At 31.6% G+C, this 144,179-nt stretch overlaps 13 protein-coding genes and 2 pseudogenes across 31 annotated transcripts in view; 11 read left to right on the forward strand and 4 right to left on the reverse strand.

The window, feature by feature from the left end:
- Positions 1-6,905: 6,905 nt before the first annotated feature.
- LOC114182153 (aldehyde dehydrogenase family 2 member C4-like) lies at positions 6,906-12,155 on the forward strand. Its single transcript, XM_028068936.2, has 9 exons — positions 6,906-7,136; positions 8,342-8,484; positions 9,955-10,338; positions 10,421-10,510; positions 10,773-10,946; positions 11,025-11,162; positions 11,286-11,423; positions 11,520-11,581; positions 11,699-12,155. The coding sequence occupies exons 1-9, from the start codon at positions 7,034-7,036 to the stop codon at positions 11,970-11,972; spliced, it is 1,506 nt and encodes a 501-aa protein (XP_027924737.2). The 5' UTR covers positions 6,906-7,033; the 3' UTR covers positions 11,973-12,155.
- A 1,779-nt stretch (positions 12,156-13,934) lies between these two features.
- On the reverse strand, positions 13,935-15,773 carry LOC114182077 (putative clathrin assembly protein At2g25430 pseudogene; annotated as a pseudogene). Its single transcript, XR_014994572.1, has 2 exons — positions 15,295-15,773; positions 13,935-15,212 (listed from the first exon to the last, which is right to left on the reverse strand). The product of XR_014994572.1 is annotated as a putative clathrin assembly protein At2g25430 pseudogene (transcript).
- A 5,168-nt stretch (positions 15,774-20,941) lies between these two features.
- Positions 20,942-23,072, reverse strand: LOC146886616 (putative clathrin assembly protein At2g25430 pseudogene; annotated as a pseudogene). Its single transcript, XR_014994571.1, has 2 exons — positions 22,444-23,072; positions 20,942-22,361 (listed from the first exon to the last, which is right to left on the reverse strand). The product of XR_014994571.1 is annotated as a putative clathrin assembly protein At2g25430 pseudogene (transcript).
- A 772-nt stretch (positions 23,073-23,844) lies between these two features.
- On the reverse strand, positions 23,845-26,746 carry MBF1C (multiprotein bridging factor 1C). 6 transcript variants are annotated; one of them, XM_085672235.1, is made up of 4 exons: positions 26,134-26,743; positions 25,140-25,204; positions 25,043-25,060; positions 23,845-24,960 (listed from the first exon to the last, which is right to left on the reverse strand). In XM_085672235.1, exons 1-4 carry the CDS (start codon positions 26,565-26,567, stop codon positions 24,875-24,877), a joined length of 603 nt encoding a protein of 200 aa, XP_085528361.1. In that variant the 5' UTR covers positions 26,568-26,743; the 3' UTR covers positions 23,845-24,874. The 6 variants fall into 6 exon arrangements, with proteins under 6 accessions (XP_085528361.1, XP_085528363.1, XP_085528360.1 ...); XM_085672237.1 differs by having other exon boundaries at positions 23,845-24,953; positions 26,134-26,741; XM_085672234.1 differs by having other exon boundaries at positions 23,845-25,060; positions 25,140-25,201; positions 26,134-26,746.
- Positions 26,747-28,239: 1,493 nt separating this feature from the next.
- Positions 28,240-37,088, forward strand: MSH7 (MUTS homolog 7). Its single transcript, XM_028067480.2, has 17 exons — positions 28,240-28,565; positions 29,118-29,661; positions 29,783-29,878; positions 29,969-30,024; positions 30,196-30,262; positions 30,709-30,804; positions 30,883-31,014; positions 31,132-31,165; positions 31,448-31,495; positions 32,576-32,772; positions 32,892-33,018; positions 33,102-33,379; positions 33,847-34,041; positions 34,984-35,388; positions 35,733-35,829; positions 36,050-36,177; positions 36,461-37,088. Exons 1-17 carry the CDS (start codon positions 28,306-28,308, stop codon positions 36,941-36,943), a joined length of 3,243 nt encoding a protein of 1,080 aa, XP_027923281.2. The 5' UTR covers positions 28,240-28,305; the 3' UTR covers positions 36,944-37,088.
- A 663-nt stretch (positions 37,089-37,751) lies between these two features.
- On the forward strand, positions 37,752-43,864 carry GNL2 (GNOM-like 2). Its single transcript, XM_028068740.2, has 3 exons — positions 37,752-38,620; positions 39,240-39,721; positions 40,578-43,864. The coding sequence occupies exons 1-3, from the start codon at positions 38,036-38,038 to the stop codon at positions 43,633-43,635; spliced, it is 4,125 nt and encodes a 1,374-aa protein (XP_027924541.2). The 5' UTR covers positions 37,752-38,035; the 3' UTR covers positions 43,636-43,864.
- A 1,678-nt stretch (positions 43,865-45,542) lies between these two features.
- LOC114181912 (Alcohol dehydrogenase transcription factor Myb/SANT-like family protein) lies at positions 45,543-48,802 on the reverse strand. Of its 8 annotated transcripts, none has more exons than XR_003603965.2 (3): positions 47,573-48,662; positions 46,012-46,122; positions 45,543-45,797 (listed from the first exon to the last, which is right to left on the reverse strand). XR_003603965.2 is itself a non-coding variant. In XM_028068583.2 (2 exons), exon 1 carries the CDS (start codon positions 48,630-48,632, stop codon positions 47,574-47,576), a length of 1,059 nt encoding a protein of 352 aa, XP_027924384.2. In that variant the 5' UTR covers positions 48,633-48,802; the 3' UTR covers positions 45,543-45,794; positions 47,569-47,573. The 8 variants fall into 8 exon arrangements, 4 of the variants coding, with proteins under 4 accessions (XP_027924384.2, XP_027924386.2, XP_027924385.2 ...); XR_003603966.2 differs by having other exon boundaries at positions 46,012-46,125; XR_003603963.2 differs by having other exon boundaries at positions 47,569-48,662.
- A 3,348-nt stretch (positions 48,803-52,150) lies between these two features.
- Positions 52,151-52,832, forward strand: LOC114182004 (uncharacterized). Its single transcript, XM_028068741.2, has one exon. The coding sequence runs from the start codon at positions 52,214-52,216 to the stop codon at positions 52,652-52,654; it is 441 nt and encodes a 146-aa protein (XP_027924542.1). The 5' UTR covers positions 52,151-52,213; the 3' UTR covers positions 52,655-52,832.
- A 14,072-nt stretch (positions 52,833-66,904) lies between these two features.
- Positions 66,905-71,685, forward strand: SULTR3;5 (sulfate transporter 3;5). The gene is made up of 12 exons (XM_028066561.2): positions 66,905-67,680; positions 68,100-68,307; positions 68,398-68,569; positions 69,046-69,111; positions 69,350-69,463; positions 69,572-69,688; positions 69,778-69,904; positions 70,020-70,306; positions 70,614-70,801; positions 70,901-70,974; positions 71,081-71,157; positions 71,400-71,685. Exons 1-12 carry the CDS (start codon positions 67,320-67,322, stop codon positions 71,568-71,570), a joined length of 1,962 nt encoding a protein of 653 aa, XP_027922362.2. The 5' UTR covers positions 66,905-67,319; the 3' UTR covers positions 71,571-71,685.
- Positions 71,686-91,662: 19,977 nt separating this feature from the next.
- LOC114181323 (Leucine-rich repeat (LRR) family protein) lies at positions 91,663-94,656 on the forward strand. Its single transcript, XM_028067748.2, has one exon. The coding sequence runs from the start codon at positions 91,834-91,836 to the stop codon at positions 94,054-94,056; it is 2,223 nt and encodes a 740-aa protein (XP_027923549.2). The 5' UTR covers positions 91,663-91,833; the 3' UTR covers positions 94,057-94,656.
- Positions 94,657-105,355: 10,699 nt separating this feature from the next.
- Positions 105,356-110,361, forward strand: LOC114181031 (Serinc-domain containing serine and sphingolipid biosynthesis protein). Of its 2 annotated transcripts, none has more exons than XM_028067349.2 (13): positions 105,356-105,824; positions 107,005-107,322; positions 107,740-107,813; positions 107,914-108,073; positions 108,170-108,194; positions 108,287-108,376; positions 108,490-108,661; positions 108,747-108,820; positions 109,066-109,135; positions 109,281-109,352; positions 109,431-109,564; positions 109,680-109,753; positions 109,906-110,361. In XM_028067349.2, exons 2-13 carry the CDS (start codon positions 107,124-107,126, stop codon positions 109,959-109,961), a joined length of 1,200 nt encoding a protein of 399 aa, XP_027923150.2. In that variant the 5' UTR covers positions 105,356-105,824; positions 107,005-107,123; the 3' UTR covers positions 109,962-110,361. The 2 variants fall into 2 exon arrangements, with proteins under 2 accessions (XP_027923150.2, XP_027923149.2); XM_028067348.2 differs by having other exon boundaries at positions 107,010-107,322.
- A 2,841-nt stretch (positions 110,362-113,202) lies between these two features.
- Positions 113,203-115,270, forward strand: LOC114182448 (Heavy metal transport/detoxification superfamily protein). The gene is made up of 3 exons (XM_028069317.2): positions 113,203-114,211; positions 114,427-114,502; positions 114,886-115,270. Exons 1-3 carry the CDS (start codon positions 114,014-114,016, stop codon positions 115,020-115,022), a joined length of 411 nt encoding a protein of 136 aa, XP_027925118.1. The 5' UTR covers positions 113,203-114,013; the 3' UTR covers positions 115,023-115,270.
- A 2,114-nt stretch (positions 115,271-117,384) lies between these two features.
- Positions 117,385-120,069, forward strand: LOC114182344 (DUF538 family protein (Protein of unknown function, DUF538)). Its single transcript, XM_028069205.2, has 2 exons — positions 117,385-117,933; positions 119,852-120,069. Exon 1 carries the CDS (start codon positions 117,459-117,461, stop codon positions 117,927-117,929), a length of 471 nt encoding a protein of 156 aa, XP_027925006.2. The 5' UTR covers positions 117,385-117,458; the 3' UTR covers positions 117,930-117,933; positions 119,852-120,069.
- Positions 120,070-133,047: 12,978 nt separating this feature from the next.
- VRN5 (Fibronectin type III domain-containing protein) lies at positions 133,048-141,536 on the forward strand. Of its 4 annotated transcripts, none has more exons than XM_028068522.2 (6): positions 133,048-133,327; positions 133,757-133,834; positions 134,292-134,360; positions 138,325-138,952; positions 139,337-139,647; positions 139,722-141,536. In XM_028068522.2, the coding sequence occupies exons 3-6, from the start codon at positions 134,330-134,332 to the stop codon at positions 140,906-140,908; spliced, it is 2,157 nt and encodes a 718-aa protein (XP_027924323.2). In that variant the 5' UTR covers positions 133,048-133,327; positions 133,757-133,834; positions 134,292-134,329; the 3' UTR covers positions 140,909-141,536. The 4 variants fall into 4 exon arrangements, with proteins under 4 accessions (XP_027924323.2, XP_027924319.2, XP_085528779.1 ...); XM_085672653.1 differs by lacking the exon at positions 133,757-133,834 and adding an exon at positions 137,508-137,548 and having other exon boundaries at positions 133,050-133,327; XM_028068518.2 differs by lacking the exon at positions 133,757-133,834 and having other exon boundaries at positions 133,049-133,327.
- Positions 141,537-143,133: 1,597 nt separating this feature from the next.
- LOC114180332 (FT-interacting protein 3-like) overlaps positions 143,134-144,179 on the forward strand; it is a 2,395-nt gene continuing 1,349 nt past the window's right edge. The window contains exon 1 of the mRNA XM_085671798.1: positions 143,134-144,179. This exon is cut by the window's right edge and continues 1,349 nt beyond it. Coding sequence (XP_085527924.1) covers positions 143,140-144,179 — 1,040 coding nt within the window. The 5' untranslated portion in view covers positions 143,134-143,139.

The raw sequence follows: 144,179 nt of genomic DNA on the forward strand, positions 1-144,179 counted from the left end.
TAGTCAATCATAATATTAGATTGTTGGATATAGACTTTGTTGTAATGTTAGTCTTATTTATATAAAAGTTTGAAATTTAAATGTGAATTTAAATTCTACATTGAATAAAAACAGATGAACACTATATAAGATTTATAAATTTATTGTCTTAAATTTGAATTGAAGTAATATCAATTTAATTAGATAAAAGAAACACAAATACGAGTGTCAAAATAATTTTGCAGGTTATTATCATTTCTAACATTAATAACTTATTACATTTTTTTAATATTTATAATAATAATTTAATATTTTAAATATTTTATTTACTCAATGTGATTTTTATATATTTTAAAAATATTGAATATGATTACTTAAGTTAGATCATCATTAATATGATTTCTTTAGTTTTTTTTTTATTTGTATTATAAAATAAATGGTTAAAAGGAGTGACCCATTATCACACTAATATTTTTAAAAATAATATAGTTTTCATTAACATCTCCATTCGAAAATAATTATTTTAAGATATTTAGATAATTGATAATAATTTATTTAATAAAAATTAATGTATAGAGCAAAATAAATATATCTATCCTTTAATCAACTAGTAGGACACACTAATACATTAACTTGTACAACATATTCAATTTTAACATCTTGAATCATATCTTTCGACCATTTAGCCATGGTTAAATTAACAATTTCCTTAATATGATACACAATTGTTAAGTCTAACAATTAATTATAATATATATATATATATATATATATATATATATATATATATATATATATATATATATATATATCATAATATTTTAAAAAGTCATTTTTTAAAATATTATATAATTTCTATTAGATGCACTTTTCTTCCATGTAGATAATTCATACAATACATTTTTATCGAATACGTTAACATAATACACTCTTCACCATGTATAATATTTTTGTAACAATGTAAATGTTTTTGTAACATTATAAGCACAATAAAATAAAATATTAAGAAATTTTTTTTAACCTATATATTGATTTAGAGAAAAGTACCATTAACCTAAAAGAGAAATGATGGAAAGATACCAATAAAAGATAATTAGGAGTTTCAATGGGTTGATGGGGCATATGAAATGATGAACAAACTTAAATTATTGACATAAAGAAAGAGTTATAAAACAGTGAAAAGTGGATGGAGAATGAGAGTGTTTGGAAAAATAATACAACATGTATCACAAGGAGCACTAACTTATTATAAAATATAAAATTGTTTCCACACTAACATATAATATATATATATATATATATATATATATATATTATCAATAAATATTTTTAGTTAGATTTAATAAAATTTAATATTATTTCATTTTTTTTTTCTTTCATGAATATCTTTATGGATTTAGAAGTAAAATTTTAAATAAGAAAAATAATCATTATAAACTTTAACATTTATGATATTTCAAAGTTGATTACATAAAATTGTATTGAAAATAAAATTCATTAAAGTAATTTTTAATATATTTTAATTAATTATTCTACAAAATCTTAAAAAGAGAATATGGGAGATATCGTGGATAGCGTGCTTCTCTTTAAGGAACCAAGTACTACTTAATTTATGAAAAGTTGAAAGCAGCCATGTTTTAATTGTTCGGTACGGTTTCAAATTTTGTACAAATATTAATCTTTTGCATTTTTTATTTTTATTTTTATATTGTTTTATTATTTCTCACTGTCTTTCGTTACATATCTGCACTATTTGAAGAAAAAAACAAAAAAAAAAAACAAACAAAAACAGAGCACCACTTATTTGAAAAGTCCAAAAAATTGCTAAAGAAAAAGCATATGATTAAAAACTACACGCTGTATATAATAAAATTATTTAAAGAGACAATAATTCAGGTTGGTTTTAAAATAATAAGCAGCGTTTTTTCTGTCTAAGTCAATATAGGTCGAAATAATATTCTATTAAAAAAGCTGCTAAATGGATTGTATGGAATATATTTAGAAAAAAAAACCACTTTAAAAAAGAAAATAAGAAAGGAAAATATAATTAATTTATCCACGAGTTACACATTAATTTATGCATAAATTAATTCATTATAATGGAAATAGATCAATTTCTCCCTTATATATGAATCATGTCAAAATGTACCGCACTTTTAACTAAATATTTAAACTTATATTGACAATCTCACTAATTGAATAACTAAAATGTCACCTTCTTTTAGAGACTGAAATGCAAAAAAAATAATAAAATAAAATAAAATATTTAAAAATAGTAAACCGAAACTTATATTTTTCAAAGAGATGAAATATACTTCATTAAAATGAGGGTTTGATTTTATGCTTAAAAACACTTATAAACATAACTTCTTTACAAATTATAAAATATGTATTTAAAATAATTATTTTTTTATAAATTGAAAAAGAGAGAGTATAAATTGTCGTTAAGAAAATTAAACACTTTTCTTATAATAAAATATTATTTTCAAACACTACTTATTGATTTTCATCTTTTATATATATATATATATATATATATATATATATATATATATATATATATATATATATATATATATATATATATAATTCATAAAAAGAGGGTGAGTGATGTAAATTTATTTTAGACTATAATATGTATATTTATATTAACTAGATTAACTAAATTTGTTTTTTTTTTCAATCCAATTTAAAATAGATAAAATAAGATTGCCAATTTGATTATATTCAATGATAATAATGTGAACTGGATCACCTTGATCTAGAGCCAGGTTAACTTATGTTAGTCTCGATCTGGTTCACTCAACTCGATCTTTAATGAGACTGATTCACCTCAATCTTTGACAAGGGCTGACTAAATTCAGTCATCGACCCGAACTAACTTGGTTAATATTTGATTGCACCTAATTCGGTATAATCTTTTGGTTAGATCCAACTCAGTTCAACTATCGTCCTACGACCAACTCAACTTGACATTCGACTAAAACTAACTCTATTAAACTTTGAATCTAAATTAATTTGGTTCGATATTCTACTCAATCATTGTGAATGCAAATTTGAAAAAATGTCCATTTAAATAGACATAAAGTAATATTAGATTGAATTTCGTAATTTAAATATTTTGTCCACTCCTAAAAGAGAATACTGCAACCTTATTCTCATGAAAAATCTATAGACAAAAGTAGCAGATAATATTTAATGTGTTTCTATTAATCCATTATAGATAAACTTAAGATTCAATATGTTTTTAATTTCTATATACTTTCATGTGATTCATGTATCAAATTTTAATACATTTTCATTTAAAACTTAAAAAGTGAATGGATATTTTTTCCTAACCCAACAACATTGAATTCGATTGATGTGTAAAAAACGTTTTAAAATATCGTTTGAGTTATTTGCATTTGTTTTGACATGTTCTAACCTAAATGTCAGTTTAAAACACTATTTAATAAATTCAAAAAGTTAATATCATTAAGTTAAACAAAATTATATTTATTAATTTTTAAAGTTTTAGAATCACAATATATCTATATTTAAAAGAGAAACAAATTATAATTTTACATATAAATATTTAATCTTAAATTTAATTATTAGATTAAATGAGTTTTCAAAAACCGTTTGTTTACTCCCTGCTACATTACCCCCTTGTTTCGTTTCTATTTTTTTTTTACTCTTACTTTATTTATTTGTTTTATTCTATTCCATTTATTTCATCCTTTCAATAGCCTAATTTCACCTAACCACATTAGTTTTTTTTTTTTTTTTGGGACTACCTTGTTATTGAGTTTGGACCAACCTTGTGTTCCTCCTTTGGCACCACTCATAAATTATATTTTTTATAAAAATATATTTTTAAAACTTAACAGTTACTAAATCAATACATTATCTTCAACTTTGACTAAATAAGTTTTAATAAATAATAGTTATTTGATATTATTAGATAAATATAATACAGGATGAGTATAAGAATTTGAACAAAATATACTATAATGGTTATGTTAATCAATAAATTATAATGATATTCATTAGAAAATTTAATTTACACATAAAATAAACAACTGTAAATTAATATAATAAATTGTATGAAAGTGAGACGTAAAAGATGTAAATTAAATAAATGAATCAATTATATGTTTTATAACAAAAGAATAATTGATAAAATAATTTATATTAATTCATAAATATTTTTTTAATTAAAAATGTAAATTGAATTTAAAAAATAAAACGAAATCACCGATTATTTCAGTTTCTTTTATCACTTTTTGTTGGTTTTTAAAAAATCTGGTTTCGTACAGTGACACGACCGTGCCAATTTTTAGTTCGATCATTTTAATTAGCCGGTGGTCCACTTTTCAAATGATGAATATAATAATAAGGTTTAATTATTATTATTTTTCTAAAAATATCAAATTAGTTTTTTAGTTTTATGATATTTTAATTTAGTTTTAATTTTTGATAAATTAATATAATTTAGTAATTTTTGTTAAATTTTTTAAGATCATCAAAATTGAAATGTTTAATAAGAATTATTTGTTTTATTAATGTAAATAACATAATCATAGTACCAATATTAATAAAAAATAATTGATTTGTTTTAATAAATTGAACTAAAAAGATAAAATTGTATAAATTTTTAAAAATTAAGACCAAATTGAAATTTAAAATAACTGATGATCAATTTAACAATAAAAAAAAAGAAAAAAAAAAACCAAAAGTTTTAGAAATGTGTTTTTTTTTTTATAATTTTACTTTCCCGTTATTTAATATATCAATAATTACTATTTTTAAATATTTAGTGCTATTATTTCATTTTTATTGATGTTATTCTACTAATTTTGTATATATTTATAAATATACAGTAATTGCTTAAAAGATAAATAAAGACTAATAGTCCATTTTATTTATAACAAATTAAAACTTATTTATTGGATATTAAGGGTATTAAACATGTTTATTTAACATCATAAATATTAATTAATAATCTAACAAATGTTTAACTCACATAATAAATAGTTTAAATTTCTAACCCCTTCCATGTTAATATCAATTAACGAATGTACTTACTAGTATTACATTCATAGAAATGTTTAAAAGTTTTATTTGAATAACATTATAATTCTTATTTATTTTCATATTATTTTGCGTTGTCATCTTATTATAATTTTTATTTATTTATTCCATTTTTTTCTTCTTATTGTATTCTTATTCTTTTATTTTTTTTGCTGATGTTTAACTATGTGTGAACAAAGAAAGATGTGAAAGATTGGTTTCACTGTCCTTGCATAAATTAGGGGAAAGAAAAAGAAACATATATAAATATATTGTTTTTCAAATTTTAATAAATTAAATCTTTCATAAACTTTCAAAGTTTTTTTTTTCCTTTTTATTGTCTATTTTTTTAATGTAAATAATCACATTTTTCAATTTTTTAATCCTTTATCTCCTCTTCTTAATTCAAATACAACCTAGTACCATCAACCTTATATTTTTTTTTAGCAATAACAATTTCTACTTTTTTTTTCTTCATCTTTTTTAAAACTTGTTTATCCGTTTTGTAGAACTGTCTACGTATATGATGCATTAATTATTTTTTAAAGTACCTCTAATACTATTAGTATATTTTATATTAATGTTAGCTTATTTCATTTTTATGGATGTTAATAATTAATTACATTATTAAATTAATAAATATATACATTATATTATATTCAACATTGTAAGATAAATTAGTATGTATCTACTGGAAATTACTGATATTAAATGTATTTATGGTAACCCATAAATACTAATTAATAAGTTCACAAATATTAGTAATTAATATTAAAAATTATATAATGATGATACTACGATTTTATGTCGGTAGTAAATAAAATCTTAATTATAAGTGTCACATAACTAATACATCATAAAGAAAAAAAAAAACTTTCCTAAAATACGCATCTCCGGCCATATAAAAACTCTAGAGGATTCAAGAATGGTCTGAATGCGAAATAGAAAAAGAGAAATTAAACACGTTATGTAAAAAAAAATGAAAAAAAAAATGTTACTGAATATAAAACAGTGTCTAAACTTGAAAGTCTGACCTGTTGAAGGCTTTCAAAAAAAATATTTATTTCATAGATTAATTCAATGACTAATGTATAGTGAAAAATAATCCTATAAAAAGTGTTATATTATTTATTCATTAATATTTTTATATAAATAAATAAATAAATTTGTGGCTGATTCGAATGTGACGTCCCTACACTGGTCATGAAAAACGACGGATACCCACGTGTAAAATTTATGGTGGATATTAAGTTTTCTTAATTTTTATATGCCGAGTATAATTTATTTAAATTTATTTTAAAGAAACAATAAATTTAAAATGGAATAAGTGTATTTTTAGTCCCATAACTTTGACCTAAAATTGGAATTTGTTCTTGGTCGAAACTTTGATAAATTTTGGTTTCTAAATTTTAAAAATAAATGAATATAATATTTTTAATCCAATTTTGTTAACTTATTTTTAGGTTTCGGATTGAGCCGAGAATGTGTCAAACAAGATAAACAACTCCAATATTAACATGAAACACATTCGACATGTTGAAAAAAAAGTCAAATTAATTAGGTTAAAATGACTATATTAATTCATTTTTAAAATTTAGGGACCAAAATTTATCAAAATTTTAATCAGGGATGAATTCCAATTTTTGACCAAATTTTACGGACTAAAAAATACCTAACCCATTTAAAATTCTCTTTTATTTAAAACTTTTACATTTAAATATATAATATATATATATATATTTTTTAAGTTTTAAACAATCTTTCAGACGGTTCAAACATGACTGTAAAAGTTTTAAAAGTTAAAAAATATATTTAATTTAAAAAAAAATAATGTTATTGAGAATGAGTTGCTTTTTGCATCCTATTATTGTCATATAGGCTAGGGTGTGTATAAAAGGGGGACCTTTCTGTTGTTTTCTCTGATATCAGATTAGATGCGTAAAAACATTGCCCTGTGAGTGTCTACTCTCTGCTTCTTTCTGTTGCTTCTCTACACACAAACATGGCTGCTCTCTCTAATGGCGGCCAAGCTTCTTCCTTCAACATTCCTCCCATCAAGTTCACCAAACTCTTCATCAATGGACAATTTGTTGATTCCCTTTCAGGTTCTTAACTTCAATCTCTTTACTCTCACTTTTCTCTCTGCACTTTTTTTTTATCTGTGAAAAACCTCAAGGGAAACCCTATATGAAAAATGGTTACTGTTCCTGGTTTGGAGTAATGGAAAGTGAAACGAGAGAAGAAAAAATGGCATAAATTAAGTGAAGCACTCAACTTATCTTCTTGCAAGCAGATTTAAAATATATTTGCTGTTTTTCTTTACATATTAACTTTGGTTCTGACGTCCACTTACATAACTTTTTACCGTATATTCTTTTATCAGTATACTTTTTACTGTAAAAACAACATATTTTGCTAATATAAATATTAAATTATAACTTTTATATTATGTTATATCCTATAAGTCTTATACTGTCCGGTAGATCAAGTAAAGTTTAAATACTTTTAGATCTTTTAATTTTTTAAAATATTTTTTAAAGATAAAATTGTGACTGAGATTAAATTTATAAAGTGGAAAATATTTATAAAATGCATAATAGTTATTGATATCGGACGAATTTGAGTCAAAATTGGAAGATTCGATAAAAATTCGACTTTAAATTTAATTAAATTTTAAAATTTCTTTATAAGATGAGGTTTAGAAAAGAAAATTAGATAAATAAGAGTGTTACTGCTCTTTTTCATCTTGTCTAATTTGTTTTCTCTCTGTTTATTTTGCTGTGTTTCATTTGAAAACGGAATGATGTATAAACACTAAACAAATTCCAGATTATTTTGCTGTGTTTCATTTGAAAACGAAATGATGTATACACTAAACAAATTCCAGATATTGATGAGAATAGAACTCTTTGTGTGGACCATAATTAATATATATTTTTTAATTTATAGACTGGTTTATTAAATGGTCTGTGTAAAGCAATGAATAAATATAATTCACGTATATCAATTAAATAATAACAAAAAATATATATATGCAAGAAGTATATACTTTATGTATGATAAAAAAAAAAAACTAGAATCATGGACTGTAGATGTAAAAAATTTGATACTGAAAGTAGAGCACAATCAATTTGACTGATTTAATTTTATTTAACTAATTCAATTAGTTTGAAATAGGAGTCTTTTTGTGCGTCTTGTTTGTGAGTGTTTTTGAATTTTCATTAATATAAAATGCAGTGAAGTGTTGCAAAAATGAAGATTCCAGAAAATATTTTTATTTTATTTATAAAATTGAAAAAATAAATTTCAGGAAAAGAGTTTGAGACAATAGATCCAAGGACAGGAGAAGTGATTACGAAGATCGCAGAAGGAGGAAAAGAAGACATTGACATTGCTGTGAAAGCGGCACGTGTCGCTTTCGACCATGGTCCATGGCCTCGTATGCCCGGTGTGGTACGTTATCATTTCTCTTCTTCTTCTTCTTTCTACAAAGAACTGTTACGTTATCGCCATAGATTTGTGGGTCTCATTTATTTTGTCACGTTTGCTATTTATTATAAGTAAAATATTTAATTTTACATTCATAAAAAAAATATTAAAAATGTTTTTCCATTTTATCAGTGTAAAAGTCACACAAGAAATAGTTTCGATCTGGCAATTTCATGTCTGCGTTATAATGGAATCTAGATATTAATAAAAAACCTAAATATTAAATGAAATTTATATACTTTAACTTGATAACTAATAACTAAATATTTGACTTTTTTTCGTAATTAGTTTTCTTGAACTGAATTCATAATTTTTGTGGCTGATTCTAGCGTGCCTTTAATGTTTTTGACTTTTTTTTCTGCAATGAGCTTGTCTGAGACATTAATTTCAGTTTTTGATTTTGATGCTCATAACATGACCCACCTTCGGTCACGGGTCATCTCATCTCATATCTGTGATTGACACATGTATAATTGAACTCGATTATGATTTAAAGTGACCCTAATAATCGATTGTATAAATTTATAAAATTTTACTATGCCAACTTTTTAATTAGTACAAATAATTGATTTTTATTAATTAGTCGTAAATTGATCATTTAGTGACAGGGGATGAAACAAAGGAAAAAACAATGACAAAAATATATAGCAATATTAAAAGTATGCCAACTCATTTAAAATTGAATTATAGGAAGCATCGAAATAATTATGCATTTTTCGAGGAATTTTTCAGACCTCGAAACGTGAATCCCTTGGGATTTGGAAATGGAATTTTCTGAATATAATATAAGCTTTGTCTGTATTCGTGATGTATAGGATTGGACCGATCGATCAAGTCATCTTTTGGTTTTCATATTTTAAATTTTATTTATTTATGTCTTTATCATTGAGTTGATTCAAATAATTGAAGTCTCTTCAAGGATTAAGATGAGTAAAATAAAAAATAAAAAAATCAAACACTGTGGATGTTAAGTTTGCATAATTTATCTATGTAAACGTTTGGCAGAAGGTTACAGTAGATGCATGTGGATTTAAACCGTGCACGACATCAACATTGAACAAATACCGTGTTTTAAGTTCAAGAAACACGAGTCTCCAACGTGTAACGCCTTTTTTAGTTTGACTTCAAACAAATAGTGTAATACTTGTTAAAACACGACACATGATTTTCTCTTTTGCAAGTTGATCAGTTCCACCGAGTTATGGGTTAATGGCGGTGATGGGTGTTATCTTGTTAAAAGTAGCTACCCAATATTGACAAAACTGTACACTGTCTAGATAAATGTTTGCTGTATTAGTGCTTGTCGATGAACTGTTTGTGAAAATGTTCTTCACCACCAGCATGGTTCTTTTACTTTCTGATAGCATTGACATGACACAAGTGTTCATCACTTTGGCAATATGATACTAAACTTTGAGATGTTTCTGAAATCAGGAAAGAGCAAGAATTATGATGAAATGGGCAGATTTAATTGAGCAAAACATAGATGAAATAGCAGCATTGGATGCCATCGATGCTGGGAAGTTGTACCACTATTGTAAGGTTGGTGACATTCCTGCAGCAGCAGCTACTATACGTTATTATGCTGGTGCAGCAGATAAAATCCACGGGGAGGTCTTGAAAGCTTCTGGGAAGTTCCATGCATATACTTTACTAGAACCAGTTGGTGTTGTGGGACACATTATTCCCTGGAACTTCCCTACCACCATGTTTGTTGCCAAGGTTAGTCCTTCCTTGGCTGCCGGTTGCACAATGGTCCTCAAGCCTGCTGAACAAACACCTCTCTCAGCCTTGTATTATGCTCATCTAGCTAAATTGGTATGTGTCTTTTACAAATGGCATTAACAAGTTGGTTACTAAAGGTTGAGTTATTGATTTTCCTTACTTTTATGTTTTGAAGGCTGGAATTCCAGATGGAGTACTTAATGTAGTACCAGGATTTGGTCGAACTGCAGGTGCTGCAATAAGCTCACACATGGACATTGATCTGGTAACTACTTAAACGTAAAATATGTGGACATTATGTGATACTTAAGTTACGTTGTTCTCTCATGTAATGCCATAGTTTTTTTATTGGACTCTCATTTTTGCTTGACATATAACAGTTATTGCTTTGGTTGACAGTTGAGACTATAAATAGACTAAATTAAGGTGCAATATACAAAATAATAATAATTGATCACAAATAATAATAACAGAGTAACATACAGTAAAACCAATATGATTGTGATTTGTGATTTGTGCATGTGTAGGTAAGCTTCACAGGTTCAACAGAAGTGGGGCGTGAAATAATGCGTTCTGCAGCTAGTAGTAATTTGAAACAAGTTTCACTTGAATTAGGAGGCAAGTCACCCGTCATAGTTTTTGATGATGCTGATGTAAATAAAGCTGCTGAGCTTGCCCTCTTGGGCATCGTTTTCAATAAGGTGGTTTTCCTTCATGAAATTTAATCCTTTTCACATACCAGTTGGAAATATTCTAACTTTTTCTACTATCGATTTCAGGGAGAAATCTGTGTTGCAGGCTCTCGTGTGCTCGTTCAAGAAGGAATTTATGATGAATTTGAGAAGAAATTGGTGGAGAAAGCAAAAGCTTGGGTGGTTGGTGATCCTTTTGATCCTAAAGCTCAACAAGGGCCTCAGGTTTGAATGTAGCAGCAGAGTTATATCTACATCAGTTCTAAAAACATACGGAATATGTCTTCTAGTAACTCTAATTATTGAAACAAAATTGAGAGTAATTGATTAATCGTTTTCTTGTTGTAGGTTGACAAGAAGCAATTTGAAAAGATCCTTTCCTATATTGAGATTGGAAAGAAAGAAGGTGCCACCCTTTTGACTGGTGGAAAAAGAGTGGGAGACAAGGGTTACTACATTGAACCTACAATTTTCTCCAATGTTAAGGTGATTTTTAACTCCACCCAAGTACAAAACGAGGTTATTTTAAGAAGAAATGGATAACTAACCATCACATTGTCTTTTTCATAATATCTTGTATAGGAGGACATGCGTATAGTACAGGAGGAGATATTTGGTCCTGTGATGGCTCTGATGAAGTTTAAGTAAGATACTGTAATTTTATTTACTTACTGCTATAATTGATTGAATGTATTCCTAGTAATGTCTTTGAATCTGTTCATGAATTCTGAATCCAAAACTGATGTATGAATGAATAACAGGACTATTGATGATGCAATAAAGATTGCCAACAGCACTAAGTATGGTCTAGCATCAGGCATTGTGACCAAGAGTTTGGACACAGCCAACACTGTGTCAAGGTCCCTTCGTGCAGGCATTGTTTGGATCAATTGCTACTTTGCCTTCGGGAATGACATTCCTTATGGAGGGTACAAGATGAGTGGATTTGGAAGAGATTTTGGATTGGAAGCCCTACACAAGTATCTACAAGTTAAATCTGTTGTAACTCCCATTTACAATTCTCCTTGGCTTTGAATATCTCCTTTCTGCTTTCAGTTTAAACAGTACAGCAGATTTAACATATGTACTTCATCAGAGTAATAAAATTGGGTCATGTTACTATACATAACACATGCTCAAGTATGTTTAGTCTAAGTTTTTCACATAGTTTGTGTGTGTTGATGAATTCAAAATTATGGTAAAAGTTTGATTTTTATATTTGCCTCACTTTCCTAAGTTGTCACTGAATGTATACATACACTGTTAAAGTTGTAGCAAACAACAGTCTCTTTTTGTTATCTATGTTTGACTTTCTTTATACTAATTTCTTCATAAAGTCAACCCCACAATTAAAACTTAATTTTCTAACTGATCAGATATTCTGTAAATTTTACTTTGAGATAAGACTTCACTGATAAGGCTCTGTTGAAATTCCTGGATAAATTGGCACACATAAAACAAAGAAAGTCACAAACTTTTCATTATTATTTTACCACAAGTGCAAGCAGCTGCATCCTCTGATCTCAAATTCCTTCATCGTTATTCATCATGAAAGAAGAAAGAAGGATTATTTATTTACATGCATGCTTATGAACTCTTATCGTTGGATACATCCATCTACTTACTAGCCCTACCCCGCCATACATACTCGCCGTGATGCAACCGGCACCGGAATGACCCCGGATGCTGCGACGGCGAGCACACGCATCGCTTCGCAGAACCACTCTCTCCGGAGCTGCCACCACCGTGAGCCTGCCTTGCCACCGCCGACAAAACCCATCTTCTATGCAGTATGAAGCTTTCTCTGTTGAGAAAAGGAATTCCAGGGTGACACATTGATTCTTCTTTGTGCTTTCAAACTTTTTCCTAACAGTGGGTACAATACATTATATATAAATTGTGTGGCTCACTTTTGAAGTTTAGAGTTGAAAAAGAAAAGAATCTGAGGGGAATATGACATTGTGGAAGAAGAGAAAAGAAAAGAAAGGGGAAGGGAATTGGCATCGTAAGAAGCAGTGAAACAGGTTTTAAGGATGTTTGTGTGCGACCACATTCTATGTTGTGTTGTACAAAGATCCACTGCATCATCTAAAGTCGGAAACCATGTGGCATCTGTCTTTGCTGCTTCCACGTGGCTCTATTTAGTGCCACTAACTGATCAGTAACAGATCCTGCGTGGCATCTATCAGATAAATTACATGATTTTTATAATTAACATAATTTATTTATTTTATTTTATTTTTCGCTGTGTAATTTTGATTTAATCATTTATTGATATTTTGAACCATATTTAGTTGATATCGACTAGCATCGTTAATCAACACAACATTTCACACGCGTCACTCTCACGCCATATCAATTTCTTCTATCGAAATCTTGGTATAAAAACAAATCTAAATATTTGTGGACATAATTTTCATTCAATTCTTAAATCTTGTACAATATTTCATCTCAACATTTTAATAAAATTGTTTAGTTTTTCTGTTACGAAAACGTGGCCTTATTTATAATAATGTGACTATAGTTAATTTTAATAAGTTTTCGCATTTTATGAAACCGTGTTTTTTTTGGGTTGGCGGGCCGCCTGTTAGATCCGGCCCGATTTGACATTCTTACGTGTAGATTAGTTTGAGTCTGGTTGTCGGAGTGTATAATATATTTCATTATTTTGAAACCGAACTTCAGAAAATTACTAAAAATATAAGATTTTTTAATTTCTTCAGAAAATTTTATAAAATATCTTAAAAATATCCGATTCTTAAAAAAAAAAAATCAGTCCAATGATTCTAATACTAAGGAGTGATCTCTTAATCTAATTTAACCCCACATACTTACACTGAGTTATATACATAAACTCACCTTATGTCTTATATATGATGGATATGGATCTTCTAACGTATTACTTTTCCATCCATTCTCAATTATTACGTGTTCTAATCTTGGTTAACATGGAGAACCAGGAAAGAGCAAAAATGATGATGAAATGGGCAGAAGTAATTGATGAAAACGCTGAAGAAATAGCGACACCGGATGCAATTGATGCTGGAAAATTATATCATACGATACGATTAAGGGTTATGAAGTTCCCACAGCAGAAAATACCCTACGTTACTGTGCTGCTGCTGGTGCTGCTGATGAAATTCATGGAGAAGTACTAATTCTCCGGAGGAGGCAATGCCTTGATTTCGTTCATATCTGGTGCCGGCTCCTCCTCTTCTCTCTCGGGATTCTTCGGTCTCTTAGCCCTATCCCTCACAAACTCCTCCATCGTCTCAAGCAACTTGGTGGTAATCCTCTGAACCTCAGGGTACTCCGAGGACCTCACCACACCTTTATCCTTACACCAATTATAAAAACCAACAAGCTCATCAATCTGCTTAGCCGCACTGTAATAAGCTTCAAGAGCCTTCACGCAATCGACGTACTCCATATCAAAGAACTTGTCAAGCAACTCAGCCAAAACCTCACATATAGCAGCATACAATTGAAAACTCTCCCTAACCACATGATACAAAGCAACGAAAACCATCCTACTATTCTTCGCAAACCCAACAGGCCTACAAGCCAGAAACCAATCCAACAACCTCTGCAAATGACCCATCCTACCGAAAACCCTCTTATCCCGAGTCATATCCCTCAAAGGAGTCACCGATTCACTCATGTCCCCACCACCGTACTCATACGGCGCCCACCGGAAATTGTCCCCTCCGCCAAATCTATCATCAGCACCGCCGCCGCCAACACTACCACCACAGGTACCGGCGTCGGTGCTCTTTCTGTAAAACAGCATCAACTCAAGCCTCTGGTCGAGATACGTAGCATAGGACCTCACAAAAGCGGAGTGATCCCAGGACATGGAGTGAGCCTCGTCTCTAAAATCAGACATATTGAGGAGCCGTGATCCTCTGCGGGTGGCGTAAAGGATCTCCTCCTGGAACAGGGGGGGACCCTCGTCAATGAGCCGGTGCAAGAGCATGAGCGCCTTGACCGCCACAATCCAGTTGCGCGTCTTCCCCAAACGCTTGGACACCGCGGATACGCATGCGAGGACGTAGCCGCGCGAGTGCGACATGAGGTCCAAGATCTCCCTGACGTACTTCTCGCTGGCGGGGTAGTCGTTGTGGCTGGTGGCCCTGACAACCGCGACCTCCATTTCCGGCGCCATGTTGCTGGCGACCTGCGCAATCCTTATGCTGGTCTGGTCCTTCACCACCCCAATCGCCTTCCGGATCGTCGTGGGAGCCATCGCAAACCCCAACCTTACTCACTCACACACTAAACCTGACCTGAATTAATCAACAAATTTTGGAAAACCAGAAATCCGTTCAGATTGAATTCATAAATCCTCTGGTCTTACCTGAGCTCCTAGATCCGCGCGAAATCGGGTAGGGGGATCCGATTGGAGGGAATCGAAGCTAGAATCAACTCCGTGGAACCCTGTAATCTGTGAGACTCTCAGATCTGCAATGAGAGAGAGAAAGAGAGAAAAGAGAAATACAAAAGCCTGTTCTTGTAAACTCTAACAAATGGAGAAGTACTAGAATCTGCACGGGAGTTGAAAACATATATTTGAATAGAACCAATTGGTGTTGTGGGACACATCATTCCCTGGAATTTCACCACCTCCATGTTTTACACCATGGTTGACCTTGCTTTGGCGGCTGGTTGTACTATGGTTCTTAAGCCTGCTGAACAAACACCTCTCTCAGCATTGTTTCGTGCTCATCTTGCTAAACTGCTATCTACTCAACAATGAAGAATGTCCATAAAACACTTTCAAATCTCTTTTTGTTGTTGGTTAAGATCAGAGTTTATCTTGGGTCTTATTTTACTAATTCTCCAATTTCTATGTTTGCTTACAACATTTTATCACAGGTTGACAGAAAAGAATTTGAAAAAGTTATTTCCTATATTGAACATGGAAAAAGAGAAGGGCTACTACATTGAGTCAACAATTTTTACCAATGTCAAGGTGAACACCAACAACTCCTTTGAAATGCTCATGAAATGTTTGTATATTTGTGTCACTGAAAAATCAACAGAAAATAGTTTTACTGAAACAAATAGATTACTCCATAACTGACCCTCACACACTTTAGTTAAGTTGAAAACTCCTTCCATATTTGTATTCGATTCTAAGGATCCAAAAGAAAGTTGATAAAGGTCTTGATTTTTCTATTCAATAAGAATACTTACTCTGGACACTCTTTAACTACAAAGAAAAGTCTAATTCGCACAATCACGTTGTTTAGTGCTTAGGGTAATGTTTTGGAATGATTGCAAAAAACAGAGAATATTATGATGAATTTCTTAGTTTGTTACTCAATTACTTATCAAAACTAAAGTGTTTGTCCATTAAGTTTGTTGTGATATTTTATTTCACTTTTCAAACTTTACATTTTCCTTTAATCTTAAATGGCAATGTTTAAAACATTTTTTTATAGTTTTTACACAGTAATGCTAATTTTAATTAATGTATTTTGAAAATAGAACAGCTAATTTAAAATCTTAAAAAAATGTTTTTTCTAAATTGAATGTAGGTTCAAAACTACCATAAACATAAAAAAGATGTTTAATTCATTTTGTTAAAATACAATAAGATATAAGCTAAATTTGTGTAAGTAATTAATATTTAACTTAACACTTTTGGAATTTAGGGAAAGCTATCCATCGTGCTTCTATTGAATGTACCTCCACTTAAAGCAAACAAACGATCTTCTAACATTTTTGGTTTTTTTTATTATAATGGTTAAAATATACGGTTGATCTTAATTTTTGTTAAATTTTGCAAATCAGTCATAATTTTATTTTTGTATTTAAATAAATTTTAAATTTTGTTAATTATACACAATTTAAATGAACACGGATACATGTTATCTTGTGATTTTTTTAAAAAGATATATTATGTAATAGATATTTTAAAATAAATAAATAAATTTAATATATTCAATATTATTTGAGCAAAGGTGCACTGTGTGAAAAATAGCTTTCCGATTTTCTTTTTCTCACGGTCTATTATCATTTATTGCATCATAACTTATGCGCTATTAAAATTTTGGAATACATGATGAATCATTTATCTGTAGAAGATTAACCCATACAAGTTATGAATTATGATAGAGGACAACGTAAGAACACAAAACTTCAGGATATTAAAAGAAAATTGAAAGAAGACTCTATAGTTTTATTAAACATAAGAGTCATGTAAAAAAATATTCCAATTCAAAATCAATTATTATTCTCAATATAAAAATCAAGTTCATGTAAAATAATAAATTATGAATAATCTATGGTACATGTTATCCCTAAAGATAGTTCGAGATGTTTGGTGATCGCAACTCGTCCCCTTCACCAAATATGTTTACAAAAGAATGCTTTCTCTCCCAATATGCCTTTCCATCCTATTTTCTCTGCTTTTAATGAATAGCAGTTGCTTACTTTTATAATGGTCTTCAACTCCTCATTGCTTCACCCTCCTAAGATCACAAGAGAAAGATGACATGTGTAGGGATTTACTTCGACCTTTGTGGGGATGTGGTTAAGTGATTGTATTTGTCATTATTTTAAGGAGAGATGAGTCGCAATTTTAAGTGAATTGGGTCTTTTGGATAAGTTGAGTCTAGGTCAGACTAAATGCCTCGAAGTACATAAGTCGGCTCCAAGTCGAGCACAATATGTTCTCCCAATGAGATCGACCCAATACAAACATGAACACAGATTGGCCCAACACACACATGATCATAGGTCGACTTGAAATAAGTCCAATGCACATATGAACATAGGTCGGCCTAACACACACATGAACATAGATCGACTTCACATAAGCCCAATACACACATATTGGTTGGTTTGAATTTAGTCACTTGAGTGTTCAATACTGTTCTTGCCGACGTCCGTCCGATTTCAAATCGATTAGATGTCTAGCAAGAGCAACATTTTTGTGTATTGTTCCGGCAAAAAGTTTAATAACTTTACCGAAGACAAAAGTTATAAGAACCTTCCTGACTTAACGTACAGTAAAGAGCACATTGAAGCCATAAAATTGTCCCCCTGACCCTGAGGGTTAATATCTTATTTATAGGCAAAACAATTACAAATATTATAACCGACTGACCCAAAATATCTCATATAAAAATTATCTTAATAAAATACAATTAGGCCCAAATTCCTAGGCTCATAGATTTTTGTGAATCGGGTTGGGCCTTGGACGACCAAGACGATACACAGCTCCCTAGCCTTGAGCATCAGTATCTGAGGCGTAAAGGCTGAGAAAAGAAGTCATGGTCTTGTGGGGGTCATTAACGCCTATTCACCGTCTCCAAGCCGAGCTTAGGTCGTCATGTTAAACGACTTTTCACCGCTCCCGAGCCAAGCTCGAAGTTTGCCGTTTAAACGACTCTTCACCGTCTCCAAGCCGAGCTTGGGTCGTCATTTTAAACGGCTCTTCACCGCTCCCAAGCTAAGCTCGAAGTTTATCGTTTAAACGGCTCTTCACTGTCTCGAGCCAAACTTGAGGTTTGTCGTTTTAGACGGTTCTTCACTGCCCCCGATCCGAGCACGAGGTTTGTCGCTTTAGACGACTCTTCATCGCCCCCAAGCCGTACTTGGTTGTCGTTTTAAACGACTCTTCACCGTTCCCAAGCTGTGCTTGGGTTGTCGCTTTAGACGGCTCTTTACCGCCCCCAAGTTGTGCTTGGGTCGTCACTTTAGACGACTCTTCACCGTCCCCAAGTTGTGCTTGGGTCGTCGCTTTAGACGGCTCTTCACCGCCCCCAAGCCGAGCTTGGGTTATCGCTTTAGACGGCTCTTCACCGCCCCCAAGCCGAGCTTGGGTTATCGCTTTAGACGGTGGGTCTTCGCTTTAAACGACTTTTCACTGCCCCCAAGCCAAGCTTGGGCCGTAGCTTTAGACGGCTCTTCACTACCTTCAAGCCGAGTTTGGGTCGTCGCTTTAGACGGCTCTTCACCGGCCCCAAGCCGAACTTGGGTCGTCGCTTTAGACAATTCTTCACCGTCCTCAAGCTTGGATTAGTTGAATTAATCAAGATTACTCGTAAGAAATGAATTTTAAATATAACAATCAAATGAAGGTCGATATTTTTCGTATAATATAACTCAAATTATATATAAAAATTACAATATTTATTGAAATAAATTATTCATAAATCAAGAAAAATACTTGTTACGTATTTTATATAATATTCCTATGTAAATCATTTGATTATTATTATTATTTTTTAAATATTGTTTCTCGTATTGTTTTTGTATAATTCATTTTTTTCAAAATCGCATTTCAATCAATAACAATTTACTTCGTATTATTTTATGATTTTTTTTTGAAATAGTGTTTCACATAAGTAACATTCAGTATTTTATTTTTTTCAAATATTATTTTACTTAGAACATAATCTTCTCGTATGAAATTAATTAATGATTTAATTATAAATTTAAAATATTACCCTTTATATATAAACCTTTTAAGATATGAAAAAGAAAGAAAATAACCTCCCTTGTCTTTCGTCCCGCATTATCCACCACGTTCCCTTCTCCTTGGTTCCATGTTATCCACCACGATTCTTCAACGGAAAAATGGTGGTTTTGGACGGTTTTGGCTATCGCGAGAAAAGAAAACTCAACCGTCAAAGTTGTAATGACAATTGACGGTAACTCCGTCCAGGTGTTAGGATGTTTTGGGGACGCCGTTGGAGGCTGCGCAATATACAGTGAGGTGTGACTGTGAGCCATGATGGTGTGCCTTGTTAAACTTTCTATAGGTGTGAGAAGTGGAAAAATGTGAATCCGCTTTTTCTTTCTTCGTTCCCAGCCTCCTTTTCATACCTTTAATTTGCTTTGTTGCATGTTCCCGTTTCCTTTTAAGCATTCAATCTTGAGGTCTTTGTCGGTAGGAGGATTAGAGGCGAACCGATTATGGCAGTGAGGTTCCTCTGAGAGATCTCCCGCGGAGGTGAGTAGCAAGCGGTGGAGTAAAATAAGGAAATAATGGTAGAAGGAAACAATCGCGGGACGTGAGAGTATGATTTTGGTGGTACGAAGAGGTGGTCGTACGATGGAGATGAAGGACGAGACGTTGACGCCGGCAAAGCCACTGTTGGTGAACGGCGTCGACAACGATAACTTACGCCGATGAGGGCGTATCATAACTAGCCTTGGTATCGGTGTGCAGAGATGAGCCAGCCAAGGGAACCGCGCGTATTTTGATGGAGACTTGGGAATTTATGTTTGTGTAGAAGAAGATGAAGAAGATCCGCGCATGTTGGGCTGGCCTTGTTTGTTCCATGCCTCGTCAATCGCAAAATGACGGGTGAAGCGGAGGGTGGCCACGGCGTGCGCACGACTCTCGATGGAGGTGAGGAAAATAAATTGACAAATTGAAGATAGGGTGACGAGACGAATGGTCGAACAGTGTTCGGGGGAATGTTTCGGTAGTACGTGTCTCAGGTTTAAATTTAGGTTTTGTGACGGGCCGAGATCTGTTTTACCGGAATCCACAGTAGGCACTAAATATTTTTGTTGCCGTCTGTCCGATTTTAAATCCATTAGATGTCTTTCAGGAGCAACATTTTGTATATCGTTCCGCCAAAAGGTTGAATAATTTGACAGAAGACAAAAGTTATAAGAAGATTTAAGAGCATACTTAGAAAATTATTTTTCTGATCTTGAGAATTAATTTCTTATTTATAAACAAAACAGTTATAAATATCATAACCAATTAATCTAAAATATCTCATATAAAAAGTATTTTAATAAAATATTAATTAAACCCAAATTCTTAGACTCATAGGGTCTTGGACGACCAGAAGGGTACAAGTACATTTAATCATTTTGAAATCATTTTGAAACGAGACTTCAGAAAGAGAGGCAACAATACTAAAAATATAAGATTTTTTAATTTATTCAGAAAATTTTATAAAATATCTTAAAAATATCCGATGCACTAAGGAGTGATCTTTTAATTTAAGTTAACACCAGAGATTTACACAGAGTTATATACATAAACTCACCTTATATCTTATATACGATGGATATGGATCTTCTAACGTATTACTTTTCCATCCATTTTCAATTATTTGCATGTGTTCTAATCTTCGTCAACATGGAGAACCAGGAAAGAGCAAAAATGATGATGAAATTGGCAGAAGTAATTGATGAAAACGCTGAAGAAATAGCGAGCAATTGATGCTGGAAAACTATATCATATGATACGATTAAGGGTTATGAAGTTCCAACAGCAGAAAATACCCTACGTTACTGTGCTGCTGCTGGTGCTGCTGATGAAATTCATGGAGAAGTAATAATTCTCCGGAGGAGGCAATGCCTTGATTTCGTTCACATCTGGTGGTGCCGGCTCCTCCTCTTTTGTCTGGTGACTCTTCGGCCTCTTAGCCCTATTATCCATCACAAACTCCTCCAACGTCTCAAGCAACTTGGTGGTAATCCTCTGAACCTCAGGGTACTCCGAGGACCTCACCACACCTTTATCCTTACACCAATTATAAAAACCAACAAGCTCATCAATCTGCTTAGCCGCACTGTAATAAGCTTCAAGAGCCTTCACGCAATCGACGTACTCCATATCAAAGAACTTGTCAAGCAACTCAGCCAAAACCTCACATATAGCAGCATACAATTGAAAACTCTCCCTAACCACATGATACAAAGCAACGAAAACCATCCTACTATTCTTCGCCAACCCAGTTGGCCTACAAGCCAGAAACCGATCCAACAACCTCTGCAAATGATCCATCTTATCGAAAACCCTCTTATCCAGAGTCATATCCCTCAAAGGAGTCACCGATTCACTCATGTCATGTCCCCACCACCGGAAATTGTCCCCTCCGCCAAATCTATCATCAGCACCGCCGCCGCCAACACTACCACCACAGGTACCGGCGGTGGTGCTCTTTCTATAAAACAGCATCAACTCAAGCCTCTGGTCGAGATACATAGCATAGGTCCTCACAAAAGCGGAGTGATCCCAGGAGCTGGAGTGAGCCTCGTCTATAAAATCAAACATATTGAGGAACCGTGATCCTCGGCGGATGGCATAAAGGATCTCCTCCTGGAACAGGGGGGGACCCTCGTTCATGAGCCGGTGCACGAGCATGAGCGCCTTCAGCGCCACAATCCAGTCGCGCGTCTTCCCCAAACGCTTGGACACCGCGGATACGCATGCGAGGACGTAGCCGCGCGATTGCGACATGAGGTTCAAGATCTCTCTGACGTACTTCTCGCTGGCGGGGTCGTCTTCGTGGCTGGTGGCCTTGACAACCGCGACCTCCATTTCCGGCGCCGTGTTGCCGGCGACCTTCGCAATCCTTATGCTGGTCTGGTCCTTCACCACCCCAATCGCCTTCCGGATCGTCGTGGGAGCCATCGCAAACCCCAACCTTACTCACTCACACACTAAACCTGACCTGAATTAATCAACAAATTTTGGAAAACCAGAAATCCGTTCAGATTGAATTCATAAATCCTCTGGTCTTACCTGAGCTCCTAGATCCGCGCGAAATCAGGTAGGGGGATCCCATTGGAGGGAATCGGAGCTAGAATGAACTCCGTGGAACCCTGTAATCTGTGAGACTCTCAGATCTGCGATGAGAGCGAGAGAGAAAAGAGAAATACAAAAGCCTGTTCTTGTAAACTCTAATAACTGGAGAAGTACTAGAACCTGCACGGGAGTTGAAAACATATATTTTAATAGAACCAATTGGTGTTTTGGGACACCTCATTCCCTGGAATTTCCCCACCTCCATGTTTTACGCCATGGTTGACCCTGCTTTGGCTGCTGGTTGTACTATGGTTCTTAAGCCTGCTGAACAAACACCTCTCTCGGCATTGTTTCATGCTCATCTTGCTACACTGGTATCTACTCAACAATGAAGACTGTCCACAAAACACTTTCAAATCTCTTCTTGTTGTTGGTTAAGATCAGAGTTTATATTGGGTCTTATTTTACTAATTCTCCAATTTCTATGTTTGCTTACAACATTTTATCACAGGTTGACAGAAAACAACTTGAAAAAGTTATTTCCTATATTGAACATGGAAAAAGAGAAAGGCTACTACATTGAGCCAACAATGTTTACCAATGTCAAGGTGAACACCAACAAATCCTTTGAAATGCACATGAAATATTTGTATATTTGAATGTAGGTTCAAAACTACCATAAACATAAAAAAGATGTTTAATTCATTTTGTTAAAATACAATAAGATATAAGCTAAATTTTTGTAAGTAATTAATATTTTTTCCAACTTAACACTTTTGGAATTTAGGGAAAGCTATCCATCGTGCTTCTATTGAATGTACTTCCAATTAAAGCAAACAAACGATCTTCCAACATTTTTGGTTTTTTTTATTATAATGGTTAAAATATATGGTTGATCCTAATTTTTGTTAAATTTTGACAAATCAGTCATAATTTTGTTTTTGTATTAAAATAAATTTTAAATTTTGTTAATTTTACACAATTTAAATCATTAACCATTATGAACACGATTACATGTTATTTTGTGATTTTTTAAAAAAGATATATTATGTAATAGATATTTTAAAATAAATAAATAAATTTAATATATTCAATATTATTTGAGCCAAGGTGCACTGTGTGAAAAATAGCTTTCCGATTTTCTTTTTCTCACGATCTATTATCATTTATTGCATCATAACTTATGCGCTATTAAAATTTTGGAATACATGATGAATCATTTATCTGTAGAAGATTAACCCATACAAGTTATGAATTATGAATTATGATAGGGGACAACGTAAGAACACAAAACTTCAGGATAATAAAAGAAAATTGAAAGAAGACTCTATAGTTTTATTAAACATAAGAGTCATGTAAAAAAATATTCCAATTCAAAATCAATTATTATTCTCAATATAAAAATCAAGTTCATGTAAGATAATAAATTATGAATAATCTATGGTACATGTTATCCCTAAAGATAGTTCGAGATGTTTGGTGATCGCAACTCGTCCCCTTCACTAAATATGTTTACAAAAGAATGTTTTCTCTCCCAATATGCCTTTCCATCCTATTTTCTCTGCTTTTAATGGATAGCAGTTGCTTAGTTTTATAATGGTCTTCAACTCCTCATTGCTTCACCCTCCTAAGATCACAGGAGAAAGATGACATGTGTAGGGATTTACTTCGACCTTTGTAGGGATGTGGTTAAGTGATTGTATTTGTCATTATTTTAAGGAGAGATGAGTCGCAATTTTAAGTGAATTGGGTCTTTTGGATAAGTTGAGTCTAGGTTAGACTAAATGCCTCGAAGTACATAAGTCGGCTCCAAGTCGAGCACAATATGTTCTCCCAATGAGATCGACCCAATACAAACATGAACACAGATTGGCCCAACACACACATGATCATAGGTCGGTTTGAAATCACACACATAATCATAGGTCAACTTGAGGTCAGCCCAACACACACATGATCATAGATCAACTCAACACACACATGATCATAGATCGACTTGAAATAAGTCTAATGCACATATGAACATATGTCGGCCTAACACACACATGAACATAGATCGACTTCACATAAGCCCATTACACACATATTGGTTGGTTTGAGTTTAGTCACTTGAGTGTTCAATACTGTTCTTGCCGACGTCCGTCCGATTTCAAATCGATTAGATGTCTAGCAAGAGCAACATTTTGTGTATTGTTCCGGCAAAAAGTTTAATAACTTTACCGGAGACAACCGCGACCTCCATTTCCGGCGCCATGTTGCTGGCGACCTGCGCAATCCTTATGCTGGTCTGGTCCTTCACCACCCTAATCGCCTTCCGGATCGTCGTGGGAGCCATCGCAAACCCCAACCTTACTCACCCACACACTAAACCTGAGCTCCTAGATCCGCGCGAAATCGGGTAGGGGAATCCGATTGGAGGGAATCGGAGCTAGATTATTGGAGCGTTCCGTTTGGGTGAATAGCCACCGGAGAATAAAAGGCTCAAAATGCGTGAACTCCGTGGAACCCTGCAATCTGTGAGACTCTCGGATCTGCGATGAGAGAGAGAGAGAGAGAAAAGAGAGATACAAAAGCCTGTTCTTGTAAACTCTAATACCTGGAGAAGTACCAAAACCTGCACGGGAGTTGCAAACATATATTTTAATAGAACCAATTGGTGTTGTGGGACACATTATTCCCTGGAATTTCCCCACCTCCATGTTTGACACCGTGGTTGACCATGCTTTGGCGACTGGTTGTACTATGGTTCTTGAGCCTGCTGAACAAACACCTCTCTCAGCATTGTTTCATGCTCATCTTGCTAAACAGGTATCTACTCAACAATGAAGACTGTCCACAAAACACTATCAAATCTCTTCTTGTTGTTGGTTAAGATCAGAGTTTAGTTTTCTTGCAAAATTATGACAAAAATAAAATTATACTATCAGTGGTGTCTGGAATCCAACTATGAATTTTGAGTCGCATGTTGAATATATATGAAAATATTAAACATTATACAGGAATGAAGATGGACAAAAATTGCAAACTTTCTAGTATAATTTTTTTTAGATAAAATTGCACACACACGACTATTTAAGTTTCTCTTATACTCAGTAATCCTTCTCAAATCATTTTTTTTCTACGTGATATTAGAATTTTGATGAATACTCATTTGAAATTTCAGACTGATATTAAGTGTGAAATTGATTGGTTTTCCTTGGTTTCTTAAGGTTGAAACTCACTGGAAAAACGGATGGAGGACATGGTTATTGCACAGGAAGAAATCTTTGGTCCTGTGATGGCATTGATGAATTTTAAGTTGAAAATGTAACTATCTAACTAAATTGACCACAAGTGAGTTAATTAAGACCGGGAGAGAATAATTTTAATCTTCATATATCTAAAATATGGTTTTCTTACCAAACCATATACTTCCTTTGATATTAATAAGGAGATTAAAATACAAATATACTAGGATAATATCTTTTAGAAATTCATATCCTCAAGAAACCATCGAAAATAACAATTATACATTTCATTTTTTACAACAATGTTTCATTACAGTGATCCTAATATTCCTCTGGCAATTTTTTCACTCCTACAAATCTTGAACCCTCGAAATTCAAAATCATACACATATTCAATGAAACGCATAAACAAATCCTGAATATAGATGGTGATGGATAACACCAAGAGTTAAAATCTCACTTTCCAATTTTGCCCCTGAGCTTGACACCGAGAACCCTCTCCATCTTGGCCAGCACGGCCTGGTTAGGCACCGCTTTGCCATTTTCGTACTCCTGCACCACCTGCGTTCGCTCGTTGATCTGCTTCGCCAGCTCCGCCTGGCTCAGCTTCTTCTCCAAACGCGCCTTCTGGATCGCGTGCCGAACCTCCCCCGCCACACGCTCCAACGCAGCTGGTTCCGTTCCCTCCTCCAGCTTCCTCGGGTTCACTGCCGGACCGCCGGCCTTCCGGTTTGAACCGGCGTCAAACTTCTTGACCGTGAGCACCTCAGCGCCGGATCGGAGCGCCTGGTTCACAGCCTTGGGGTTGCGGACGTCCTGCGCCTTGGGCTTGGCCTTGTGCAGAACGACAGGGTCCCAGTCTTGGGCTATGACTCCCGTTGATCGACTTGGCATTGTGCAAGAGAAGGAATTTTGCTGTAACTGATTACGTACTAGTTGAAGAAATTAAGGGCGAGTTATGAAAACCGGGAGAGTAATGGGTTGATAAAGGTGGCGAAATGAGTCTCTGGAACGTTCCATTTGCGTTTGCACGGTGGTCATTACAGCGTAAATGGAATTTCATCTTCTGCACTTGTCTCGAAAGTTCGACGGATAAGGACGAATGTATTTAATTTAGAAAAAAAAACGGCATTTAAACAACTAATTTCATAATTCATTATAGATAGAATGATTATAAAAAATCCATGAAAAAAATTGAAAAATAATATGAGTTAGTGTAAAAACTTTTTAGGTGTGATAATATTATTATTCTTTAATTTAATAAAAAAATATTAAATTTTCTATTTATAAATTTTAATTTTAATTTAAAATTTGTTTTTATTTGATAACTAAAAAGAAAAATTAACATGAATTAAAATAATTATATTTATTGTCTTTTAAAGTATGAAAAAATATATAAAAGTAACGTAAAATATGGTAAATGCTATTACGAGAAAAAGAAATACACTACAGGTTTAGTAAATAAAGAACTATAGGTAGGTTTTATTGGAATGCAAACAAAAACAATATTTTCATACTTTTAAAAATGTTTTGATGTGTTTCTTAATAATATATGGGTTCTAGTCCATCAACAACATATCGATCCAATAGAAAACGGTCTAAAAGATTGGTCCATTCTCGCAACAATAAAGAAAAAGAAACATATATTTAATTTTTTACACGTTAAAATCTTAAAAGTTACAAAGTAAAAAATTTAAACAAAAGTTTTTTGATATAGTTTTCATTCGGGGCCAGGGCCTAGTCTGATTTAACCATCAATAAACAACAATGAACCATTAGGTTGAAATGAATGTTTTTAAGTAAATACTAGCGTAAATATAGGTATTATTGTGTTTGTGTGTATGTATTTTTTAAATTATATTAATAATTGATGATATTGTAATATTATTAAGTTAATAAACAAAATAAAAGTATATTTATAAAAAATAAGTGAAATGTATAGAGAAAATATGAGAAAAATAACTGTTGATGAATAGTAGGAGAAGAAAGAAGAAGAAAATAAGTAAATAGTTTTATAAAAATTTGTAAAAATAACCGTTAATTTTTAAAAATTTAATAAATAATTAAAATGTAAAGAGTAAAGTTGGAATTATGAGATGTGGACACAAAAGAAGGAATCTCCTTTATATATAGTTATAGATTTTTAAACATATAAATATAGTATAATTAAAACTCTTGTTGAATATTTTTAAAATATAATTATATTTTGATTTGATGATAGACAATTTATAATATGATATAATAATATTTTTACTTATGGATAATTTGTTTTATAAATTTAAATAAAAAAAACATATAGTAGAAAATAGGAGGAAAACTTCCAAAAATTTCCGCATTTAAAATGTATAAAAATCTAACTAAAAACAATTTTTACAAACAAAATTAGCACATTTCATTGAATATATTTTATTAAATACCTACCAGAAAGTTAACTATTCACTCTCACGATTTATTTAAACTTTTTTCTTTCCTTGTAAAATGTAACTAAATATTTCCCTCCAAGAAGGTTAAAAAGAAGCGCTCATGTATAAAACTTCTGGAGAGTATAAAAGCCTCTTCCAACGTATTTTGCTCCGTACTACTCAAAGGGTTAAGCTCTCAAGAATATTTTGGCGCCAAAAATTCCCACATTATGCATAGATATTTTAAGCCTGTTGAGCGATTTTCCACCGCTCCGACGGTTGACAAACTCAACCGCCACGGTACTGCTGCCACTAGTCAACCGCCGCCGACCGACGATGTTAGAGGAACCGATACGCCGCCGGAGAAGGTGCCTCGTCGCGTTTTGCCGGCGAATTTCGCGCCAAAAGAGAACAACTCTGGTCCTTCCTTGTTTGAGAGCATCATGCACAAATTCGTCAAGGTCGACGATAATGAAAGAATCACTAAGAGGTACGCTTCGTTCTTTTCCTTCTCCGAGTCGTTAGCTTAGGGTTTTATGGAAGTGCGAGAAAGCAGAATGCGTTTCGTTCGTTCTTCGCTATATTTTGATGTTTCCTTTATGCTCTTATGGTATTCGTTTGCGTTAAAGGTGAAGCACTGGTGCATTTTGTTTCAATAGTTTATTTCGTAATGATGTTGGTGGAATGTCGTTGAACTATTCAAGTGAAATTGATAGGACATTGTAGGTTGAATCGTAGCACTATTCGGCATTTTGTTAATTTGAAATACAAAAACATAATTTCTGTTTCTTAGAAATTTAGAGATTACTGAGCGGAAGACACTGTTGAAATTGAAGCAGTTTCTTCTTCGTAAAGGAAAGTGCTGTTTAATGGATTCTACGAATGTTTAAAATCATAATCTCAGTTGCAGTTTCATTGTGGTCGTTTGATGTTATTGCAAATTCAGGGCAAGCATGTTGGCACTTGTGGTGGGTCAAATTTTTTTGATGTTGCGACTAAAATCACGGGCACATACTATAACTTAAGTGCATCTTTTTTACAGGAGCTGTCCATTGAATGGTAGTTTGTCTAAATCTTCTCAATCAGTAGGAATACGTGCTGATACTGATCGTGAAGGGGTGCACAAGGAAGAAGCAGTTTTTCAACCTCTGGTGAAAGCAAAAGATAATGCTGGGAATTTCAAGGAAAATGCTAATCAGGAAAACATGACACTGATTGTAACCGATGACGATGTTGCTGGACCAGAAACCCCAGGGATGCAGCAGCCTCTTGCTTCACAGGTAAAGCGTAGTCGTGATGTTGGATCCAAGTTTGGTTCCGTGCTAAATTCTGGCAAACGAGTCAGGTTTATCGATGATTCAATGGCATTGGACACGACTAAGAAGGAAGTAGAAATTGCCAGCAAGTTTGAGTGGCTTGATCCTTGTCGAATCAGGGATGCCAATGGAAGAAGGCCGAATAATCCTTTGTATGACAGGACGACTCTTTATATTCCTCCAGAAGTTTTGACAAAACTGTCAGCATCACAGAAACAGTATTGGAGTGTCAAATGTAAATATATGGATGTTGTGCTATTTTTTAAAGTGGTTAGTTTATCAAGCTCTTTGAACATTGGTTTCTTAATTCCTCTGGATACTGTAGTTTGTTTTGTATTTTATGCATAACCGTTGGGTAATAATAGTATGCCGTAATTAATGGTCAATGTAGGGAAAATTTTATGAGCTCTATGAAATGGATGCTGACATTGGTCATAAGGAGCTTGATTGGAAAATAACTTTAAGTGGTGTTGGAAAATGTCGACAGGTGATTTCAAATTTATATTTTGGCTAGTTCTTGACATGCTTTTCTGTTAGTTGATGTCTTTCAGTGACTGTGTTTTACTTGTTGGTTCAGGTTGGTATATCTGAAAGTGGGATTGATGATGCCATTCAAAAGCTGGTTGCACGTGGGTAAGGAACTCATGCATTTGATGTGATAGTTGATAGTGATACCATATTTATTATAGCTAATTCTGCACCATAAGATCATTATAGCTAATTCTGCTTAGAATGGACGGTGTTAATTCTCAGTAATTCCTAGTTAACTTTTTGTGGACTCAGTATGCTGCTTTCATTGTGAAGGTATAAGGTTGGACGAGTGGAGCAGTTAGAGACATCTGAAGCAGCAAAAGCTAGGGGGGCTAACTCTGTAAGTTTTCCCATCCTTGCAGTTGTATGGCTAAGTAGCTTCAGAAGTTTTATGTAAACGTTTTCAATATTTGGCTTTGCGTGATGAGTTATGCTTCAATAAGTCTAATACTAACACACTCTCACATTCTCTAGCTTACTGTAACTACACGAGGGATTAGTCCAAGTATCTATTTCTTCGGTTAATGTTCTCAATCTCTCGTGTTTTAGCTTTATTTTATCCAATATAATGACGCAAAAAACTTTTGCGAAGTTTCGTATTGATGTTGGGGACTGTGAACTGGACACGACACTGCTGCACTTGAAAATGTTCCTTCTTTTTTTGTAGATTAAATTATTATAAGACTGTTTGACTTCGTAAGTCTATGTATACTATCATCCAGTATCTATTATGCTTTTGAATTGACTGTTTTTTTGCATTGTATGACCTTCACTGCTGGATTTCAGGTTGTTCGGAGAAAGTTAGTTCAGGTAGTCACTCCATCAACCAATGTTGATGGTAACATTGGTCCTGATGCTGTTCACCTCCTCGCAATAAAAGAGGTTCTTATTTCTCACTGTTATTCATTTTTTGTTTGCTATTATTGTTCTGTATGATGGTAAATTAAATGTTTTCTATAGGAAAGCAATGACTTGGATAATGGTTCAGTTGTGTATGGATTTGCTTTTGTTGATTGTGCTCGACTCAGATTTTGGGTTGGCTCAATAGAGGACGATACATCCTGTTCTGCTTTAGGGGCCTTATTGATGCAAGTATGTTCACAATACCCTTTTGTTTTGCGTTTTCCTGATTTTGTATTTACTTTATGTGAATGATCATTCCATTTTGCCAAATTGTTAGCTAATTTGATTCTTGGAATTGGATTGTAGGTATCACCCAAGGAAGTTATATATGACAGCAGAGGTGAATGCCATGAAGTATCAGTTTGCCTTTAAATTGAACAAAAATACTGACACTTACTTTTTCTGACATAAAATTAATTGGTGCAATATTTTGTGAATTCATTTGAATGTCTTATGATGCTATGCCCACTTTTTATTTAATGGGTCTTACATAAAATTAACCCAATTATGAAATAAATGTGTTGGAATGATTGTACTAAGGAATGCTGGCAGGATTCCTTTTGACTTGAATGCACATCAATTCTAATTGTTTTATCTTAACGTGATATGATGTTTTTTGCAGGGTTGTCCAAAGAAGCTCAGAAAGCACTTAGGAAATTCTCATTAATTGGTGAGATGTGATCCTTTATTGTGGTTTATGAGAAATTATTAGGTAGTCCTGGATCACTTCTTGTTCATGGTTGTAACAAATCTTTATGTGATTTGTAATTAATATTTATTTATTATCTTAAATATAAAAACTTAAATGTATCACTTAAAGATTAATTGGAACCACAGAATGGGCAGTAGTCGAAGACTACCTAATGATTTCTCGTGGTTTAGAGGCACACTACTGAGAACATTCTAGAATTTTAAATGGGAGTTTCTGCCGCTTTTTTTATTATGCTTGGAATCTATATGTGAAGAGAAATGTTAGCAATGCATTTTCTTACACATTCGTTGAACACACTTTATACTGCTGGTTAAAATTCATTGTAAATCACGAGTTTGTCTCAGTTTCTTTTTATGTTTTTTTTTTTTATTGGTAGTTTTCAATAAATTTTGACCAATATTTGAGATGTATTAGAATGAGTGTGTTGTTGGAACAATGTGTGTGAATTACAAACCCTTGCTGGAAAATAATCATTTTGCATAGTATTGCATAACAATTTAAAGCAAATATCTAGTGGTGTGGTGGTCAGTTATTGTGAACAAAGTTATTCCTTGGGGAATCTGGTTTTGCTTTGACTTAAGGACAAGCGTTGATTTAACATTTACACTGTCTGGTGTACTTTATAAATGACGTACGCAGTCTATACTGTATCTCTATGATATCTATAAATATATATAGATAAATCAAACTACTATTCTCTTTAGGAATCAAGTTGCTATGGATATAACCCTTGTGTTACTGCAAACGGTTCCATTAGGACGTTTCATATCACGTTTTATATGCTGAGTTTTATATCACGATCTTAATATACAAGTCTATGTTTTTATGACAATGTGAATAATTTGATGTATGTTGCACTGGGAATAATTTGGAGTTTGCAAATTTTGCATTTTGTTGCAGTAAGATATTTTAGCACATCAACTTTTTAAATCATAAATTTCCAAAATATTTTTTTAGTTGGCCTAAGCTGAATTCAGTCATTTTAAATGTTGGAAAACATACTGGAATCTCAGTATTGATTTTTTTTCCCTCTTGCAGGCTCGGCAGCACTACAGTTCACTCCAGTTCAGTCAATCACTGACTTGGTGAACTCTGAAATTAGGGATTTAATTCACTCAAAGGCATACTTCAAAGGATCATCTCATTCACTGGATCATGTGCTGAACAATGTGATTCATCGTGAAATCACCTTGTCTGCTCTGGGTGGATTGATTGGTCATCTGGATAGATTGATGGTACACTTTTATACAATACAATGGTGCCTCTCTCTCTTGAGGGGGTTAGCACTCAATATAATATATCTGCGTGCGTGCTTGTTGTTTAAGTTAATTAGTTTGTTACACTTTTTATATAGTTAGATGATCTTCTACAGAGTGGGGATTTGTATCCATACCAAGTTTACAGGGGTTGCCTGAAAATGGATGGTCCAACAATGATAAATCTAGAACTCTTTGTTAATAATGAGGATGGTAGCAAATCAGGCTAGTACTTTTCCTAATTCAGCACTATATAATTTTCATTGGAAATTTCTGTGAAATCATGACATGTTCTGCTTGAGTTTCAGGTTCATTGTACAATTGTTTGGACAAGTGTGTAACCTCATCTGGAAAGCGACTCCTTAGGAACTGGATCTGCTGTCCGTTGGTAGATGCTGAAATAATTAATAACAGGCTTGATGTAGTGGATGATCTAATGGCTAACCCAGAGATTATATCACACATTGCTCAACATCTTCGCAAGCTTCCAGACTTGGAACATTTGCTTGGCCGAATTAAGTCTAGCCTTCAATTATCAGGCCCTCTCTTGCTGCCCTTGTTAGGAAAGAAAATATTGAAGCAGAGGGTGAGTTCCTGCTACTGTTTTTATGCCAAATTTGTAACGGATATAATATCTAATAAATTTTTCTTCACTCATTTAGGAGCTAAATACTCATTTTAGTGTGCAAAAAAGACTTGTTGGCAATATCTCATTTCAATATTACTATACTTTGTGTCTATGATGTCTAAATTACTTAGTCACATATTTCATGCCATGGAGATGGGGAAACTGCACCCCTTAGAAGGAAAACATGTGGCTAATACATAAACAGTGAAACTGGTCTTGGAAAAATTTATCTATACCTATATAAAGGAGAAATCTGATCATATTGTGTGTTGTCCAAACTGGATAACCGATATATACATGTTTTGGGTTTTTAGACTAACAGTAATTTTTGATAATACGCACAAGATCTGAAAGGTTATATTGTGATATTTGATTCACTATTTTCTGTTATTTATGTGAACAACATAATTTTTAATGTAATACAGGTGAAAGTGTTTGGATCACTAGTGAATGGCCTTCGGACTGCTTTGAGTTTGTTGCTTCTTTTAATGAAAGAGCAGCCTCTAATATCATCTTTGACCAAAGTTTTTAAACTACCAATTCTGACTGGTAGTGAGGGCCTTGATCAATTCCTTATTCAGTTTGAAGCAGCTGTGCACAGTGACTTCCCAAATTACCAGGTATACTTTCTGCCTTGATAGGTTTTCAAATAACGTTAACTTTCATCCACATTTTCTTCGCAGCCCAGGAACTGTGCCTCAGTTCATTTGATTTAAATTGTTAATATGGAATATTAAATTTGTTAAAACTGGGTGTGCTGTTATTTTGCTTGGAAATTAGAATATAAATCACACGCTGCTATTTGGAAATTTTAATAGTTGATTAGTTCCTAACGATTTATTTAATAGTGTTAGATTGACGTGGATTAATATTCACGGAGAAGTTTTTCTTATTCACCTGTCACTTCTACTAATGGTAATGGAAGTATTTCTAGTTTGAATATATTTGATATATGATTGAAATGGAGGTACTCACTTTGAGTAACAATAAGCAACCAAGTAGTAAATTGTGATTTTGCTCCAGGAAACTCCGAGGCTATAGGTATAAACGTTGAGGAGGCTAAAAAATGATAAAGGGAAATGAATTTGAGTGGAGGCACGACACTTGAATTTGTGGCTTAGGCGTTTGTGTTTGCCTGGCTTTATTGGGGTCATAGTCTAATTTCTGCCAGGGGAGGTCAGGCCAAACGAAAATTACTGAATCTTTATTTTTCTAAATCAATTAACCCATTTTTTCAGGTTACTTGGTCTAATTTATTAAGTTTGAATTGTTTGATTCCTTTGAACACCTTTTGTTATAACACTGACCGTTCTGAATAAAATTTGTATAGTCATCGTAATTATCAAATGCACTTGCTAATTTTGTTGTTAAGATAAAAAGTGAGCAGCACTTTTGATTCTTACTGCATTGCCTTTTACGGTGGACATTTGGCATTTTAGCATTTTTTATGTATGGCAAATGTTTATTTTCACTTTCATCAATTATATGTTAATGTTTGAGAACATATGCAGTGACATATTATCATGGAGTGTATGTATATCTAATGGTATAGTTTGTTCTAGAATCATGACGTCACAGATTCGGATGCTGAAACACTCACGATTCTTGCTGAATTATTTTTGGAGAAAGCTGCTCAGTGGTTTGAAGTGGTTCATGCCATCAATTGCATTGACGTATTACGATCTTTTGCTGTTACTTCTAGCTTTTCTTGTGGAACTATGACTAGGCCGGTCATAGTGGCATCAAAAGGAACAAGTGGTGACACTGGGGGAACTGTGCTCAAGATGAAGGGACTGTGGCATCCGTTTGCCCTTGGAGACAGTGGACGTTTGCCTGTCCCAAACGACATAGTCCTTGGTGAGAGTGAAGATGGGTCTCATCCTCGCACTTTGCTGCTTACTGGACCAAACATGGGAGGAAAGTCAACTCTTTTGCGTTCCACCTGTCTAGCTGTTATTATGGCCCAGGTTTTCTCTCTTCACCCTTTTCACTTGTTTGATTAAGCTAGAAATGATTTTTACGTAATTACCTCTAAATTAAACTACGTTGATCTCATTGGCTTGCTAAATATTTAAATGAGGAATGGCTGACTAAGTATTTAAATGAAGGAAAACTACAGCTCATCCTTTTCTCCTTAAATCGGAAAAACATTGACCAATTTGCAAGCAAGATGATCATTTTATTTAAACTGATATTTGAAGGTGCTGATGCTTGTTACTGTAAAACCTCGAAGAAAGTGCACGTGTTCTACATTGTTTATTCTGTCAGATTGTTCTGATGCGTCTTTTATAAATATATGATGTCTTTGCAGTTAGGCTGTTATGTGCCATGTGAAAGTTGTGTTCTCTCAGTTGTGGATATCATCTTCACACGACTAGGAGCCAAAGATAGAATCATGACAGGCGAGAGTAAGTACTCTAACAAAAGCAGATGTGCTTTATGGATTTTTGACATGCTCGAGCATTAGAGATACTGCATACCTAAGCACTTTGATAACTTCGCTGACATTAGTAGGGTTTTTTCAAAACTTGGAAAATCTAGCGTGTGGTCTCAAAATGTCCAATGTGTTCAGAGACAGTTTAGCTGACTTTATTGATTGCCAATACCAACAAACTTCGTATTTTTTAGGTACCTTCTATATTGAGTGTACAGAAACTGCTTCGGTGCTTCAGAATGCCACTCAAGATTCTCTTGTAATCCTTGATGAATTGGGTCGGGGAACAAGCACTTTTGATGGCTATGCCATTGCATATGCTGTGAGACTCTACTCTTCTCTATTCTTTGTCGTCTTTTTCTTGGATGAAAACTTTTGGATCTATTTTTAATACTTTATCGACTGGCTGGAAGTACTAAAAAATTTAACACTCGAGTGCCCATTGGAACAATACAAAGAAAGACTGTAACAATGATTTTTCGTAGTAATGGGTTATCCATGAAAGAAAATACTTACAAATGATTGTGTGAAGGTTTTTTTACTATTCTCTAACTTTGATGATGTTTCGGTATTCCGTCTTTTTTAATAACTGTGGATGTGCACAGGTATTCCGGCATCTGATTGAGAAGGTTAACTGTCGCATGCTATTTGCCACACATTACCATCCGCTAACGAAAGAGTTTGCCTCTCATCCACGCGTTACAATGCAACACATGGCTTGTGCTTTCAAGTCAAAATCTGACACGTGTTCCATGCGTGATCAGGAACTAGTTTTCCTATATCGGCTTGCCTCCGGAGCATGTCCAGAGAGCTACGGGTTGCAGGTTGCCCTCATGGCTGGAATCCCAGAAAAAACGGTAAACACTGCTTCTAAGGCTAGCCAACGCATGAAAAAATCAATTGGACAAAGTTTTAGGTCAAGCGAACAGAGGTCAGAGTTCTCAACCCTTCATGAAGAATGGTTGAAAACCTTGGTGTCTATCTCACGAATAGAAGATTGTAACTCGCTGGATGAAGATGTTTTGGATACATTGATCTGTGTGTGGTATGAACTCAAAACTTCATTTGTATCAGGCAAGTGTAGATAGGTAAGGCAGTAGTCTGTCACGTAAAATTATTCTCAGTTTGGAAAATGGAAGCCTTCTTTATTATCGTTTATTAGTTGGGACACATTTAGATAAGAGAAAATATGCCACGTAAAAAGTGTTAGATTGAATTTATTATTTTTCTTAATTCTTAAAATCCTCATCGTATTGAAAAATGAGTCCTTAGAAAAAGGGCTTACCAACAGAGTTTATATAAAACCCTGCCTAACAGAAAGGAAGCAGCTAATAACATAATGTATAACAAAAAGAAAGAAAAAACTTTTACAACCATATCCAGGAAAAAAATATCTACTAATATACCTTCTTAAGTGGGTGGTGAATATAACAAAGACATAACTTAATAATAAAACTGTCAAGAAACGTGTGATGAAGAGGTTTGGTGAAGGTGTAAGCTCTCGAATGACATGAAAGTCCATGTCAATTTCAATATAGAAAATGGTGTGCTCATCGAATACAGAATTTACATAATAAAAGAAACGAAAATTTAATTAATTTAATTTTCATAAATTTTCATGATAATATACAGAATTTTGAAGAGTTTGAAAGAAAACAACACGTCCTACCTTCTATCGCTGCAGTTAATTACATTAGTATTTAATCATATTTTTTCTCTTTTTTTTTTTAAATTAAACTTTTAAATATTATTATATTATTAAAAGAGTTAAACTGTTAAATTAAGTGTACGAGTAGACGATAATTGCAACATTTCTCAACAAACATTACTCCAAAACAAAATGCTGCATCTCCTCATCAAATATTAATTTGTAACCATAGAAAAATCGCACCAAGACAATACAACAAAAAGCAAATTAATTCTACCCCTTCTTTTCCAAACAATTCGGCAATATTTTTTCCCATGATTCCCTGTGTCCTCACACAAACACGAAACTCTCTCCCTAACTCCCTCTCCTTTCCTTCGTACTCGGTCTCTTTCACTCTCACTACAACCTACGCACAAGCCAAAACAAAACAAAACAAAAAAATGGTTAAGTTTCATTACGACTACGTAGAAACAGAGTAAAACTAGAGTACGTCCTTAACATGCAAGGTTAATTCTTTAAACAACCCTTTTTCATGCATGCTATGGATAACGTAGAAGATTTCATGCACGTCGTTGAAAACAAGAAGGGTGCAACGAAATCGAAAAGAAGACAATTAGGGTTGTCGTGCATGCTGAACACCGAAGTTAGCGCAGTTATAGCAGTGGTTCGTCGTCCAGATTGTATTCATCTCTACAACCTATCTAACTCGGAAGAAGCCTACGACTCTTCCCTCATCAGTTCCTTAAGATCCCTTCGTTCTCTCATTTTCAACCCTCAGCAAGAGTGGCGCACCATCGACCCTACCATCTATCTTACGCCCTTCCTTGATGTTATTATAAGCGACGACGTTCCGGCGGCGGCCACCGGCGTTGCTCTCTCCGCGGTTCTCAAGATTCTCAAGTTCGAAGTGTTCGATGAGAAGACACCGGGTGCAAAAGAGGGTATTGAGTCTGTTGTGTCTGGGATCACCAGCTGCAGGCTTGAGAAGACCGACCCGGTTTCCGAGGATGCGGTGATGATGAAGATATTGCAGGTTTTAACCGGGATAATGAACCATAGAGCTTCCGATTTGCTCTCCGATCAATCTGTTTGCACCCTCATCAACACTTGCTTTCAGGTCGATCAACATAAAGATACTCTCTTCTGTTGGTTTTTCTCATTTATTACAGATGTATTGTTTCATTCATGTAAGTTTTTAGTATTTATTAGAGACAAGAGCATTTCATCATCTTATAAATTGATTTTATGAGGTTGCTTAGATTTATAATCTTCTTATCGATTAAAGTTTTGAAAGACGGTATGAGAGCATCATTTCTGAATGTAATGTCAAGGTTTTTAGAGTCTTCTCAGCTATAATGCAATTATTGCTGCACTGGTTACATTTGTTCATGATTTTCCTCAATATCAAGGAACTCAGTAATGACTGAAATTTTAAAATTTGATTATCAGGTTTTAGATTAAAGTAGTGTATGTGATTGTTTTGTCACGATCTTCAATAGTGTAAGAAATTTTAGACAAAGACAACACAAATATCTGTAATCCTAGTCGTTTGTGGTCACAAAAACGCCAAAGTTCATCACATAAACCTCAGTTGTCGATGCTGTTGATGCAGAATCAAAGACAGACAAATAAACCATTTACAATTAATTTTCTTCCTGTATGTTTTTGTTTTTTTTTCATAAACAACATTCTGGTTTTACTTTCTAACGTAAGAAGATTTAAAATCTTGCTTCCAGGTTGTTCAACAATCCGCAAGTAGAGGAGATTTACTGCAGAGGAATGCGAGGTACACCATGCATGAGCTTATCCAGGCTGTGTTTAAAAGGTTACCAGAGATTGAAGCTAAGGATAGAGAAGGGGACTCAGAATCTGACATGGAGGATGGTGATGAGGGTGGTGGTTTGGAATCTGGCTACGGTATTCGTTGTGCCATTGACATATTTCACTTCTTGTGCTCTTTGTTGAATGTTGTCTCCATAGTTGAGGCAGATGGGTCTACTACTCACACTGCTGATGAAGATGTTCAGATTTTTGCTTTGGTTTTGATAAACTCGGCTGTAGAACTTAGTGGGGAGGAGATAGGAAAGCACCCAAAGCTCTTGAGGATGATCCAAGATGACTTGTTTCACCATTTGATCTACTATGGGATATGGTCTAGCTCCTTTGTGCTCTCCATGATTTGCAGCACTGTGTTAAATGCCTTTCACTTTCTCCGCAGGTCAGAGATACTTCAAGGAAGGAACTAACAAGCCTTAAGAGAGATTCATTTTATTTAGGATTAACTATGTTTTGGTTTTTGTTCCTATTTCAAACTTTGATCTCGTTAAATTTCTACATTTAAGAAATGCATGGATGCAGTTAGATGTGTAAATTGTGTTTTAGCATGGCAAATGGTGAATCACATTGACCTTTTAAGACGTTAACAGGAGGATACCTTCTGGTCCGGAGCCAACGTGATTTGTCATTTGTCATGTTAGAAAACAATTAACAATTTGGAGGAAGAGAACTTCATCCATGCATTTCTTAAGTATAGGAACCTAACAAGATCAAAGTTTGATATAGAGACAAAAACCAAAATTGCTTTATAGCTTAGAAAATCCATTTGTTTATCATCAATTTGTCCATCTAGTGCATTAGTTGCACTGGTCAAGAAAACATATATACCAAGATTTTGTCGAAAAGCATTTAAACTACTGATATTGCTAAAATCATTTACTGATAAAAGTATTACAGAGAGTCATATTACATGGTTTGTGTACATCACATGTTTATAATGTTCTGTTTTCGTTTATGAAGAAAGAGTTAATAAAGTTCGGTTACATGTTACATGTTACAGTGATTCTGAAGCATATAATAATTTCTACTCTTAACCTCTGCACTTGTTAAAGAAGATAAAGAATTCATAATTTATTTAACGTAAACAAACAGTGTAAAGATTTTAACACTGTCATCCAATTAAAAAGGATTTTGAGTATGAACTATAAAGTAACTACTACAAGAGTCAATAATTTCATCATATATGACAGTCTATGATTCAACATTTTGTCATTTACCTTTGTTTTTTGTTTTTGTAGGTCTATCCGGTTCCAACTGGAAGCATTCTTTTCATACGTGCTGTTCAGAGTTGCAAGTTTTGGGAGCACAATTGCGCTTCAAGAAGTAGCAATTGAAGGAATAATAAACTTCTGCAGACAGCCAACATTCATCGTTGAAGCGTATGCAAACTTTGATTGTGATCCATGTTGTCGGAATGTGTTTGAGGAGATTGGGAGGTTACTCTGCAAGCACTCATTTGCACTGAATGGCCATGTCACAAGTTTGCACATTCAAGCCTTTGAAGGACTATTGATCATGATCCACAACATTGCAGATAACATTGACAAAGATGGTTCATCAGGTTCTTTAGGTGCATACTCAATTCAATTGCCTGAGTATAGACCCTTTTGGGAGGAGATGGATAAAGAAGATGACTTGGAAGCTTGGGTTGAACATGTAAGGCTCAGAAGACTTCAGAAAAAGAAACTCTTAATTGCTGCAAACCATTTCAACAGAGATAACAAAAAGGGTCTTGAATACTTGAAACATGCCAAGTTAATCTCTGATCCTCCTGATCCAAAGGCTCATGGTAACTTCTTTCGTTACACTCCAGGCATAGACAAGAAAACAATAGGGGAATTTCTCGGAGACCCTGATCCATTCTACCTCAAAGTTCTCAAAGAATTCACTGACACTTTCTATTTCCAAGGAATGAGTCTTGACACTGCTCTTAGATTTTATCTAGAAAGTTTTCTGCTGCCAGGAGAGTCACAAAAGATTCAACGCATACTTGAGGCATTTGCTGAGAGATTCTATGATCATCAATCCTCAGACATGTTTGCAAGCAAGGACACTGTTCTCATCTTGTGCTACTCTCTCATCATGCTCAACACTGATCAGCACAACCCCCAAGTGAAGAAGAAGATGACAGAAGAGGAATTCATCAAGAACAATAGAGCAATCAATGCAGGCCAGGATCTGCCTAGGGAGTACCTTTCTGAGCTTTTTCAATCCATTTCCACTTGTGCATTTTCCCTTTCTCAAACCACAGTTTCACTAGACATGAGTCCAAGTAGGTGGATTCAGCTCATAAACCGATCCAAAGTGATGCAACCTTTCACACCATGTGGCTATGACCGCAGAGTATGCAGAGACATGTTTGCCTGCATTGCTGGTCCTTCAGTGGCTGCTCTTTCGTCGTTCTTCGAGCATGCTGAGGAAGAGGAGTTACTCCATGAGTGCATTGAAGGGTTATTCTCAGTTGCAAGGATTTGTCAGTATGGACTAGAGGATACCCTTGACGAACTCATAACCTCCTTCTGCAAATTCACAACACTACTAAACCCTTATGCTTCTATTGAAGAAACCATGTTCTCGTTTAGTCATGATATAAAGCCAAGAATGGCAACAGTTGCTGTTTTCACCGTAGCAAACTACTTCAGAGACTCAATTCAAGGGGGTTGGAAGAACATAGTAGATTGCTTGTTAAAACTCAAAAGGCTTAAACTATTACCCCAACCTGTGATCGATTTTGATGTGGATGCACCAACAACACCTGAATCAGGAGCCATGTCTCCAACAGATGGTCATAAAGTTGGGTACCAGAGAATTGCTAGCATGATCACTCGTTTTTCCAATCTTTCATCAGATGGCATGGACGATGGTTTGACCCTTGGTAGTGAATTTGAACAGAACACCAAAATGATCAAACTGTGCAAAATCGGTAGCATCTTCAGCAACTGTTCAAACATCCCCAAAGAATGCTTACAAAGCCTTGGAAGATCTTTGATCTTTGCAGCAGCTGGAAAAGGCCAAAAATTTAGCACCCCAGTGGAGGAAGAGGAAACAGTTGAGTTCTGCTGGGATTTGATCGGTGCAATATCAGTATCCAATGTACACAGATTCCAAGTTTTCTGGCCAAGCTTCCATGATTATCTTCTATCAGTTGCTCAATTTCCCATGTTCTCTCCAATCCCCTTTGCAGAAAAAGCTATGCTAGTACTTCTCAAGATCTGTCTCAAGCTCTTTTCTGCGCTAAGAGAGGACAAACTAGTTGAGGAACTTATATTCAAGTCCATAACCTTAATGTGGAAGCTTGACAAAGAAATCCTCGACACATGTCACGATGTAATAGCACAAACAATTAGCAGAGTACTCATTGAATACCCTGCAAATGTGCAGACACAAATCGGATGGAAATCAGTGCTGAATCTGTTATCAGTTGCATGGAGACATCCTGATACATATGATGTTGGAATTGAGGCTCTCATAGCATTGTTCTCTGATTGCACCTACATTTCAAGAGCAAACTACGCATATTGCATAGATTGTGCCTTCGGTTGTTTCTTAGCCAAGAACAGTCCAATAGACAAAAAGAAAAAGATTCTGGATTTGTTGGCTGATTCAGTAACCCTTTTGATTCAATGGCACAGAGGCCAATACTCGGATCCGGGAAGCAATCCGGGAAGCTACAACAGCGGTTCCTCCATTGACGAGAATTTGAGAGGTCCTTCTTCCGGAAACTACAACATGAACCTGTTTGTGAAACTCGGAGAAGCATTCAGAAGGACAAGTTTGTCAAGACAGGAAGAGATAAGAAACCATGCAGTTTATTCTTTGCAAAAGAGTTTCAATCTAGCTGAGGATCTTCTTTTCATCTCATCAAACTGCATCAACTACTTCAACCTTGTGATTTTTGCCATGGTTGATGAGCTTCACGAGAAGATGTTGGAGTATTCAAGGAGGGAAAATGCAGAAAGAGAAACAAGGAGCATGGAAGGTACCCTTAAGCTTGCAATGGAGCATTTATCTGATATGTACTTGCAATCATTGAAACAAATAACAGAGTCTCCAGCATTTAGAACATTCTGGTTAGGCATATTGAGAAGAATGGACACATGCATGAAAGCTGATTTGGGACAGTATGGTCAATCAACTTTGAGTGATATAATCCCAAATTTGTTGAGAAAGATCATAACTCAGATGAAGGAAGAGGGAATTTTGGAGCCAAGAGAAGATGATGATATGTGGGAGATTACGTATATTCAGATACAATGGATATGTCCTCCTCTCAAGGATGAATTGTTTCCATTGTAGACTAATTTTTTTTTCTTTTTACCCTGTTTTCTGTGTCATTTTTAACACCATTCACTGGTTTTTGTAGCACACTTTCTCTGTTCTTCAACTTGTGTTCAGCGGATGTAAAACAGTAGTATCATATACCCTTAACCTTAGTGCATAATAGTTCTTTATCATATATCCTTGAAGATGTTCTAATTTCATTGCAACATCACACCACTTTATATCTTGGAAAATGTAAACCGTGAATGCATTACTTTTTTTTTCAAGATTTGGTTTCGATCTCATGTTATACCATACTTTTTATTTGGTGTGTTTGTAGAATACTCTTTGTGTTTTTAAAATACACTATTGGAAATGACTTTAATATTTTAAAATATATTAAAAAAAATTAATATACCAACATGATTATATTTTTAATATTTAGTAGAGTACAGCAAGAAAAAAAAAAAAGAAAGAAACTTTTGTTTCTTGATTCTTCATGGCAATGTCAAAGCAATTTCAATGTTTGTTGACTCACCACCCTTTTAAATTTCTGCAATGTTTTCATCTATTTAAAGAATTTTGAGGTGAATTTATTTTTAAATATAAAAACGGATATCAGTTTATTCCTTCAAAATTAACATCGATTTAATTCGTCATTGATAGTTTAAAATCTTATTTTAACAAATCTTGGTCCAATAAATTCTAATTTACTGCAATGAATGAAAATTTGAACTCAAATTATATGTTTAAAATCAAACTGATCGTCAAACGGACAATTAAATAGTTGAAGTTTAATATAAATTTAATTTCCATAAAATGAATAGGTCTAGATTTGTTTATTTTACAAGAATAGAAAAAATATTTAACTACTAATTCAATTGTGATTAACTGAAATTGAGAAATAATAAACTGTATTTTAACATTATAAAATAATAAAGGTTTCTAAGGATGAACCAACATAGAAAATAATATAACATATAAGATATTTATATACTAAAATTATTCATGGTGAAAGACGTTAATTTTGATGCATTATCATATAAAAATTTTTACTCACCATATAAAAGTCACCTTAACTATGACTTTAATGGGAGTTATCAAAAAATCAATAACCTTCCATATATAACAATTAAATAAAAATATAAAAGAACTTTTTCATTGCTAACAAATTTTATCGAATTTTTCACTAATTTTACTATTTTTCAACAAACTGTTTGCTGTTTCAATTTTCAGAAAAGTCTAACTCTGCAATTCCTATTTTAACAAATATGCGGAAAAAAAAAATTGGACCATCCGGTCCATGAATATAGTACACAAGATATTCCATTGTTCAATGGTGATAATGGCTTCTCCCTCTTTCATATTTCAGTTCAATAATGATGCGAGAAAAGAATCTAATTCTTATTCGGGTAAAATACGGTTTAGAAAAACTCTTCCAAGCTTGGGTCAAAAGTTAGTTTGATTCTATACTATAAAAATAATGGTTGTAATATTCGTATTTCTAAAATGTGGTAAAAAAAATCTAGCATTGATGGTATAAACGCTTGACCAAGGGCCAAATCCACTATTCTTAAAAATATAAAGGCAAAAAAAAAAAAAACCAACGTTTCTACATCACAGGATATTCAAACCAATTCTTGAATTGTTATACAAAAATGTTATAAAGAAAATGAGAATTAGCAGAGCCTTTGCAGGTTATATTACCAGTGAGAGGCTCTTGTATACATTGAAATAACAAAAGAGACAGCGAACAAAAACTCTTACATTGAAATAACAAAGGACAACAAACTCTTGCTAACATTATTTTAAAGCTGATTTATGTTTTTTGATCGGTTGTGTAAAATAGACACATTATGCAAGAGTTGTTCTTCAGCTCAAGTGCCATAACAAAACATTACAAAGAGTGGCATCAAGATTCTTAATTCCGTGGAGGTGTTAAGTTTACTATTAACATTTAATTTCCATTCAAGGACAGATAAGTTACAGAAATGTGCTACAAATTATTTAATGGTGCACCAAAATTATTGTTAATTACCCATACAAAAATATTACCCTTTCTAATCAACTTCTCCATTATCAGGGAACACAAAGGTCAAAAACCTTACTGGGTGCATCTCTTTATCAGCCTGTAGACGATGTTCCCTCCAAAACTGGTGCAATCTATCAGATATCACCACCCTTCCCAGGATTATCTACTAAAACAGAAAAAATAATAAACATTGCAATATCATTTTCAAATATTTTGGAATAATCAGATACCCTGCATTATTCAAAATAAACAATCAAACGTGTAAACAGAGTTACAAATCCAAACTGACAGAGTATGAAAGCACACGCACACCTCTTATGGATAATGAATCAATGCAAAGCAAACTACCCCAAAACTAGATTTCAATGTAACTAACTTACACTGTCCAACTTTATAATGAAGTTTGCTGGCATCCTAAAGTATGGATATTGAGCAATCACAGCATTCCAACATATATTCTGATTAAACAACAGCACCAATCACACCTCCTTCTGCTATTCGTCAAAACAAATGTAATGTTAAATTGAGAATACCTCCTGACTATGTCATCCTTTAGCCCGAAAATGTCACATTATTCTCCAAAATTTTCAAAATATGGTCTGAATTGTCCTTATGCAAGGGACACACTATACGTTGCAAAGGATAAGTGTGGACAACATTTGAGATTTCTAGGGACTAATGTCAGCATTTTAGTCCCTGTTTCTCTCTCTAACAAACATGAACACAAGTTTTTCTTCATTTTATGGCATGGTGAAACAGACTCTAATCTGGCTTATATGAAATCCCTGACTACTTCATAGCAAGCAATTCATTACTAAGTTTATGTTATCATATGAGGACTCGGGTAATAGGAAGGAACAGTCTGACCAAATCAAGCTAATGATTCCTATACGACGTGCACTGGTACATGAACTATTCAAAAAGTTAAAAGAGTGAGCTTTCTTTCCCAAGTTCACTCAGATAACAGTGTCAATACACTGAAAAAAAAATGCTAATTCCATTGATTACCAATCACCAGATACCGTTTGCTGTATTGAAAAGGAAATCATTGACAAAATTGACAGGACGACAAAATCATGTTCAGGGTTGCCTCCAAAAATCCAAATCAATTAATATAAAGGGAAACCAATATAAACCTTTAATCATGGAATATTCCTATCTGGAACTAAACTCCATGTATTATTCACAACCGGTGTTTTTGTTAGACATAAGCATTTGTTGAACATCTTAGGAACTTAATTTGACAATAGTTATGTTCCAATAAGTATAACATCTTAATCCAGAAGTACATTCTTGAACTTATAGGAAAAATTCAAAATGTTGTTTAATATTTTCATTTCATAGCAAACAAATTTGGTCATCACATTCAAGAACATAAAGGAAATCAAATATCTGCACAAATGTATGTAATAGATAGCTATTTTATGTTTATACTATTAAGAGTATAAATAATTAATAACCACCAAACCCAACTAAAAAGCCTATTGCTACATTTATACCACTACATTTATACCACAACAATTATACTATAGCAGCACACCTTATGTCCCCAAACATACATATCCATCACATTACAATCTTAAATATTGTGTACTAAAAGAATAAGCTATACAAGAAAAATATACTCAGGGGTAAGTCCAGGTAAGCAGCTTAATTATGTACTTATCATGCTACTGTTTATGTGTAGGTTGTTTCTATAATTGAAGTATTGACAAGGTTAAACTATTTTCATATAAGCTGTAGCCTATCCCGAGAGCTTAGTGAAATGACCTGAAATGTTAAAACATTTGCAGAGAAAATCATGTGCTATCTTCATTAGCTTACTCAAACACTCGCATAAATATTATATCATAATTCCTGATAAACTATAAATAAGTTCTTCAAACATTCCAAACACACCCTTAATCGTTAACCAACCAACCAACCCACCCACCTACCTACATCATTCACTGAGATTCTCCGTGGAAGTGTCGGTATCCTCCTCATCACCTTCCTGAATTTTGGCAATCTCAGCCTGCGCCCTCTCGAGAATCTGCTTCTTCTGCAGCTCCAACTCCCTGTTAAAATCCAGCCTCATCTTCTCCAACTCCATCATCTGCTGCCTCTTGCTGTTCTCAATCTTCTCATAAATCTTCCCAAACTTCTGAATCGAATCCGCCAACACACGGAACGATGTTTCATCCTCCTCATCCTCCGCAGCAGCAGCACCGCCACCACCAAACTCCTCTTCTTCCTCATCATCATCACTCTCAGACTCCCCTGGACTATCCCTCATCTCATCAAATCCATTGGACCTGTTCAAGTAAACCCTAGTGTTCATAAACACATACTCCCCAGAATCCACCCCACACGCAAGGCCATACTCTTGCCTTGCAGAGGATGCCATCAACATGTCCATCTTCTTGAAGTAGGGCCATTTGCAAGAGCCCATTCCCATTTCATCCATTTTCGTTTTCTCCTTCTTGTACTTTCTCTTCAGCTTGTCCAGCACGCTCCTACACTGCGTCACGCTTCTCTCTGTCTTCAATTCCTCCGACACCTTTTCGGCAACCTCGTGCCATTCCTCGGACCTTAAGCTGTTCCTACCGAGCTGGAGGAACTTGTCCCCCCACACCTCCAGCAGCACGAAAGTCTCGTGCTCGCTCCACTCTTCACCGGAAGAGCCCGAACCACGCGAACCGTACGCCACTTTGAAACGTGGCGCGAATTCGTAGGAGCCTGGCGCGACTACCACCTTGCGCTTCTTCGGGATCCGGGGATACCCCACGACGTCGTTTTCGTCGTACCCGTTTTCGCCTTCGTCGTTGTCGTCGTTGAAATCTTCGGGTTCGTTTTCATCGTCGTCATCGTCGTCGTCGACCATGGGCTGGTCGTAGCGCGTGGGCATTGGGCGGTGGTGAGGAGCGGCGCGTGCGGGGTGTTTGTGTCGGTGGGAGGGGTTCTGACGGTTGAGGGAGAATGACTTGGGAGGGTACCTTGCGTCGTCTTCCATGTCGTCCATGGGAGTGTGTGATTATTGGGATCGCACAGATTGCACGAAGAAAAATCGCGATTTTAAGTGAGAGAATTAAGGAATGATAGAAGAATTTAATTGGGGAAGGGTGAAATTGGGTTAGGGTTTTTGTGTGGTGTCAAATTTGGGGAATGTTTCGATCTTCAGACACTTTTTCTCTTTCCTTTTTTTGTGTTTGCGAAGGAATAGTGTTTGGGCTGAAAATAGTGGCCTTTGGGTATGGGTCAGAAATTTAATCGGCCTCATTGATAAGCTAGTTTTTTTTTTTTTTAGATGAGCTTCTTTTATCATTTTTTTTCTTCTTCTTCAGAACTTTATTTTTTAAAATACCAAAAATTTTCTCATCTACACCCATTTAAAGATGATTGATACTTATACCTCCTACTTTTACTAATATACCTTCATTTTTTTTCCTCCAAAATATTTATATAATTTACACTTTCGAAAGACACTTTTAGATTTTCAGAATTTTCACACATTCCAAAAAGTATTATCTATAAACTACTTATCAAGATTTTCTTTTCTTTTAAAAAGTTGTTTCTCAACCTCCCGAGAATGAATTTAATAAAAAACACGACATAGTTTCGTTCGTTTACCATTTTTAAGATTTATTATCATTATGATTGAAGATTTTACGAAGAGATTGAGAAAGTATAACGCATAACAAATAAAGATGGATAATGATATTTTAACTACTAAATTTTAATAATTTTCTTTTATAATATTATGTGTTATTTTTTAAATGATTTTAAAATATTAAAAATAAAAAAATAGAAAAATGAAAAATTATTTGTATTTAGTATTCAAAAAAATCTTTTTTCAATAAAAGAAAGGAATTGTCATGAAGTAATGGTTTAAATTCTAAAAGTTCTTTTGAAAAAAAAGATCAAAAAGACTACTTTTGATTATAATTCATGCTTAATTTTAAAAGTCAAACAAATACTTGATAGTGAATTTGATGGAAAACTTATCCTTCCTAACTATTACTGTAACGTTCGTTCCATAAAATATATTATTCTTGGTTTCATTTCTTGAGTTTTTTATATATATATATATCATTTACCTTCTTATATGTTTATTTTTTAAATGGATTTAATTTGTTTTCTTACCTTTTCGTACGTTTTCTTTTTCTCATATTTTGATATAAATGAGAAAGTGTCAACCATTTGTAATTATAATTTCTTCAATCCCTTCATCAAAGAAAGAATGAAAAATGCAGCACTAATGACACTTTAGCTAATCAAATATCACTTCTTCTTCTTCTTCTCCATTATTTAGTTTGAAATGGAGTTGAGGTTCACATTTTCAGGTTTTGTTTCTTTCAGTTAGAGTTTCTCTCTTGGTCTTCCATTACGATTTAAAGTGCTATCTGTGACATATAGCACAGTTATGATAAATTGGTCATTCAGTGAAACAGTGGTTGGTTTAAGAATAAGAAATCAAATAAAATACGAAATCAAAATCAAACTTTTTTTTTTCCTACCTACAATCATGGCTGGAGTAATTATCAATGGTCCAACTCATTCATTGTTCTACCAAAGCCACTGAGAAAAGAGAGATTTTTCTATGTAAACAACTCACACAGTGAAAAATAAAGCCACATCTCTCTACAAGTCACTTGTTTTCAGATATTTAAAGAAAAAATGATTTTTTAATAAATAAATTTTCACAACTTTTTCTCATAATCTAGATATTTTTTCATTTTCTCGAATTGCATTCAAACCAAACACCACCTACCCACTATAAAGAAAAAACATGACCAGAACTAGAAACAAAGAGTAATGATAAAGTACTAAACATAAACTACCACATACTACAAATTCTGAACTTGCTATGTAAAAGATCGATTTTTTTTGTCAGACCAGAACAATATGTGACAGTAATGTTTTTAACATCATGTCCACACAGTAGGTATAATAACCGTGTCTACGTGAATGTATCCAGATTTTGTGTCATTTTGTAGTTGAAGTTTTGCTCCACCAGAGAGACACGCCACACTGTAGCCAACACAGCATAGCATAATTGTTCAAGTAGAGAATGCAGACTGGTCCAGTTTACATTTATAGCTTCTTTTTAGGTTTTTTTATTTCGAAATCTATTTGAACTCTTGTAAAAATGGATTCATTGAAATATTTTTTGCAAAATATAATCATAAGGTGAAGGACGATATTATAGATGAAGTTGTCATCCACTTTACTAATTTTTTTTTTTCAAAAAGTGAAGTCGTATTGTGGGAGATCGGTTTCTATTCATGTTAACATATAACGACTTCATTTTTTTTAAAAAAAAAATTGACAGGATAAAAAACGACTTCACCTATAATATTGTAATGAGTTAACCTATTTTGTAAAAAAAATTCAATGAACCCATTTTTATAAATTTGAGTTCAAATGGACCTCAAAATAAGGAAAAAAAAAACTTCTTTTAACTTGGTTATGTTTCTATATCTATAGATATAATATAACAAATTAAGACAATCTTTGTTATCGGAAAAAACAGACTACATTAAAAGAGATTAATAATGTTTCATAGTAAATTACATAGTGATAATATCTGAGAATGAATCATGGTCCAAGTTCATTACCCCATCACCATCTACCACCAAGAAATATTAGATGCTAGTGTTCCACCATACCGACAAAATAATTGGAATGTACTGCAACAGTGTTACACAATATTGAGGTCACTGTATATTCTGCTGTATCTCATGCAAATCAAGTGATAACCGCTTGGTGTATAGCTACTTCACTGCACAATTTATGACTGCATAACCACCATCAACAAATTTCTTCTCATTCTCTGCTCAACTTTTTTTCTTAATCTAAAGTTTAAGTCTGAATGTGCAATATGTTGAATAATTGGAGAAAATATATTTCATGGTTCTAAGTTATAATTTATTAGCCTTAACTCAAATTATCTTCGTATGTCTTATGTCGCACTAATTCATAGTGATATTGTATAAATTGAAGACAAAGAGAATTTGAACTTACTTTAATTTTACAAAATTTGCACAAATTTCGAAAAGAAATAAAAATGTGATGAAGTGTATAATAAGTTAGTAATATAACGCGTGGAACAAGAAATAAGTGGATGGTCCGTTAGCGGTCCAATCTCGGGTAAAACAGAATGTTATGAGAAAAATTATTAGAATAAGTTCTAACTTATTACCATGTTAGAAGTGGATTTTAAGTCTAACTCAACCTCACAAAACCTGCTTATAAGGTGAGGATTATACTTACTTATATATTAAATTAGCCTTTTCTGTCGATGTACGAGATCGAACATATGAAGACAAAATATAAGTGTGGGGATGAGTGGGCAATGATGAATGCGAATGTAACTTCACGTCACTGGCATGTGGTAGAGCTGGGCTATTACTTTGAGGGAGGGTAACTTGTGAGGTTGCAATAAACAACATTTTCCTAACCCTCCAACTGCACATTAAATTCTATTCCTCTTTCACATTCATTCACATGCAAGCCACAACTATATAAATCCATGCATACCTACATCGTCCACTCAGTCAGCTGTGTACACTGTTACTTTTTCTCAGTATAAAACATCATAAGATGGTGATGCAGAGGAAGTTCGTTTCGGTTATTGTTTTAGGGTTATGTTTGGTGCTGGGAATGTCCCACTACGTTAATGCAAGAAACTTGGAGAAAACTTCAAAGGAAGAGGTGAAGAAGCCGGAGTCTTGCATAGATGGAGGCTCCGGTGGTGGTTTGGGTGGAGGAAGTGGTGGTTTGGGAGGAGGATATGGCGGAGGTGGTAGCGGTTTAGGTAGCGGATTTGGAGGAGACGGAGGAGGTGGTAGTGGTCTAGGTGCCGGAATTGGTGGAGTCGGAGGAGTTGGAGGTGGTGGAGTTGGTGGTGGTATAGTGGGTGGAATTGGTGGAGGCATTTACAAAGGAATTGGAATTGGTGGTGTTGGTGGTGGCGTAGGTGCCATTGGTGGAATTGGTGGTGTCATTGGTGGTTTCGAGAATGTTGAAGCCAATAAGCCTTGAAAAATAATTGCAGACTCTGTTCTGTCATTAGTGTTTCATTTTCACTTCCTATTTTAATTTGTTTTCACTCTAATATTGTATCCACAAATAAGTTCACGTAGATGCATGCATGTTAAATTTTCCGTTCATGTTATGTATAAGATTCCCAGAATATATTATATATATACGTGTCGTCCAACATTGCATGTCTTATATGTATATAAGAATAAATTTTACTGAGACAAGGGTATGTCAAAAAGAAGAAGTGTAGAAAGAATAAATGGATCATACTGAATCTGAAAGCCCAAATGACCAAACATATAATTCAAGAAAAAACAATTACTAAGTACACCTTGGTCGAGTTTGAATGAAGTGGAAGAATATTGAAATAAAAGTGTTTCATTGTAGTCAAAAAGTAAGTAGGATGTATAAAAAATGAAGAGTTTCTCATTAATTTGATCATGAGAAAAATAATTGTAATTTGCGTAATTAATTAAGTAAACGGAGTTGGGCGGGTGCATTGCACTGTAACGGGGTCAAAAGTGGCCATTGAAATGAAGAAAACTATACATGCAAGGTTTAATTTCTGGTACGGATCACTCATATTAGCGTAGAAAGGAATAAAGTAGTGGGTTATGTTATGGGTCAAACTTGGGAAAAAGGAATCAATTTCTAAATCATGTTTACACCAACTTCGACATCATTTTTTTTTTCAACAAATATGAAAAAAAAAAATTATTCCTAAGTTAAAAATATTAACTTTAAAAACTTATATGGCAGACTTCATAAATTAATGTTCATTTAAAAACATCAAAATTAGTTATAAAAGTGGTTGAGATGAAACAATAGAGTTGTTCCCTTGATATCGTGATTTTCAAACCTTCTTTTCCATCTACATTTCTTGCTTCCTAGTGCTGGGTAAGAATGTTAAAAGATTAATATACAAAAGTGACGTGCAAATTTTACTTTATAAATTAATTTTGTGAGTTGAATTAGGTTTAAAATTCACTTTTAACATGGTATCAGAATAGTTGGACATTATATTTCATCTGTTATTATACTGTTAATGAATCACCCATCAATTTCTAAAATTAATCACAATTTCAATTTTCAATATTCTATAATATATTATTTATTATATTTCAGAACAAGAATGATTTGCCTAAGTTATAAATTTATAAATTTATGAAGATTGATTTGAAATCAATTGTGAGTATATATATATATATATATATATATATATATATATATATATATATATATATATATATATATATATATATATATATATATATATAATTTTCAACAATGCATGCCTTTTATAGTTTCTTTTACATAAAAATGAAAAAAAAAACGTGCCCTTATCTCTTCATGTAAAAGAAATACACTCCTAATCATTTTAGCTTTTAAATTTCTACCCTTAATTAATATTTAATTACTTCCTTTCCCTCTTTAACAACGAGTGCTACTTTCTTCTTTCTATATTTTCCAAGTGATCATGCTCTCTGACTTCAGAACAAAATAAGCTGGGAAAAGGCAATCTATCAAAATGTTTCAAACTTTCTGTGTTTTGCTTTATTTTATTTATATATATGGAAATAGTATAATTTAGTCAAAAATATTATAATTATAAAGGTGGGGGGAATGGTTCACTTTTTGCCCCATTTTGATAATCTTTTTTCTGTGTTTGGAAGAAGAACTTAGTTGAAAATCAGTGGTGAATGAGGTGTTATTCCCATCCAAAGTAGAAAATATTGAGAAATTTTTGTCAAAAGGGCAATTAAAATCCAATTTTTAATGGTAATTATGATATGGTTATTTCTTTTTTGCGTAGTGGGTATCATGATGTGCACTCACAATTCTTAATTACTGGATTTTAAAGGAAAAATCTTTGCTGTAAGTGAGTAGCTTCTATGTGGAAAATAAAATAAAATAAAATAAAATAATGATATCCGTTAAGTAATTTTGAGTGGGGCATGGCTTATCCAGTGAATCCTAAAACATGAGACAAACACGACCCTAACCATGTCACTAAGTGACGTTTGCAAGCAAAAAGGAAGAATTAGAATTGAATAAAAAAAAAAAAAAAAAGACAAGACATATATATACGTCGTTATGTTTTTTGTTTTATTCATGAAAGAGAGGGTTTGGTCAAGAACGAACCCACACCAGTTTGCTGGCTAAGAAACAAACCATGCTAAGAAAAAAAAAGGGCTCGTTGGGTTTCGTAGTTTAGCCCAATTCTTTTATCTAGAGAGGCTCTGTAATTGTTGTTGTAGACGATAAAACGGTACTCAACAATCAAGAAATTAAGCAAATAATATTATATATATATATATATATATATATATATCAGTAAAAATAAAATAAATATAGAAAAGTACTTAGGGGTACTTTAATCTTTTTACGAAAAAATTTATGTCTCTAGTGTAATTTAACGTCTGTCTTCGTGGTGATACTAGCTTCCAGTATATACATGAGACTTCCAACACATACTCTCATGCTGAGATATATACATATCAAATGGTAGAATTAGATATTATTGGATGGTCTAATAGTAGATATAACTATAAACCCAACAAATAATAAATTTTGTTAGTTAGACTCCATATACATCTGAAGCGTTAAATATTGTATTAATAAGTGAACCTATAACTACTAAATGGAATAATAAACCAAACAAATAACAAATTTAGTTAAAGAGACTCTAATCCATGATTTTAATATCATGTTAAGAAGTGAATTTTAAACCTAATTCAATTATATAAAAATAACTTATAGGGTTATACATATATACGTAAATTAACTTTATCTCTGAATTATATAGGACTTCAACGAGCGGTGGATCTTAGTTTCCATCTTAATCTTTTTAGCTACCAATGGAAGGATTTTGGCGTGGGTCATAAAACTAGGTTTTAGGGATTTTGAAGGTGATTTAAAGTGTTGGAAGGTCAAAAGATGGAGAAAGTTATACATTTTTTCAAGTTATTTTTATCAAGTACGAGGTCTTTTACAATATTTTGAACTACAATTAGTGATAATTCAAGCCTTAAATTTGTATCCTGGTATTCCATTTGCAGCATGTAGTGGTTAGTGGTGAAGAGTCAGAATTTGAAGTAAACTTGTATTCAACTTTGACCTTTAGGTGCTGCCAAGAGTCAAGTCACACAGGGCATCAATTTGAAGTTTTGAACAGATTTTTGGGATAAAAATTACTCTGCAATGAAGAAGATACAACAACACACAGACATATTTATCTTTAAAATTGACTTTTTCATCATAAAAGAACCGTTTTTTCTGCAAAATTAATCTTAGTTTCCATGTCATCATTCCATATTTGGATCGTGCAATGGATATCAATTTTATTTTCCATCTTCATTTTGTACTGTTGTCAGGGGAAAAAGTTTGTCAATTTCGTGTTCTATTTTATTTTTTGGATCGATCTTCACAAACAAATAGGAATGGTTGAATTAAAGAAAGTTGACAAATGTTTTCTATCTGGTCCACACAATTCCACTAACATATCACGTGTGTCAATTCCCACTTCAAATTTACGCACAATGCAGGGGATGGGGACAGAATTATTTGGATTTGGAGGTGGATACGAGGAAGAGGAAAACATGAATTTGAGGAAAAAGAGAATGGAAATGAGATTATAGTTGAATTAAAGAAAAAAGAGTGGAGAATAATGAAAGAAAAGTTCATGACAATTTGTGATTGAGTCACTCGTTGAAAAAATAGTTTTTCTCAATTGAATAAATTGTAATATTATGATTTTAGTATTGGAATTGAAATTAAATTTGAATAAATATTTGCCATCCATATATCATATACAGTGAAAATGTTAGAGATTCTACGCTGATTACAGATGAAGTGGATGTAAATATCATAAATATCATTGTATAAGTCGATTTTGTAAGTTTGAGTTATATATATTGTTATTACATGTATTATTCTGCCCATTAGTTTCAAACTCAAAATGTATATATCTCGATGTGAGTGAAGTACTTATTAATGTCTTAATGTCCAATTTCACACTTTCGAAATGTATATATTATGGGACTGAGGTAGGCTTAAAATAAATAAATGATACTCACCTTAATCACATATAGTAAGTTGATTTTAGGAGATTGATTTAAGTTTAAAGTTGAAATCTTAACCAAACAAATTATCTTAAAGTTTGAATTGAAGTCATAGATGTTCCTAATCCCCTCATAAAAAGATTTATGTTTTTTTTTTTTTGTATAATAAATAAATTGCACTAGTATTTTCACATTAAATAGTAATTACATGAACCAATCAGAGTTTTGTAGTTAAAGATAATTAATATAATAAAGATTATATTTATTGTTTTATATTACTTTCAAATCTTCATTAATTACAGAATCAAATAAATGTTATAAATGTTAAGCAATATCTTTTATTTCCTATCCAAAAATTATAAATGTGCCTTTTTGTGTTAAGAAAAGAAAAATACTAGTTACATAAAATTAATAAAATTTAATAATTATTGATTTTGAATAAACTTTCCTCGATTCATCGTGAATGAAATACTACAAGATATCAGATACAATATCGTGCATATGTGTGGGATAATAAATATCATAACTAATAAAAGTAATATTTCAAAACTTGAAAAATTCATTTTTACTATCTTCTAGTTTAATTTGATCCAGAGTTATTGCAAGATTCCACCCAATATATATTATTGACGATGATGTGTTATAAAGAACTTCTAAAAATAGTAATGAATTGACAGTGACATAATATGAAAGCGATATAAATATTATATAGTTAACAATAAGATTGAATAATACATACAAATGTGACGATAAATCTATTTCAGAAATAAATTTAAAATAATTAGTTTTCAACTTTATTAACATATTATGATTATTTGTATACATTAAGATTAAAAACAACATAACATTATGTGCTGAAACAATACCACTTAATTTAAAAGAATATATAAACAACATTATGTTTTGTATAATATAGTGTACTAAGCTTTAACAATAACTCCACCTTCTATATATATACATACACAATTTTTAATTCATATTTTCTCTTTTTCTACTCTTATCGAATTTAAACAATTTTACTTCTCATGATAATTTTTTTTCCTTTTTTTTTTTTTTTACTTTCTCATTTTCTTTCATACCATTGAAACACATAAATATAGAATTAATGGTGGAGGGAACTTGAATGATATGTAATAGATATAATATTCTCCAATTTACACTTGTGTTGGTCACTTTATTTCATGGTTGAGGATATGGAAATGATGTGAAAAGCTTTATATTAATATTGAAGGTACCCACCAAATATACTCACTTGCGTTTCCCATTTGAATAATAATAATAATAATATATAGTTTTAGTGTGTTGAAGAAAAATGTACTTTGAATCTTGGGCAACTGAGGGAGGCTTATTTGGTAGTAGTTTGAAGACACACTCAAATCTCCCGATTTGTCTCTTTCTTTGAGTTTTTGACAAACTAAGATTTCTCATTCTCTATATTGCTTTTTGGTGCATTCCTCATTTTGGATATCATTTTCCATCCTTTTGCCATTATCAAAAGCAACCATCTCATTTTCACAATAAAATAAGAACCATCCAATCAAATTCATTCTCTAAGTTAGGCGTGTTAGGATATAACTTCAATCAATTCAGAAGAATTATGATTAATTGACTGTAAAAGAAATTTTAGCAAGAGGGGTGTTTTTTGTAAGATACAAAAAAAAACGAAATAAGACTAAATTTATGTTTATAAATAAGACAAAGATCTAATACGAAACTCTATTCCAAAACCAGAAATTGAAGCTCGGTTTTTTAATTTATCTTGTATACTTTAAAATATCGGTTATATTGTTTGAAATTCAAGTTAATTTTTTATATTGGTTAAAAATAAAAATGTTGGAGTATTATACAAGTATAAAGACTCATAAATTTATTGTCTTAAAGTTTTGGAAATTAAAAGTGAAGTTAATCTCTTATGTGGGTTAAACTCATGTTTCATTGGTGTTATGTTTGTTCAACGAATTCTTTTTATGAAAGATCAATGAATAGTATCGGATGTCCATTTATCAAAAGTCTTCCTTACAAAAGGTTCAAGTAAACATGTTTGGTTAAGATAGACAACAGTACGAAAGGAGTATTCGTGGTTGAGAATGTTTATGCTCAAAGATGATTGTTGGGAATTCAAATAAGTTTAAATCCCACGTGGAAGAAATGAGAAAGTTGAACATTGTATAATAATGAAAATTCGTAAACTTATTAGTTTAAGATTTTAAATTGGAAGTTATGTCAATTTCTTACACAAATTGATTTTAAGTTTTATTGGTATTGTGTTTCTGGTGAACCATTCTCTAAAGATTCATCAGTATTAACAAATCTAGGTATAAAGTGTTGTCAATCTCTTATATAGATTGAACTCAAATTTTATTGGTAGTGTGAAGCCTTCATTAAAGACCCACTCATATTAAAAGAATAACAAATCTTACACAAAGTTAGACAACCTTACTTTAGTTGTATTTAGGAGAGTGTAATGTTTTTTATGGTACAAAAAGGGGAGAGGATTGGTTCCTTCTGCATCACTCAATGGAAACTAAATTGTGTCTGCTGGGGAAGGTATTATTGAATTTGATTATGTATCATAAGCTCACTCACTAGAATTTCGTCTACCTTCAAATTTGTGGACAAAAAGGTTTGATTGTTGCCATCAGTCACATGCATGCACTACATCTGTCTGTGTTGTCGCAACACACCATTGTCTTCCTAGGTCTTCACGAATCACATTTGTTCACATTCGTGAGAAAAATATTTTGAATCACAAAATATCAATATCATGTATATGGTAAAAAAAAAATAGAATAAAAATTCGCACAATTTTCTCTGTATTCTTTCAGTTTTTTTTTTTATTAATGATATGACATGGGAAGCAAAGATATTGTTGAAGATCATTTTGGTGGGTCAATGTGTTGGACATAAGCACTTCAATTCACATTTCCAACTAAGGGAGGCTTATTTATTACTATGCTTTAAACACATAATATGCACTTCAATTCATGCTCTGACTTATGTGATAAAGAAAGTGTTTATAGGTTCAACTTTGTGAAGTAGAGTTGTTTCCCTTAAGTCACATCATACTCACTCTATCAGTGTTTCATACATAGGTAATCATTGAGGTTTTCACCTAAACTATATCCAACTATATCCTATGAAATTGTTTTACTTTTAACGATAATTTAATTCTTTTCATATATATATATATATATATATATATATATATATAAATTTAGTCTTGTTAATTATTTCAGTAAAAAATTGAATATCTTTCGTCGAAGACAAAATTTTAAGAACTTTTTGATTTAACGTGAATTTTATCTTCAATTTTTTGGCCGAAATATTAACGTTAAATTTATTTGATATTTCTAATATATTTTACAATAATATATGAATTATTTTTTATATTTTTGTTTAATATTAACTGAAAAATTATCAACCATATTTAAAACGTCATATAAACTTAACAAAATTTGATTAAAAAATTAAATATACATATTTTTTAAGTTTGGAAATTAAATTGAAATAAAATTTAAAAGTGAAACTAATTATAATTTAAAAAAAATTGAAAGATAAAAGACACATTTAACCTATTATTTAAAATTTCCTCTAAAAAAGTTTACACCGGCATGAAACCATCTACAATAAGCTTGTGGTTTTTCCTAAAATATCTCTTTTCAGTTTATTTCATTTTAAAATTAATATTTATCTTTATATCCTTTCTGATCCTAAATTTTACTCCTAAAACATTTATTTACAATAAATAAATAAATAAATATATATATAATATCAAATAATACAATTATATGTAAAAATAAATAAGCTAAATCAAACATACATAAACAATTTAAGCACACATCATTTAACTCATTGAATTAGTCTAAACATTTTAATTTTAAATTATTTTGGATACACTATTTCAATTTTGGATGATTAATTTAAATTTACTTTATATTGGTCTAATGCAAAATTACTTACAAAATATAACATTAAAGAGATTAATTAATAAAAAAGGTAAAAAAACACACACACACGCAAAACATTAAATTTTTTATTTATGCACACGTAAAAACAAAAACCTAAATGAAGAGTTTCAAAAATGTATTATGTGTAATGTTTGAGGAGAGACACGACAATGTGTAATGAATTTTTTCTTATGTACTATAATTTTTTTTAATTTTATCTAATGTGACACTTCTAACACTCCTTATACTCTTAATATAAAGTTATTTTTATCGAGTCCAAATGTGAAACACATGTATTATGTGTGATGTGTTATTTTTAGTTATATTGCAATATGATTATTGTATAGTTTGTTATAATTGTTTATTATATATATAAAATCACATACAATACAACGCATGCAAAATCCACCAACCCAAAATAACATTAAAATCCATTTCTCTCACCAAACTTGGAATGTGAGATACAACTAATATCCCTTACTCTAATTTCCTTATACTTTAAAGTATCCAAAAGTTCTTAAAAGAAATAAATAAAATAAAATTGTTCGAAGAACTATTTTTTCATACAAGAGATATATTATATTTATATCAAAATTATTTATTTAAAAAAATATATCATAAGATAAAATTATCGGTGTTAAGATAAAATTTATTTTAAGAAATTTCAGAAATAAAAAAAAATGTTAAAATGTATGTGGATAACTCCAACACAAAACGTGGTATTAAAAAATCTCATAGATAGGAAAAAATGGAATAAAAAGTAGATGATGATCTATATTACATGAATACGATATGTGTATTAGATATAACACATATTTAATACGTGGATACATTAATTTTAAAAAACAATAAAATACGATACGTGATACATGTATATTAAAAAGTATATAATAATTCTTAAAAAAATATGAATATGTTTGTTATGGTATGAATTCAACTTAAAATCATATTTATTAAAATTATTAATATAAAAAATTATAAATTTTTATTATCAGTATTTTTGCTTTATATATTAGAGAGTTCATTAACAAATACTTTTATAAAATATTATAAAATACCAAATGCAAGTGCATATCAGAGTTCATTAACAAATACTTTTATAAAATATTATAAAATACCAAATGCAAGTGCATATCGAATACAGATACGTAAATCAGATCGAATTATCGTTTATAATAATATGATGATAAAACAAAACCTGATCTTTACCTCATCTTAAATACATGTCAAAACGCGCTTTTTATGACGTTTCCATATGCGTGTGACGCGCGTCCATTTATTATGATGACCAAACAAAAACATGACACTCGTTCAAATTATCAAAATCATCTCTTACTACACTTTTCACTTACAAAAACACAACACAAAAAGGAAAGTAAATGCAAACTCCATTTCTAACTCTTCCTAGTTTGGTCTTCTATAAGCTAAAGTAACTTCATAAATCACTTTTACTCAGTGTAGAATTCTTGACTTCATACCTAAATTTTTTACAAGTTTAATAAAATTTTCTAAATAGAGAAAGTGAAGTAAAAAAAAAAAAACTCCTACAACTTTTGAAAAGAATATCTCTATTATAAAGTTACTTTAACTTGCATTATTCGTTTTCTTTACATTCGGTTTGACTGAATTTAATTGTTTATCTATTGAGGAATGACTTTCAACAACAAAGATTTAGAATTTTAATTGCTAATAAATATTTAATAATCAATTACCTAATCTATAACATGTTGTTTGGTGATAAAAAAAAAACATTGTGGTGGAGAAATGAGTGAGTGATATTAACTATAGGCACAGTAAAAACACTAGAAGAATAATGATGAAGATGCAATAATAGAGGAATTATTGTTGATGACGACTTCCTCCACTTACCAATTAATAACAAAAATTAGAGGAAAAGGAAAACGCAAATTATACGTTTTTTTTATATATAAAAGAGTGTAATACAATTATTTTCTTTACAGTTATTTTCGTGAAACTCGTGTAAAATTCAATGATTAGGAAGTGAACTTCAACCAAACTCACTTTAGTTTATATGCCCCCACTTAAATTGCGCTTAATAAGAAAGTTAATTTTTAAAATTAATAAAGTGTACATTAAATTATTTTAGGAGGAAGTAACCTTTATTCTTATTTTACAATGAACATTCACGGCTAGAAATTCTTATGAGATTTTTTTTTTTGTAAATTTGTTAAGAATTTTTTTTTTTGTCATTTTTCTAAGAATTTTAATTGGCACGTAATTCTCTCGTAAATAATTATTTTTTATAATTATAAAATTTGTAAGTATTTTTTACAAAATTTGTTGCGAAAAGTGTTTTATACAAAATATTTTATAAGAAAATCGGTAGCAATTTCTTACAATTTTTTTTTCACAACAAAATTTGTAAGTATTTTCTACGAAAAAAAATTTTAAAACAAAATTGACATGAAATATGAGTTTTTTTAGTAGTGATTTATCACGACAATAAAATTATATATATATATATATATATATATATAATAATAATAATAATAATAATAATAATAATAATAAGAATAAGAATACACTATGTAATGGATTATGCTTACAGAGATGATTTTTTTAAATATTACTTAATAGAAAATAAACTATTATTTAAAACAATTAATTAGTTAATTCGTTTGTAATGGTTTTTATATCCATTTAATAACAAAATTCTTTAATATCATTGATATTAATTTTTTAAAGAAAATATATAAGTTTCTTCTCAAATAAAAGAAAATGATATTAAATATTTTTTTCAAAATAGGTTTTAAGCCCTTTTGTAAATTTTTTTGAATTAAATCCATAAAATGTATTTTTAAACCAAGTCATCTACAAATTCTATAGCAAGATTTTCTTATTATTTTTTAATCTTTTAAAAATAATCACATTATGAGATGATATTTTTATAATTCATTTGTTCATTACTTGTTTTAGATTTTTAATAACGTGTGTGTGTGTGATCAAGAACTTTTTTTTACACTTAAAAATTATCTACATTGTTTTCAAAAAAATATTTATCAAGAAGTTCTTAGAATCAATTCACCAGTGTTTTTCTACCTCTGAATTCTTCCAATATTCTCAGTATTTGGAAAATAAAATATCAAAGTTCTTGATATATGTAAATGTAGTTTATGAACATAAATAAATAAAGATTTTCAGGCATAGCTTTTGAATTAGTGTTTGTATATAGTCAATGATAAAATAACTGTAGAAAATTACTTATAAAGCTAGTTATATAATTTATTAATAAGAAGCTCAAGAAAGATTAATTTATCAATGGAAGCAACCCATTCAATATTCTAATAACTGAAATTTATACTTAAAAACCTTGTACGTGTTGCGGCATATTTATTCATTAAAAAATGAAACCTCAATTATTCATTAAAAAATTATGCAAACATCAATTATTCAATCTAGAGAAAGTGATAAATAATAATAATTGTTTGCAACAAATAAAAAATTAAAACTTATTTTAAAAAAATTGAAATACTAGAAAGTAATTTGTTTTAATTAATTGTAAGAACAACATTATTTAAACTACAACTCGAGAAGAAAAATATATTAAAAATATCAAATTAATATGTGGATCAAAGAAATACTATTTTATTTTTCAAAATTTGTCTTTGTATCTCTTTCCAATTTGAGGTCAGTGCCATACACTAACTTAAATACATTTCAACTTGCTAAAAATATCTCATTTTGTAAACTTAGAAAGACATTATTTATACATAAATAATATACAAATATATACTTGAGAGTTTCATTAAGTATATTTTAACTTACGTTGTAATATAAGAGGAGATATTACAAATTAAACTCTTCATGCTTGTTTTGTTTGTAGAGATGACAAATAAACCCCTTCTCGTAGGTATTGTCTGAATCCCTTTCCGTTTTGACGGAAAATTTCCGCATTGACTGGGTATAGATATGAGTATGAGGAATCTCTGACTTCTTCAATCGGGTATGGAGATGGGTACGAGGATGTACATATCCCCGTCAAAATACCCGTCCCCGTTTAAATTGTTAAAATATTCACAATTAATTAAGTAATCATATATATATATATATATATATATATATATATATATTGTTGGGAAATCACACACTAAAAATAATAATCTCTTCAAGCGGAAGCACACCCACAAATAAGAACAGAAAAATAAATAAACGCACACAGGAAATTTAACGCAAAAATTGCAAACCTTCATACAATTTTTATGGACCAAAACTGCAAACCCTTCATAGTGCAATTTTTGTGGACCAAAATTGCAAACCCTTCATAGTGCAATTTTTCTAGCAAAAATTGCAAACTTTCAAATGACACACAACTATCTAAGCCCCTCATACACCCAAGAGACTTATTGAGTTGTGGTGACAACTCTAAAACCAACTCTTTACTTTTATAGTATTTTTCTGCTGCTCTCTTCTTCATATTACTCGATGTAGGACTTTGGTGAATACCCACTTGAAAACCAACATATATATATATATATATATATATATATATATATATATATATATATATATATATATATATATATATATATATATATATATATATATATATATATATATATATATATATATATATACTCTTATTTATTTCTTCTAATTATTTGGTTTCTCATGAAACTCATGTACAATTTATTTGTTATATATATTGATTTAATATTTAATTGAATAAATTTCTTCATAAATATTTTTTATCGAAACTAAAAAAATATTCTTCATATATATATATATATATATATATATATATATATATATATATATATGTGCTAATTTTGCACTTGAACATTTTTAATGATGAGGTATTTCTTTATATAAATATATAAAACTCTTTAAAAAAAAGGCATAGAAGATTCGTGTTCCTAACACACTCATATAGCCTCTCATATTTGCAAACAAGAATGCTAATAGTAGCTCAAAAGGCAATCATGCTTAAATTATATTTAAGCATAAAATTAACTTTATTGAATTAAATTTAAAAGGTTGACACTAAAATTATTAAATTATTATCTTTCACAATCAATCCAAAAATACCATAATATGTGTACGTATCGATGAAGAAGCACAACATAATAAAATAGCTGATAAACACAAATATCACTTGAATAACAAACGTTTAGAGTATAGAATTATAATAAAATAATTTTTCTTCTCTATTCGCCACACTCAAAAGACTATAGTAGTTCATAATTTTTTAATTTATTAATATAATATCACCCAAAATCGATCTCAAAACGATGCATTATTAACTCAAAATATCGTTACATGACAATAGAAAGGGGAGCAAGAAATAAATATAAATCATCAGAAATGAAATAAAAAATTCAAAATGTATAATGAGTTGAATGGAGAAATATATTTTAAGAAATAAAGTCCATTTTTACGGAAATAAAATATTTTTTACCCTTTTGCATGGGAATAGAAAAAGAAAAATACGTGTGATATAAATTTCTGAAAATAAGTTACGTGTGTGGATGTATGTTTTTATAATTCACATGCTAGTGTTCCACTTTCTTACAAACAATTCCCAAAGTATTTTTTGTAATACCTAAAATAAATACACTTCAAGTTTGTCATTTTTTTTTTGCAATACATTCTCTTAAAAATCATCAATAATAATTTTTGTTACTGGTTGACCAAAAAAAAATTTAAAAAATATATATTAAATAATGCAATATTCATACGTTTTCTTATTTATTTTTTTATACAAACCAAGACCAAACGTTTATCATTACATTGAGAAAAAAAAAAACTCTTCATAATTAATGTTTCTGGATATCGAGTCTGTAATTGAAATAACTTAATACAGCATTAATATCATTCTATACTCTAAATGAACATTTTTAAATATATACCTGTTTAGTTTTCTTATCTGTCTTTGAAATTGTATATATCCTTCAATAAATACAAAAAATATCTTGATTCTACAACATCGTTACGAGATTTTATTTATTTTATTTATTTCTACTTCACAATAAAGATATAAGTCAAAATTAAATAAATGTTACGTATATATAATTAATAAAAAAGTAGTTTACATTATTTTTAGCTTTAAAAACAAAATAAATATATTTAAAGAAAGGTAGCAATTAAAGGAATATTGTGAAAATATTAATTAACCATTATTAACGTTGTAATATAACAGTGTGTTAAGAAAAAGGATATATATATATATATATAGAGAAGAAGAAATTGGAGGTTGGTATTAATTCATGGAAGAATGCAGAAGAGACAGCACAACAACGTTGCTGCACTGTTTTCTGCACAGCAGCATCGAAGTGTGATCCAAAACCATAGCAGAATTGTGTGAGTTATCGAAACCAAAGAAATACCAAAAAAAACACACACCTATGATACATTGTCAACCTCATCAAGACTTGATCCACTGTTGTTCTGTAAACCAATTACCATTTACCCTAAATAGTGTTCCACTGCAAAAGGCCTATATAAACTCTCAAAGCCACCACGCGTCTCTCACACAAGCACCCTTAACTGGTTACTATTTCTCACACACCCTCTTCTTCTCTATCTCTATATATCTGTTCTCTTCTGTGAACAACAGACACACACAAACACTTACAAACAGAGACACATAAAAAAACATTCTTTGTTTTGTTACCATTGCTGTTGTTGTTTGTTGGTAATATGGGTACTACTGGGAACACGGACGATTACAATCACAACCATGATGATAATGATGCTGAGGAGTATCATCATGGGGTGAATTTCTCGATCCAGAGAGGATTCAAGGAGAAACTGAAGGCGAGTTTGAAGGAAGCTTTGTTTCCTGATGATCCCTTCAGGCAGTTCAAGAACGAGGAGAAACCGATGAGGAGGGTGCTGAAAGGGGTGCAATACTTCATCCCTATCTTTGAGTGGCTTCCAACGTATACTTGGCGTCTCTTTTGCTCTGACCTCATCGCAGGTTTAACCATTTCAAGCCTTGCAATCCCTCAAGGCATTAGCTATGGCAAACTTGCAGACCTTCCTCCTCTCATTGGCCTCTGTAAGAATCACAATCACTCACTGTCTTTCGTTCATTATTATCCGCTTTTAATCTCTTCATCTTGTGTCTCTCACACAATTCTGTGATCAACAACACTGAATGAATGATGATGATGTTTATAATTAGAATCAACAACACATGTGCATGGTGAATTTTATCAGAAAAAAGAAATTCTGATATCATCATCACTTTGAGTGTGGTTTGATGAAATCCATTATGTGGACCGTTAGTTATAGACTTATAGTTACGTAAACTTTAAAGTAACTTCCTTTGACAGTTTTAATTTAATCCCCTTGTGTGTGTCTGGTAATTCATTCGATTTGTTAAGGTTGTGTTTGGTTGGGATGAAGAAGCAATGTAGAATTTAAGGAAATACGTTGATTTGACGTGGTTGGAAATGATTGTTGTAATTTGATCAGATTCAAGTTTTGTGCCACCTCTGGTGTATGCTGTTTTTGGGAGTTCAAGGCACATGGCAGTGGGGACGATAGCAGCAGCATCATTGCTTATTGGTCAAACCATACAAACTGTGGTAGATCCAAACGAGGACCCAACCTTGTATCTTCATTTGATTTTCACAACCACCTTTGTCACTGGTGTTTTCCAAGCTGCTTTGGGAGTTTTCAGGTAACTCATTTTCCTTCTAACACTTTTCCAAGGTTGTTGTGTTTGAGACCAAGTATATCATGTTTCAAATTCCAAAACTTGTTGTTGCAGGCTTGGGATATTGGTGGACTTTTTCTCTCATTCCACCATCAATGGCTTCATGGCAGGAACAGCAGTGATTCTCATCCTCCAACAGCTAAAGGGCGTGTTTGGGATGATACATTTTTCGCAGAAAACCAACTTGATCGAAGTGGTAAAGGCCATCATCAACAACAGACACGAGGTTAGCATAGAATAATACAACAAGTTAAAATTATTCTTAGTGCTTTTTTGACCGACCAAAATAGTAAAAGGTTGCGATACGAAATCAAATTATTACATATGAAGACAGTTTCCTCTAGAATGACAATGATATCTCATCTCAATTTTACCTTCTTTTCAACACATGCATCAGATTCCACAGTATGCTTGTGTTTGCAAATTACAATTTTAAAACCTTGCTGATTTTATTAACATGAAAAAATATGATCGAAGTATAATACATAAGAAGCAATAGATTAATCAATAAGGTACTGATCTTTTAAAAAGGAAATATCAATTTACAATCTTTTCCCCCTTTCAGTCTCTTTTTTATATATGTTCATTGTTTGTTTCGTTAGTTTCATCAAAAATAGCTTTTAAGAAAAGAAAATTATTATTTTTATCTATATTTTGGAGATAAATAACGTGGGTGGGTTGTCTTTTCCTCATATTTAACAGATTAGGTGGGAACCTACAGTTCTTGGCGTGGTCTTGTTTGCTTTCTTGCAATTTACCAAACACTTGGTGAGTACTTTTTCTATAGACACAAATTTGTGTGAAAAAAAAATTAAAAAAAAAAAAAGTGGCATGATAAGACATTTAGTGCACCACTCAAACTTGTTGGGCCTTAAAAATATATTATGAATACTATATATTAGTGAATAGACTCAGAAGATGAAGCAATATTAATATTTTAGAAAGGCGATATATGTTAATCAAGTGATTATTCTAATGGATTTAACATTTTGGTGCAATCTTTTAGAGGAACAAGAAGCCAAAACTCTTTTGGGTACAAGCTATAGGTCCAATGGTGACTATAGTAGTTTCTGGCGTTTTCACCTACCTTGTCAAGGGCCAAAAACATGGAATTCAAATTGTAAGTAAGATATATAATAATAATTGTTTTAAGTTTCTAAAATCATCTTAAAAATATTCCAAGATTTTGTTTGTTTGTTCTTATCTGAAATTGATTATGTACATGTAGGTGGGGCATCTAGATAAAGGATTAAATCCATTGTCCATCCACTATTTGAACTTTAATAGCAAATACTTATCAGCAGTTTTGCAAGCTGGTATTATCACAGGAGTGTTATCATTAGCAGTAAGAAACTAAAATCTCTTCCAATCATCATGTACACTTCAACAATTCTTTTTATCAGTTTTATTTACTTATCCATTTGCTTTTCTTAGGAAGGAATAGCAATAGGAAGAAGCTTTGCTGTTCTGGATAACTCACCTCATGATGGGAACAAAGAAATGATCGCTTTTGGTCTCATGAACTTGTTCGGATCTTTTACTTCATGCTACTTGACCAGTGGTGAGTTTTCATTCACACCTGTTCACAAACTAACCATACCAGTAATACTTTTTAGTACATGTTATTATGTTATGTTATGTTACATGTTGTTGATTCTAAAATCTATATTTTGCAGGACCATTTTCGAAGACTGCAGTGAATTACAATGCAGGGTGTAAGACTGCAATGGCAAATGTGGTACAAGCAGTAGTAATGGCACTGGCACTGATATTTATTGCGCCATTATTTGGCTACACCCCTCTTGTTGCTCTCTCGGTCATTATTATATCTGCCATGCTTGGACTCATTCATTACGAAGAAGTCATTCATCTCTTCAAAGTTGACAAATTTGATTTTGTCATTTGCATGGCTGCTTTCCTCGGAGTTGTCTTCATAAGCATGGATGTTGGTCTCATGATTTCTGTCAGTATTTCCATTCTTCATTTTAGTAGCTTCATTTCATCATATCAATTTTCAATGTCATGCCACGATCAGGGCTACCACATTATCTAGTGTTCAAATTTTCTATCGAACATTTTGGTGTTGTTGTGTACTGTGCCTTCAAAATGCATTGATATTGGTGTATTTTAAAACATCAAAATGAGTATATTTTGAAAACACAAGAGAGGAACAACACGAAAAACCAGACAAAGAATTCAAATTTCATTATCTATGTCATGCATGGTTCAAACTGAGTTTGACTTTGTTGATTATTCTATTTGCAATGAAGGTTGCATTGGGACTTCTGAGAGCACTTCTATATGTGGCTAGACCAGCGGCATGCAAGCTTGGAAAGTTAGCTGAAGTAGGTTTATTCAGAGACACAGATCAATATAAAGTTTCAACATTCCCTGGTGTTCTTGTTATTCAACTTGGTTCTCCCGTTTACTTTGCAAATTCTAATTACGTCAAAGAAAGGTAAGTTATTGATTCACATATTAGTATAATCAACAGTTAATATGCTTGATTATGCAAGGAAATTATCAAAACTATTCTGATTAATTTGATTTGCATTAGGATTATGAGGTATATCCGAAGTGAGCAATCCTCTACTGGAGAGAATGTTGAACACATCGTACTTGATTTGTCAGGTGAAGATAGAAAAATTGTTTGCATTCAGTGTTTAGAATCCTCTTGGATCATTGAGTTTGTGGAAAAAAAAATGCTTATCTTTGTTATTGATTGCCTAATTTACAGGAGTAACAGCCATTGACACAACTGCTATCAAAGCATTGGATGAGCTTGTTAAAGTGTTGACAAAGAATGCAATTAAGGTAATTAATCGTTGAAAATTCAAGTATGACTCTAAGTTTCACGTCGAGTAAAATAAGAAAGACACAAACACATTGTTTTAAAGTTTTGAATTAAAGATATTGTCAATTCCTGATATGTAGTTTAAGTTTATGTTTCATCGGTGTTGTATCTTTCAAGGATTCTCTCATCCGACAGTTCAACTTTTAACTAAATGAATGTGTTTTAGTGATTATTTATGTTGTTTTTTCTTCTTATTGTGTAGACGTTGTTCGTAAATCCGAGGATTGAGGTGTTGGAGAAGCTTCTGGCATCAAAGTTTGTTGACAAAATTGGGAAAGAAGCATTCTATCTAACATTGGATGAGGCAGTGATGGCAAGTCAATATTCACTTCGTTCATCAAAGGAAAATAATGGCGACGGTGTCATGGTTTAAGAAATCATTCATGTACTAGTTTATTTACTAGCTTTTCGATGCTCCAAATCAATGTTAGCTAGTATTGATTAGTATAATAAGCATAATAATAATAAAATTTATTATTATACAACTATTTGTGGATTTCATAAAGTTTTAGCTAGTAATCATTTTTCCTATGCAGCGTGCGATATAAAGCAACCCATAGCGTAACTAAAAGGCTGAAGATTAATTTAAACTAACCGATAACTATATCATTAATGACAAAATAAATCAACGTTCCGATTATATTAAAATTACAAGGTGGTGAGGTTAAAACTTGAAAAATATTAATATTGTTTGTAAATGTGCTCGTCAACTAGAATAAATAGATTCCACTTTTGATCATTGTGATTTTATTTTATAATTTTTTTTTATTTCTTAAACTTTTAATTTTTTTTTTTTTGGAGATTTCATATTGAGTAGAGATAAAATAAAATTACAAGATATAAAGTAAAATTCACTTTCTATCTTAGAAGTCAATTTTATAAGATTGAATTAGACTTAAAGTTTATTTCTCATCATATATCCTAGTAAAATTTTATTATTTGTTGATGTATGATGTCATCCATATTATACCACTATCAAGCCACCCTTTATTATATAATTACACACAAAATATGTATATGTCTTGATGTGAGAAAATATGTTAAAGATCACATATTCATTAGATATAATATATATATATATATATATATATATATATATATATATATATATATATAATATAAATAAATAAATACAAACCTTAATTTATTTAACGGTTATATAAAGATGAGTTAGAATTTAAATCTATTTTTTAAAGTTTATTTACATTTCTTTCACTAAAATCACTTTTTTTTGTATTCCATGTAGATGTAGGTATGTATTTAATATTCAAATATTCAAATTTAAAACTATATATTAGTTAAATGAGAATAATTTAACATGAATTAATTCGTGTACTTGAAATGTCACCTGAATCAGTTATTGATAGTTGTGTTGGCTCTTCATCATGTGAAAAAGACGTGATGTTGGGTATAAAATTGATAACTGAAAAGAAAATATATATATATATATATATATATTGTCAAAAAAGAAAAAGCAAAGCTTATAATCCAAATAAATTGAGGAAGTGAATGAAACACTCACCAAACTATTAAAAAGGAATGTGTTTTTCAAAATAGAAAATAAAATAAAATAAATAGCAATAATTTACTAACTTCTTTTATGTTCAAATAATGAAACTAAATCAACCGAACACATGAAATTGTTTGTCGTGGCTTGACCTGAATTTTCCATTTTCTTCATAGTTTGATTCTTCTTGTTGCTGAAGCTTATATCAACTTAATGAAATTAGCATATCTTTAACAGATTTTTCGTTATTAAGTTGATGTCAATAAACTAATGTTGGGTTAAGTTCAAAATTTCTTTTTCTCATGTTAGCCAATAACACTTCTGAACTTCTTTGCATAAATATGTATATATCACCAAAAGTTTGGCAAGTTTTTTCAGAGATCTCTACAACCTACATCATTACAGTTTGGCAACCAATTTTTTTTTCTTTTAATCGATTAATTTTTCTTATTCCATTTTAATTTTAATATAAGCATTTTTACAAAGAAGGTAGATGTAAAAAAAAAATTCTGAATATATATGTTGTGGAAGATTAATTAGGTTTATTATTTATTTTTTGCGGTGGTTTTTAGAGAATTTTGTTTGAAGATGTTGATTTTATAAATATTTCAAAATAAGTTTATATTAATCATTATCTCATTTTTAAATATTCATACGAGTAAGTAACGAAGTAGTAAATAAAATCATTTACAAAGCTTGTAACAACTAAGTTCGGGTAAAAATAAATATGTTTTTTTTACATACACATATTTTAACAAAGTTTTTTTGATAAATTTTTAATAACGTTGATGTAGTAATATCTTATTGGATGGAAAAAAAGTTTGGTATAACTTATAAAAAAAAAAAAAAGATGTAATATGACTTAAAAAGAAAACTTTGTCCGAAAATAACTTGCCAAAATATCAAAATCTTTGTTATTATTTTATATTTATTATTATTTATTCCATTCTTGCATTGTTATGTCTTGTTTATAAAGAGTTTAAGGAGATGAATGTTGTAACGTTATGTCTACATTTTTCAGAGTTCTGTTGCAGCGTATATATTATAACACAGGTCGTGAACATTACAAGAACGATTATTTGTTAGAAATTTTGTTTGAAGTTAGTGAGAGGATAAAAAAAAATTGTATCATAATTCGGGTTAATATTTTTTAAAATTTTAGAGAACAAACCATATTTAAAAGTTAAGTTTTTCTTAAACGTGCAATGCCAATAATTTTAAAAATAATATATTAATTAGTTTCTCTATTAAATCCTCGTAAGAAAATAAAACATTGATCATGAAATTTAAAACTATAAATAAGAAGAATATATGCAAACTTGAAAATACTTTTAACAAATAAAGATATTGATTATTTTCTAATATCCTTTTGCTATAGTATTAACTAACAGATTTTTTTTATTATTATTATTAAATGATTCAAACTATTTGCCTCTTGTGTCATATCTTTTTATTAAATATTTACTGATCATTTTTTCCATATATTAAAGCATCATTGCTTTTTTATTCAAACTTATGTGACATTAACTAAATTTCTTTCTTTTTCAATTTTATTAGAGTCATCCTGGATCATTAGATTTTTTGGGCCTGGAATAATGACGATATACTGGGTCACGTGCATTTTTGGGCCTGGGACCATAGTGGAATAGTGGCAAAGTTTAAACCTGGGCCACGTATAAATTATAGGCTTAATTTTTTAGTCAACGTAAACTTTTATTTTTATTTTGGTCCTCTTGACATTTGTCTTTTGATTTTTTTTTTCTATTGTTTAATACATTATTTCAATATATATTTCTATTAAGATGACGTGACTAATAGAGAACGATAAACAGTTTGACATTTTTAAATAAAATTTAAAATGCTGCAAAAGAAAAATGTTAAAATGAATATGTTCTTTGGAAAAGTTAACTGTTTCCTATAAGAACCAAAAATTTATTGAAGTCTGCATTCTAATTAGATATCAACCGTCAAACTCTATCTAGGAATGACCTGAAGTCTCAACAAAATTCGATATTGGTCCAAAATCTTCAGAGGCCCAAAATAAGAAGAGTTTACCTCCAAACTACTAAAAGGCTTTGAAACGAAAAAAAAAAAATACATGAATGATCACTGACATTAATTAAACACGAGTCCAACCCAGATTATTACCATTTTCAATTAAAAATTTTAAAATAATAAATTTATGATTTTTTTTATATGATACTTAACGAGATGTGACTCCATGAAACTTAAATTTATATTTAAAATTTCAACCTAAATTTACGTGAATTAAAACAATTTGTAATTACTTGGAAGAGTGATAAAGATATCATGTATCTTAGTTTAATTTATTAATAAAGATATTATATATTTTATTCTCATTTATCGTTATCAGATATTTTATTTTATTATGATACATATTGTATTTTTTATATTGGACAAATTTCTAATAAATCAATATGTAAATTCTTATTCTCATACTTTCAATAAAGTATTTCTCTTTTAAATTTATTTTATGGTTAAATATGTTTTGGTACCTTAACTTTCAGTAAATTTTGAAATTAGTCCATCTCAAAATTTTGGACCAATTTAGTTCTTCATCTCTCGAAATACGTGGATTTAGTCATTTTAATCAAATTTTGGTAGATTTATATAATGTTTTGTATGCATTTCATGATTGTATTTGAGTTGTTTATAATGTTTGACACATTTATGTTAAGTATGAAATGCGCTTGAAATGTCAAATAAATTTAACAAAATTTGATTAAAAAGACTAAATTCACGTATTTTACAAAGATGAATGACTAAATTGATCTAAAATTTTAAAATAGACTAATTTCAAAATTCATTGAATGTTAAGAAATCAAAATTATATTTAACCCTTTATTTTAGTTGTGTTTTATCAAATAACCCAAACAAGGTCAAGGATCGACTGAGGTCGTGATATATTCTGAGAACCAATTTTCCCACGGTCTTGGAAAAAGACCAAACACAAATTCTAATCTTTGATCTTTATTAGTTCCATGTTGGTATTCCAAAGACCCTTAAAAGTTCTTGATACGAATATTATTCTTATACAATCCCAGTTGAGAAAAGAAATATGAACAAGAAGAACAATAAAAAGAACAATTGAAAGGAATCTCTTAGGAACATCCTACACAGACATTTTCTTAGATTATTTGTAAATGCTCTACAACTCTTAGCAGGTTGTCAGTGGGCCAGAGGAAGGTAATCAAAGGAACCAGGTGCCTCTCATGGCATTTGTTTTTTTTTTTTTTTGTACTTGTAATGAATCTATGTCAAACATGTATAAGAGTATTATTAATTAAGTAGAATAATTGTAGTTTAGAATAAATTTTATTTATTATCTTCATATACCTCTCTTCTTGGTTTTGTTGGTTTCTTCCTCCTTTTGTGATCATCTAAATAAATAACTTTTTCATTCTTACTCCAAACCCCCCACTATCTCAAACAATGTCCCAATCATGCCCAATCATTTGGTTACCTTTTCATAAGCATTACTTAACCAAATAAAAAACTGGTCGGAGACTTCATCATCACAAAATTATCAAAATCAAAATATTCTTTCCTAAACACATTATTCTTCGATTTAGATATTCGAACCAGTTAAACCTACATCCAAAACATTCAAATGTGTATTTCTTATGTCTATGCTGAATTTTTTGGCCAATATTTTCAGAAAAAAGTGTCTTTTACTTAGATACTCATTTATTCAGATACATATTATTTTGACTTTAAGTATTGTTAGAAATTCAAGTATGAGTCTAAGTCCCGCATGGACTAGAAATGAGAAAGTACAGCACTATATAAGGATATAAACTCATTGTCTTAAGGTTTTGAGTTGAAAGTGTTGTCAATGCCTTATGTAGTTAAGTTCATATCTCATTGGTGTTTGTTCTCTCCTGTGAAACTCCCTCCTTGACAGAAAGCATTGGCTAGAAATGAACAAGTAGAGCACTATATAAGAATAAAGACTCATAGAATAAGTATGTTAGATACCAAAATGAAGAAAATTTAATCTTAACTTTTTAACAACTATATATTAGATACCAAAATATATATTAAAAAAAGATTTCTTTTAATAATTAAATTTTGATAACTTTCTCTTACAACTTAAAATGACATCTTTTAAATAGTTTTTCATTTTTTTTATTTTTTTATTTTTCTATATTTCAAAATCATTTAAAAAAAACTAACTCAAGTTATAAGAGAAAGTTATTAAAATTTAATTGTTAAAATACGATTTTTCATATATATTAGGTGACACTTTGTATGAGGCATGCGAAGCAAGCTGGCATTTGAAAAGGTTACGTATTTGTTATGATGCATTTGTGGGGTATGCATGAATACGCGTCTGCAAAGAATCTAACTTGTCACGGTTAGTTTGAACAATACAAAGTTGTTTGTTTTTGTTGTAACGTGCCGACAAGTTCATAGGTTAAGAAAAGCATAGTAGTTCTGAGTTCTTAGCCGTTTGGTCTATCTCAAATATTCATATATCAGATTGATCATAAAAAATAGAGTTGGTGCTTCTCATGTTCTTCTTCTCTAACCATCATTTTCTCCTACTTTCTTATTCTCTCCTACATTAATTCATTTAACTTCTTCAAACATCATAACTAATGGTTTTATAATAATCATCGAATGTGTGGTCCAAATGTTGTGTTGTGTGTGACAATGCAATGATGCATGGTATGCGAGTTCAAGTTTTCAGCACCCAGAAAAAGGAAGATTTTATGTATGTTTTAAAATGGAGGTTGAAGGAAGAGTGTTAATGGATGCTGAAAAGGTAGAGTGGAATGTCAAATCAGCATGTAACTTTGATGGACAAGTAGATATAAATTTAGTTAATGCTGAGAAAAAGAGTGAGTCCAATGCCACAAAAACAAGGTTAGAAGAGCTTTTGCGTTTAGGGTATATCTTATCTTCATGGGGTACCATGTTCCTTATGATAAGATCACAACCTTTCACATGCCACCCACACGGACACTTCCAATTTTGGACCACCACCAATTTTCCTATTCATTCTTATTTTTTCAAAATTAGTAATTAAAAAAAATGCTTAAATACATTTTTCCTCATCATTTTTGTAGTGTTTGTTGCGGATAGTCCTCATTTTTATCGAATGTTTAAAATGTTCTTCATTTTCGCAATTCGTATTTCATTTGGTCCTTTTCTGTGACGCCGTTAAAGTCAGTAACGAAGCACTGTATAGGTGACATTGTTTGTATTACGTTGCATTGAAGTGTGTTACGTGTATTGTACAGATGGTTCTGTTACTTATTTAAACGACGTCACAGAAAATGACCAAATAAAATACGAATTGCGAAAATGAGGATCATTTTAAACACTCGGTAAAAATGAGTATCATTTTAAACATTCTGTCAAAATGAGGATCATCTGTCACAAGCACTACAAAAATGAGGACGAAAAAGGTATTTAAGCAAAAAAAAAAAAAACAATCTTTTGTGAATCTCATTACTTATACTAGACCTTGGTTTAACTTATGTTAGAAGTGGGCTTTAAACTCAACTTCATGAATGGTTCGTTAGTGACTTGATAGTGGGTAGTCCTGACTCTGATATATGTTAGAAGTATACTTTAAATCTAACTCAATCCCACAAAATCGATTTATAAGGTGAGATTGCACTAACTTATATATTGTTAATTGACCTTATATTTAGTCGATGTGAGACTTTCAACAACTTCAACTACCAATTATTTTTGTTTTTATATATCTAAAAATGAAAGAAAGTATAAAATAGAATATAAATTTTTTTATGAGATTTGATTGATTAAACATGGTCACCAAATTCATTTTCAAGGCTTTACGAACAATACAAATATATGTAACCTAACATGCAAGGCACTCGTAAACAAAAAGTGAGGGTAAATAAATAAAGGATTTTTCTTTTCGGAAATGATTAAAGGGTTGGTTTATTTAGATGGTTGGATTAGATAAGTGCTTATAGTTTATAACAAATAATTAGTTTAATTTTTATATATATAATTTTTGGTGCGTCAAATAATAGGCGTGTCAACACATTCTTAATTCAACGAATGGCAATAATTAATAATCTTTCAAACACTACCAACTACCCAACATTGAAAATTCCTTTCAGGAATTTAGGGTTTTAATAATTGTGTGTTCTCCTTTTAATTTTTTAAAGCAAAGTGATTTAAACAATTGAGAAGAAAACAAATCATATTCTAACATTCTCATTGACGTGTTAACGATTTATTTTTGCTTGATTTCCCACGTTCTATTGTAAGAAATTTTAAGTTAAAAAAAAAAGTATACATAATTCCTAAAAATATTATATTTATATAAATGATTTTAAAAAGTATATCTCTTTATTCCGTATATTGTTTGATAAATACGGTGCAAAATTTCTATTTGTCACACTAATAAGTTTATTTTTCCAAATTTTTAAAAGCATTGGAATTTAATCAACAATTAATTATTTATGAAAAAAATTAAACTAAAGACTAAATATATATTTTTTATTTTAAAAATCAAATTTATCATATATGAAAGTACATTGTGTGGTTTATTAAGAAGATGCCGTTAGTTAACTAATCTAATCAGAAATGTTTAACTTCTCTCTTTGTCTCTAACAAATGCACTATTTGAGTTGTTCATTAAGGAATAATTCAAACCTTTTCTTTTACGAATAAAGCAAACAATGAAGTTGAAAATAGTTAATTTAACATTATTTGACTTAAATATATAATTTTGGTCCCTAATTTTGTACCATTATTCTTTTAGTCTTTCAGAAAATTGCAAAAACAAGTTGCAATTTACTTTTTAATGTTTTTAAAGAAAAAGCAACAAAAACTGATCCTTAAAAAAGAGGCATCTTAATGTCACGTCAGAACGTAACTAATAAAAAAATATTATTTGTTTAATATCTCACTCCCAAACTAATTTCATTTTTTTAGAAATAAATAAATAAAATTTATGATGTTGGCCGTTAATTAATCAACAAAAGAAAATAGTTTTTCCTTATCAATATTGAGATTTGATGAAATAATTATAAAAAAATAACACGTCCAATTATTTATGTCTAATTTTGCAATGAATTTTTCAATCACTTGTTAACACAAAAACCAATATTTATATTATGCTTTGTTTGGAATATGGCTATTTTCTTTCAAGTGCCATATATATTTATTTTCATACCTACTCAGTAATTTTATCTTCGTTTCTCGTCTTTAATTAAATTAATTTATTTTAATTCCTTTATGAAATACATCTATTTTTACTTTCTTTAGAATGCATCCATTTGGAAGCTTTTCATTTAACATATAGGTGAGTGATTCTTATGTCTTTTTTTGCTTTATTTTGTTAAAAATGTCTTATTAGTTGAAAACGTATAATCACGAATCTATAAAGTAACCTATTTGTAATATATTAAGAGCATTTTTAGTGACAAATGCCTATAAACTACTTAGGGTAAGAAATTATTTCTTGAATCTATTTAGAGTTACCTAAAAAAAATTAAGTTGTTTCTACAAATAATTATTCTGTAAGAATAGAAAAAAAAAATTCTATCAAAGTTTGTACCAACGGTAATAAATATCATAGTTCACTTTCAAATACCAATTAAAAATATGTAAAGTTATGAGTCATTTAAAGTTTTTCAATTAAAATAAGTTTGAGTCTAGGTTGTGTGGAGATACTGTGATCGAATAAATACTAAAAATTACATTTTTTTTAACATATGAAACTATTAACATTATTAGTTCGTTGTATTAAAAATACTTATATATTGTATTTTTGTTTTCGTTAAGAAACCATCTTGGTCAAGTTTAATAAAATCATGATCAATAATAAAGTTTTTATTTCGAGTATTTAAGTGCGTACTTAAATCTTGAATTTGAAATATGTAACAAGTTAAAATAGTTAAACACTATTTTTTTTTTCAAAAAATTCATATGGGACAATGTTAGAAAATAAGTTTTATTTTCTGTTTAGGCTTTGCTAATTGATAATCTAAGTGCGTACTTATAATAAAAGTCATAAAATTTGTATGGGTAACATTTGGAACAACAAAAATATAACTAAATGATATACTATGTGGCTGAATGATTTTGTTTTTATTTTATTTTATAGTAGTTTTAAATTCAATTTAAAACATAAATGTTTGTATGCACATTTAAATATTATACTTATTTTCTTTCAGTTTATATATTTTTTTTTATGTTCAACCAGGTATACAATATTAAGTCTATTTTTATTTTTTATATTTTCTTAACATCACGATGATGTCATGTGATAATATATTGAGATGGTATTAATTTTGCGATAATACTTTTATTGACATTTGGTAATTGATGATGTCATTATAACGTAACATTTTGGTGACATAAATCATAATAACAAGGTATTAACATAATTAATGTGTTTTTAAGATTGTTGGAACATATGCCTAACACAAATATAAAGGACGAAAGAATTGAAAATCTTGAAAGTTAAAATTGGGAAAATAAATTATAAGATTAAGAAAAACAATTTTTGTAAGTCAAAAGGATTGAAATTTTATTTAATCAATATTTAATAATAATAACTAGGCGAAATGGAATATTTGCATGACTATTTTATATCCATTATATTTATATTTATGTCGTTCCTTTATTATTTTAAATAAAAATATAATTCTTTCTTTTTTAAAACTAAGGGTTACATAGATCCTAAGAAAATGAGGGAGCACATGTGTAGTGAGTATATATAAGCCTTGAATTGCAACAGATACAAAATGTTAGAATTATTTGTCTTTAATAGTTGTCATTTATTTATTTATTTATTTGGGTACATTTACGATTTTGAAGAACTATAGTTCAATGGGACATGCGAAATATTGACTTTCGAGACATAAAATAATTAATGAAAGGAATATACAGAGAAAAGGTCAAGGGTAAAATTAAATGCTTATGTGCTATGCAAGCATGTATATGCACATGTTTTGTTCCAAAATTCAACTTAAAATAAAGCCTGAAAAGACCTCATACGTGGAACAAAAGTAAGTAAGGTATCATTTGATATCAGAAAAAAATAAAAGAATAATTCGTATAGTTAGCAAAGTGTTATAAAAGTGAAACTATGGGATATACATGATTTTACAACACCCAAGTTAAATAAATTTTTTTTCTGTGGTCAAAATTTGTTTGAGAATTTTGAGAGTGGAGATCACGAAGAGTTTAGAATTAGGTTTAATTAGAAAGATCACACTCATTTCATTTATATGTGTCAGTTTGGTATCCGCTTTTTAAAAAGGTGTCAATTGAATTTTAATTTTTTAAAATATGTCTTAATTAGATCATTTTTAACAAAAAATTATTCGTAAAAGTCATGAATTAAGTTAATGGTTGTAATAACCTTTTGTTTTAAAGGGATATGATTGAAACACTTATTCAAAAGTTAAGACTCTATTAAAACATTCTTAAAAACAGGTACCAAATTGACACATATGAATAAAAATGGATATCATCTGACTAGTTAAACCTTATAATTAATAATGATTATATGAAATTGATGTTATCCTCTTTTAAATAAAAAATGAGATAATCTATTTTATATAGTTTCTAATTAAATAAATGTACACGTTAGGATATATGACAAATTGACCCAAACATGTAGAAAGATTAGTTTTTAGTATAAGGGAAAAAAATATAAAGAAAGAGATAAAGAATAATAACACAAGAGGAGTAACCATGACTTCTTCAAATTCTCCGTAATTAGCGTCACCACGTATTTTTCTTTTTCTTCTTCCAACCCTAAGTTCAGTCGTGACAATTAAATAAAATATTAATTAAAGTGTGAATCTTAAAAAAATGGTTACATTAAAGTAAAAGTTGTAAGAAAATATTAAAAGTGACATAAATAAAACCTAAAAAGTTAAATGAAAAACCTCATAAAACAACCCATTTATTGAATTTGTTAAACTATGTAAGTAATATAATTCTCATAAAATAAATTGTGCAAAGTCTGCTTCATCTTTCTTTCTTTCTAGAAGTTTTCTTTTTTTTCTCCACCGAAAAGAGTATAAAGTATTTATTAGGCTAGTAAAGTGCTTTTGGAATAGAAGATATATATCTTAAAGTTGAAGAATAAATTAGAATTTCTTGAAAAAATAAAATAAAACTCTATTTGATCATTTCCACTTTATTTAACTTTTATTTGACAGTTCATTATTGAGGGTTATCGGCTGCACTTCGCAGCAAAGTCACAATACTATAAAATTTAATTAAAAATTGATCATATACTTTGAAATAAGGAATTGAATTACAAGAATTTTTATCGTCAAATGCTTTAAACAATTATCATATGTTTTTTCTTAATACATTTATATCAGTTATTTGAAAGAAATATTTTACATCATAATAATTTATCCGCTCCAAATAAATGATTGATATAATATCGGTATATGTATGTATATAATTTCGCTAAAAAAAATAATGAACTTAATTTTCGAAATAAAATATTAAAAAAAAAAACAGATTGCGTGAGGAGGTTTTTGAACGCGATAGTCAACATGGAATAAGATCTGTGGCCCCACGTGGAATGTTCTGAACACGACACGTGTCACCGTAAAACAAAAACATCTTACAGCTGGCATTGCCGGTTGGCAAATTTGTCTTATTCTCGTTCATACGTGGCAAGTGTTGCCACCTAAGGTTCTTCCTACTCCACTATTTTATTATTTTTTATCGATTATTATACAATACAAATAAATCATTTTTAACTCTAATTCAACGTACTTTACCAAATTAATTTGATCATAAATTATTCAAATTAATTTTTAATATATGTAAATGGTGTTTGTTAATCGAATAAAAGGGATTGTGCACCAACTTATTTTCAAACGTGGAAAGCTAAAACAGGTTAGAGACTCTAATTTTTCTAGATTATCTAAAATTATCTTTAAAGTCAAAATAACGTTTATTATCAGATGAAGGTTTTGATTAAAAAATAGAATATAGAAGGTTGGTTACGTTATCTGATTCTTTAGCCAAATGCTCCAATGGCTAAAGTTCACTCGTACCTGCCAATTAAAATTGCTATTATTGTTGAATCATGGTCGTTGTTTTAGATTATTTTGTTCCATTATTATTTTTATTTATTTTAATACTTTGGAAAAATAAACATTTTTATGTAATTTGGTGATTAAATAATTTACATAAACTCTTAAGTTCAAACTTCATTAAAATAATGGTACATAAAAAAAATATTATATAGTAATTTGGTGCATTAAGGTGTAAACCTAATATAGGAGTATACTAAATAGAAGAATCATCTTAACAATAAAATCTCTAACTAATTAAAGCTTAATAATTCACACAATTGAGATATCGATCCCAACTAACATATATTTTTTCCTTATTTATCACATCATTTGGTGAACAATTAAACATTAATTAGGTATCCAAAATGGAACTGGTTTCTAGTTATTCATGCATGGTTGAAACTAATAATTTAACTATCGTTATATCGAGAAAGTGACCAACTTTAATTACTATATCATTTAATAATTTTTTGTTTAATAATGCATCTCAATATGTTCGTTCCATTTTATAATTTTTAATCTTAAAAATACGATTAATTAAGTTTCAATTTATTCATCAATTTAGGTGATATTTTTAATTAAATTTTTGTTTTTTTATCAAGTATTTAAAATTGTTATCTAACTCTGTTGGTTAACTTAGTTCAATATACATAAAATTTACTTAAACCGCCAATATATATTTTTTGTCAATATAATTTAAATTAAACCTTTTTTTTTTCATTGTATGATTTTCTTCGAATAATGTATTAATTGTGATGTAACAATAGTAAAACTTTTATGTAATCAGTTTGTGTAAAACCTTACTTTATTAGAAACCTATTAAAATCATCTTTTGCTTTTTATTTGATTTTAAGTTTTTTTTATTAATTTTATTTAATTTCAATATTTTTTTCTTTATTCAAGTTTACTCATTTTTTTTATACTTTTTTATTTTAACGTCAGTAAAAGTAAAAAAAAAAAGTAATAATAATTGTCATAAAAATTTAATCATATATTTATTATTAAATGTAATTTTTGTTGTAATTTTTATCTTTTATAAAAAAAATGAATTTACATTTATGACATATAATTTTGCCGGTGGATACGCGTATATCAACACTCAAGAAGATAAGGATCAGATAATAATCAAATCCGCATCTTAATACTAATTAAATATTTACAATTACTCAAGTGAAACAAGTAATTAAGATAATTAACCTATAGATATAATTATAAAAATGTTTACAGTTGTTCAAAAACATTTATAATTAAGATAATTAATTTATAAATTATGATACACTTCTCATTGCCTGGCCAAAAAAAGTGATTATCTGCTTAAGAAATCATAATTATAATTTTTCTAATGATGAACTAACATTACATATTTTTGTTGTACACATGTTCAATTCAAAGAAACATAACCTAATTGTATACAAACAACAAAATTATTTTAGGGCAACCACTTCTGGAAGGTTCCTTCTGCAGTTTTAGTCTTTGGATTATCTAATTATGCGTTTTGTATCACATGGTTAAGTTTCTAAAATTGAAAATTTCTTTCTACACGTAATTTTATATATATATATATATATATATATATATATATATATATATATATATATATATATATATATATATATATATATATATATATAAATAAGTCACACTACAAATGTTTGTTTTGTTACTTATTCGAGGTTCAATGAAAAACAATTTTTGCTGTTGTCTTGTGTTAAATTGGTAAGTGTGGTTATTGATAAAATAATTAAGCAAAATCAACTCTAGTGCCGTTTATATTATACAACATTTCACTTTACGTTACAAAGAGAAATAAAACAAGATTATTATATTTTTAAGGATTAAATATGATTTTGGTCTTTTAATTCTCAAGCGAATTTTATAATTAATTCATTTTGAAATTTTAGACCAATTTAGTCATTTATCTTTCAAAATACGTAGTTTTAGTGATTTTAATCAAATTTTATTAAGTATAAACAAATAATAATATTTGACTTAACATTAAAGTAAAAATGTGTCAACCAGTATAAATAAATATAATATTGGAATGCATACAAAACATCAAATAAATCTAACAAATTTTATTAAAATGACTAAATTCACGTATTTCGAAAATTAACAGAATAAATTAGTCCAAAGTTTCAAAATTAACTAATTACAAAATTTAATACAAGTTAAGAAACAAACATATTTAACCTCATTTTTAAAAAGGTTAAGTTAATTGTTACTTCCTAGTTTTAGTGTTATATTTTAGTTCAAGCGCTTATAATAACTATAGATAAATAAGTGACTAATGTAATCCATTGAATTGATTTTTTTTAATGGACTTAGCTAAATTTAAATCATCCTCTTTAAAATTAGGTAAAAAAAAAAATATTATGTCTCTAAAACTTAATTGTTTCATGAACTTTCAAAACCAAAACACAACAAAATATATATCTCCTCTATGCAGAGAAGATTACACCACTTTAATAAATTCAAAAGTTGGCATACACAACAAGTTTTATAAAGAATAAAAAATATTAAAGTGGTATATAAAAATTAAAATGATTCTAAAGATTATTTTTTATATATTATAAATATTTTATCATTGATTTAAATAAATAAAAAAAGGTATTAAATGTTTGAGTGAAACTGTGAGAAAAGGAAAGATGTGACGAGCGCCCACGGTCCAGGCGAGCAAGACGTGACACGTGGGGCCCAATCACGACGTCGTTTTCTCCATCGCTTGAGTTTTGTGGGACCAATTCCCTCCTCCGCATCAATGCTCATACGGACGCGTAACATGGCGATTGTCTGTGGTTGCAATGTAAAGTGTAAACTTTTAACAACAACAAGCCCTATTCATCTTCTTCTTATAAGAAAACTACATTGCTACACCCTCTTGGGATATTTTCAATTGTAATTATTATTTAAGATTATAAATAATTAATATAATGATTCACTAAAAAGTTATAACTATTATACCAGTAGAATGTAACATATATGTATTCATACCTTATTAGAATATTAAATATGTACATATATAATCCAAATTATAAGTTTTTAAAATGTGAATACAAGGAAAATAAAATTAACTATTATTTTCTGAGATTGTGATCAATTCATGTGTTATTCGTAAAAGAATATTCTCTTTTAATAAGTACAATATAGTTAACACGTAAGAAACACATAAAAACGAGTTAATAAAATGAAAACTTAGCATTGTATGACATCACGTTACACATGTACTAAAAGAATAAATATGAATGTTAAAAAATTCATATTTAATTACACATTATGTCTATGACTAATTATGAACGATTATATAAAGATTCTAAAATTATAGTAATTAAATTTTACCATGAGTTATCACATAATATATCATAAACACATTAAACTTTAGTAGGTAACATATTTGTTGGGATGTTAAGGTGATACAAAACATTTGTTAGCAAATTATATACAAGTCTCCCTCAACTTCATATTATTACTCGAAGTTTTGTCGGTGACTTAAACGAACTTAAGATATTTTAATTAATATAAATACTGTATTTATCATTATGAGTCGAAGCATAATACCATTTATATCCCTACATCACTTAATAGCTTGTGCATAACATTGGACTAATTTATCAAAGACCAAACCATATATATGTATATATATACATAAATATATATATATATATATATATATATATATTTATTTATTGTGTATGTGTGTAAACAATAATCTTAAATCAATTACTTATTAAGGACGACTTAAAAGGGACAAATATCATGCTTCTCAGCATTAATTATATCTTTATACAGAGAATATAGTATCATATCATGCTATAGAAATAATGTATACAAACATACAACATACCATAACATATATAAACAACATGAAATATGACATAGCATCACCATCATTTCAGCATACTATCATTTGAGTTGTTTTCCCATTTTCAATCTCATAATCATAAATAAGATGACATTCGTTTCACTTGAGCTACACATGTGTCATTTAAGCAAATTTTAATATGAGAAAATGAGATAGCACCATCTATTTGCTAGAGAGTTTATTGTTTTAGCATCAATGTTAATGCTCAAGTGACAACCACTTGACTAGAAAAAATTCAGTGACTTTTATAATGTTTGCTCATCACCTTAAAATACTTGAGAGTCCAATAAACTTTCGAGCGTATATGGCATACATCACATATTGGTATATTAACCCAATGATATATTTTTTTTTTACTTGTAAAAAGAGTTTTAAATTGACATTTGAGTTAAAACGTATCAAATATCTGAAAAATCATTTGTCACGTTAAAAAAAATTAATATAGTTGAGTTATAAATATTATATATATATATATATATATATATATATATATCATAAATAAATTTTAATTTGTAAGATTAAAATAATATTTAACCTTAAGTTGTATTAACCGATGAAGAATGTATATTGAATCTAATATATTAGCACAAAAAATATATAATTGATAGTAAAAATGTATCTTTTTATATTTAATAACATGACATTCAAATATCGCAATTGAATTACAAATGATCGTCCACAACAATGTATAATTAATTTTTTAATAAATACTTAAATACTTTTTTCGTCCTCATTTTCGTAGTGTTTGTTGTGAATGGTCCTCATTTTGCCAGAATGTTTAAAATGGTTCTCGTTTTTATCGAATGTTTAAAATGGTCATCATTTTCGCAATTCGTATTTTATTTTGTTATTTTTTGTGACGCCGTTTAAGTCAGTAACGAAACACTGTATAGGTGGCATTGTTTATATTACGTTGCATTGGGGTGTGTTACGTGTAATGTACATATGATTTCGTTACTGATTTAAACATTCAAATCATAGAAAAGGACAAAATAAAATACGAATCGCAAAAATAAGGATCATTTTAAACATTCAGTAGAAATGATGACCATTTTAAACATTCTATCAAAATGAAGACCATCTGCAACAAACACTACGAACATAAGGACGAAAAAGGTATTTAAGCCTTTAATAAATTTATATAATATCCGATATATTTACATCTATGTAGAATAATATTAATATATATTAACAATTACAGTATTAATCTTTAAAGTTATTATTATTTTCGTACATTTCTTATATATTAGAATCTTTTTAGTTTTGAGAATGACTTCTGGTTAGGTTGACCTAAAATTTTGAAAATGTAAATACAGCATCTCAAGTTTGAACCCATCCAACTCATAAACACGACTCGGGTATATTTTGAAACGCTGGGAGACAAAGATACTACGAAATAAACAGATGAAATAAAGTGTCACACTTGTGATTGATGTAATGAATTTAGAGAGTTATTACAATTAAAGATTGACGTTTTGATTAAGTTATTATCACCAGTTGTTGCTAGCTTTTTTTATGACCAAAACGCGTTTCAAGCACTTCAACATGTCATCATAATTGTTTTTTTTTTTAATAAAACCATTAATTCCTTCTAAGAAAATGAAAGATAAATATATACATTGTGTATTTGTATTTGCTTCTTGTCTTTATACTTTACCAAAAAAGTTATTGTCTTTTATTTGTTGCCATAAAATAAAGGATAAATATAGAATTTTTTTCTTCTAAATACTGTGAAATCCGATAAACTTGACAATTCATGATTGAATAATAGTATAATAATATATATATATATATATATATATATATATGTTATTTTTCATATTATATTAAATTTGAAAGGAAAGTACACGCATAGAAATTTGAAGAAAAGAAAAACTGAAGCTCGTGGAATTAAAAGCGGTCCATTTTGGAAGAGAGTATGATATGAACAATTTCAGAATGTGTCTCTTTCAGTTTGATTTATAAATATTAAAACCTACAAACTCTATAAATTAATTGTTGAAATTATTTTGAGAATAAAAGAAAATAAAAATTATAAATCTAGATTCATTTAATAATAATCATTGACTGCAATTTTCTGTTTGAATATTTTAAGGGATTGTCCAATGATTAATCTGGTCATTAGTTTCAAATGATAAATTCAAAGTTATCAAAGACCTCAGTTATTTTTTAATTAATAACATTTTTTTTTCCTGCAGACATCTTAATTTGAGAGTAATTTTGTTAGTTTGAAACAAGGAGTCTCGTATTTTATTTTTTTTTAGCTCCCTCAATTTCTTTTAAATCGTTCAAAAAAGATTTATAAAATGATTTATCTTAATTTATTCCAATTAATATTTTCTCCGAGTTAATTAAAACTCCGCGTCTCTAATTAGAGGAGTTTCATTATAGAATATATTTGTAATGTATAAGCTTTTAAATACATCGTTAGTATGATATCCTATGCATATACTTTCATTAAATTTAATCTACTTCTGCATTAATTAATTAATTAATGAATAAAATGTTCAAAATCTTTTCAAATATCTATTATATATTAATTTCATTAATCATTTTACAAAGGATTAGCTTTTTAAAAATTGGATTTGGTGTCTTTCTTCCCTGTAATGGAAGACACGATCGGAAACTGAAATAAAGTATTATTAAAAGAGGAAACGGAAGATAAATAATTAATAAATATATGAGAGGACACGAAATTCTTAAATAAACCAGAGGAAGGTATTTAATAAATGGTAAAAGTCTTATTAAATTTGACATTACATAGATTAAGCGCATTTTGTTTTTAATTAAACGTAGCATTCATATAATTGTGTTTAATTACAAATATACATTTTTTAAAATATTTATTATTAAAGTGAAGATGATAGTACATGTGTTTTTTAAAATCATTTAAAAAAGAAAAAAAAAATGGAAACGGTGGAATCTATTAACCAGAAAAAGCCATAAGTTAGAAAGGCAAAAAAGTCCGTTCAGAAGTTATCGCCATCACGGGAATGTGAATTACGGAAAAAGCTCAAGAGGTGTGAGTGCGTGACATCATTTTATACCATTTTTTTAATCAACGCTCTACTCGTATTTTTGTAATCAAATAAATCTTATTCTGTACAAACTAAATTGCAAAAAATGATTAACTTCCTGCGAAATTAAATTAGCAACAAAATATATTATTCTTCTTTATTTTTTATTAGTGGAAATAAATTACGGCCATTTAATTTAGTTGCAAAAGGTGCTTGATTTGACAGTGGACACCGACACAGAGATTATGAATCACCAAAACAAAAATTCCACAGTTAAATTAAATTTGTGGCACTCACAATTTCCACGTCATCGTGCTAACGGTTTTATAATTATTTTTTAAGCCCAAATCCTCTGTCAAATAGAGAGGCGCGTTATAATTTGATGGGTGCAACAACTACTACTACATCATGTCTGTCTTCATAAAATATAACGGAAACAATCATTAGGAAAAAAACCACATTAGTTTTCAAAAAATATTTTTATTACATCAATTTTAAAATTATCATGAATCTTAATAATAATAAAAGTATTAATTAATTATCAAGTTTATTTCCTGAAAAGAACGTAATAAATTAATGCATGTTTGGTGGGAATGGTCTAATCTTTCTCTCTCTTGCCATTCCATCTCTCCGCGTAAACCACTTTATTCAAAGCGTAAGCGAGTGAGTGCCAACTAAGTTTTTAAAAAAATATAAATAATAAAAATAATAATAATAATAATAACTTGTTGCGTCTCGCAAGGAAGGAGCCAGAAAATACCGAATTATAGTGTAAAGAGTCTTCCTCTTTTGTCTCAGAGAAAAAAAAAAAGGAAGAAAAATAATTTCCAAAATAAAAAATATTGAATAAAGAAAAGGAAAAGCGAGTGCGGAAGAGAAGAAGGGATAGAGAATCTGGTGGGCTTTGAGCTGTGATTTAGCTGTCCTTTTGATGAATTATTAAATTGTTTGTATTTTAATTTAATTTTAATTTTAATTTTAATTTCACCTCGCTCTCTTCTCTCTCTTCACAGACTCTTATACGCTCCTTCAGGGTTGTCTCTGCCATTCTTCTAAATCCCTAGAAACAAACACAGAGTCTCTCTCGGACATTGAAAGCAATCTAGGTGCATTTTTGAAGCAGATCTGAGAGAAGGTGAAACCGATCGTGTGTTGAATTTGGTTGTTGTTCAGATGTGGCATGTGAGATGAGGAAGAAAACCTATTCCTTCCACTTCTCACTCTCACTCTCACTCTCTCTTCTTCTCTTCATCGTTGTGGTTGCGCAGTCACTGTGTGCCTCTGAAGCAATCTCCCACAATGGGCCTCTCACCGACGCGGAAGCTTCCTACATCAAGCAGCGGCAGCTTCTGTACTACAAGGACGAGTTCGGTGACAGAGGAGAAAAAGTAACCGTAGATCCCTCTTTCCGCTTCGAGAACGACCGTTTGAGAAACGCTTACATAGCGCTACAAGCATGGAAGCAGGCCATTCTGTCTGATCCCAGAAACCTCACGTTAGACTGGGTGGGGCCCGATGTCTGCAACTACAGCTACGTCTTCTGCGCTCAGGCACTGGACAACCCTAAGATCCGCACCGTCGCCGGAATCGACCTCAACCACGGCGACATTGCCGGATATCTCCCGGAGGAGCTCGGCCTGCTCACTGACCTTGCGCTCCTCCACATCAACACCAACCGCTTCTGCGGCACCGTGCCGCACAAGTTCGACAAGCTCAAACTCCTCTTCGAGCTGGATCTCAGCAACAACCGGTTCGCCGGAAAGTTCCCCGAGGTGGTGCTGCATCTGCCGCAGCTCAAGTTCCTGGATCTGAGGTTCAACGAATTCGAAGGCACGGTCCCCAAGGAGCTCTTCGACAAGGACCTCGACGCCATTTTCATCAACGACAACCGCTTCGTGTTCGACCTGCCGGAGAACTTTGGCAACTCGCCCGTGTCGGTGATCGTGCTGGCCAACAACCGCTTCCACGGCTGCGTGCCGGCTGGAATCGGTAACATGAAGCGTCTGAACGAGATTATTCTGATGAACAACGCGTTCAGGTCGTGCTTCCCTGAGGAGATAGGGTTGCTGAAGAATTTGACGGTGTTCGATGTGAGCTTCAACCAGTTGTTAGGTCCTTTGCCTGACGCCCTCGGAGGCGCCGTGAGTTTGGAGCAGCTCAATGTGGCTCATAATTTACTCTCTGGGAAGATTCCCGAGAGCATTTGTAAGCTTCCCAATCTCCAGAACTTTACTTTCTCTTACAATTACTTCACTGGCGAACCGCCTCGGTGTCTCGCTTTGCCGGCGGCTGACGACCGCCGCAACTGCTTATCGGCCAGGCCGTACCAGCGCCCCGCAGGACAATGTAAGTCGTTTTTGTCACACCCTGTCGATTGCAAGTCTTTTAGGTGTAAGCCTTTTGTTCCTACATTGCCGCCTCCTCCTCCTCCGTCACCACCATTGCCATCGCCGCCACCGTCGCCTGTTTATGTCCCCCGTTCCCCTCCGCCACCACCGCCGGTGTACTCGCCACCACCACCACCTCCAGTGTATTCGCCTCCACCGCCGCCGCCACCGCCTCCACCGCCGCCACCTTCACCACCTCCGCCTTCACCGCCACCGCCAGTATATTCTCCTCCTCCACCCCCACCTTCACCACCGCCACCATCACCACCTCCGCCATCCCCGCCACCGCCAGTCTATTCGCCACCTCCTCCTCCTCCATCCCCGCCACCACCAGTCTACTCGCCACCTCCTCCTCCACCTTCACCGCCGCCACCTTCACCGCCACCGCCCTCACCAGTTTATTGTGTAAGGTCTCCGCCACCACCTTCACCCCCTCCGCCATCACCTCCACCTCCACCAAGTCCTGTGTTCTCCCCACCACCACCTGTGCAATACTACTATAGTCCACCACCGCCACCGCAAAACTCACCTCCACCTCCCCCACCACACTCACCGCCTCCACCACACTCACCGCCCCCACCGCACTCACCGCCGCCTCCAGTCTATCCCTATCTGTCACCGCCCCCACCTCCTCCTGTTCACTCTCCACCTCCACCAGTCCATTCACCACCACCACCATCTCCTCCACCTTGTATAGAACCGCCACCACCACCTCCCCCCTGTATAGAACCGCCTCCGCCTCCGCCATCACCACCACCACCTTGTGAAGAGCATTCACCGCCACCACCATCACCACATCCTGCACCTTACCATCCACCTCCATCACCATCACCACCACCTCCCCCAGTTCAATACAGTTCTCCGCCGCCACCATCTTCGCCACCACCAGCACCTGTTTATTATTACAACTCACCACCGCCCCCACCTCCGTCGTCTCCACCACCAGCCCCTGTATATGAAGGGCCTTTGCCACCCGTCATAGGAGTCTCATATGCATCTCCTCCTCCACCTCCCTTTTATTGATTCTTTTGAGAACTTTTCTCCTCTAACCCTTGCCCTCTACCCTAGCAATGAAAAAAACCATTCAAGTTCAGTTCATACTTTTGTTATTATTGGTGGCCATTTCTGCTGTGCCCTCCTCTTCCTGTGCCAGCCATGTCAAGTAAGTACGCGACTCTCGTCGCGAAAAATAAAACCTGAGAGAACCAGAAGGGTTTGTGTAAGGCTGCATGTGATGATGATGTTTGTTCTAGTATAGGAAAACAGAGAGGAGATAACAGTGGATTGAGGTAAGAGGAGAAAGTCTCTCCATATTGATTTGAATTGTTATGGATATTCGAGTTGTGAAATAAAAATGGCAGAGAAAAGAGTAGGTTGCAGAGAAAATGTGTATGTATAGGGATGAATTTGGAGACCATAATTCAGGGTTGCATTGCATAGAGAGTAGCAGCACTTTCTGCTGCTGCTGCTTCTGCAGGTTTGTGGAGTTTATTGTTATTGTCTCTCTTATATCATACTTTTTTTTTATTTAATTTTTTGTTTCTTTTGTTTTGCAATTGATAGTATAATTTAAGAACATTTACATGTATTGATTTTCTGAATTGAGGTAATTCCTTTCTCGTACCAGTGTCTCGAAAATATTTCTCTGCTATGAGAATGTTGTGTGTGTGCTTATGCTTCCCCTGCCATCTCTATCTGCATTTATGTGATGTCCCCTCATTTGTGATTCCATATGCCAATTAGATAGACTAACTTCATCATCTGATCAATTAGTGATACATCTGTTTCAATTCAAACTTTTGGAGCAATGTACCTTCGTACTTCAGAGCTCCAACCCCATCACCATCTTTGTTTAGACTTCGAATACGGTTTTGGCCATCCAAAGCCAACCCCATCTCTGTTTCAACTTTAGAACTCTAGATATGGTTTTGGCAATCTCCAGTGTCTTGGCAAAAAGCAATACTATTTTCAATGATAGTTCATTCGTGGAGGAGGGTTTACGGAATCAGCAAGATTTTTCGAGTTCTTTTATTTAAAACCTAATAATTAAGTTGAAGTTAGGAATCTATCTGTGGTTGATGCTCTCTTATCAAAGATTATACTTGCGGTTTGAAATGAAATGACCCTTAATCTTGGATCGAGGTCACCACCACCTGTTTTCTATAGTTTAAGAGGACCCTGATTCTGGTCATGGTGGTGGGACCTGGATTTCCATCCCAAGGACCCTTTTTAAGGATGATGGCATGCCAGATTTCATTTATTTAATTTTTTTAATCCTTTCTTTTCACTTGATTAGCGGTATAGTTTAAGATTGCCCCCCATGTGCACACACTTCTTCCTAATAATAACCCTTTAGATTTGAATTCAAATCTGTTTACGTAAAGCACACTTTTCCACCATTGTAATTTCGGACATAAATACTGTTAACCTTGCTAAAAGTTCGTTCAGGTTATAAAACTCTCCCTCACATTTTGCCTCCTTTACCAAACGTTCAAACTTGCTTTTCCTCTTATTTTAAAATTTAAACCCTTGTTTTGTTTCTCCTTACCCAATTTGGTGCTCAACCCAAACTTACTTCCAGCCATAAAAAACCCCTGGTTGTTTAAATGTGAAAAATACTTGATTTTAATTTTACAAAATGAAAACCCTAACTTAAAGTTTGTAAATTGAAACTTGTGCTTTTATTCAACTGGCTTTTGACTTTAAAGACAAAAAAATGCTTTTGTCTTTTACTTTTTGTTGGTTGTGCCTCTTCTGTGCTACCCCTTTCATCACCACCTGCCTTCCTCGGGTGTTGTCCACTGAAACTTGTCTCACATAAAAGTAAAGGCAAGATGATTATGAAACTTTTGTTTCCATCCACCATGAGCTAACTCTACTATTTCTGCCACATCAATTCCAACCCCATTGATGTCAATTGTTCATACATTCGGATAACCTCTACAACCCAACTCAATTTGTGGTTTTTCCATTCATAAAAGGGACCTTAGAGCACTTACACAAAATTTTTCGATACAATTAAAATTGGGACAACCAAATTTAGACGTGCCTATGTTAATAAAAAGTAGGAAAAAAATTATGCTAAATTTATCTTTCTTCACAATAACTATCAGAAGAATATCACGATTTCTTATAATCAACATTATTAAATTAAAAAAAAAAAATGAATTTATGAAATAATGAAAGTGGAATTCCAAGGAACAGTTGGTTCCATTTAATTCTAAGATCAATGCTTGGTTCTCATCAAAAGAGAAGCCAGTTTTCAGTGTAACTTTTTTTCCCAACTTGTTTCTTATTATCGTCCATTATTCTCCTCATTATTTCTGTTTTTTTTTTTTCCTTGAGTTAAATAGAAGTAGCAACTTGTTCATCATGCTTAAGAAAAAAGGGTGATGGCATCTAATTAATTTGTTTGCAATTATGAGAAAAATGTAGAGCAGCGATAGGTAGTAGTAGCACTTTAAATATTCGCTTTATCGTGTGTCTCACAAATGCGTGCGATTTATTTTTTTTAAGGGTAAGGAATCAAGTGTATACTATACCTCTTATTAAAATTGGTATTTTTTTACAGGTAGCTAAAAGCTAGTTTTAATACAACACAACCCTCATTTTCATTGTACTTTTGATAAAATAAAAGTTACAATTAATTTCTTAATTAATGCCTTGTAACAATCGTAACCCCACTAGAAGACATCATGTCCAACTTCTAATATCATTAATAGCTCTGTAAAAGAAAATTCTTCAGGACATTGATGAGCAACACTACTACTATTTTTTGCACCATTATGTAACACATCAGTGTCCACATATTGAACCGGGAAAACAAATTAGCTGCATTCATTAAACAAATTTCATCTTTTTACACACGAATCGATTTCTCTTGTACAATTTAACATGCATAAAAAGAATACCCCTTTTCAAAATTTCTAGATTTGAAGAGAATTGTGGGCCTGGCGTCCCTTTCTCCACTATGGAAACCATAACAAGTTAGATGAAAGTTTTATTGGTTTAATTAGTCGGATGGTACCCACTTTCGTTCAAATATGTCAGTTTGGTATCCGTTTTTAAAATGTGTCAATTTAGTTCCAACTTTTGAAAAAGTATCTTAATAAATTCCTATTCAGACAAAAATTACTAAAGTCGTTAACTTAATTCATGACTTTTACCACTAAATTTTGATATAAATATCAATACTCAATTTTGCAAGTCATTTTAAATATCAATACAGTGTTAATAATTTTTTGCTGAAAAGGACCTAATTAAGGCATATTTTCAAAAGTTGAGACTCAATTGACATATTTTTAAAAGCGGGGACCAAACTGACACATCTAAATAAAAGTGGGTATCATCCGACTAATTAAACCCAGTTTTATTTAACTTTGTGATAGAAGACCTATAAATTTATCGTTACAAGTTTTTGAATTGAAAATGGTGTCAATTGATTAGAAGTCTCGTTTCAATTAAAGATAATACAATTTTATAATATATTATTGAGTACAAACCTCAAGAGAAAAACGATTTTGTGGAGAGAAAAAGTGGAAAAGAAGTAAAAGCACCAAACTTCTTCCACTTATTCTTGCTACCTTTGGGTGATAGGGAAAATTAGAAGGAAAAAAAAAATGGAAGCCAAACAGAGCATATCCCACCATCAAATGGATAGTGACGTACATGAAAAAGGGGCCCTCCATGTATAAATTCACATGGCCTGCAAAGGCTTTTCACATCAAACATGTAATGAAAAATATTAATGTTAGAAGTTGGTTGACTTGTTCTATGCCTCAACCGGGACATAAGTTTTCATTTAATTTGGGTTCAAGGACAGCCTGTGATTAGGTCAAGCATATTTAATGACATTTCATAAAGTGACTCATGATATTGACCCCATTCTCTCATTTAAAAAACACACAGACAACTATCTGTTTCAAGCAACATAAAAGAGATAAACAACCTTATCAATTTACACAAAACTTGGGTTTAGGCAAATTTCTCTTTTCAAATCAACCTAGATTTACCACTATCCTTTTCCATATGCCCCCACTATTTCAAATATTCCATAGAAAATACTTTAATCCATTTTCCCGCCTTCTGATTTAATTATTTATATCGATAAATGATTAGAGACACACGATACGAATTAGAGATCGGTCTAACCTATATATAAAAGATTGATATCACTTTCAATCCAAAACTTAAAAAATAATGAATTTATGAGTCTTATTTTTTATATGTGTTTAACTTTCTCATCTTTATTCGATATACAACTTCAACTCATATTTAAATTTTCAACAATTTTATTATTTAAATTACTTTTCGAACCAACAAAGTTAATGTTCTCTATCATTGAAGTAAAATCAAATATATTTTATTGTATTTATTAAAATAGATAAATAGTGTTTGTTGTAAGAAATGAATTAGTAAAAAAATTGAAATGTAAATGTTTTCTTATGTTAAAAATATTAGTTAAATAGAAAATGAGAAAGGAAGAGCTAGAGAAGACATATGAGAAGATGAGGTAAGGTTAGTATTAATGTGGGTGGTGCCATAAAAGGAACATTATGAAAGCAAAGTGAATGGATTGAAGTCTTTAAAAGTTGTAGGTAATTCATTAATGGATGAAGATGAAGAAGGTGGGAAGTAGCAACCAATTCACATAGATGCATATACCTAATCATACCCATTATTCACGGCAACACAAAATCTAAACACAAATAATAATAATAATAATAATTGTTCTAGTAAATAGCCATGGATTTTTTTTCAGTTCTTATTCTCTGCCAATCCAATAATTGAATTGAGTAATGCACACACATAAATGAGAAAAAGAAAAGGAGTAAAGTTTGTAGTGTAGCCTCAATTTAGATGAAGTAGAAGGGGAAATAGAAAAGGACAATTTGAATAAATTACCCTAGGGACTGTAGAAAGTTTTGCCGCAATTGATGGGTCAATCACAAAGTCACCATTGCCACACTTTTCCTAACCCTAAAATTAAAACAAAAATTAAAGGTTCAAAGAAAACGATGTTATCACAAACTTTTGTTTTTGATTTTCATGAATAAGACCCTTTCAAATTTCCATTCTCAGATTATTCAATTCCGAGTTTCTCTATCACCAGAATGTTTGCTCGTGATTTGCGTATTTGATTGATTAGTAGTTTCCACGTTTATGTCTCATTTATTATCTAATTCTATTTACGTAATTTGAATTCATGAACAATATAGGGTTAAATATGTGAAATTTAGAATTAGTCTTTTTTTAAGATTATAGTCCAATTTAGTCCTTCAATTATAAAATTACGTGGATTTAGTCATTTTTATCAAATTTTATCAAGTTTATTTAACGTTTTAAATGCATTTCATGATAACATTTGAGTTATTTATATCATTTGACACATTTTCTCTTCATTGTGAGTTAAAAAACAATCATAAAACGCATTTGAAATGTAAAATAAATTTAACAAAATTTGATTATAAAAACTAAATTCATATCGTTATAAAGTTGGAGACTAAATTGGACTAAGTTTTAGAGAGGGATTAATTCCAATTTTCACTGAAAGTTAATAAACCAAAAACATATTTAACCCAAGAATATAAATACACCATTAGTTTGCTCTATGTGATCCTAGAGCTATTTTTAATATATGAAAAAATAATTCTATTTTTATATTTTCGGAAAACTTGTTTATTAATATTATTTGATTAAAAGTAGTGAAAGGTGAGCACTCGTGATAATTTCGGCGTAAATAAGTGACCGACAAGATTCGCGTGATTTCATAATGTTTTTTGGTTACTCTTGTGTGTGTGCACATGTGCGGTGGCCACTCTTAGTTTATATATTTTCTTTCTTTCGATTTTTTTTTTTTTTGTATTTTTAATTTTTCCAATTGCTACAGTATTTATTTTACCCACTTCAAAAGTCTATAATATTAATGCATGTTGGTAAAATCATATGACAATTTCGAATTCAAAATGTTGAAAAAAAAAATTAATAGTACATGATAATTTTCTTTAACTCGAGTAAAATTGCTCTTTTAATCTTTACTGAAACATTATGTGAATTGACTGTTACTAGATATTAAAAGAAAAAAAATGTATCTGTTACCAATCCCACATGACCAACTGAGTTTGAATAAGAAATTTAACAGTTTAAAAAATTAAATACATTAAATTTAAATTATTATAATTATTTTATTATTTTATTTCAATAAAGTAATTCAAATTTGTTAAATTTTAATTTCTTTAATCTGATTAGATTATTTCAATTCTAATCAAACATACAATTACGATGGAGATAGAGACTAAGCAAAGCGTAAAATAAATATTTACTTTACTTTAAATCTTAAATCTTAAATCTTAAATTTTATACCTAAATTTTATAGTGCTTGTATTCTTGTGTTAAAATGGTTAGAAAAAGCGGACAGTAAAGTCATATATTATTGTAAAATGATATTTTAATTTCTAAATTTTGATAATTATCTTTTACAATATGAAATAACATATTTTAAATAATTTTGAAATATTAAAATAAAAAAATAAAAATATAAAAAAATACTTAAATATGTCACCTAAAATTATAAAAAAAATTATCAAAATGTAATAGTCAATAAATCATTTCCCTAATGTACTTTTTTCAGGTTATTAGATCGTAATAAAGCCATTCTATTTTCACCGTGTCCTAACAAATGACAATTACTTTCTGCACCCATTAATTTCTTCTTCACTCCTCAAAAACTTTTTGGAAAGTGTTTTCCTTAAAAAAGGAGGACATTTGTTTTTGGAAAAAAAATAATTCTGGAATTATTTTTTGTGTTTCGAAAAAATAAATTCCAAAATTGATGGGTTGCATGAAGTAATAATTGCCCTAACAATTTTTTCTCGAAGATTTTAGGCCCTTACTTAATCCAAATTTAAAACCTTTCTAATGAAAAAAATTACTTTTAGATTATGGAATAAAAAAAAGAATAGAACAAAAGGTGATTTTTGAATTATATAATTTAGAAGTAAAAAAAAAAAAAAAACTTTTTTCAAATGACACAATTTCAAAGTCTAAATTAACTTTTAGACTGTTCATCTATTTTTTTTTCACACAAAAAATTATATTTGTATTATATCATCTAAAAACAGAAAACTTTTGAATTGTACAACTAAAAATATAAAGATTTTAAATTATATAATATAGAAGTAATTTTTAACGTTTGAACTGTACCATGTAAAAAAAGTTTTAAAATTATATAATTCAAAACTAAAAAAATTAAAATCAAATCAGACAATCCTCAAATTAAATTTTACTTTGAGTTAAATATATTTTTGACTCCTTAATTCTTAGTAAAAATTGAAATTAGTTTCTCTTATTAGTTTTTGTCTAATTTAGTTTTTCAACTTTAGAAAAACGTTAATTTAATTCTTTTAACCAAATTTTGTTAATTTTCTTTGACATTTTAAACACGTTTTATGATAGTATTTAAGTTTATTTATTCCGATTGACACATTTTTGCTTCAATTGAGAAACATAATTGAAAAGTAAAATAAAGTTAAACAATAATGGTTTAAAAGACTAAATCTAACCATTTATAAAAATGAGAGACTAAGTTAATTCAAAATTTTAAAAAAATAATAATTTTAATTTTCACTATAAATTAAGGAACCAGAACATTTTTGACTCTTTGAATTTTAAACAATTAAAAAATTATTATATCAAAAAGTAATGTAGTGATGGACATTCGTCTTATGTGCAATATGGAGGTGGGTTTCTAATTGGGCCTATACGATTGGGCTATTCGTATTTCAGGACCAAAACTGATCCATAAAAAAAATAAATCTAAAAGAGATACACTTGAAAATCTCTATACAGGTCATAATGGGTTAACCACATTCGTAAATATGTTTAACGGAAAAAAGTGAGAATTAATTTCAAAAAATTAAAACATTTAATAAAACAGGAATTTAAAATATTTATTTAAAAATAAAATCCATTTCACAATGCATTCCTACTTTTTTTTTTTCTGGGGAACACTAAAAATGACTTTTTATTTTTTTGAGTCTTGAACTTATTGAAATTTCGAAACGTAAATAACCTCAATGTGAATTTAGTGACTCATAGCCACTGTCTCTTGTTTTTGTTCTTTGTACTATGGTTTTTCCTACACATGTGGGTCATATCTTTCACTACGAGGAATAGGTAAAGTGTGTGAGAGAGGGAGACACAAACACAAAATCCTTTTCAACATGTTTAGATGTCATCAAACATTATGACCAATCAAAAGATATTTCTTAGGTAATGCTAACTCAACTTTTTCAACCTTGGATATGGATTTTGTCTTCAAAGTGTAAAATAATATATATAGTGCCCAGGCGCGTCTGAGTTGTACCCGATCATGAAGCCCGTTAAGGATGGCCCAAGCATGGTCAGTGGCCCATCAGTATTAATTAACGGAAAGGACACCACAACGGTAAGTTATCTCCATAAAGCGGATGTGACGTGTGAGATACCACAACGGTAAGTGACCTCCCATAAAAGGACACAAAAAAAAAACACTGAAGAGGGGACACAAAATTTTGTTTTTGCTAGACACCTAATCAATTTAAAATCGGACGGACGTCGACAAGAATAATAAATATATATATATATATATATATATATATATATATATATATATATATTGCTTTAAAACATAAACTGGGGGTAATTTCAAGAGAAGAACTTTATAGGATTAATTAATGATTAGTGAATAAAGCATTAGGTTATAACGAGTTTGAATGGTAAATAAAAATGCAAAAAAGAAGTTGATTGCGTAGTGTAGTGCTCTACCACATGTTTCTTTCAAGTTTCATGAATATGGTTACTTGATGTATGTATTTTCCATCTTCTTCAATTTCGTAATGGTGTATATGTGAGTTATACATCTACACGTTATTGCCATCATCTTCACCCATTCTAAAGAATCAAATTCCTTCAACTCTTCTTTCCTTTGAATCATTACAAAACAGTGCGTGACATCCACCAATAATCAAACTCAATTTTAATCATTCACCGCAAATTATTATGTATGAGAGAGGCCATGAAAATTGAGATTTAGGCATTTACTCATAAATACATTTTGTTGGAACTCCGTTAATCACTAAAAATAATAAGATCAATTTACGGATTAAATATGTTTTTGGTCCCTTAACCTTAAGTGAATTTTGGAATTAGTCTATTTTGAAAAGTTGGACCAATTTAGTCATCTATCTTTCGAAATATATGGATTTAGTCATTTTAATCAAATTTTGTTAGGTTTATTTAATGTTTCGTACGCATTTTAGGATTGTATTTGAGTTGTTTATACTGTTTGACACATTTTTGCTTTGATGTTAATTCAAATACTATTATAAAACGCGCTTGAAATGTCTAATAAATTTAACAAAATTTGATTAAAAGAACTAATTCCACGTATTTCAAAAGATGAAGGACTAAATTGGTCCAAAATTTTAAAATTGAATAATTTCAAAATTTAATGAAAGTTAAAGACCAAAAACATATTTAATCCATCAATTTACAATATATAAACAAATATAGAGAAGTCGAGTTAAATAAATTTGATTTCTAACGTTTAACATATTTCTTAAATACCATTTTGCTTTTTAAGAGTTTCTACACCATAGAATAAATTAATGATTTGCAAAATTAATTGTATGGTCAGAAACAACAGAGTTGATAATAAAGCAACAATTTTTTTTGGCATGTTGATATTTGTGTGTCTATGGAGCAAAAAGATGATCACTTGTTGCAGAATTGCACCCAAATGGACCACCTTTTTATTTTCCTTTGAGAACATCAACACAAATAAAGAATGGACAATGTGGTTTCAATGCAGAAATCCACTAATTTAAAGGAACCTTTTTTCTTCCAACATTGGATGCTGCCTAATTCACTTACGTACACCATCAATGTTATCAAAGGACAAAACGAAATTGTGTACGATAATATTTTATCTCGGTTAAAAATAATAGAACTTTGACTTTAAGTCTCACATCAAATAAAAATAAAAAAAATTAAATATTCTTTCAATCTGTTGGAAAAAAATAAGAAAAGAAGATTTTGCATTGAAAAAAGGGGAACAAATTTTAACTTTGGTTACCGCTAATTAATGATAATCTATAACATAAGAATCTGGAATATTATAATTGATAAGATTGAGAAGTCAAAACAGGAAGAATAAATTGAAGCAGCTTTTGCAAAGGTCAAAAGTCACAGTGTAATATGTTGCTACATGCACGCAACAAAAGATGATAATAATAATAATAATAATAATAATAATAATAATATAACATTCCATTATTATTGTTTTACTACGAAAAACATAATAGTATGTAGCATGAAACCAATGATTAAGTTGTGCGTGAAAGAAACACTAGAATCTAATCTTCACACTCAATTAAGACCTTGATGCTACATGCATCATTACTACCCTCATTTCACCAACCTTCATACCACCATGCTCTTCTTTTTTCTCTCTTCTAAATACACTTTCTCACTATTTAATCTATCTCCCAAATAAAGAAAAAAATATTCATCACATGTCCATACATAGGTAACGTAATCACACAATAAACCTACCGTCCATACTTCTTAATATCTTAACTTTTTCACCAAATATTAGATATAAGTCCAAATTTTTGTTGATTTTTTTTTGTTGTTTCTCAAAACACACTTATATTAATACGTTACAAACTTTTTAATAAATTTTAGGATTAAATACTATTTTAGTCTCAAAATTTAGATGAAAAATTGAAATTCGTCCTTGTCTCAAACTTTAATATATTTCAGTCTCGCTAACCAATGTCAACTCTTTTCTTTTACATATTTAACGATGTTTTAGACTAGCATTTGAGTTAGAACATGTCAAATTGTATAAACAACTCAAATGTTAACCTAAAACGTCAATCAAGTTATAACAACTATATATATTCTTCTTCTAAAGTTTGAGAACCAAACTATACGAGAGAATAAAAAATTTTAACTTTGTATCCAAATTTAGAAAGTAAAAATATATTAAACTCTATTTTTTAAAATATGTATTTTGAAAGTTCAGCATATAAATAATAAAAAAAATAGTAAAATTCAAATTCATATATAACATGTTAGATGTAATATCTTCATGCAATCATAAATTATACCATGAGATGGTTGGATTCTATCATATTAATTATTATTATTGTTATAGTAATGATAATTGATCGAAAGTGAGGATTTTTATATGGTTGAAAAGAATATGCATATTATATGTGGTGGAAAAAATGAATTGAAGTGGAGGAATAAAATGAGTAAGAGATTTGTATGGGGAAGAATATATAGTTTAGCTTGAAAGGAAGCTATTGGGAGAGAGAAAGAAAGAAAAGAAGATAGAAAGTGCATGAAGCTTGAGCTTACGGCGGAGAAAAGGAAAAAGAAGAAGGAAAAAGCAAAGAGAAACCACCGAAAAGCAACCTCGCCACCTGTATGTCGCTGTCTCACAACAAGTCTAAGTGTCTCTGATCGATCTTTATCATCGTTTTTAAACACTCAAACAACAACAACAACACATGTTGCACCAACCATTCTCTCTCTTTCTTAGTACTCTTTCGTTTTGTTCTGTCTCTTAATGAGAGAAGAAGAAGAAAGAGAGAAAAATTCTGATGGAAAATAATCATCAAAACTTGTTCAAGAAACAACACAGTTATTCTTCTGTCTCCATGTTATTGCCTTATACTACTTCTTCTTCATCATCATCGTCATCATCATCGATTCTCTTCTGCTATGGTTTTGATCATGTTCAGGTACTGTTCATTATATTCCTTCATTTGTTTCATTTTCTCAGTGAGTTTCTACTGTTGTGTTCGTTGAATCTTTATCGTTCTTGAGTGATTGTTATTTTATGATGATAATGTAAATATTACTTTAAATTATATAGATTATAGTTTGTAACAAACTCGCACATGTTTATGGAACTGATGAACGCATAAGTTTGATCGATTCTTGTTTGCTGAGAAAATCGCAAAGGGAAGTTAACGAAAAATTGGACGCTTTCTTCGAGGTTTGGGAAAACGAATATTTCTTCCGATTGTTCTGTTCTTTTAGATATTATTGAAGTGGAAAATCTTTCAGGGAAAAATTATAAATTTATGTTCTTTATTTTTCTTTATTTTAATTTAAGACAGACAAATTTTAATATCTTTACTCACCCCACTTTTTTTTTATATTTAAAATTTACATCTGTGATTAATTAAATTATTTGTACTTCAAAAATGTTAATAACGATGGTGAGATTATTTATTGAATTGTCGAGTTTTAAATGATATGGTTAACAGTTTTTAATCTGAAAATGTTCTCTTTTTCATGAAAAGGTGAATTTACACTTTTCTTTTCTCCTTCTCTTGATTTTTTTTTTTTATCCAAAAACACTGCGAAGGGCAACCCAATATCAAGATAGTTACAGCAAATGACGTGAAATAGTTCTTTCACTTTCTTTTTAATAAAGAAAAAAACTTTAGTCACTGAAGAAGGTGGGGGTTAAAATGCCAATCCAAAGACAAATTTTTTTCTTCTTTTCGAACTTTAAAAAACACTGTTTTCGTGAAACATACCGTTTTCCACTTCAACAAGGTAGAGGTTTCTAATTCGATGTACTGCAGGTAAGACTTTACAGAACCAAGGAATGTTCTATTAATTTTTTTTTTTCAGGGTTAGACTATTTTTCTTATATAAAGGGAATTTCAATGATATGGTAGGCATACCAGAAATTTTGGGGTTTAGCATATAGTCTATGATGATAGGTAAGATAATGCAGAAGAGCATGAAAAGAATCTATGACTAGTAGGACCAACTATAACGACTATTATTCTCAGGGTTAAGTGAAGGCTTATCGTTGGTTCTTATTTAACTGTTTGTTCTGTTTCATAATTTTTCATTCGAGGCCTAGATAACTGTGATGAATTTTGATTTAGTCTTTTGATGCAGTGCAGTGCAGGGGAGAAGATTAGAAGATCTTGATTGGAGTGTGTGGATCATATTTTTTTGTGTCTGTGATCCATTCATGCACACTGTGTTGCATTGATTTGTTGAAAGTTAGATAGAAGATGGAGACAGGGGAAAGCAACAGCAGTAACCAAAGGTGTGAAGTGTCGAAGGATTCTTCATGGTATAGTCAATTCAGAAATGTTTCAAACCCATGGTTGGCAAGATATGTGTATGCTTTGATTTTCCTAGTGGCCAATCTGTTGGCATGGGCTGCACGTGATGAACTTTCGAGCCTCACTGCTTTAACTCAACTGAAGGGTGAGATTGCTTCAATCCTTCATGAGCTTTCACATCACATTTAATTTCTGGTTGCTACTTTCAAATTTTGGCCATGTCCATGCCATGTGTTTGATAGAAAGAGAGTTTTCTTTCTTAACACATGCATGGTTTTAAGCTGTTTCAAGGTGTCATTTTTCTCATCACAAATCTTCACATTACAAGAAACTCTAGGCAAATACTGTGAATGTGACAGCAACATGGACTCTTAGATTAGAACAGTTTGCATGAACTCTTAAAAAAGGAAAAGTGAACGAAAACTTTGAAACTTGAAGTAGTTTTTTGTTAGAAACTTTCAATAAATGTCACTTTGCTTAACAAGTACACCACATTAAATGTATTATGAGCATTATTCTGTTAATGCAAAAGCTTGAATTCTAACATATATTGAACATTCAGGTGTAAAGGGATGCAAGGTTGGAAAAGACTGTTTGGGTGCAGATGGTGTTCTACGTGTGAGCATGGGTTGCTTTGTATCCTTTTCAAGTTTCAATACTTAGATGCAAGAAATCTGGTCTGGTCAAACATTAGTCAACATTTATTCTCAGTTTTTGAACCTTAATTCTTGATTAGTTGTTTTATATGATAATGTTTTGGTCAACTGCTGGTACTTCTAAATTGAAAGAAGGCAGAGATGAATGGCACTCAGGATGGTGGTTAGTCAAGACTGTTCTGTTGATCCTTGTCACAATATTCCCATTTTTACTCCCTTCTGAGTTGATTGAGCTCTATGGTTGGTAAATTGTGTCTCTGAAAAAACCTCCAATGTTAATGCTATATTCATTGCCTTCATTATCACTCTTAACACAGTTATTTTCTTTTGGTGCAGGTGAGATTGCACATTTTGGTGCAGGGTATGTTTATTTTTCACCTCAACTAAATGATTGCAGTATGTTTTTGTCTTGAACTGATATATGATAGCTTTAACTTTCTCTATTTTTTTCAGGGTTTTCCTCCTAATTCAACTAATAAGCATAATCAGCTTCATTACGTGGTTGACTGATTGTTTTGGCTCTGAAAAATATGCAGAAAGATGGTATGAAAATTTTAATTCCATTAGCTATTCTGTGCTATTCTTCTTTCATAATTCAGTTTGCAGAATTCTTATACATTGCTAAAACGTTTACACGATCTTCAATTTCTGTGCAGCCAAATCCAGGTGATGTTATTTGCAACTGTTTCATATTTTATCTGCTTGGTGGGGATCATTTTGATGTACCTTTGGTATGCACCACTACCATCTTGCCTCCTCAATATTTTCTTCATCACTTGGACCCTAGTGCTTCTCCAACTCATGACAAGTGTATCTCTACACCCAAAAGTAAGTACTATTTGCAGATCTTTTGCTTGCTCAACTTACTTTATCTCCCATCATAACTTTGTATGAAATTTATGTCTCTCACTAGGTGAATGCTGGCATTCTAAGTCCAGGGTTGATGGGGCTTTATGTTGTCTTTCTTTGCTGGTGTGCAATTAGAAGGTAGAGACAACAATCTCTCTATGTACTTTTGGATTTGTACAGATAATTTGATATAGCTGTGTGATGCATGAAGCTTCAAATGTTTAAATTTTTTTCAACCAAAGGAAACATGGATGTAAAATCAAACCATGTCTTACTTTTTGTTTTCCTAATTTCTTTCCATCAATTGTCTTTGTGATCCCTCTAACTTTCTATTTTCTTCATTTCTGTTGAATCTGAGCTTTAGAACATATTTGTGTGTGCAGTGAGCCTGCTGGAGCTGATTGCATCAGAAAGTCAGAATCTGGATCCAAAACAGATTGGCAAAGCATCATTGTAATATTTACTATTTCATAATTTGGACTTTATCTTTGAAAAACTTCTCACATCAATGAATAACATCATTGCTAGAATTTCATTTTCAAAACATGATATCACTTTACCTTGTTATTGTCTGACATCTGACACTAACTGTTGGCAGAGCTTTGTTGTTGCAATACTAGCGCTTGTTGTTGCAACATTTTCCACAGGCATAGATTCAAAATGCTTTCAGGTTAGTCACAGGATCTTAACTGAACTTTTTTTTAACATTAGATTCTCTCCAAAGCACATCTAACTGATATTCTTACAGTTCAGGAAGAGTGATCCACCAGCAGAAGATGATGTTCCATACGGTTATGGCTTCTTCCATTTTGTTTTTGCCACAGGAGCAATGTACTTTGCAATGCTACTGATTGGATGGAACAGTCACCATTCTATGAAAAAGTATGATCCTAAAATTATATCACTCACAACATAACCTTTTTTTACCTGGTTGTTTCTTGTCTTAGAGAAAACTTCAATAAAAGTTATGAACTTTAATACCTATATTCTACTGCAGATGGACTATTGATATAGGCTGGACCAGTGCCTGGGTCAGAATAGTGAATGAATGGTTGGCAGTTTGTGTTTATTGTAAGTATGAATTATCCCATCTCAACTTTACAAATAAATCTCCAACACATTCTTTATGTTTCAAGTTTCAAAACTGTGTTTCAAGTTTGAACAATTTTAAACTCTTGATAGTGTAATTTCTTGAGCAAAGAAGGTTTTGACTTTTTTGACAGTGTGGATGCTGGTGGCTCCAATAGTATGGAAGAACAGACATAGTGATTCTACATAAGGACTTCACTGTTATTCCCTATTCTGGTTTGAAATTGTGAGGATTAAGATGTTAAAGTGCCCTATATATCTGCTGCAAATGTAGTTGATTCCTCCAAGTGCCTCTCTCTGATAGGAAAAAGATGCAACATCCTAGAAAATTGAGGTCAGAAGTAATGGTGGTGACACAAATGCACATAAGCTTTTGGATTTGTTACTTGAGGCTTACACAGTACCTGTTGTGTTCAACTAGAGTATGCTCATCGGAAATTTCATTCATCATTTTTCAATTTCCCAGTTTCAACTGTTACATTTTTTACGTGACTGAATCATTGTATGTTCGACACAAAGTGGAATTACCATGTATCTGTAACAAATAATGTCCAATCCAATACAATCAAAGAAACATAGTGTTAACTGTTTTTTTTTTCTTCTATTATTTATAGATATAGATATAGAAACGATGTGTTGGGGTTTTTAATATATTATTGTTGTTAAAAAACTCGTTTTTACAAAGTAAGATATATTTTAGACAAATTATAGACTTTATCTTACAAATTTTTTAGACAAAAGATATATTTTAATAATTGTTAAGGTTTACCTAATTATTAAAAGATATTTTTAAATTAAAACAGACTTATTGTGTAAATAACAATAAGTTAAGCACTTGGATTTAATTGCGAACATTCGTAAGTCTTATGTGATAAAAAATATATTTTTAAATTAAAAACAGTAACAAATAATTAATTTGTTAAGTTTAAAGTTAAATTATTCATTAATTAAAACGATTCTTCATCTAACTTTTACTTATGATTAAATAAAAGCTTTGATACATTTTCCTCAAATAGAGAAAATGTCTCACTACCCAATGTCACATCAAGCACTAACATTATTCCTGCAAAGATATACACTCTGTTATAAAATTAAACAAAAAATCTTTTAATAAAAATATTGTGTTGCACCAATTATTTCGTCAAAATATTAAGTTAATTCATTTAACGTGTTAATAAAAAGAAAGTTTAATTAATTTTTGATTTTTGTATTTGTTTCGGATATTGTGAAGTTGGTTTTTCATTTTTTTTTCTTAATTTAGTTCTATTTTTCTAATTTATTTAATTTAATTTTGATTTTTTTTTAAAATTGATTGAATTTGGTATTTGTTATTAATTTTTCACAAATATCGTTGAAGTCGGTTTTCATATCAGTTTGTGATTTATTTTTAATTTTTTAAAATTTTATTTTACTTTTTCAAAATAACATATGTCAAAAATATATAAATTAAAAAAAATAAAGTAAAAACAAAAATTGACACCTAATACATATTTTCTCATGATTTGTAAAAATTTAAGAATAAAGACCGAAATGAATCAAATTAAAAATATTAAAATCAAATTAAGATAAAAAGAAAAATTAGAACACTAATTTAACACTTTTCAAAAAAACAAGATCCATACGATAGTTAAACCTAAAAAAATTTATGTAATAATAAGATTAAAGGTGTATCATGACTTCATGCAAAATGCTGTCCATACACACCAACATGTTTTGTCTTTCCAAGCTAAAGCAGACACAAGTGGCCTCACCATGTAGTTGTTCATTGTCTTCATCATGTATTTTTTTTTTTAAATTTCCTTTTCTTTATCATATTTGCAGATTTACAAGAGAAAAAAAAAATGTAATGATCATTAAGTTATTAAAAAAAATTATTTAAGATTCTTCTAGATATGATCAAAATTTAAACTCAAATTATTCATTAAAGTAAAAAAGTGTTGGATGGAATGCTTATCACTTAACCAAAAGTTATAGTCGTTAGTCAGGACGCAACTCTTTTTACTTAAGAGTGTATGAATCCAAATACTACGATTCAATTGTGACTCGACCCATTCGACCTCCACCACGAGATAATCGGTTCCACCCGAAAAAAAATCCATATGAATCGAAGCATTGTGAGCTATCTTCAATATGATTAATGAAATTAAAAGAATATATTGCAGTGACTACTGAGTGTGCATTTTATTTTCACTGTCCCTCAACTTTCATGCATGCAGAAACAAAAGGTGATGTGATTAACAAATACCTGGCACATCACTTAACCCTTAGCATGTGTTTTTCAAAATTCTCCTTCTGCTTCCATTGAAAGCTTCCACTGTCACATGGACCAAGCTGTAGAAAAAAGAGTCTTTTTTCTATCACAGTTGTTCAATGATTCAATAATTTCTTAAACGTTTCTTATCTCACAGACTTCAATAATGCAATGCAATACATGACCTCCTGTCCCATCATCATATATTCAAGCTCAGGACAACACACATGTCCACACCTTCTCATTCTGCTCTTATTACCTCTCAATCACTTATTTTTATCATTTGTCCCTTTTCTTTTTAGAATCTTAAATCACTTCCAAATTCATGCACAACTCACACAATTTGTCAGCAAATTTTAGAGTAGATAAGTAATATATAAGCAAGACTTACAAATTTTATAGTTTTTTTATATGTTCATTCATTGTAACCCAGCAAAATGATTGGTCTTTCGAAGGAAAGAAGATTGAGTTTATGAGTTTTTTTTTTCAAGTAAGAATATAGTTATCAGAAAGATTTTCGATATAAAATTAAATTGTACTTTGGTTACGAAGACAAACCTAATTGTGAGAAGAAGAATCATCAGAAAGAAACAATATTAATGAGACATAAACTCTAATCCACATACTAACGAGACATAAACTCTAATCTACACATAAAAGATCGATACCATTTACAATCTAAATCTGATTCTGTGAGGGAAGGATTATTGGAGAGAGACAAAACTAACAAAAAATGAGTCTAATTCACACATAATCTAAAATTTTAAGATAATAAATTTATAGGATTGGATAATGATATTTTGACTATTTTTAACCCATCGGTCACTCTTCAATTATCTATTTTAATTTTTTTGGTGGTGTGATGTGATAATTTAAGAGTGATTGGAGTGATAAATTAAAAATAAGTCGAAATATTATTATCTTATATGATTTTATTCTTACAAGATACTCAACTTTATATTTTTACTTAAAGTGAGACTTATAGTGAAGCTTGGATTTTCAACTATACTTAAAAGACTTTAATTCGAGATTGTTAGCTGAGTTATATAAACTCAAATAAGACAAGTAACTTTATGATTGGAGCAATACTATAAAGAAGTTTGCATAATAAATCAAAGCATGTCATAAATTTTAAGTGGTATGAACAACCCTTTTATATGACTCATGATAAATCACCCACATGGATCTACACGCAAATTCCTTTCCTCCAACTTGGGCTAATCCTCATCACATTCACTAATAAAGTTTATCATTTCTATTTCTGATTTTTGATCTGTGTTTCCTGCTTTACTTGTATCCTCCTTCATCATGTGATCCAAGTTTCACCTCTTTTAATACGACTTGTTTCTTCCATCGCCAAAATAGTCAGAGACAACTCACAAACCATGCTTCTCCTTTTATAATACTTTTTAATGTCTCTGTTTCTAGCAGATTTGCCCTTAAGATGTGAATGCCAAAACTCAATTTTTCAGTATATATGAAAAACCACATTTAAGATATAACAACACACACTAGTAATTTGTTGTTTAAAGTTTATTTACACTGCATTTTTTATTCACAGAAACTTGTTTTGTAAAGCAATTATGCTCTTCATCTGATTCACATAATTAAAATCTGTAAGTTGTGTCTCACAAGATTAGTAGTACTTTATAGTGAGAGTTGCATACTTCATTTTTAGTTTGGTTTAGTGTTTCTGGAAGTTCATCACATGACAGTATGTAACCAAACTGAATCTATTTTCTATTGTTATCCTCTTAAAATTTATTGGATTCTGTGCTGCTTTTGGCTTCTCCAATAAAATTTGACTTTAGTCTTATTTGTTACCTCCACACTCTCCCTCATACTCTCTCTCCTCCTTTATATAAGATATTCCTACAACCATGCTTTGGTTGAAATGAAACTCGAGACTTGTGTGAGAGGTTAGTTTAGTTGTTCCAATACTGGTTTTCTTTAAACTCAGTCTTGCCTTAGACTAAGAACAAATCTTTGAAATGGGAAAACTAGGGAGAATGTTGGATACTTTTTGTCTTTCTTTTGGCTCAAACACCTGTTTCTGCATAAACTCCATGGATTTTGAAGATGAGTTTGAGAAAAAGCCTTTGATTGTAAGTGCTAGTGGTGATCATAAACTGAGATTGAAGGATGTAGTAGATGGAAAACAGACATTGGCTTTTCAGCTGAAACCCCAGGTAAGGCCTTTTTTCTTTGTTCCAACTCTTATTCTGAAACTTTAATCTTTAACTGAACTGATAAATGTGTATAATCTCACCTAATATGATAAGAATTTGATGTTGTTGTTGTTGTTGTTGATGATGATGATGTTGTTCCAGCTCTCTTTTTTAGTCCTTTTTCTCTCTTTTCAATATGAAAAAAGTTTGTATGTTCTTGTTCACAAAATATGCAGATAGTTACATTGAGGGTGTCCATGCATTGCTATGGATGTGCAAAAAAAGTTGAGAAACATATCTCCAAGTTGGAAGGTGAGAAAATATTAACCTTTTTTTCTCCCCATATCATAAAGCAGCTTTCTAGAGTAATTTAACTGTCATAAACAAAATGAAGAAAAGAAAATTAACCATCAGTGTAACTATGTAAGCTTTTTGCTTTATCAGTTTATCTTTATTTCCTAAATTTCATCACAAGCTAAAGCAAATTCTGTCAGATATTGAAGAACAAACACAGTGGGTTACTCAAATGTCCACCACAGGATTCTGGGATAGAGAATCTGCTAACCACTCCTTTTGACAATATCTGCATAAAGCCAACATTATTAATGTTTATTTTCAGTATCTGTTTGTGTTTTTGTTTTCTTTGAATCTAGTTATGATCATAATATCTGAATCCACGTTCACCTTTAAAACAGGAGTGAGCTCATATAAGGTGGATCTGGAAACAAAAATAGTAGTGGTTATGGGCGATATTCTTCCCTCTGAAGTGTTGCAGAGTGTGTCTAAGGTGAAAAATGCAGAGATTTGGAATTCTCAAGGTGGTAAGCAATAATTTTGGACACAAGAACCATCTTCATCAGATTCATCCAAAAGAAGACATTGAAATAGAATTAAGCAGCTCTAATTTTCTGTGTGTCCTTTCTGGTGTTGTATATATGATATAGTGTATCATGTTAAGACCTGTATCCAATCTCCAGTAATTTTCGTGCAAGGAAGGAAAGTGAAAAAATGTTGCAAACTCTTGTTAAAATGTATGGCATACTTTGTTTCATAAATATATGTTGTTCCTACTACGTTCAATAGTGTTATATCGCTTAGAAGTTGAAGTTTAAGACAATTTAAATATCCCTTCTTACCTTCTGAGACATATTTATGACAAGTACATATTCTAAAGCAGACAATACTTCAAATATATGGTGATCTAAAGCGGACAATACTTTAAATATATGGTGATCAATAAACTATCGGTCCCTTTAAGACTTCTCACGTCGGGATGATCCGAGTAGAGTATTCAAAGTTTGATTTCAAACTCTTCTGGGTGGACACTGGGCAGTGATGTTCATACTTTACATTATTAAAGCAACAAAAATCTATGGTTATTGCTTCCAGAATAATTAAAAAGAAGGTCCATTCATTATGCACGAGTTTTATCCCAGTTTGAAACTTCGGATTACTAAACAAAAATGTGTCCCTGGTAGCAAACAAAATAATTGTATCATGGCCACAGACTAAAAGAAGATTAATTGAATCAGAAGCAAATGTGATGAACACAGATAAAGCACAAAATGGTTTTCTGACATGCTTAATATAGTCATCACCATTAAATAAATGCATGATTTGGTGTTTTACCTTCTTGAACAAGCATCACAATTCCCTCTGTCATTAATCATCAAAAATAAAAAAGAGACAGCAAAACAAATGGAGGAGAAGATAATGCATCTTTTACTTAGAGGTCTGAATTTGTTTGTAGCCTAATGTAGGACATGTGCAAGTTGTTAAGAACACAAGGGACATACATGTTTGATGATGTTTGAGATGTCCAGCTTAACCTTTTGGCCACGTGAATTCAATAAGAAATTAGCTTAAAAAAGTTGTTAATTTTATTTATCAAAGAATTGAGTAACAGGTTACATGCATAACCCAGGTAATGATGAGCTTAATTTTCGTCACGAGAGCCCGGATATAGACATGGACCACAGATACGACATAGACACGTAGATACGACTAGATTAAAAGACATAGAACACGAAACACAACATGCATATACGAATTAGTTCCAACCTTTTAACTAATAAATTGTCAACTGACACAAAAATGAATCTAATTTATCAATCTAATATCCAAAAAAGTGAAAAGTAGTGATCATATAATATTTTTTTCCTTATTTTCATAATCATAATAAAAACTTATGTGATAAATTTACAAGTTTATAGTTTTTTTTAGAAAATCATCAAATTTGTGGTTATTAACATTGTGTTGGAGTCATGTCAAAATCATGTTAAATACAAAAACATATCTTTCAGATTGAACACTTGACTGATACGTGTTGTACGAGTGTCGGTGTCCAATATGTGTCAGTCACGGAACACGTCATTGATGAGGTGTGTCCGGGCTTCATAATTCAATTTTGAACTATGATCCTAAGAATAGAAAATAAGTTTCTCACCTTTTTCATTAGATTTCTTCATATCTTTACATCCTTAATTAGGTTTGATGGAATTAGAAGTTGTAAAGTAAAATTAGTTGGATTGACTTGTTTTTATTTTCTCTTTCATCAACTTGGAAGAACAGGTTAGAATGAGGTCACTTACCGTTAAAAAATTTTCATACTACTATTTATAGGCTGCTTAATCTACCAAAAATATAGAAGAGTTAAAAATATATAATTTTGAAAATGTATATAAAAGAAAATAGTTTTCTGGTTTTTATAAATTATTATCCTTTTCGTCGTCGAGTTAGAGGTTTTTTTCTGATTTTCTGTGTTGTACATCTTCTGAATCTTTAAAAATATATTAATGTTGATATATTAAAAAATTAATATATCTTAAAATTAATATATTTTTAAAGATACATGAGAAGGGAGTAATGCAAAAAAAAATCAATAAAAAATTCAAATTTTATGAGATAGAGTTGATATAATCATTCATTTATTTGTTATCATGCGTGTTCGAAATTAGAAGCTGATATTTGCGCATGTTTGGGCCTGGCTCATTTCATAAGCTGGGCCTCTATCAAATTCAGTCAGGCCCAATTTTGAGAACCGAGAAGTCAAAAGACGAAGTCGTTTTTTCCGTTACGTGTTGAAAGATCCTTGCATTGCTTCTCGCAAGAAAAATCCTCATATCCAGAGTCTCGTCATTATCGTGACAGATATCAAAATTGACAAATAAAAAAAATATAAAAATAAAAATATCTGTTTCATTTTTCCGTATAGAAGACCAGAGGAAAATTAAATTTTGAATTTTTTTTGAAACGAAACGGAAACGCGATGAATCCCAAAATCCTATTCGTGCTCGCTGCTCTTCTTAATCTCGTGATCAATTCGTTCCAAAACCCTAACCCTAAAACCCCTAAATCAACGCTTTCGCTGGCTCATGTGGAGCTCGTCAGCTACGGCTTACCCTCCGGTCTTCTTCCCGCCACCACCGTACTTGGATACGCCGTGAACCGCACCACCGGTGAGTTTACCGTCAAGCTCGGTGGCGCGTGCAAAATCACGCTCCCGCCGGACAACTACGTTGCCACCTACTCCGACACCATCTCCGGGAAAATCGTGCAGGGGAAAATCGCCGAACTTAACGGAATTAGGGTTCGCGCGTTCTTCAAGTGGTGGTCGATCACCGGAATCCGCTCCTCCGGCGACGACGTCGTCTTCGAGGTCGGCATGGTCACGGCGAAGTATCCATCGAAGAATTTCGATGATAGCCCCGCTTGCGAGGGTCAACACTCTTCTTCATGAAAAGGTTAGTTCTTTTTTTTCTCCTCAGTTTCATCGTGCATAATATTTACCTTGATTATTAGTTGCACACATACATAATATTCTTTTTATGTTAGAATATGCGAATTTTATGGATAAGCTTTTAACTTCATTTGTAGTTGCTAAAAATAAAGTCTGACCTGACTATTGAGAAATTATTATATAATCTCCGTCGTTCATAATAGGAGTTCGTGGCTTCACTGATCTTTACATACATATAATCGAATTCTTCAGTTCATTGAAAAAAAAAAGTTTAATAATACTGAAGTATATGTTGCTTGAAAATTAGTTTCTCGACTTTCAGAATAGTTTCTGGATTTATAATTATGCTTCCTTTTATCTTTTTTGATGATTTGGTTATTCCTTTTATTTGGTGGTTTTTGTTGTTGTAATGTATTGTGAATATGAATAAAGTTTTGGATGGGGATAGAATGACAGAGAAAGCTCCACTGTTATATGCACTGTTATATGGTTCTTTCATTTTCATGTCTTGAAATATCCCACGATTGTCTTTTTATGTTACAAAAACAAAATGATGACATGTGGCCATGAAAAAAAAATTAAAAATTTACTTTTTTGGTCTCTGTTATATCATGAGTCTGATTAGTTTCTTGTAGTGGATGTGCTCATTAGATTTGCAAGCAGACATTGCCCTTTTTCTGGGTTTTAGTGTAGTTTATGGGATATATACATATATAGTTTTCAAATGTCATCATTAAGTTTTGGAGAATATTGGTAATGTAATTGGGTCATGTTAATATGATTATAAGCATAACAGTTATTGTTAATGATTTTCCTTGGTGTGTAAGATTTGACTAATTTTTTATGGACTGCGTCCTCCTGCCAACTATGTTTTATCTTTTCTTCCACGTGAAGATCCACGGTGAGGTTTTTGCTAAGGCTGGCAAAAGCTATTGTGGTGTAATTAGTTCATATCAGACTTTGAAACAATTCTACCTTTTGACTGTTTTTACTTTTCACAATACTGTTCTCACCCTCAAAATTATAAAAGTTCTTGCTTGAACATGTCTGGTACTGTATCAAATGTAGAAAATTTGAATTTGAATTTTTTTATAAAATTTTGGTATATTGCCAATTTGTTTATAATTGTTTATATTCTATTCTCATTAGACAACTTGCAAAAGAGATTCTAGCAATTAGGTGGTTGGTTCTGAGCCTGATATCTCATAGCTTTCTATTGGCAGTGGCAAATGGTTACTGAATCTGTCAACAGCATCTTTTTGTTGACCACCATTCAGATACTGTTTTGGTCTTGTTTCATTGCTAGCCCACAATTTGTTTTGAGATACTGTTTCCATCTTTCCATCTCTACAATAGCTGTCTTCAGGCATTGGTACCATTAATTCTCCCATTGAACAGTTTGCATTGGTTTTAACATTTACAAACTGTTGGGATATTTCTACATCTTAAATTTGTTTGGTTGCAGATTATTCTGCTATTACTTATCATTTAGAAACTGACATTGCTTATGGTTTATGATTCAATTACTGACTTGTTTACTTAGTTAGGTTCACTTAATTAGCGACTATTACTTCAGATTTTGTTTGGCTCTGAAGTATTCTTTGCATTTCCTTGATTTTCATAGATCCGTTGTTGTGTTTCTCAGTGTCTTGCTTTAAGTCTCTGGTTCTTGTTCATGTTTTGACCATTGAACGTCTAAATATTAGCTTTGATGTGACTTGTAAATATTATTTGTTTCTTTTTATTTTGGTTTGTGAGATGTCAGGTTTTTGTGTCACGAAATCTTGTTGGTATATCTTCTTTTTAGGTACATTGATGAAACAGGTTGTTCTTAAGTTGACTTATGAATGATACTATAGTTAATAGTTACTTTCTTATATCCTCTTTATTTTTTTATATCTTATCTTCCTTTATGCATGCAGGGTATTCGCTACTTATTCTGAGTCTTGGTGTGTTATGTAATGGTGTCCACTAAGTGCAGATAATTTAAAGTCACTGCTGTTATGTGTAATATTACAAAGCTTGTAATACTTTTTACATAGTCATATTTATGCTGCAACGAATCTACTTTAATTTCACTTGATGGTCACAATACTCCTTCGACTCTTGAATAAGGCCACTTTCTACGTTTCATGTTCAATATTCTCTGCTATCCAATCTCTTTTCTTGCACTGTAAATTAGTTTAATCTTATTTTAAATACAATGGTATACAAGTTTATGAAATTCATGAAGTTTTTTTGAGCGTATATGATTTAATCATATGATGGTAATGTATTTTAGTTAAATTTTCTTCAATTAAGATTGGATTTAGGATGCATTCTTTTAAGTAACTTAATTGTTTATTTAATAGTTTTTTTTACTAACCATATGGTATGTTATAAATTTGGTTATTAAACTTGCTCTAATATGTTAAAAAGACTTGTTTCAAAGAAGTTTCTTGTAATCCCTTCTAAATGTTATAGAACAATATATATTATATTAAAAGAATTTTTCAGTACCAAAAATGGTTTGAATATATTTTATTAAAATATTGTTTTAATAATATTATTTTATTATAAATTACTAGAATTTATTTAAAAAGATACAATATATAAAGCTGCAAATTTAAATGTTGTTTAATAAAATAATTTTAGAAATGTTATCAAAAAATAGACCCTACAAAAGTAGTTTGGTATTTTCAGCCTAACTTTTATGATTACGAGATTCAACAAAATCTTAATGCATAAACATATCTGAATACTTTAATTAAAACAAAATGATAATAAAATTTGAAATAACTGCAATATTTATAAAGATACTGATGCAATATATTTTTATATTAAGTGACTTTTAATAAAAATAAAGTTGATTCAATCCATCGTAAAATTCTATTAGTTTAAATATATGTTTGAATTTTTTTTTTCAATTAATATACATCGTATCCTACAAAAGTACATAAATAAGTATAATATTAAATAAAACTTGACTTAATAATCATTAGCGCAACTTTATTTTTTTAAAAAACAAAAATGTCCATAAATATTATACATGTGTATTTAATATTTTATTTAATGTTCACAAATAAAATTTAAAAACTAATTAAATAATAAAATAACTATATTTTAATGTTGTTAAAAATTAGATATAAGAAAATTTAAATTAACAAAACATAGTGTTAAACATCTAAAACTTAAAAAAATATATATAAGAAAATATAAATTAACAGAAAAACCAACAAACAAAATAGTGTTAAACATTTAAAAATGTTACAAAAAAGGAATAATTAAAGTGTCAATTTAAGACTTAATTGATTTTTTTTTTCTTTTTAGTAGAGACCTTAAAAATTTCAAAATCTTGTTTTGTAACAGTAAGTTATTGTCTACATATTTAAAAGGGTATTTTTGTCTTTATAAAATTTATTATATGCATTTATACTATTTTAATTACTATATTTAATTATTTCCGCTTTCAATGTAAAAATGATGATATCAAAGCACATTTATTATTCCTTAATCAGTGTCCTAACCGGTTAGCATTCTTCATAGTTTATTTGTTAATATGGTGCAAGGAGTCTAAGAGATTTATGATGAAATGTTTTTTTTTTTTTCTCCTTTTGAGGATTGAATCAAACAGCTTGTATATGACATTTTTTATAAGCTAATGAAAATTCTGCTTTGAAATTCTAAAAAAAATAGTATGACAAGTTTAAAAGAATTGCAACTCTGAAGACAACATTTTATCTTAATATAAATGTGCTTGATAAATTAGTTGATGATACAAAATATAAAGATACGATTAGTTTTCTTTTATATTTAAATGCAAGTAGGTTTGGTATTAGTGGTTGAATTTATAGATGATATTCTTTTTTTTTCTTTTTGTGATAATAAAATTGATATTCGAATGGCAAAATCGAAAATTTTATTCAGTATTTCTGATTCAATAGAGTCGAAAATTAGTCTATTTTTCTAAATTACTATTTTAGAGAAATCACTTTTGTTAAATATATTCAATTTAAATAAAATTTGAATATAATTACAAATTAATATAATTAAAATTTTATCCTTTATATTTTATATGTGTGATCATATGTAATACTGTACCATCCAATTAAAAAAGAATATAATTAACGTTTATTTTTTAAAACGCTAATATTTATTCGTCTTTTTAATAATTGGGATTTCAATTAAAGTCAAATTAAAAATCAAAAATATTTTATGTTCTACCCTTCATTTTCTTAATTAGATGAAATTCAATTAAAATAAAATTCAATATATATATATATAGTTTTATAAAAAGAAAAATGTACCGTCATATTATAATTTAATAATTTACAAGTTTATAAATTTTTTTAATCTTAATCATAATTGCAATTTATTTTAGGGTTAAATATGTTTTTGGTCCTTCAAGTTTCAGCGAAATTTGGAATTAGTCCCTCATCAAAACTTTTGACTAATTTAGTCTTTCATCTTTCAAAATGCGTGAATTTAGTCATTTTAACCAAATTTTGTTAAGTTTATCTGACATTTCAAGCGCATTTCATGATAGTATTTAAATTATTTACACTGTTTGACACATTTTTGCTTCAATGTTAACTTAAATACTATCATGAAATGCGCTTGAAACATCAGATAAACTTAACAAAATTTGGTTAAAAGGACTAAATTCATGGATTTTGAAAGATGAATGACTAAATTGGTATAAAATTTTAATGAGGGACTAATTCCAAAATTCACTGAAACTTGAGGGACCAAAAACATATTTAACTCTTTTTTTTTTGTTTTGTGATTTGATAACAGCTGCATTCTTAACTTCACATTGGTAATGCTGTGGCTATAATCACGGGATCGCTTTTAATATTAAAACTTTAATTTATAACTAATCATCATACTAATTTCTTCCTAAAAACATTCAAAAAATCATATCCTATATCTCTTAAATACTCTTTTTCAAAGTAAATGAGAACCCAAATCCATTTTTCTTTTTTTTTTTGTCATAAATGAAAGAAGATAACGAGTTATGTGATGAACCAAACATCACTTTTTGTCTCCAACAACGGTATGCATGGAAAATAAAATATAATAAAATAAAATAGTAAAAATAAGGTTTAATTAGTCGAATAGTATCTACTTTTATTCAGACATCTTAGTTTGATATTCGTTTTTAAAAATGTGTCAATCTAGTTCAAATCTTTGAAAAAGTGTCTTAATCAGATTTCTTTCAAACAAAAATTACTAAAATTTTTAACTTAATTCATGATTTTTTACCACTAAATTTTAATATAAATATCAATACTTAATTTTGTAAGTTATTTTAAATATCAATACTGTTAACGGTGTTAATAATTTTTTGTTAAAAATTATCTAATTGAGATATCTTTTCAAAATTTAGGGCTCAGTTAATATATTTTTTAAAAAAATACTAATATGATATGTTTAAATAAAAATGAATATCTTCCCATTAGAACCTAAAAGTAATAAAGTGAAAAAAGTAAATAAATAAATAAATAATAATAATTAATAAAAGAAAATGAATAATGTTATTCTCACGCGCAGTTGATAGGGTGAAGAAGAGGTAGCAATCACATCAGAAAACACTGCTTAACGTAGCTTTTCCTCTGCTTCTGCAGCTGCCCTAAGGCCCCACTATTCACCTATTCACTCCTATATTTTCATTACTTATATTTTTTTTATATTTAATTAATCGTGTTTATATTCTATTATTAAATGTTTATGTATTATACCTACGATTTATCTAGTGAAAAATCTCTAATATTTTGTAGGAGCATGATTAGGATGCTACTGTATGATCAAGTGAATAGGAAATAAATTGACGAGAAAAAAGTTACATTTAATTAATCAACTTTTTATACCCTGTCAGTGCTTTTTACCCTTTTCATTTTTAGTCTGATTTTCATGTACGGTATATATACATATGTGTATTTTTACACGACAAAAGTTTAAATTAATTAAATATTTTAAAAGTGCAAACTCCAAAACAATTTGTCTAAATAAATAAATTTGATACGATAAATTGTGATTAAATATTATAAAAATAATTGTATTTTCATTTACATCATGTTTTTTTATCACTGGAAAATGAAGATGATAAATCTTCTAATACTTATTCTTCGTTTAGATTAAGGAGAAAAAAAAAAGTAAAAGAAAAAGAAATTGATGTTGTTTGGATTAAAACAAAATTAATGAGTGAAAAGTGTGTGATGTAATAATGAGTTAACTTGTCTCAATTTTCGGTCTAACCCGATTTGAATTTGTATATATGTAGACTTTTTTTGTCTTGACTAATGAACAATTTCACAATTGGGACTGAATTGAATAAATATAACGAAAATTGGAACTAAATTAAATAAAATTAACAAAAATTAAATATAAGTCATAAGATATTACCATGTGTCATAATGCTGACTTGACACGTAAACAACATTTTTAAAATAAAAAAAAATAAAAAAAAATCTGGAGTGACTGTAAGGCCCCTTTTTCTTTATGCCCTAAACTAAAGGGGCTGCCCTTGTACGTGGGCCTAAGGGTTGGCCCAACATATAAGATCTTACTATGTTGCCCTAATCCCACACTCACTTTCACTCTTTCAGAAGCCAGCCGTCATCCCTCACTACCCTCACAGAACGCTCTGCTAGGGTTTGCCCTAAGGTTCACCTCATTCAAACTCAAACTCAGTTCCGACTCCACGTAAGTGCCTTTTTTCCAGATTTTATGGCTTCCATCGTTTTCCCTCCACTTTTTCCACGGTTAAGGTTTAGTAATAATGCGCCCTTGTTCCTACCTTCTATTTTCAGCTCGTTAGTTCACTCGTAGAGCTGTAGTATCCATCGTCGTGCCGTCAAGGCTTCTGTTGACCCTTTTTCTAGGTACGGGAAGTAGGGTTACAGTCTTTTGGTGTTGTTTTGGCTATTCTTGAGTTAGTTACTGATTGTATGGATAAATCTTTCGATTTGGTGTGATTGAATGCTTTGTATGCTTGGTGGTTCGAGAGATATGCCTGTTGCAGATGAAACAGTGGCGAGACCTGTTAATCTCGCCCAAGCGAGCCAGTCTCGCCTAAGCGAGACAAACAGGAATTCACCCAAGCCAGTTTGTGCGAGAGGTCGCTCAGGCGACCCGCTCAAACTTTGGGCGAGCAGGCAACTCGCCCATGCGAGAGGGGTCTCACCTAAGCGAGATCCCGCGTTGCTCATGCCCCTGATCTTGTGCCCTCGCCTAAGCGGAGGGGGAGCTCGCCTGAGCGAGACCCCTCAACTTGAGCGAGGTGTTGGGCGAGATAGTGCTGTGTTTGGATGTTTGTTGGTTCCTGAATGATCTATTTTGGTCGAGTATGATTGTATGATGAATGATATGTATATAATGGAGCATGAAGTATATTTGCCATGATTCATGAGTTGTAGATGATGGGTTAGTATGAGAATTGGCATGTGAATTAAATGAGACAGATAATATTAAAGTGGCATGATAACATGATGAGTTGGATCTTATTTACGTGGATAAACTATGAGGTGTTGGAATGAGTGGGGCCTGGATCACGAAAGGCGTTGGCTTCAAAGTTTGGTACGAGTGATGTATATCTATGCGTGGTAATTATTATTTTGGTTATGTGAATGAGGTCGATTTGTGTCAGTGCATAATTCCTTGGGGCCTCTAGGTGAGACTTTCAGGATTGCGCTTCAGTGGTCGGGACGTAATTCCATGGCCCTTGTTAGTGGGTGTCCATGGTGGTGCCCCATCTGTATAACTAGGTAAGGATTCAAGTTAAGGTTGCATCCTGACACTCTAAGGAGCCAGTTAGTCTCACTTAGAGCGGACTGACTCCTATGGTGAGAGTAGCAGGAAGCCTGAAATTCATTAAGGGCTAACCTTGTGGTGGGGAAGATTTGATTCATCGTAACACTTGTAACACATAGCTCGGAGATGAGCAGCTCAAGGTCGAGCAGGGGTATCCACCACAAGTGCAAGCATCCGCTGAATCTGACTAAGTTATACGTATCCGGATGAGTCGAGTCGAGTCGTAGTGTATTGAATGAAGAGTCATAACATGCTTGGTTGTTATATGGATATGGGATGATGATAGTGTACTTGACTGTGTGATGAATATGTGTTGGCTCTAGCTTACCTGTTTGTTTTGGTTGTATTGTATGTAGTACTTCTTTCTTGCGATGATCATCAATTCGATTGATGGGAACAGATGGGCGAGGTTCTCGTAGCCAACAAGGGAATGGTGATTCCGCTGCTTAGCCATCTGGCTGGAGTTCTCTTCATATTTTCCTTAGGGCTAAGGCCCATGTATCGTTTCATATGTTTCTACTTTACGCTCTTTGTTAGGTTGGTTTTCCTTTTTCCTTTGGCATCGTGGTGTGCCCAGTTTTGTAGGGGTTGTGTTTAAAACCCCAGGACTACGCTACTTTGATCATCTCTGTGTGACGTTTTCTTTAATTTTACGCATTAAATTAATTGGGGCGTTACAGTGACATGTGACCGTTACTATTAACCTTCCGTTGACGATTTAAACGATGTCTAAAAAAGTACTAAATTAATTACAAATTACAAAAATTAAGTCTATTTTGAATATTTCATAAAAAAAAATACCAAACAAAACAAAACTGACGAAAAAAAAATGTATTTAAACCTTGTAGGAAAAACACTACCAAACCAATTGTTAAAATCATAAATATTCTCAAAGTTAGTTACTGATTGTATGGATAAATCTTTCGATTTGGTGTGATTGAATGCTTTGTATGCTTGGTGGTTCGAGAGATATGCCTGTTGCAGATGAAACAGTGGCGAGACCTGTTAATCTCGCCCAAGCGAGCCAGTCTCGCCTAAGCGAGACAAACAGGAATTCACCCAAGCCAGTTTGTGCGAGAGGTCGCTCAGGCGACCCGCTCAAACTTTGGGCGAGCAGGCAACTCGCCCATGCGAGAGGGGTCTCACCTAAGCGAGATCCCGCGTTGCTCATGCCCCTGATCTTGTGCCCTCGCCTAAGCGGAGGGGGAGCTCGCCTGAGCGAGACCCCTCAACTTGAGCGAGGTGTTGGGCGAGATAGTGCTGTGTTTGGATGTTTGTTGGTTCCTGAATGATCTATTTTGGTCGAGTATGATTGTATGATGAATGATATGTATATAATGGAGCATGAAGTATATTTGCCATGATTCATGAGTTGTAGATGATGGGTTAGTATGAGAATTGGCATGTGAATTAAATGAGACAGATAATATTAAAGTGGCATGATAACATGATGAGTTGGATCTTATTTACGTGGATAAACTATGAGGTGTTGGAATGAGTGGGGCCTGGATCACGAAAGGCGTTGGCTTCAAAGTTTGGTACGAGTGATGTATATCTATGCGTGGTAATTATTATTTTGGTTATGTGAATGAGGTCGATTTGTGTCAGTGCATAATTCCTTGGGGCCTCTAGGTGAGACTTTCAGGATTGCGCTTCAGTGGTCGGGACGTAATTCCATGGCCCTTGTTAGTGGGTGTCCATGGTGGTGCCCCATCTGTATAACTAGGTAAGGATTCAAGTTAAGGTTGCATCCTGACACTCTAAGGAGCCAGTTAGTCTCACTTAGAGCGGACTGACTCCTATGGTGAGAGTAGCAGGAAGCCTGAAATTCATTAAGGGCTAACCTTGTGGTGGGGAAGATTTGATTCATCGTAACACTTGTAACACATAGCTCGGAGATGAGCAGCTCAAGGTCGAGCAGGGGTATCCACCACAAGTGCAAGCATCCGCTGAATCTGACTAAGTTATACGTATCCGGATGAGTCGAGTCGAGTCGTAGTGTATTGAATGAAGAGTCATAACATGCTTGGTTGTTATATGGATATGGGATGATGATAGTGTACTTGACTGTGTGATGAATATGTGTTGGCTCTAGCTTACCTGTTTGTTTTGGTTGTATTGTATGTAGTACTTCTTTCTTGCGATGATCATCAATTCGATTGATGGGAACAGATGGGCGAGGTTCTCGTAGCCAACAAGGGAATGGTGATTCCGCTGCTTAGCCATCTGGCTGGAGTTCTCTTCATATTTTCCTTAGGGCTAAGGCCCATGTATCGTTTCATATGTTTCTACTTTACGCTCTTTGTTAGGTTGGTTTTCCTTTTTCCTTTGGCATCGTGGTGTGCCCAGTTTTGTAGGGGTTGTGTTTAAAACCCCAGGACTACGCTACTTTGATCATCTCTGTGTGACGTTTTCTTTAATTTTACGCATTAAATTAATTGGGGCGTTACAGTGACATGTGACCGTTACTATTAACCTTCCGTTGACGATTTAAACGATGTCTAAAAAAGTACTAAATTAATTACAAATTACAAAAATTAAGTCTATTTTGAATATTTCATAAAAAAAAATACCAAACAAAACAAAACTGACGAAAAAAAAATGTATTTAAACCTTGTAGGAAAAACACTACCAAACCAATTGTTAAAATCATAAATATTCTCAAAGTTAGTTACTGATTGTATGGATAAATCTTTCGATTTGGTGTGATTGAATGCTTTGTATGCTTGGTGGTTCGAGAGATATGCCTGTTGCAGATGAAACAGTGGCGAGACCTGTTAATCTCGCCCAAGCGAGCCAGTCTCGCCTAAGCGAGACAAACAGGAATTCACCCAAGCCAGTTTGTGCGAGAGGTCGCTCAGGCGACCCGCTCAAACTTTGGGCGAGCAGGCAACTCGCCCATGCGAGAGGGGTCTCACCTAAGCGAGATCCCGCGTTGCTCATGCCCCTGATCTTGTGCCCTCGCCTAAGCGGAGGGGGAGCTCGCCTGAGCGAGACCCCTCAACTTGAGCGAGGTGTTGGGCGAGATAGTGCTGTGTTTGGATGTTTGTTGGTTCCTGAATGATCTATTTTGGTCGAGTATGATTGTATGATGAATGATATGTATATAATGGAGCATGAAGTATATTTGCCATGATTCATGAGTTGTAGATGATGGGTTAGTATGAGAATTGGCATGTGAATTAAATGAGACAGATAATATTAAAGTGGCATGATAACATGATGAGTTGGATCTTATTTACGTGGATAAACTATGAGGTGTTGGAATGAGTGGGGCCTGGATCACGAAAGGCGTTGGCTTCAAAGTTTGGTACGAGTGATGTATATCTATGCGTGGTAATTATTATTTTGGTTATGTGAATGAGGTCGATTTGTGTCAGTGCATAATTCCTTGGGGCCTCTAGGTGAGACTTTCAGGATTGCGCTTCAGTGGTCGGGACGTAATTCCATGGCCCTTGTTAGTGGGTGTCCATGGTGGTGCCCCATCTGTATAACTAGGTAAGGATTCAAGTTAAGGTTGCATCCTGACACTCTAAGGAGCCAGTTAGTCTCACTTAGAGCGGACTGACTCCTATGGTGAGAGTAGCAGGAAGCCTGAAATTCATTAAGGGCTAACCTTGTGGTGGGGAAGATTTGATTCATCGTAACACTTGTAACACATAGCTCGGAGATGAGCAGCTCAAGGTCGAGCAGGGGTATCCACCACAAGTGCAAGCATCCGCTGAATCTGACTAAGTTATACGTATCCGGATGAGTCGAGTCGAGTCGTAGTGTATTGAATGAAGAGTCATAACATGCTTGGTTGTTATATGGATATGGGATGATGATAGTGTACTTGACTGTGTGATGAATATGTGTTGGCTCTAGCTTACCTGTTTGTTTTGGTTGTATTGTATGTAGTACTTCTTTCTTGCGATGATCATCAATTCGATTGATGGGAACAGATGGGCGAGGTTCTCGTAGCCAACAAGGGAATGGTGATTCCGCTGCTTAGCCATCTGGCTGGAGTTCTCTTCATATTTTCCTTAGGGCTAAGGCCCATGTATCGTTTCATATGTTTCTACTTTACGCTCTTTGTTAGGTTGGTTTTCCTTTTTCCTTTGGCATCGTGGTGTGCCCAGTTTTGTAGGGGTTGTGTTTAAAACCCCAGGACTACGCTACTTTGATCATCTCTGTGTGACGTTTTCTTTAATTTTACGCATTAAATTAATTGGGGCGTTACAGTGACATGTGACCGTTACTATTAACCTTCCGTTGACGATTTAAACGATGTCTAAAAAAGTACTAAATTAATTACAAATTACAAAAATTAAGTCTATTTTGAATATTTCATAAAAAAAAATACCAAACAAAACAAAACTGACGAAAAAAAAATGTATTTAAACCTTGTAGGAAAAACACTACCAAACCAATTGTTAAAATCATAAATATTCTCAAAGTTAGTGGTGCACTCATAATTTTCAGAAGACATCCAAAATAATCCTTTTAACTACATCGATATGATTGATTATTGATTTGTATAGAAGAAAACATCACATTAAAACATAGCACGTGGGTTTGGAACTCATTGACAAGTTAAAAGTCATTCATAGCACGTAGAAATTACAATTAGCTTCTTAAAATCATATTTAATATACGAAAAATTACTTCTAAAAATTTGTATAATCAAACACATTAACAGCGATTTTACGTGAAAGGAAAACATATCATTTTCTAAATAAGTATTTAATTCAATTTCTAAGAGAATTTGCACAATCAAATATCCACTCAAGCATTTAATTTTATAAAATAATATTTTACTCATATTTTTCAAGTAAAGATGTAAAATTAACTATCTCCGTATCTTTGGCACACCTGAGTTATCACACTTAATGTGTTCGTATAATAATAAAATACTTATACACCGTTAGAGTAAGTATGAAGTATTATTGTACTCAGAAAAAATATCCTTTAAAATTTATGTTCATATGAAACATGTTACAAAATAAACATAATAATAATAATAATATATTATTTAACTAAATTAACTATATATTTTTTTAGTTACATGATATATAAAAAATATTTATAATATCAATATATCATATAATTAAACTACTTGTATGTTTTGTATATTTTGTTAATATTATTAATATATGAAAACTGAACCAATATATATTAATATTATTTAACTACTTTATATCAAAGCTAAATGAATCTTTATTGCACCATATTCTTGAGTAAGTTAGGTATTGAATATTTTTTTTTACATTTAGTATAATTGAATTATTTTTTCGCCATGCACAGCAAAACTCTTGCTCTTTCCCTTTTTAAGTCTTTAAAGTAAATTTATTTTCACATAGTCAAACTCAAGATTCTTAATTAAGGTGGAACAGTCCACGAAAATCTAAAGTAAGTTTGACCTAATGCGTTTATTGATGAAAAAAGATATTTTATTCATTATCACTTTTTGCATAAGTAAAATAAATATTAACATGTATATAAGAAAATAAAACAACAAAGCTCATAAACTTTACGTAAAATAATTGCGCAACATTCTATTTATTATTTCAACCTATTGAGTTTACTAAACATTTATTTTTTCAAGGAAGAACTTTAAATATTATTTACATCAACTCAAAATTAATTTAATTGAAAATAATTTGTGCTAGGTTGAGTAGGTTATTATTATTGAGTTCAAATCTTTTGGGTGAAAAGTACAGCTGTTGATGGAGATTACGTAAAACTAAAGCCAAAACAGTTGCAAAACACGCACTTTTATATTTTTCAAGCAAAACATAGGGATATTATTGTCCATACACCTATTTTTCAAACAAAGCATAGGGGTTCAAAGTTTCATGTTTTTATTATTTTTAATTTCTTTTTACTAAACACGTCACATTTACAAGGATTAAATTAACTATATTTTATATATGACTTTTGTTGTTCTTGAAATCATATATATATATGTTAACGTTACACTCATTAAATTAAAAATATATATTACAATGGCAAGAATGGATCACTTACTTTTGAAATTTGACCCATTTTAAGTAATTTGACTTATTTATTATGTTATACTGAAAATATTTATTTGACCTAACTCATTATGAGGGGATTGTCTACATTTTAAAACAAAAAATAAACAATTTTTTTATATTTAACAAATCACAATATATAAAAATTAATTCTATATAATTCAGAATTAGATATTTCATATTATTGGCGTGAATTAAGTAATTTAAAATATCATATTAACTTAACTTAAAATACTTTATTTATTTTTTCTATCAATTATAATCTTTTGAAATTTTCATATAATACATAATAATTTAAGAAACTTAATATTACCTTTTAAAACTCGATTGACTCGTTTTGTTTTGTAAATAGGTCTATCCAACCTCATTCATTAATCATGTGTCATATTGAAAACATTAGTTTAATTAAACCGAGTTTAAACATACTTAAATTTGAATAATTATTTTCAAAAGAAAAAAATATAATATTTATATATAACAAAATATAACACATGCAAATTAATACTCTATAACTAAAAATTAAAGATTTCGAAACTTATTTCTCAATATTCTATACACTTTAAAAGCTACAAATTTTAAACTTACTTTCGTAACTAAATAATAGGTTGTTGACATCTAATGGTTTAATTTATTATTAAATACTTTATTTTTAGGGTTAAATATGTTTATAATCTCATAATTTTCAGTAATTTTTGGAATTAGTTAATTTTAAAATTTTGGATCTGTTTACTTTTCATCTCTAGAAATTTGTAGTATTAGTCATTTTAATTAAATTTTGTTAGGTTTATTTGATATTTTGTATGCATTTCAGATTTGTAATTAAGTTACTGAGACTGTTTGACACATTTTTACTTTAATGTTAAGTTAAATACTATTATGAAACGCGCTTGAAATATCAAATAAATTTAACAAAATTTGATTAAACAGACTAAATCCACGAAAAAAACTAAAACTAAATTGGTCAAACATTTCAAAAATAACTAAATTTTAAAATTCACTGAAAATGAAAATTAAAAAATAAAATCATATTTAACCTTTACCGACTTAACTGAAGTTCATGTTTTGAAATTATTATAAAATAAAAAAAAAACATATTTTCCAATCTATTAACAAATATATGAGTATGACCTCTGTATAAAGCAATGACATTTATCACAACTTTCATCCAATAATGTACTCTTTTTACATTTCATTGATAGTTTCGTATATTCCAATTAAAAAATACGATGAATAATAATTTTATCTAAAATAATAATATTTCTCCAAAACCAAATAAGAAGAAAAAGAGATTGGGAAAAACAGCAGCAGCAGCTGACCTGACTACACTATCCGTACGCATGCATCCCCCGAAACCGAACCGTTCAAACTACCGCCATCCCACGCGCCCTTCTCGCGCGTCACTTCCCCCTCCTCAAAACGTGAAAGGCTCGTACAAAACCAACCTCTTCTTCTTCTTCTTCTCTCTCTATCGCAACGCAAACTAACAACAACAACAACCACCAACAACAACGTTTGTGTCTGGTTGTGTTGTGTTGTTGGGGATTCTTCATGGCAACAAACCCTTGATTCCTCTCCCCATTCTCTGCCGAGGTCAGTGGTTAAACCTCTTTTCTTTCTTTCTTTTTTTCTTTTTTCTCTTTCTTTCTTCGATTCGTTTTTCTACGCAGATTCGTTCTCGTTTTCCCCCTTCCTCGCTTCCTTTTCCTACCTTCACGTTCGCCTCGTGATTCTCGCGTTAATTTCCGCTTTTGTTCTTTCTAATTTTCCTTATTTCATTTTTTTAAAATTAAACAAAATAATAATATGGAGACTCTCTTTGATTTTTTTCTTTTCTCCTTTCGTTAATGCACCGTGCGCAATGCGTATTGGGAAAACGGTTAAATCGTGATTTGTTTGTTGCGCTTTCTCTTCGGCTTCTCTTTCTCATTTATTTTTTCTCTATATTGTTTCGTTTCTTTTGAAATGTATTTAAGTCAATGACAATAATAGTAATAATATTAATGGGTTCGTGTTTTTTAGCTGTTGAATGTTGATTGGAGTTGAATCATTTCCATGAGGGAACGTGGATTGGAGTCAAATGAGCAAGATAATACAGCTGTATTTGGAGTTTGATTTTTTTTTTTAATTTTTAATTTGAGATATATATTTTTTAACTTCAATGGTTGGTGTCATGTACTTTTAGTTTGTCGTTCTGAATGCGTTGTTTATAATGTTTGGGTTCTGAAACTGGTGTATTTGAAACATGGTCACTCTCTTCCGTGGGAAATTATCATTTTCTTATTTCATTAAGGTAAATGATAAATAAGATGAGCTATCAAGAATAAGTTTTTTTTTTTTTTTTAAGTGTTTGATAGTGGTTGTTTTTTTTTTTAAGAAACTTTGGATTTGTGCTTTAACCAGTGTTTGTTAGCTTTCTTTAGTGTGATGCAGCTTAGACATTACTAAAATTTTTCATTTTTCTGTTCATGTGGGAATTTAATGGATTGACGACATTCATTTGCTCTTCACAATAACATAAGCAACCTTTTAATCCATTTTTTTCTCTGTTTGTCAGAGAAGGGCCATTCTATTATAGTGTTGGACGGTTACAGAATGGATCTAGAAGACAAGTTCCTTGCTAAAGGTGTGTTTTTGAGCTTCTTTTTGAGTTTGTTCTCTCAGTAGTTACAAAATGTAACATTCTGTTGTGCTTTTAATTTAATATTGTCTTGCTGGCTGAGCTAGGGCCAGTGTATCTTTCTCATCCATTGACACGATTTAAAAAGTGAAGGATGCATGCTGTGTGATTTATCTAATGACTGTGTTATTTTATGTGTTTTACCACTGACAAACACGCTGTTACATGTTTCAACACATCTACTAATGTTTATGCACAGTTTCAGTCCACTGTTAGGTTTAAATATTGAAAGTGGTTTATTTTGGAAGGCGCTTTGTTACTTGATCATTTTCTAGCCCAATGGTTTGTTGCCTGATTACTGTGTTAGTGCCTAACTGCTTCATCAACATATTTTTTCCTTCTTTGTTGGCTAATCCCTAACTTGACATTTGTTTGACTCATTTGATGTCATGATGTACCTTGTAAATATATATATGTATATGCTTGAGGTTTTATCTGTTGCTTGGCTACTTTCTTAGAGTCAAGGGATCAATGTTATATCAGAATCTCAGATTTAATAAATGCTGAACACATATGGTTAAAATCTAGTATTTTTTCTATATTTCCTCTGTATGGCATAGTTTTGGAAAGTGATTGTGGCTATGGGCCGCAACGTAGCATAAAGTTAATCTAGTTCCTATTCTTCCTCTTATTTTTTAATTGGAATTATGTTATTATGCTAAATAAACAATATGAGGAAGTGTTAAAATTTGAGATACCTTATTAAGGATATTAATAATGAAAAATCATGTGGCGTAGGATGTACTAAAATTTTCAGGAATGGTAAGGCTATGAAAATTGTCTACAAAATCAATCTGGGATTTCTTTTTAAGTGGATGTTTATTCTGAATATTCCTATTATGTTTATTCACAATATGAATGCCTATTATTTTTTCCCTTCAAATCTTTGGGATATGAATTTTGATGTACCAATCATGTTCTGTTTTTGTCATATGAAATGAAATTATGAATATTAATAAGCATTAATGTGAGTTTCTGCTATAGATAGAGTATAATTAGACAGGATTGAAGTACATGTAATCCTCCGAATTAAAACATAAACTGCAGAATTTAATGGTATTATAAATGCTAAGAATTGGGTGTGATTATTGGATTTAGTCCTTCTTGTGTAAATAACTCCTCAAAAGACGATTCTTTTGTCCACATTGTCTTGTCAGTTACCAAACTAATTTATTTGGGAATTAAAAGTTTGGCTGTAAGTACTTTTGATATTTCTGTGCCAATTATCGCTAGGAAGAACCTTCCTAAACATACCGATCAGTCTACAGAAGTTGCTTCGTTAAAATGCATTCCACTTGAGTAATACTTTATCAATTATCCAAACGTGCACTTGGCATTTTAAATTTTAAGTAAGATTACAATTGAGTTGAACTGGCAGTGTGTCTGGTATATGACTATATTACAATATTATTTATATCTACTCATGTCTATCCTGACAAGACCTTTTATAGCAAATTTCGCTGAAAACTTCCATTGGATAATCGATTTTTTTAATTTAGGTCACGGCCATAATATTTCACATTAATCTGAAATTGGTTTGATTTGTAAATATTCACAGGAAAATATTGAAGATGAGCATACGATATTCTTTTTAAGCTAAGAAAATATTACCTCTTCTGTCCCTAGTTGTAAGATAAATTAGAAGAGGTTTCCTTTTGTAAGACCCAATTAAAAAACAGGGAGTGGTTGAACCAGAAAACTATTAGGAGAGACAGAAATATTAATGAGAAGGGTAGTTTTGGAGATAAAATATAAATTTTTGGAAAAATTTACTACTATCTACTAAACCACTTTCTTAATCTTGATGAAAGAGGTAATTGTTTATAAATAGGAATGAGGGAGTAATTTTAGTTATGTATGTATTAAGGACCAAAATTTCTAATATCAGCCAAGAAAGATCAAGATGATTAAGTACACTTAAATGGTTGGATTGAAGAAGAATACATTCCTTAAAAGTATTTTGAATGGTGCCCATGAATCAAGATCTGCACTTGTATTAATTGAGATGTGCATAATAAATTAGAAATTAAAGCTTTAGGTCTTTCTCCTTTGCCTGCATAATCTAGTCTATATAAAGGGTTATTCCAAACTATAGCTGTCGTGCAATACACTTGGACTCCCTTCCAGGATTTGCTACACTGTATGTAGATGCTCCTGTAGTGTCAACTCTGTCAGGATATCTCTTTACTTTTTCTGTTTTCTGTAGTAGGGAGGATCTGGTGCTTATGAGGTATTTACTTTCTCATTTTCAATTGTTCCTTTTGTATTTTCTCTATTTAGTCTTTTAGGTATTTTAAGGATGAGAATGCCTGATGTGTGTATATAATTATGTGTCATCATGTCCTTATTGTGTATTGTCAAACTTTTGGTGTGAATATCCTTATTGTTTGGAATATAGGTTGGAGATTGTTCTATACTTTTAACTTATTCAGGGTAGCTCACTTTTGTCACTCCTATTTATTCAAAGATAAATTGTGCATTTCAGCCAGAGGAAATCAATTCCAAGTTTTCTATTTGGTTGTTGATCATCTTGAACTGAAATCACTTTTTTTGGTGTTTGTCTATTTCTCTTGAATGCTTAATTCATTTACTGATTTAGTATTGTATTAGTATCTGCTTATAATTTTGACATTGATGTTTACATATTTTTATTGCTTTTTTGGAAGTGGAAAGTAGTAATGAATTTGAATTGATTCTATCCATTCAAGGAGAAATGCTTTCAAAACAATTATTGTGTTCTAATTTGGACGATCCTTCTTGATCACATGATAAATGATTTAGTTTAAAATGCAAGAGTCAAAACAGATTTATGTGGCATTATTTGGAAAATTGTGCTAATGCTTTTGAATATTCTTGGATTTGGCATGTGAATTGATGGATTTCTCCTGCATCAACTCTTCTTGGGTTTTTGTTTTTATATTGTTCACACAATTAGTTCTTCATTTTTGCTAGTTGAGTTCATGTGAGTTGGAGTTGATCTGTTTGTACATTTTTGTCTTCTTTCTGTTTCTTGGTTTCCATATGTGATGTACTGTTTTGAACAATTTATTTAGTTTCTTCCGTTGAATTAAAGTAGAGATGGTTCAATTGCAGGTTCTCTTGGTACTGCTGATTGATGCATGCATGACAACTAGGTAGAAACATAACTTGATGTGTTTAGCCCTAGTTGCTGGATTTCTAACTCTTAAACTTATGAATGATGTTGAAATGAAGCTTAGGAGTGGGGAGCTAAAGTAGATATTGGTGTTCCAATAATGATTGGGATATACTATATATACCAAGGGTAGCAACATGCTCGGATATTATGTTAAATATAAACGATTGGGGCATGATTGGGATATACTATATATACCAAGGGTAGCAACATGCCACAACGGTCTTTCCTTCACTAATTGCTTATGGCAGTTGGCCAAAGAGTTCCATTTAGCAGCCATGGTGGCTGGCTCCATTTAACAGCACTGCTTTCTTATGTTTATGATTATGAATTTAAGTGTTATTATTACCATTTTTTCTCTCACTTTATAATGTGCATATATATGATATAAATTTTCTGAATCTTGAAGAACCTTATGCTGTGTTACAATTTCATGATATGCTATTTTGTTTCCCCTTTCTGAGTGCATAAAGTCCTGATTGACTACCTTGGTCTGAACGATGTAGTCAATCATGAATGGTTGAAGTTCTTGCTTCGTGATTACCCTTTTATTCATGTCTTTGGTGCAAGTGGAACCTATGTATAGTTTACTATCTATTGCATTTGTTATTGCTCTGGATTAATCTGTTATTGTTTTTATTTCTATTCAGTTAATCAACATCTATACAGGAGTGTAGGTTTTGCTGTTTCCTCTAGTCAGATTTTCCTTCTATTTCCACTAGACTTATTTTGTATCTGTTTTCTTTTTCGGTCCAGTTTCTGGTATTCAAAGCCTTTCATCTAGTGCTCAAAGTACTCCTGAAAAAAATGGTCATTCAGATGATGCTTCAAGAAGTTCAGAACTTCTTCAAGAGTTCCTAAAACCTGGTCTTAAGAAGGAACTTCTACGAACTTGCGTTGATAAGGACAAAAAGAACATTTCTTCAAAAAGCAGGATGACTGAAACTAAGTCAACGAGTAAGAATGTCAAGAAGCAGGACTCAAAAAAAGTTTCTGGTGTCAGCAATCAGTCTTCTAGGAAGCAACATCGCAAAGGAGAAAACCCTGTGCGGTTTGTACCGGTTCCTGACCCACCTAGTGATTTTGGACATTCAAACTCCTGGATCTGTAAGAATTCTGCTTGTCGAGCAGTTCTCTCTAAAGATGACACATTTTGTAGAAGGTGCTCTTGCTGTATTTGCCACCTTTTTGATGATAACAAGGATCCCAGCCTTTGGTTGGTATGCACATGTGAATCTGCTCAAGGGGACTCCTGTGGATTGTCTTGCCATATTGAGTGTGCTCTTCAACATGAAAAAGTTGGAGTTGTTGATCATGGACAACTGATGCAATTAGATGGTGGATATTGTTGTGCATCCTGCGGTAAAGTTACTGGGATACTTGGGTGAGTAATCTTCTTTACTTTCCTACCTATTGGTATTTACTCCGTTCCTTTTATCAAATATCAAATGAAGCTTTGATTAATCTTTTCAAATTTCTTGTTTATGCTGTGAAATATCAAACATGCATCAGCCTGTATTGTATTTATAACTATATATTCCATGTTTATTTTGTCTGTTGCACATCATTCACATAGACATACTTACAACAATGAAGCAAACTTTAACTCCTACAGTTGTTATCAAATACGCTTTCTCAGTACTTTTAATTTGGTTGTGAAATAGAATATTGTACTGTATAAAACATTTAAACCATTTTCTATATGCGTTAGTGACTAAACTTTTAGCCTACGTTGGTTAAATTGGTGACTCACGTTAAATGGTGGCAGATGTTGGAAGAAGCAGCTAAGCATAGCAAAAGATGCTCGACGAGTAGATGTACTATGTTTCAGGATATATTTGAGCTACAGGCTTTTGGATGGTACTTCAAGATTTAAAGAATTGCATGAAATGGTAAAAGAAGCAAAGGCTAAACTGGAGACTGAAGTTGGTCCAGTTAATGGGGTTTCTGCCAAAATGGCACGAGGGATTGTCAGCAGACTCCCTATTGCTAGTGATGTCCAAAAACTCTGCTCTCTTGCTATTGAGAAAGCTGATGAATGGTTGGCCACTGTTCCCAATGTAAATCCAGAATCCAGAGGTTGGTACTATTCTTTTTGTCTGCCTATCAATTTGATTTATACATAGTGTATGATGAAGTTATTAATCTTGCAGAGGGTTCACTTCCCGCTGCCTGCAAGGTTGTGTTTGAAGAGGTGACGGCCTCCTCAGTCAAAATAATTTTATTTGAAATGTCAAATGCATCTTCTGGGGACGTTAAGGGATACAAGCTATGGTATTACAAGAGCAGGGAGGAATCACACACTAAAGATCCTGTTTGTGTTTTTCCCAAATCTCAGAGAAGGATTTTGTTATCCAACCTCCAACCTTGCACGGAATATACTTTTCGGATTGTATCTTTTACTGATACAGGTGACCTGGGTCACTCTGAGACCAAGTGTTTCACCAAGAGCGTTGAGATATTGGAAAAGAATTCATCTTCCTCAGTGGCTGTGAATCAGAAAAAGAACCTTCAAGCTGAATGCAATTCTTCTGGCTCCAAATTGGAGCCCAATCCCTCATCTGCAGACTCTGGATTTAAGGTTCGAGACCTTGGGAAAATCTTGCATCTTTCTTGGGCTCAAGAACAAGGTAGCTTTGAGGGGTTTTGCTGTGCTGACAAGAGAAATTGCTGTGGGCAGAGTGAAGCTATCAAGCCTAGCAAACCACAAGAGCAGTTGCCTTCAGTTTCACGCGATCTCGATCTAAATGTTGTTTCGGTGCCTGATTTAAACGAAGAGCTGACACCTCCGTTTGAGTCTTCCAGGGATGAAGATAATGGCTGTACCTTGCAGCAGGCTGTTGAGGCTGATGATGATGCTGCTTCTCATGATTTAGACAAAAATTTAGCAAGATCACATGGTAGTGGTGGTTCTCAGACATGGAACCATGGACAAACCGGAGAAGTTCCGGCCGTTGATTCACGCGGAGACGCAAGCAGGAAAAGGAAAGCTAGCACAAATGAAGAGACACATGATTGTGACAGCACTTTGATAAATGGCTCTCCTTTACGCCCTTCTGATGGTCCATTCTCTTTAGATGAAAACTTTGAGTATTGTGTGAAAGTAATTCGCTGGCTAGAATGCCAGGGTCATATCAAGCAGGAGTTTAGGTTGAAATTGCTGACATGGTTTAGTTTGAGGTCGACAGAGCAAGAACGAAGGGTGGTAAATACTTTCATTCAAACTCTGATTGATGATCCTAGTAGTTTGGCAGGGCAACTAGTTGACTCATTTTCTGATATTATATCCAACAAGAGGCCAAGAAATGGGTTCTGCAACAAGACTGTGACATCAAGTTAAGCCTTTGAAATCCTGTTCCACGAGATCCTTAAATGCTTCAAGACTATCACCATTTCAAATCACCCTGATTGTTTCTGCCTTGTACATGCATTTTTTATTACTCACCGTGATTCATTTTATTGGGACAAGTTTTTGTCCTGCTAAAAGGATTTGCATTGCATTGATGATTTGCGCAGACAGTAACTCATTCATCCTTGAAGTGAAGAAGGATCTTTGGACATCAAGTTCAAGTCTCAGGATGTTGAAGGCGATTTGCTATTTACTAAATTTCTGCAATTATTTATCAATTTGAATTTAGTCACAGTAGATCATTATTAGTGTTGAACTCTCTTCTCATTACTTCATTTGACAAGCAAAACAAACACTGTGATGGCTGATTTATTCATCCCGTCATTCTTTTGTTATCTTATCTTTGATGTTTTCATGTTTATCTTCATGTGGGTCTGTATTATGTAACCCAAGTGCTCATGCACTCTTTTTCTTAGTTGTTATCGTAGCGTGTTATAGGTCTGAAGCCACCATGAATAGTGAATTAAAAACTTTGCTGTTGACACAGTAGATAACACTGTAGTTGTATCGTGCTTGACACTATGTTAAAATTAAGGAAATGCTTCTAATGTTGTTGCAATTTCTTCTCTTTTAATTGAAACTTGAGGATACAAAATTAAGGAAATGTTTCTAATGTTTTCTAAAGAAAAAGAAAATGAATCCTATTTTTCCTTGAACTGGTTTTTCTAAAATGCACACCATGAAATGCATTTTTCAACATTTAAAATTTGTCTACAATAATTGTTCAAATTTTCTATGCCAGTTATCTTATTACAAAATGGTCCACCCTTTTGGTTGATGGATAATTTTTTTTTTTTTTGATGATTTTAGTATTTACTTGTTTAACTTATATGATAATTAACAAACCTTGTTTAATTTGTATGATTGTCTAAATTTCTTATTTTTTTGATAAATAGTTCACACCTATAACAATTTAAAATAGACAATTGATTGAAATATTGTATTTACCTACTATTTTACATCAAAAGTCTGAGCTTTTTGTGAAATTATTATCAATGGCAACAACTCAAACAATTTCAGAATATAAAATCTAAAAAAAGTTTGTTGTTTAGATTAAATTGGTTTTCACATGAAAACATGATTGCCCTGTTCAGTTTTATTAAGAAAACAAGAACAAAAACAAAAATATTTTTTTAATATGCACAAAACAATAGTATTTGATTAGGCAGCAGGAAAAGTGATTTTCCTTCAAACTAAAAAATGACTGAATTATTAGACAATATTCATTGTTTTGCATTGAATAGTCTTTAAAAATTCAAATAAGAAACTGATACATACTAAAATAAACCATGACATACATCTTCGCACCTACAAATAATGATAATAATAATTTAATAAAATTAAATGTATATTCGTTGTCAATATTGACTTGTTTTGTTGGTGTTGTCTTTTGCTAAACATTAAAAATATACTCGGTTGATATTTTAAATATCTTTTTAATATATTTTAAAACGTCAAAATTGATGGTGATCGGACAGAATAGAAAAATAGAAAAAAAAAACAGCAGATAATCCAAATTCGACCGGAATTCCATGGTAAAGAAATGTATAGATTGAAAATTCTCTTTGAACATTCTACTGTGAAATTGTGTAACAGCCGTTATCTATGAAATTTAGTAACTGCTCTTATTATTAGTTTTAATTAAATTATTAAGGAATAAGTGAAGAAGGAGGTTAAAGGTGGTTATTCTTTCTTGTTTTTTCTTACACATTTTCACATTCCTGTGTGAGGTTTTAACCATTTATCAGTTAAGAGCGAGTGACAGTGAATTGAATGTGATAATGTTTTTAATTTTTATTATATATAGAAAGCACACAATAAAAAATGCAAGACAAAATGTTCTCTGTTACATATTTTCAAATTGAATTTAAATTTCAATCAATTTCATGTAGCTGTTGCAAACCGAAATCACCATGCAATTATGTATCATGTTTGATAACTGACAACTTCTTCTTTTGTTGGCCTTCTTCACCAAACCTTCACTTTTCTTTATATGTTCTCACATCCTGAAATATTGAGGGAACATATTATTTGAGTTCTTCATTATTCAACAGTTTGTGAGTGTAAGTTTCTTCTTTGATCCTATGTGATATTTGTTCATGTTGTATAAGTGTTTGTGATTGATTTTATTGCATTCTGTCTTCACTTTTGCAGAGTAAACAATGGCAACCCAAAATCAAAACCAGCAACAACAGAAGAAGAACAAAGAGGATTTCTCTCTGAAGGTGACAACTCCAAACATCAATGCCGGAAGAGTGATCAGTGGTGACAGACTCCCCACTGCATTCGACCTGGTTGAGAAAATGCAGTTTCTGTTTGCGAGGGTGGTGAAGGCCAAACGTTTATGTGCATGTCAACCTTGCAACCCTTATGTGAAAGTGAACCTTGGAAGCTTTACAGGAACAACAAGATGCTTGGAGAAAACCACAACTCCGGAATGGAACCATGTCTTTGCTTTTTCCAGGGAAAGGATTCAAGTGCCTGTTCTGGAAGTTGTGGTTTGGAACAAGAAATGTTGTGACCCTGATGAGTTATTGGGTAGTGTTGGATTCACAATTTCTGATGTTCCCATGAGGGTCCCTCCTGATAGCCCCCTGGCACCACAGTGGTACAAGCTCGAGGATCAGAAAAGGGTGAAGCTTGATGTAGAGTTGATGTTGTCTGTTTGGATGGGAACTCAAGCAGATGAAGCTTTTCCTGAGGCTTGGCATTCAGATGCAACAGAGACTTGTGGTGAAAACATTGCTCACACTCGTTCGAAGGTATATATTTCTCCTAGGCTTTGGTATCTCAGAGTTAATGTGATTCAAGCTCAGGATTTGTTGCTCAAACTTAAGAGTGGTAATAATTCTGATATTTTCATCCAAGGTGTTGTGGGGAACTTGGCTCTGAGGAGCCGTTTTAGGAAGAGTAATGCAAACCCCATGTGGAATGAGGACTTGATGTTTGTGGTGGAAGAACCCTTTGATGATTGCTTGTTACTGACAATAGAGCAAGGGAGTTACAGCAAGCATGAGAGGGTGGGAAGTTGTGTGGTTCCTTTGAAGAATGTGCAGCAGAGAACTGATGCTACTCCACCAGCTGGTGTGTGGTACAATCTTCACATGCCAAAGGAAAACAAGGGTGAAGAGAAGGTAAAGTTTTCAAGTAAACTCAACATGAGGATCTCTTTGGATGGAGGGTACCATGTTCTTGATGAGGC

Source organism: Vigna unguiculata, chromosome 4 (assembly GCF_037176805.1).
Source record: "Vigna unguiculata cultivar grain cowpea cultivar isolate G323 ecotype 2 chromosome 4, ASM3717680v1, whole genome shotgun sequence".
NCBI lineage: Eukaryota > Viridiplantae > Streptophyta > Magnoliopsida > Fabales > Fabaceae > Vigna > Vigna unguiculata.

What these genes read in the sequence shown, in the direction of transcription:
- VRN5 (XM_028068522.2), top strand. Translation starts at nt 134,330, where the DNA reads ATGGATCTAGAAGACAAGTTCCTTGCTAAAG. An exon ending in AGACAAGTTCCTTGCTAAAG is followed by an intron (nt 134,361 to 138,324) that starts GTGTGTTTTTGA and finishes TTTTCGGTCCAG; the next exon opens with TTTCTGGTATTCAAAGCCTT. An exon ending in TGTAAATCCAGAATCCAGAG is followed by an intron (nt 139,648 to 139,721) that starts GTTGGTACTATT and finishes TTAATCTTGCAG; the next exon opens with AGGGTTCACTTCCCGCTGCC.
- LOC114181031 (XM_028067349.2), top strand. Translation starts at nt 107,124, where the DNA reads ATGGAGACAGGGGAAAGCAACAGCAGTAACCAAAGGTGTGAAGTGTCG. An exon ending in TGCTGGTGTGCAATTAGAAG is followed by an intron (nt 108,821 to 109,065) that starts GTAGAGACAACA and finishes TTGTGTGTGCAG; the next exon opens with TGAGCCTGCTGGAGCTGATT. An exon ending in GTTGGCAGTTTGTGTTTATT is followed by an intron (nt 109,754 to 109,905) that starts GTAAGTATGAAT and finishes CTTTTTTGACAG; the next exon opens with TGTGGATGCTGGTGGCTCCA.
- MBF1C (XM_085672233.1), bottom strand. Translation starts at nt 26,567, where the DNA reads ATGCCAAGTCGATCAACGGGAGTCATAGCCCAAGACTGGGACCCTGTC. An exon ending in CTCAGGGGCAAAATTGGAAA is followed by an intron (nt 25,205 to 26,133) that starts GTGAGATTTTAA and finishes GTGTTTGTTCAG; the next exon opens with CAGGCTCAAGAACCATAGTA. An exon ending in CCACGGTGTCAAACATGGAG is followed by an intron (nt 25,061 to 25,139) that starts GTGGGGAAATTC and finishes ACTCCCGTGCAG; the next exon opens with GTTTTGGTACTTCTCCAGGT.
- LOC114182448 (XM_028069317.2), top strand. Translation starts at nt 114,014, where the DNA reads ATGGGAAAACTAGGGAGAATGTTGGATACTTTTTGTCTTTCTTTTGGC. An exon ending in CTTTTCAGCTGAAACCCCAG is followed by an intron (nt 114,212 to 114,426) that starts GTAAGGCCTTTT and finishes CAAAATATGCAG; the next exon opens with ATAGTTACATTGAGGGTGTC. An exon ending in ACATATCTCCAAGTTGGAAG is followed by an intron (nt 114,503 to 114,885) that starts GTGAGAAAATAT and finishes CCTTTAAAACAG; the next exon opens with GAGTGAGCTCATATAAGGTG.
- LOC114181912 (XM_028068583.2), bottom strand. Translation starts at nt 48,632, where the DNA reads ATGGACGACATGGAAGACGACGCAAGGTACCCTCCCAAGTCATTCTCC.
- GNL2 (XM_028068740.2), top strand. Translation starts at nt 38,036, where the DNA reads ATGCATGCTATGGATAACGTAGAAGATTTCATGCACGTCGTTGAAAAC. An exon ending in TCATCAACACTTGCTTTCAG is followed by an intron (nt 38,621 to 39,239) that starts GTCGATCAACAT and finishes TCTTGCTTCCAG; the next exon opens with GTTGTTCAACAATCCGCAAG. An exon ending in GCCTTTCACTTTCTCCGCAG is followed by an intron (nt 39,722 to 40,577) that starts GTCAGAGATACT and finishes TTGTTTTTGTAG; the next exon opens with GTCTATCCGGTTCCAACTGG.
- MSH7 (XM_028067480.2), top strand. Translation starts at nt 28,306, where the DNA reads ATGCATAGATATTTTAAGCCTGTTGAGCGATTTTCCACCGCTCCGACG. An exon ending in AGTTATATATGACAGCAGAG is followed by an intron (nt 31,166 to 31,447) that starts GTGAATGCCATG and finishes TGTTTTTTGCAG; the next exon opens with GGTTGTCCAAAGAAGCTCAG. An exon ending in AGAAAATATTGAAGCAGAGG is followed by an intron (nt 33,380 to 33,846) that starts GTGAGTTCCTGC and finishes AATGTAATACAG; the next exon opens with GTGAAAGTGTTTGGATCACT.
- LOC114182004 (XM_028068741.2), top strand. Translation starts at nt 52,214, where the DNA reads ATGGTGATGCAGAGGAAGTTCGTTTCGGTTATTGTTTTAGGGTTATGT.
- LOC114182153 (XM_028068936.2), top strand. Translation starts at nt 7,034, where the DNA reads ATGGCTGCTCTCTCTAATGGCGGCCAAGCTTCTTCCTTCAACATTCCT. An exon ending in ATTTGTTGATTCCCTTTCAG is followed by an intron (nt 7,137 to 8,341) that starts GTTCTTAACTTC and finishes AATAAATTTCAG; the next exon opens with GAAAAGAGTTTGAGACAATA. An exon ending in TGGGCATCGTTTTCAATAAG is followed by an intron (nt 10,947 to 11,024) that starts GTGGTTTTCCTT and finishes TATCGATTTCAG; the next exon opens with GGAGAAATCTGTGTTGCAGG.
- LOC114181323 (XM_028067748.2), top strand. Translation starts at nt 91,834, where the DNA reads ATGAGGAAGAAAACCTATTCCTTCCACTTCTCACTCTCACTCTCACTC.
- LOC114182344 (XM_028069205.2), top strand. Translation starts at nt 117,459, where the DNA reads ATGAATCCCAAAATCCTATTCGTGCTCGCTGCTCTTCTTAATCTCGTG.